Below are 144,179 nucleotides of genomic sequence, written 5' to 3'. Positions count from 1 at the left end.
AACAAACTCATATAATAAATGTATTGTAACTAAATAGATCTATTTGGAGAGAAAACATAGATGTTCAAGGCTGACAGAGACAGTGGAATATAATGCAGAGATTTACACGCATACAAAGATGCTAATTTCACTTGGTACTATCTTGGGAAAGTTTTAAAATAACAAGGTCTTTCATTTAGAGAGAGTGCTTTTATGTATCACCTGCTTTTCTCCCCTGGTGCCACTTAGATCAGTAGCAATCATGAAATGAAAATTTTGTCTAAAAAATATTAACCAATGGTTCTCTGTCCTGGCTCATTGTAGTCCTTTACCTCTTAGTTAATTGAAAACAAAAACAAAAAACAAAAAACGAAGTAAACATGGAAGAGCAGTAAAAATAACTGATATGTGAAATTGCATCTGCACAGCACTGACCAAAACAGCAGTTTCTTCTGCTTCAGCTTCCTCTGGTTAAGCACAGAAAGATCAACCATTAGCATTGATTCCTGAATTCCTAAAAAAATATAAAAATTTTTAAAAGATGAGAATACTTCTAAAAATACAATTGCTCACTAAAATTGGAAAGCATGCCATATTATGTGTGTAGAAGCTATCCAACTCAGAAATTTTCTCTTACAAAGAGTGTACGTAGGAGAAGGCATTGGTACTGATAAGCAAAGTGGTGGAAATTAACTGCTATTAACCCTCAGTAGTGGAATCAACAGTGCATTTGGATTCTGGATTCAGCTATAAAAACCACTAAGCATATGCTCTTGAACACATTACTTGAAATCTCTGGTGAAAGTTGCTTCATATGAAAAATGAGAATGTTAACAGCCTACCCTTCTCACAGAATTTGTTAGGATCAATTTACAAAATTGATGCCTTAACTTTCTAGGTTTTTTTAAAAAAATAATTTGTTTTCTATAGCAATACTAGTTTTATATAGGAGGATATTTTATCTGTGGATGAGTTTGAGGTAATACACTTAAATAACAACTAATTTATTATTAAAACTGTCATAGGGAGAACTTTTGTCAGATAATCGGTGGATTAAAAAAATCAATTTCTTGGAGCACCTGAGTGGCTCAATGGGTTAGGCCTCTGCTCTCGGCTCGGGTCATGGTCTCAGGGTCCTGGGATTGAGCCCCGCATCCTGCTCTTTGCTCAGTGGGGAGCCTGCTTCCCTCTACCTTTCTCTCTCTGCCTCTCTGCCTACTTGTGATCTCGCTCACTCTCTGTCAAATAAATAAAATCTTAAAAAAAAAAAATCAATTTCTCCATTTTCAGTAAAATGTTCCCCAGTTAACCTTTACTTGAAAATTACCATCTTTTCTTTTGCATAATACTTGTTTTTAAAACCCTGTTTCTCAGGCGCCCGGGTGGCTTAGTCAGTTAAGCATCTGCCTTCAGTGCAAGTCACGATCCCAGGGTCTTGGGATTGAGTTCCACATCAGGCTCCCTGCCTGCTTCTCCCTCTGCCTCTCTCTCTCTCTCTCTCTCTCTCTCTCTTTCTCATGAATAAATAAAAAAATAAATAAAACTTAAAAAAGAAATTCTGTTTCTCATTGTGTTAAATGCTTTACTTCTAACTTTCATTCTCTTTTCTGATGGCAAAAATAGTCTTATGATTTGGGGACTTTCTCTAAACAAACACAGACAGAAATCTCTCCCTCTGCAGAATAATGATGGAGGAAACTAACCATCATTGGGTAAAGATGTTTTTCCCCCCTCTCAGAAGGCTGTTATAATGCACTGTTATCATATGAAAGAGTTATAATAATCTATTAATGTTTATTGATAATGGTTTTATAATCAACTCAGATAAGGCATTAACATACAGTCAGGAAATAACCCAGTATTGCATTTGGGCAATCATTTTGACTCTAAGACAAATGCATGGTTATGTTGGAAGATGTGAAACATGGCCTATAACTTGAGACTATAAAATAGACATATGATATAGGGGGAGTAATAATAATTCCTCTCCTCACCTATCACCATGGAAATAAACCCAGGATGAATATATAAGAGTTGCATTCCTTTTCTAGGATTTTCTGGCTTGAGTTCCCTGTAAAAAAAAAAAAAAAAAAAAAAAGTCATTTTAATTTTCTTGCAGTGACATTATAAGGTTAACATGGACATTGTTTGTGGCAGTCTTTGTTTACCTTCTCATGTACTCGTATACCTACAAAAATACATGCATTCCTACATGCAACAAAAGAAAGTGGGCACAGGGGTGCCTGTGTGGCTCAGTCAGTTAAGCATCCGACTCTTGATTTCCGCTCAGGTCATGATTTCAGGGTTGTGAGGTCAAACCCCACTTTGGGCTCTGCGTTGGGTGTGGAGCCTGCTTAATATTCTCTCCCTCACTTGTCCTCTTAATATTCTCTCCCTCACTTGCCCCCCCCCAAAAATAAAGAAAGGAAATGGGCACAATGTCTGCAGAAACCAAGATAAAATAAAGGGACTTCTCTAATTTGTATTCCCAGGATAAGATCAACTTCACTTCTTTCTCTCCCATATGATTAATAAATTACTTAACCTTGCAGTCACCAGCAAAGGAAATCCTGAATAGTTGATTTCTAGACAAAAAGGTCTGCTGCATGATTGGATCAACAATATAAACAGGCCTGACTTCTAAGTGTTATGTACTCATTAGAGAGATTATTTACAAAGATTAATTGTCAATATATATGTTCTTGGGTAAAAGATAAAGGGATTAAATTTGATGTTTCATAGAAATTAGAAAAGCCCTGAGTTAGTTAGGAGCCTCCGTGGAAGATGTGGGATTTTATTTAAGTTGAAATGATGTGAAATATTAAGATTGGATAAAAAAAGATTTATCTTATTCTTAAAGTCAGGACACTTAAAGAGTGCAGTCTAATATAGTATAGAAGGATTAGGGACACTTCACAAGAATCCATGGCAACCATGGCATCTGCTGTAAGGAAAGCCCCAGGGAAAGAACCCAAATATTCTTATACAAGTTTGAGGTCACAGGACTCCTCCTGAGAAAAGATAGGCCTCTGAGAAATCGTAAGGATCTCTGCATAGCCAGGGAGCCATGGATATGCACCATAATCATGAAAGAAATGGCAAGGACTAGGACTGTCTCCTGGAAAGGTACTGATCACTAGGGCCCTTGGACAATCTTGACTTCCCTTGAATCTGGATATTTAAAGCCTGAGTTTGCTTTAATGAAGGGCATTCAGGATCGCCTGGTGCAAAACCAGAGTGCGTGCAGATGGTAATATACATCGGTTAGAATAGGCCAGTCAGAGCTGAGGGACCTGGATGGGAGCAGGTCAGCTGAGGGAGTGGGACTCCAGAATGAGCGCTGTCCTTCTGATTAGTCCGGCTGTAGTAGCCAGGGCTATGCCACTGAATTACTGAGTGCCAACAAATCAGTCATAACTCATGTCTCTCATTTCAAATGGGAGAGTCTGAACTTTGTATTATCTCAAAGAGGTATACTTGTAGTATTTATATAAAACTTTCTCATAGTATATTCCCATTTGGCAATATGTCCACATGTAATTACTGACATGATATATACATGTATAAAGTAACAGTAGTGATCTATAAGAGCCGAAATTATGGGTTATGAGCACTGTGTTCTTCATATTTTTCTGTATAAGGAAAATGTTTACAGTAAATATATAGTACGTTTATAGTCAGAAGATACTTTTTTCAAAATCTGACAATAAAATTATTTTTTTTAATAACATAACTATACTTAATGGTGTGAGACCTTGACATCTTGAGTGTGCATTCATTCATACCTACGTCTTCCAGTAACTTTAGAGTAGGGATTCTCCAGCATCTCACAATAAAACTCTCTCTATAAAATTCCAGTATATTATCTCACACTTAGTAGGTTCTCAATAAATGTCAATTTAATCTATTTCCAAATCAAACTGTATTTTTAGATCTAACAAGTTGCTTTTTTCTTAACTTTAGTTTCATAGCTTGAAATGGCATAATCAAAATTGATATGTCCAAAATACATAGACTCCATTTATTTCTTCTGTGTTACTTCACGCAAAATTATCACTCCCAGTCCTCTCTGCAGCAGTGACTAACATCTGGAACAGGCTTTCTCTATCTTTCTGCGTTATTGGAGCTGCCATTTCAAATCCCATCTAAAACCATATCTTTTTCATTCTACTTCTGTTATTGCATCCCATAATTGCATTATTTAACTCTGTCAAATGTACTGGGATATAGTTTTCTATGAAAATGGCTTGCACATAAATACAATGCAGTAGCATACTATTTTGAAATTAATTTCCTAGAAATGACTGTCCTCAAGTTAGAAATAATCTTGTGTTTATTAGTATTCAGCAAACCAGCCTAATGTAAGACAAAATACTTTAAATGATAGACAGATTTTGTAAAACACTGGAAGGGTGAAAACAAAAGGCACATTGCTTAATCCGTAAATGCTCTTAATACAGCATTATGTTGATGTGTGTTCTGGCCACCTGCACCAAATATGCATTTGGTACTTAAAGATAGGTCATCTAATTCTGGACTGAAAGTACTTGATTTTGAGAGTAAACACAGAATAATAGAATCTCCTTGTATTCCTTTTATTGTTATTTCTACTGTACTGTATGAATTTCATCCAAGATAAAGAAATTCTTTTCAAATAATTAAATTTGTAATGTGGAAATAAAGATGATCCAAGTGAGAGAAAAAAAAAAGAAAAAAAAAAGGCTATTCATTCAGAGTTTGCTGTAGCAAGGTTGTCAACCACCATCACTTAACTTAACCTTGTAGTCACCAGCAAAGGAAATCCTGAATAGTTCGTTTCTAGACAAGAAAATGTACTGCATGATTGGATAAACAAATATAAACAGGCCTGACTTCTAAGTGTTATGTGCTCATTAGAGAGATTATTGTTATTTGTCAGAGACCCTAAGGCAGACAGGGTAGTGGATAAGCTTTATAGTTGGATAAAGGGAAGGCTCCGGGTATGCTCTGGTTGGAAATCATGAGGAAGCTATAGGTGGGCTCACCAGAGGCGGGAGGAGTCCTGTAATTGGCTGGGGGAGCATATTTGGCTTTCTCTGTTTGGTCCTCAGTTGGAAGCAAGAACAAACATCAGCCAGCTGTCAGTCACTAGCCAAGTTCTAATCTTCTAGATACATCACGGCCAAGGTGGTTTGGATTCCCTGATGGCTGCGGCAGAAATTGTGGGTCAAAGTTTTGTTACCGTTTATGGTGGCCATTCATTATACATTAGTATATCCAGGCTCTCAATTTGGAATATAATTGAATAACATATCAACTTTGAATATAAAATATCAAATGATAAATATTAATGTTTAAAGAAAGCTTTTCTTGAAGATATATTTGAATTCATATTTGAAGGAATAGTAAGAACCAGCAAAATTAAGGGAATTGGGTCAGGGAATAGAAATGAAGTGAAGAGTGTTTTCAAAGACTGAAATAAGACTCATGGAAGGTGAATTAGCAGAAAAGCCGGAGTCATATTTACAGGAATTCAGTTTTGTCTCCGGTGAGTTGGCCGAGGTGATCTGGGACTAGACCACATATGGCTTCTTGTTAAGAGGAAGGGTCATGCACAGTTAGGATTGTAAGCGTATGCCTGAGAGTACTAAGATGCCATTGAAGGGATTGCACAAATTAAATTTGTTAAGAGGAGAATTTTTTTTTCTACTCTTTGAAGAGTGGATTGAGGTGGAACATGAATTTAAAGCATTTAAACTCTTGCAGAACCTTCAATAAAATATAAGGGACTAAACCAGTAGTAGTGGAAAAGGAGAGGGTTAATTAGGTTAAAATAGTGTTTCTCAAATACCAGTGTTAACATCAATGCAGTACAGATGTTAAAATGCAGATTCTGTTTGGACAGGTCTGGCAGAGGGTTCTGACATTTGGCACTTATGATACTGTTGATCCAAAAACTAAACACTGATATTGGAGCAGCAAAGGATTCTGGGGAAAAAAAATCACTGATAAAATAATCTCTCAAAATATGCCTCTTGCAACTGTTGGTGGGAATGCAAGCTGATACAGCCACTCTGGAAAACAGTATGGAGGTTCCTCGAGTTGTTCGAAATAGAGCTATTTTTTGATCCAGTGATTGCACTACTATGTATTTACCCCAAAGATACAGATGTAGTAAAAGGGAGGGACCTATGCACCCCAATGTTCATAGCAGCAAGGTCCACAGTAGCCAAACTGTGGAAGGAACTGGGATGTCCTTCAGCAGGTAAATGGATAAAGAAGATGTGGTCCATATATACACTGGAACATTACTCAGCCATCGGAAAGGATGAATAGCCACCATTTGGATCGACATGGGTGAAACTGGAGGGGATGATGCTGAGTGAAATAAGTCAAGCAGAGAAAGACAATTACCATATGGTTTCACTTATATGTGGAACATAAGGAGTAGGGCAGAGAACCCCAGGGGAAAACTGAACAGGAAGAAATCAGAGAGAGAAAGACAAGCCATGAGAGACTGTGGACTCCAGGAAACAAATGGAGGGTTACAGGAGGGAGGGGCATGGGTGGATGGGGTTACCAGGTGATGGGTGTTAGGGAGGGCATGTGTTGGCATGAGCACTGGGTGTTACATGCAACTAATGAATCGTTGAACACTACAACAAAAACTTATGATATGAGTATGCTGGCTAACTGAACATAATGAAAAAAATACACAAAATTTTAAATAAGACAATAAAGTGCCAGTATAATAACTACAAAATGGAGAAATAATAAAAAAGGTAATTGTAATAAAATATTAATTTTAGTAGGAGAGTATTTGGATATGACCAAACTAGAAGACATATAATCATTTTGTTATTGTCAGCTACAAATACAGACAGAAATAAGCATGCTGTTTTTATAATAAATGTTACCTCCAGTGTTGCCATTATTGATCTATCTTTGCAAAATGTTCAAAAATTTTGAAAGTGTTCTAAATAAATTACATTATCATCTTTCAGTTTACACAGGATTTGTAGTTCTAAAGGATATACACATTCCATGTGTTTAAAATCATGCAAAACTTTATATGTATATGCAGAAGGGAGTAGGTTTCTAGACTCAGATATATAAACATATGTAATAGGTGGGAGACGTTCTATATACTCTGCAGGGCAGAAGAAAAGTCTTCATTCTTTGCATTCCAGACATGGAATATCCATGGCCCTAGTCAAATATTCTATTATTCTATATTCCAGTCCTGGCCTTATTTGTGCAGATTTGTTTCCAGGTATTGTTTTGTTTTTGTTTTTGCTTTTGCTAATAGAAACAACAGTCAAGGAAAATCATGAGCACATATTTGCTTGTAACAAAAATTGCTCTGTGAATGTGACAGATATTATCAGATTATTCCCACAAAGTGCTACCAATTTACACTTCCAATATCAAACATTTATATTTAGAGAGCAGCCTTTCTAGTGTTTTCTTTTATGTGTTTCCTGCTCCTGTAGCAACCATGCCAGTCACGCAAATTGATGCTGAGAAAGGACTTGGGACAACTGGGATACTGAGCCCGTGTGAATATCCAGAGACAGAGCGTTCTGACAGGTTAAAACAACAAATGCAAAGGCCCTGAGGTAGAAACATGCTTGAGATCCTTGAGTAATAGCAAAGAGGCAGGCGTCGGCTGAGTGAAGGCGGAGGGTCGTGGCAGGAGTAGAGGCTGTAAATTAGCCAGCGCCGGGTCTCTACGTTCTTTGTAGGGTTTGAAAAGGACTGTGGACTTTATTCTGAATGCACTGGGAACCTAATCACTTTGGTCTTCATCATTTGTCTAAGAACCATAACTACCACTCTTAATATTTTTTTTCTAAAGTCATCAAGAGTCTTAAGAATTTTGCTACTAATTACGAAGTTATAGGTCCTTCTTTTCAAATTAATATTATTTACACTTACAAAATTTATTGATTTCATTATTAAAAGCAAATATATCTTGACAATATTTTTGTCAACTCCAGGTAACCAACAACTCACCCAGAAACTGTAAAGACTCTTGATAATATAAATGGATATATTTTTGGATTTTTTTCTTCCCCCTACCCCAGGCATGTGTATGACAGTGCGGTTTGTTTAGTTTCTACAGAGTTAACATCAAACTATGCAAACTATTATGAATACTATTTATTTACATTAAAAATAAAATATTTGACACATGCAACAGAATGCACAGTATTTTTATAATTTGGGGGAAATGACAACGTAATGAACATCATTAATTTATCACATAAATTAAGGAAGTATATTACTGATACTCACCAGGGGTTCCTTCTAATTCTCTTGCTCACTATAATTTTTTATCATTCCATATTTTCCTATTAGTTTTACAACAAATATTTTATCTATGACAAATATGCTTTTTATTAATACTTCTATTGAACTTGTAGGATATACTATCATATTGCATCTTGCTTTTTCAACTTAATATTAAATATCTAAAATTCAGCAATGTTATGCCATGAGTTAACATGCTGCCAGCTTGGTTTTCACCCGTATAAAAAGTCCGACATGTGGATCAGTGAATATGTTATGAAAAGTTAGTAAAGCCGCTTTCAATAACTTTTTCCCAACTTCTCTCTGTTCTAGATGGTCCATAAATACCAAACACCTATCAATCAGAAGGCTCCTTTACAATGCCTTACTAAAATGAAGGAAGCCAGATCTGCTTCTGTGAGGGGGGCTACAATTTTAACTTTCATTCAATGTCAATTTAATTTCAGATTCCTTCCCACACCCAGTTTATGGTTTGTACAAATTACAGCATTGATGTGTTTGCTAGGGTAATGGTGATGATATGTCATTAATTCCCCAGAGCGTATCATATTTTCTGAACACATGGTGTAGGGAAGGTCACATTGAATTCATCCATTTTGCACTACTAAAAATAAGCTATCACCGCTAAGCTGCCATAAGAGAGGAAGGATAAAGAGAAAAAGTGAGCACACTATCATGGGGATTATATTTATGTCTTCTACAACTTATCACAATTAGTTTGCACTTAGATGATATCTTCATAAAATGTGGTTGTATTAAATTTTGATAATTAAAAAACTAGGACAAAGAACAAGGAACACTGATGAGTGAAGCGTTCTCACTGTATTAAAATATCTCTACACTTTGGTAAGAAAAAGACAGAGTGACTGTCACTTGGGCTTTCCATCCCAACAACAGCAAGCTTCCAGCTATGTCCACAGGACTGCTGAAATCCTCTGGTCAGAGTTTAAGTAGCTTCTACATTAGGTATATATAATGTATTGAAACTCAGGAATTTAGGAGATCCTTGTTGGGTTAAACATAGATCTGATCAATAAAGAGAGTTTGTAAGGGAATATTCATATTAAGGTGCCCCAAGACCATGAATCATTGCGATTCTTACTAGGGGCCGTAATTGTGCCCCTGTTTCCCCTAGAGATTAAGTAGTAAAATTCTTGTTCAGGTTTCCTAAAGATTGAAGTGTGTGACATTGGGATTACACTGTTTCTCATATCAGAAATTTCAGTCTTGGCCTCCAACTTACTCCTCCCCCACTCAACTTCAGCCTTCAGGGATTTTCCAAAAATGGTAATTCTATCCCCAATTTTTTTAGAAAATTGGACTTTATTAGATACTAGAAAATGAGGATACAACAGGAGACTCATTTTAGGTGCGAGTGATGTAGCATCAAGCTGTACTTCTTCGTGGCTATAGTTGATATCAGTGATGTCTGTGTGGAAGTAGTGGCCCCTAATACTCCTATTGCTGTTGTCGCTCTTTGCTTGTCTTTATTCATTCTGCTTTTCCTTAATATGAGAAAGCAGGCAATTAAACCAATTCAGCACTATTCTGCTGTTATCAATGCAGTGTCACCACGTTTTGGGGGATGATAAGGCTTTCGCTCCATCATGGGTACTGTGGACATAAACAATCCTCGGGCTCCTGTTTTGTGATAGGCAAGTTTAGTTTCATACTCGGGTTGCCCTGTCACAGCATCTGCATGTCTTTTGGTAATCAGCCAGGAAAAGTCAATAATTTGCAGATATGCTTGTGCTGATGTCTCCTTGCATGTCAAGGAGTGCTCAGGTATGACTCAGAAGTAAGGAAAAGTATCAGTTGAACTACAAAGCCAAAAGAGACCAGGCAGAGAAAAATAAATGATTGAAGTGGTGCGTGGTGTTTGGAAGAAAATAGAGCAACTTGGGTAAAATACAGTTTATCTCAGAAGACTCTAGGTGGTAATGGTATTTATCCTTCCAGTCTTACTTTTGAGTCTGTGGTCAGATATGGAGGCTCAGGCTCTGGAGAGCATGGTTAAAGCAGATCAGCACTTGCTTTTGTATTTTTTAGATAGGACCAAAGAAGTTTTCAATAAAAGACTAAATACTAATAAGGAGGCAATATCTTTTTAGATACTTTACCCACATCCCATGAACTACAAGTTTTCTACCGTGACTGCTGGAGCCATGATATATATTCCTGGCCCTGTGTGAGTCCTGTGCTCCTTGTGGGTGATTGTATTTCTGGCATCAAGAAGTTTCTGCTCCCATGTATTCTTAAAATCCTTGGCTAAAGATCCATGAGACCCTCCAGTCATAAAACTGAGAAATGATAGGGCTTACCTCGGTTTTCCCCTCTCTCAGCTGATGTCTGACATCTGGAAACCTTCTTGAAATAGATTTGTCCTTTACCTTCAGTTGTTTCATGTATTATAGTTCAACCCAGTTTCTTTTCTCTGAAAAAAGTCCTAGAACAGAGTTTAACATATTGCTGTTTTGACTTTAAATCATTCAAACCTTGCATTCTTCCAAAGGTTAATAATCTATGTTATAAATATTTTCAAGAAGAAGATATATCATGCCTTTGGAAAATAAGTGGAGCATACTAGCCAAGAAATAATTTATTGCTAATACCTGCTTTTCAACATATATTCATTTCCAGTTCCTTCATGTTCATTTTAGGTTAATTCATTATCATTTGCTTTCTGAAATATATGAGTACATATATTTAATTTTAAACATTTATTTTTTTATTTATTTCCTTCTAAGTTTTGTATACAACATATACATTTAAATTTTCAGTATAAATAATTAATGTACCTAGTTTTGTTGGTAAATAAAGAAATAAGAGGTAGTCCAGAACTCCCAGAACTGCACATTTCTAATCCTCTTATCTATCTATAACATGGATTATCACCACATGGTTTCCAATATTTTATATTATATATTGTTTATATGAATCTTCATTCCAAATTAAATATATCTGTATCAATTTGCAAATGATTAAAACACACATGGGACACCTATGTCATTTTAGTAGCATAAATTTAGAGTTTATTTTTCTGTATTAGTTTTAGTGCCCTGCATTTTCTTCCTGGATTATATTCTTCAGTAATATTGTATCTTTCATTAAACACCTATCTTATCACTGAAAATAGTCCATTAAAATATTACACGTGCATGTATTTTCAAAGTTCAATCTAAGGACAAAGAGAATAGTACTTTAATTGTTCAAATATAACAATAGTCTTTATGAAAGAAAGAAAGACAGAAAGAAAGTAAGGGAGGGAGGAGGGAGGGAGAAATTGATTGAAGAAATAGTTCATACACTATCATGAGGAAGCTGTTACTTTAACATAAGCAGTGGCTCTAATGTAGGAGTGATTTTGCCCTGCAGATGACATTTGCTATGATATATAGAGAGATCTATCTATCTATCTATCTATCTATATATATTTCCTAGGCATTGTCAAGTGCCCAGAAACACTTTGGGCCAGTAGTCCAGATGCCAGTAACACCTTTTTCTTTTCCCTAGTTATGGAAACCAAATATTCTCTATATTTAGAATTTATATATATATATATATGTATATTATATATAATATACATATAAATATATAATATATATAATATATTTATTTAACATATAATATATTTATTATATATAAATATATATATAATATTAATATATAAATGCTTCTGAGCACTTGACAATGCCTATGATAACAATGACAATAGAGAATTATTCAACCCCAAATGCCAGTCTGCCAAGGTTGAGAACCCTAGCTTAGAACAAATAAATTGTAGATCAGTTACAAATACAATACCAAGTGATTAAGAGAACTACTGCATACATGGAATTTACATTTTAAAAAATGCATTTAATATCCATTAATTTATGAATTTACTTAACTTTCTGAAGGAATTATTTTCTTGGCCCTTTACACTGAAGTAATATTATGAGGAACTGTAGTCCAAATTTAGTTGAAAAAGGAACAAATTGTTAAATAATAACATAATCCACAAAAATTAAGTGAAAAAAATGCAAAATTGGAATGGTTCTACATCTATGAGAGAAATTTAATTGAATTAAATCACTCCCAAGAATGAAAATTCTATTACCATATAATTTCAAAGGGAAATTCTTTTTTTTTAACTAACATATAATGCATTATTTGTTTCAGGGTACAGGTACAGGTCTGTGATTCTTCAGTCTTACACAACTTACAGCGCTCACCATAGCACACACCCTTCCCAGTGCCATCCCCCAGCCACCCCAGCCCTCCACCCCGCACCCCACCACCCCTCAGTTAGTTTCCTGAGATTAAGAAGCTCTTAGCGTTTTTCTCCCTCTCTGGTTTCATCTTCACAGGCAAACCCTTATAATCAGTTAATACAGAAATAAGTTAATTATACATGATCTTTTTCTAAATTCTGACAAGGAGAGAACCCTTCTCTATTAATTTTATCTGATTGTTATAACAATATTACAATTCAGCTGCATTATTTTGAACATTTTCTCAACATTTAAAAAAATTTCTCTGTGAACTTCTTTTTAAAATAGAGAGCAACCTTGAGGCACCTGGGCGGCTTAGTTGGTTAAGCCTCCAACTCTTGATTTCAGCTCAGTTCATGATCTCAGGTCCCAGGACGGAGCCCACATAGTGCTAGGTGCTGGGTGCAGAGTCTGCTTGAGATTCTCTCTCCCTCCACCCTCCCCCTGCTTCTGCACCTGTGCTCACTCTCTAAATAAATAAACACATACATACATATATAAAATCTTCGAAAAATAAATAAAATAGAGAGCAGTCTTAGTCTTTTAAATAAATTTGTGTTCCTGTTTAATCATTGGAAAGCATCTATATACAAGGTTTTAGTGAGTCAAGAATATTAACTGCTGAGCTTAAACTCACAACCTGATCATACTTAAAACAAGGAAATGAAACAAGTGGTGAAATACGTTTAAGGTAATGTTTTATGCGATCAATATTTTCACCATGTTTGTTCTCATGTGTTGATATATATTATATCATAGCCCTCAGTATCTGGCTTCATTTACAATTATGTTACAGTCATCGTGTGAAAAACATGGTAAAAAATTATCTACCTTTCCAATTTTTATTTTATTTGACAGTAATAATGTTAAAGATAAAATATGGAGATCCAAAACTACATCATTGTTTGAAGATCAAATGTATAACTAAAGAAAATCCTGTACTAGAAATGTATTTCCTTTATATAACCTCACACAACAATGATCACAGTATTAACAAAAACATGATTAAGATCAGCAATTCATTCTTCTTGGTTTGTGAACACTTACATTTTCTTCACTACATTTGGAAAAATTTAACTGATCTTCCAACTGTTATATTGGTTTTTGGTAATAGGCATTAACTCTTTAATTGCCCATTTATATAAAATCATTTGATATCACCCAGTGCAACTGTTTTAATAGGCATTCAATTTTAATCATGCTCTGAAAAAAACATTTTTCAAATTCCTCAGACCTATCATGATTGGAGTGAGAAAGATAAAATACGCAGCAAATTTAGGAATTAGATTTAAGAAAGAACTGTGGATGTACTTATTGGCATTGGACCTAACTAGAATCACATAGATCGCAAGCCAGCTTGGGTTTTGAGAGAGTTGTAATGTTAAAACACCTACCACCACCACTCTCAAGCCAGCATAAACTGTGACTCTTTAAGGCTTAAAATGTCCCTTTGATCTCCAGGTAACTAGAGGCAGGAAGTGGGATAAGAAATCTGCTCAGTCCCGGGAAGGTATATTCTCCAATCCAGTGTAGACACAGTTTGGGAAAATAATGGATAAAGAGACACTGCTAGAACATGATGCTGACATCTACGGAAAAAGCCTGATGGGTGATCTCCTACCTAGGGGACAGAATTAAGATTAGCCCTGGAGCATTTCCCATCTCCAAGGTTAGGGCTCTTGTCATGCCTGCATGAGAGGATTCTAGATTGCTAGAATTAGTGACTTCCCTGTGCATCCATGATTCTTTCCAAATTCGAGAGTGTACTGTGCGCTTCATCTCTATCCAGTCATTGAATATTATTGCTTTGAGTTTTGAGGAAACTTGTCTTTCTAGTATGTAGGTCTCTGCACCAAGAGGAGTCCATTTGAACATGATAAAAAAAAATAGTTATCACAGCATTTCTAGAATCTGAACCGAAGCACTGGATGAGAATTTTGCATTGTTTCTTAGAGGAATGAGTGAATGTGTCTGTATATTATATGGAGAAGAGACCAATTTTGGAAGTACAGGTAGGTAACCCCGTGGTAGGCATTAAGGCTGGCCCTCTAATATCGTTGACTCTCCTTCTAGGAATCTAACCTGATTTCACTGTCCTGCTCCATTGAAGCCCATAAAGTGTGAGCAGAAGTGACATTTGTCAGGTCCAGGTGGAAATTTAAAGAACCAGTGGACAAGCTATCGGTCTTCTTTACCCCAGCCCTGACAGCAGGCATCCATTCAATATAGTGTCTGCCTTGATAACCTGAGTTCTGGAGTAAATATACACAAAGCAGAGTCCCAGATACCTTTGATAAAATGTGGGTTTCAGAAAAAGAATCATTTATTTTTAAGCCACTAATTTTTAACAATTTGGGTTTTTTTTTTGTAGTTGTTTTTTTAAACTACAGCCTGACTGAATCTATTTCAATAGATACAACTACTTACTGAAAATTACTCACTTAGTCCAGGGAGGGGGGAAAAAAGTGCATATTTTTATTCAATGCTATTTTCCATGTTAATTATTTTAGGCCTTAGTCATAGTCCAGTATGAATTTTTAAATCCAGAAATATCTCTTTCATTATTATCACATGCAGAAGAAACTGTTAACATAGGACCCATTATTGTTTGTGGTTCGTTTTAAGGAAAATGCAGTCGTAGTAAAGGGAAAAATTCACCAGAAGAGGAGGCATACCATAGAGTACTGTGGACTCGGGTACAAACAAGTATCCCTGATCTTCTGTATGCCAGCACAACTTCCCCAAAATATTAAAGTAATACATTTTACATATTTTTCCCCCAGTGACAATGTTGTTTTTAGACACAGAAACTGCATAGATAGTGCATTTCCCATTTAAGTGTGTTTCCCAGTGAGAAGCAATCAGTGAAGCAATTGTTATCTTGTTGCAAAAGTACCTACCAAGAGAGTACAGAGCAAAAAATATAGCTTGCATTGTAGCTATCAATTTTACTGGTGAAGAAAACAACTACTATTCATTGGTTTAGGTTAGAAATACTTTTGCTGCAGATTTTCTTAACATGAAAATGTTCTTCTTGGGATTTTCTAGAAGATGTATTAAAATGGAAAAAAGTAAGTGCTTGGACATAAATCAATCTCTACAAGTTAAGTTGCTTCCTAGGAACTGAATCTATTATTTATAATATATAGTGAAAGCAAAAATTTAGTAAGACAGATCAAAACAGTTACTGGCAGTGAAGCTGAATTTACTTTATCAAGAAACTATCAGCTGTTTAATTAAAATAATTTTATGTATTTCTCCAATAAAAGCATGTACTAAGTAATATTTGAATTGACCAGATATTTAAAATTAAATACTCTTCAGCTTCCCTTTGATTTAGTATGGTACAGTTCCATGTGAATGAGGTTATGATTCAGTAGCATTATATAAATTCACTCCCATGAATGTAATTTTATCCCAGACTTCATTTTTTGGCCTAGACTAAACACCAATTTTATTTGAACAAGAAGAGAAATCTGCTACAGTGTGTATTTTTTTTTCTCCACACCTTTGTGCAGAATTATTTTTGTGCAGAATAATTTTTTATTTGGTTCTTCTTGAATATTGACATTAGATATAATGTTAATACAGGAATACTCAGAAACCAACCCAGAATGTTAGAAAGCCTCAGAGTGAATCATGTTGGATTACCCCGTGATGTTCCCCTGTATGAAGGCTCACATGGCCCACTGCCAATCTTATAAAAAAAATAGTGTTATTGCTTGTTACACAGAACTGCCTTTATTACATCTTATAAGCGTTCATATTTTGGATACATTATTGAATATAAAATATTCAGCTAAGTCAAGTGCCTCTTATTTAGTGTAGAGTTCAAGTGTAAACATCAAAACTAATAAATTAAGACATTCATTCTCATATGCAGAAACTTTGGTTTGTGTACCTTTGTGAAGTGCACTGTAATCATTTTAATATGAAGTGCAAGTTAAGTTGTTGAAAGTACCATTGACTTTAGAGTGAGTGCTTTTGACAATACTTGCTATCAAACAAAATTACAATAAATACACAATTGCAGTGCAGGCAAAAAAAAAAAAAAAAAAAAAAAACAACCTTGAAAATAAAAGAGCTGGGTCAGAAGTGGAAGAAGCATAAGATGCCTATTCAGAAGAATCTATGTGCTCTATGTGCTTATCTTCCTGAGATTCAAAGAAAATTCTAAGATTTTTAGATTTTTTAAGTTTATCATTTCAAAATTTTAATTCCATAGTAAAATTTTCCTTTATGTAAAGACTTTTTCAAAGCTTGTATACCTTTTATTTTAGTCTTAAATCAGGCTTTACAGGAAAGAAACTTTACTGCCTTTCTTCCTCATGCTTCAGCAGAAAAAGTGTATCAACCCAGTTGATGCACTAGAGTTTTGGATGGGAAGTGATGATCAGTAGTAGCAGAGAACACAGACAATGATGGTGGAAAGTCCCACTCTCCTGATGGAGGTTTCGGGTAAAGATAATGTTTAAGATAGACAATGATGAGAATACATTCTGGTTTCCCTTTTTTAGGCTATGCTATTTAAATCATAATTCAAATAGTGATTGAGTAAATGACTTGATTTTACAAATATCTACCATACATATTATTTGATATTTAATATTTAATTTATGAGTCTATATATTTTTGATAGGGAGGAAGTAAAGAGCTTCCCATAAACTCTAATTATGGTCATTGTGGTGGCCATGAAAATCCCCCATATGATTTCCTGCTGTGCAAAACACAGTTGACAGACAGCCCCCACTAAGATCCTCTGTATTCTGGATCCACCACCATATTGATGCCAAGTTCATGACTCTGTGAGGCTTCTTCTACCCAGCAGTTGACCAAGACAAATCTCATAGCACAGACCCATTTCTGTGAGGCTCATTTTGCAAGCCGCTCTGAGTCAGAGACCTCCCACAAGTTCAACCATAACTTTTCCAGAATGGTGTTGCAGTCTTAAATCTTTACTATGACCGTGGTTTGGTAAATATTTGTTAAGTGCATGAATAGGATAATTATGACTGTGGACAGTTAAAAATAATATGAAAAGACCAACCAAAGGACAAAGCTTGGGAACTTAAGGGGCATGTACTTCATGCAGTGCTCTACAGGCAAAGTGACAGCCGAGAAGCCTGTGTAGTAGCATGGGGAAATATTTAGGATATATACTAGGATAGAAAACACTATTTAAACTTGGATTGCAACTAGAGAAAGATACAATTCACATGACCAGAAACTAGAAGTAAACAAAGAAATCTGCAATCTTGTTAGGATAGTAGAGACTGTGAAAATCTTTGTCTTTTACTCTTTAAAAAAAGTAGTTTTCTTTAACTGAGTTGAATGGTTTTTTATGCAGAAAAGTAACTGGAAGACAAGGGTAATATTTCCTGATTCCTACTTCCTGTGTGCAGTGCACCAGAAGAGAATGCATAGAAGTTAGTAGTTAAAAGAGTTATTTTCTCCTACTATCCCTGGTGGGTATTGTTTGCAGTGGTGAATAGAAATGGAAAAGGAAGGACACTTTTGTACTTTGAGAAATTCACACAACCCTATAAAATACAATCTGAAAAAGGGAGGGCCTCATTGGGCCAATGCATGTTATTTTCCATCACTGCTAATTAGGGCATTGTTAATACAGTCAACATAGTTAATTCAGACAATGAGTGACAGGGCATCATGTCCTGGCTGATTTCATATGAACTCTGACATCTGAGGCAGGGCACGCAAACTGATACATTGAAGAGTAGCAGGAATCAGGCAGCTGCAGGGAAGAACAGTTTTTGCTCAAGAACAACATCTTATTTTTCAGAGTCCTGAAAATATTGAAGATGAGTAAAGTAATTTACATGGCTTCTCACAATTACGGACATTATGAACTTACAAGAAGAGAAGAACAGAGGGTGGGTGTAGGCTAGACACAGGTGAACTGCACACATCATGGTCCTAGTAGGGAGAGATTTCACTTCCATAACGCTCTGCACGTTAGGGATAGGGATAGGGAACTTCCATGTGACTACACAAAACAGGATGTTCATGAGTGCGAGAGTGATCTTGCTAGAGAGAGAGACGTGAAGCTCCAAGGGGCTGGTTTCCGCCTACCTCTTAGCGATATAATTCAGACACTCTAAGTCAGAACTATGTTAAATGACGGTTTTGAAGAAGATACTGAACCTTGGTAGATATGTCTCTCTTCAACTCAGAAGCCACTTTTCCTGGATGTAGAGCATATATTTAAAAGAAAGCCCTTCTTAATCTGCCAGTAAGTGGCACCCAGTGATTTAACATATAGTGAATCTCCGACAGTTCCATTTTAAGTATATTTTACTGATGCCAAGCACGATGAGGAGTCCGGCCCACTCTGTTCTTTCACTCATCTCTGTTAATCGAACCCTCCCTTTGCTTCCCACTCCCTTCCGGCTACCAACCCACTTCTTCACTCTGTAAGCAAAATTCCTCAAAAATGTATTTGTATTTACTCTTTTATTCAGTTTGGCTGGGCTGTCAGCCCCACTATTCCAAGGAACTATCTCTCAACAGCATCAGGAATGCCTCTGATATATGTAGTCTGTCAATAACGTGTGACACACTTTTGTTATTCATTTTATACCCACGACCCCCCTCTTTTTTTAACTTCTTAAAAACCCAGTGAACACTTGCCCTCAGTATTCTTTGCTAGTTCTACGTATCATAAACGATATTGTCGAAGAGCCCCAAATCCCTTGGATCTCTTTTCTTCTCTACATTAAAGAAACAGATCAAGTCAGAATAGGTTGAAAGTGGAGTAGACGGATCATGCTGTTTGAGTCACGGTTTACGATACTCGTAAGTCATGTTCTTTTTCTCTCCCGTATCAGCTGTCTTCCTGGCAGTGTAGTTATGTGAATTGGATTTGAGGACCGAGCAAGGTGACTCAAATAATGGACAGTATCTGGGACTAACAAACACACTCTTTATATCAGAGAGCTTCAGGAACATGCAAACCTGGCCTCAGTGGAAGGTGCCAATTAGCTTGTATGTTTGTATGTTTCTTGAGTAGAAGACCGTTCCAGAAAAAAAAAAAAAAAAAAAAAATCCCCCTAATGGATGGCAGATTGAAAACATCAGGCATTTGGAGAGTCTCATATACCTCATATATAATGAGTACATCATGAATATTGAGGCCTCTAGTGTCTCTAGACACTAGAGATGTAAAGACCAATACACACCTAGTGTTAATAATATACTAGGTGTACCACTCTGGAAAACAGCATGGAGATTCCTCAAAATGTTGAAAATAGAGGTGCCCTATGACCCAGCAATTGCACTACTGGGTATTTACCCTAAAGATAGAAACGTAGTGATCCGAAGGGGTACATGCACCCAAATGTTTATAGCAGCAATGTCCACAATAGCCAAACTATGGAAAGAACCTAGATGTCCATCAACAGATGAATGGATCAAGAAGATGTGGTATATATACACAATGGAATACTATGCAGCCATCAAAAGAAATGAAATCTTGCCATTTGCAACAACATGGATGGAACTAGAGCGTATCATGCTTAGCGAAATAAGTCAAGCGGAGAAAGACAACTATCATATGATCTCCCTGATATGAGGAAGTGGTGATGCAACATGGGGGCTTAAGTGGGTAGGAGAAGAATAAATGAAACAAGATGGGATTGGGAGGGAGACAAACCATAAGTGACTCTTAATCTCACAAAACAAACTGAGGGTTGCTGGGAGGTTGGGAGAAGGGGGTTGGGGGTATGTGCTTTGGTGAGTGCTGTGGGGTGTGTGGACCTGGCGATTCACGGACCTGTACCCCTGGGGATAAAAATATATGTTTATAAAAAATAAAAAATATATATATATGTTTATAAAAAATAAAAAATTTAAATAATAATAATAATATACTAGGTGTGTATTGGTCTTTACATCTCTTTATATTTATGCTCAGTACATACTCATCTTTGTATCACCTGCTAGATCTCAGAAGTTACTATTTTCTTATATTTTAAATCCTCTATAAATTATTCCAATAACTCATAAGCAACTTGCTGTATTTACTTTCATGCCTGCCCTTATTTTTTTGTCTTCTAAAGAAATGGATATTTTCATATAAGGCAGTAATTAGATATTAAATCTTTACTGCAAATTTTTTCAGATTCAAACAATATACATTTTTGAAATGGTGTGCTCTCTTTTTGACTCTTTCTTCTATTAGATAAAACTTTCTAAACTGGAGGCAGTCATTCTTAAGAATAAATGTTTCAGGCTGTGCGTTTGGCTAAGTGAACAAAAATGATAAGATTTTCAGGACTCTTCAGGGAATTTAGACCTCTAAATTCTTTGAATCATCCATTCAACAAATATTGACATAAGTCTTACAATCCAAAGATGTGGCTGACGTAATACGAAATGGAAAGAAAGTGCATTGGATATATTCTCTACCTTCAAGTTTGGCAGAGGTTAACGTACTGTAAATCAATCACATTGTTTCCTCTTCCCGGGAGTACATGGAGGCTGTGCTTCCCCACCTCTCCAGTTATACTGGGACCAAGAGACCAAGTACTTAATGACGATTCGTGAGTGCAAATGGTATGACATTTCCAAGCCTTTACCTTAAAAATATTTTGTAAAACCTGTATTTTCTCTTCTCTTCTGCTATACACTTAAGTTATTTAAAAATTTCCAGAAGGCAGAGATGCAAGATGGAAGCAACTTGGATTCTTGAGTCAGTGCTTGGAGAAGAGCTGCTTAGGAGAGCTGTGTGAGATCACAAAATAAGTCCCCCAATATTCAGAAGATCCTAGTATTAAATACAATCACCAATAGATATTCTAATACAGTGAAGAAATTGAAGTGCAACAATTCTGTGTAGAAACAATGTTGGCAAATGTAGAGCAGGGAGATTGCTCTTTAAGATAGGACTCAAATAAGAATAAATGGAGAAGATGCCATTTAGGAGTGTGTTTGACACATTTGGACAATAGAAATGGGGTAAAAAGCAATGCAGACAGGTAACAGTTTAAATAAAAACAGCACACTGGAAAACATGAAGCTTGTACTGAAGCTTCCAGGAGTCAGTTAGGCAATTTTAAGGAGATATGGGTAGAAGTTGCAAGTGTAGTATTGAATCCCAGAGTATACTTTGCTTTGGATTTTCTAAACATGATTAGGGTGGTATTAGAAATGCTTGAGCAAGAGAATGAAGTTATCAGAATTATGGTTGGTAAAAATAATCTAATACTCTCAGGATGAATGACACAATTTGTCAGACCCAGTGAAAAAGGAAAATACAGATCTCCTTGTTCAAAAGTTACTTATAATTTAAAGATGGTTACAGCAGAACATTGCACTGAGTTTGGGGTCTTTCTACGAAAAGGCCCTTATGGGACTGTACAGGTCACACATGCCGCGTGTGCGTGCTTCTGTTACCAGCTGTGGCGGGAAGGAGAGTCTGATGTGCTCAGATGGAATTGCAGCCAACACAGAAGAACATACATAGAAACTTTTTACAAGTCTCTAGGAAGTAACAGTATTTATTAATAAAAATTATTTGACAAGCCACTAGGCATGGAAAGTGCGTAAATAATTTGAAAGAAAGCCAATGTCTAAATATGAATGGTTACTACCAGTGCAAAAAAAAAAAAAAAAAAGTTTTGATCCATACATATATGTTCTCTCTACAGTGGAAATAAAATCCATGGTTTTAATATGGAACTAACTGTCTGCCACAGATATAAAATACAACCTCTAGTTTTGGTGTATGTGGATGTTTATATTGAATTACCTCGTTGATTAACTGACTACTGAAATCCATTTCACTCCTGTTTCCCATGATTGTCTCAACTGTGTTCTAGTAAATAGGAAATTCTGTAACATTTATAAGCTGGTCAGCACTGATGAGAGTTCCTTTAATACTATGGGATGTGCTCAAGACAACCTGCTCATGCCTGGAAGGAAAGCTTCTGTGCTTATCCCTTCTCTTATTATTATCCCAGATTAAGCTGTGGGGCTGGTCATTCCAGTATATAAAATCTAGCTCCGCTATGAAGAGAAAGGGTTGAGGTTAACTTACATATCCATGAGAGTTTCCTTTGTGCTTTACGAGAGAAAATTTATTTTGTTGTTGTTGTTGTTGTTTCTTTCTGTATCAGTCTTGCAAAATTGTATTAGGTGTGAATAATGCAAGAACTTAAAAATATAACTTGAGGTAAAATAAACATAATTTCTCCATATGTCCTCAATCCATCATAAAAACAAATATAAGGCTGATCATATACATTGTTAAATGAACAAATCAATTCAGAGGGAGCATGCTTTGGGCAGAGAAAAACATTATAAATATTAATATTTTATATTGCCACATCAAAAAGTCTTACATTAGCATAAGGTCCCTTATTTTTACATTTTAACTCAAAATATACTTAGAATACTTCTGTGTTGTCATGACATCTTTCATTCCTGTCTCAATCACTAATACACTATCATTCTTTGATAGTATTATAGCATATAAAAAATACAGAAGCCAAAGGGCCAAATGATTTCCATTTTTCCCCCAATGCAAAACTTCATGACATGTAAAAATAGAAGTTCCAGAAGCCTTGCATTTCATTAGGATAGATCTAGTGGAGCAATGATAGTGACATTTTTCTCAACATCTATCAACATTTCTGAATACGACTTGATGAAATTGCTGTAATAGGCACAATAGTAGCCTTTTTAGTCCTTTTATTCCAAAGTACAAGTCGTTTTACCTACAAAATTACTTCTGGTGACGTTTTTATCTATTCTTCAACAGACTCTGACACAGCGAATTTATTTCATCAAGATGGGCAGCATAGTGTTTTGGTTTGGTCGATGATATTGAGTATTTCTCTTTTTTCTTTAAAAACTTTTTTAAGAGCAGTTTTAGTTTCACAGCAAAATTGGGAGGAAGGTACAGAGATGTCCTATCTAACCTCTGTTCTGTACATGCACAGCTTCCTGTCTTATCAGCATCCCCCACCAGAAGGGTAGTTTGTTACAATATGCACCTACATTGATAACATCATGATTACCCAACATCCACGTTTTATGGTAGAGCTCACACTGGTGTTGTATAGTCTACGAGTTTAGACAAATGTATAATGACATGTATCTATCGTTAGATTATCATACAGAGTTTTTTCACGGTCCTAAAATTTTGTTTGCTTTCTTAATGTGAGTTAGAAGAAATTCTGAAACAGAGGACGGTTTTCTTCCTTATTTAGGGTTTTACTTCATTTCTATTTTCAAGAATACTGTCATCGGGGCGCCTGGGTGGCTCAGTGGTTTGGGCTGCTGCCTTTGGCTCGGGTCATGATCTCAGGGTCCTGGAATCGAGCCCCGCATCAGGCTCTCTGCTCCACAGGAAGCCTGCTTCCTCCTCTCTCTCTCTCTCTCTCTGCCTGCCTCTCTGCCTACATGTGATCTCTGTCTGTCAAATAAATAAATAAAATTTAAAAAAAAATAAAAAATAAAAAATAAAAAAATAAAAAAAAAGAATACTGTCATCTTTACTTTCAGTGTTAATTAGGAAAGAACATTGTTTTCTGTCCCTCCTCCACTCAGTTTTATTTAGTTAAATTTTTAGGATATTGGGTTTTTTTTGTTCATTCTTTTTACCAATATTTAAAATTTGTGATAGTAGTATGTTATCCTTTGCAATATTTGGAATAACCGAGACTAGTTTCTTATGTCAGTATATCCTCTCTGCTTATGGAGTCCTCCTTTTGTAGTAAATTTTAAAACCATAAATGCTCCAGGGAGAACTAATAAAAAAGTGAATGGGTTTATCAAAAAAAAAAAAGAGTTTTTTTTTAGATGACGGAGATTATATTAAAATCTAAGCAAAGTGTTGGAGAGCATGTGGAGAATGGGAAACCCTCTTATTACTGTTGGTGGGAATGCAACTTGGTGCAGCCACTTTGGAAAATAGTGTGGAGATTCCTTAAGAAATTAAAAATAGAGCTACCCTATGACCCTGCACTTGCACTACTGGGTATTTACCCCAGAGATACAGATAGAGTGAAAAGAAGGGCCATCTGTACCCCAATGTTCATAGCAGCAATGGCCACATTCGCCAAACTGTGGAAAGAGCCAAGATGCCCTTCAATGGATGAATGGATAAAGAAGATATGATCCATATATACCAATGGGATATTAAGCAGCCATCAGAAAGGATGAAAACCCAACTTTTGTAGCAACATGGACAGGACTGGAGGAGATTATGCTGAGTGAAGTAAGTCAAGCAGAGAAAGTCAATAATCATATGGTTTCACTTACTTGTGGAGCATAAGGAATAACACAGAGGATATTGGGAGAAAGAAAGAAGAAGTGATTTGGCATAAACTGAAGAGAAATACAAACCATGAGAGACTGTGGACTTTGAGAAATAAACTGAGGGATTTGGAGGGGAGGGGAGTGGCGGGTTGGGTGAGCCTGGCAGTGGGCATTATGGAGGGCACGTATTGCATGGAGCACTGGGTGTGGTGCATAAACAATGAATTTTGGAACACACACAAAAAACTAAATTACATAAAATTTTTAAAGAATCTAAGCAAATGCTCAAAAAGGAAGTTAGAAAGAGAACCAGTGGCATCTGACCAGTGGCTTGGACCAAACAGCATGTCCACACTCTTATGCCAGATAGATTAGAACTAGGATTTATACTTTCAAATTGAAAAATAAATCCAGACTTAGATTAGAGGAAACTTTATTAAGAAGTAGGATTATGGTAGTAGAGAGCAGGCTCTGAGTTCAGAAATGTGCCAGTGTCTCAATAAAAGAAAAAGGCTGGGGCACCTGGGTGGCTCAGTGGGTTAAAAAGCCTCTGCCTTCGGCTCAGGTCATGGCCCCAGGGTCCTGGGATTGAGCCCAGGACTCCCTGCTCAGCGGGGAGCCTGCTTCCTCCTCTCTCTCTCTCTCTGTCTGCCTCTCTGCCTATTCTTATCTGTTTGTCAAACAAGTAAAATTAAAAAACAAAAAAGAAAGAAAAAGGCCTTTAAAAGAAAAAAAAAAATAAGAAGGGGTAAGCAAAGATTTACAGGTATTTTTCTACGGAAGTTTGCCATCCAAGGGGTAATGACCTGTAGGGTGTGACATGAAAAGCATCTTGCTGTGGTCAGTCGATGTAGGGAAAAACTGATAAAGTTGTATGATCCACATTTTAGGTTTAGGGGTGAAGAGAGTCAGGGACACCTAGGTAGGAGATAAGTCCAACTGAAGTTTGATCAGGGCAAAGTAGAGGGCAATAAATGAGCAATTATGAACATTTGGTCAATGTTATTTAATTATTTTAATAAAATCATTGTTTTTGAGGAAGTGAAATGGAAACTTTATGAGTTGAAGAGCTATTCCTGCCTGGACACTGTCACACAGTATCCACCCTGAACCATATATCCAGGCCTTTTAATCTGTAGGCCTAAGACGGGGACTGTGGTTTTGAGACTCCTTGGAAATTTTTTACATACTATACTGTAATGTCTTCATCTGTTCTTCTTTCTTTTCTGATTTTGGCTTAGTACATAACCAATCTTTCAAAATAAGCACATTCAATTTGTTTTTTAGAGGAAAGTGCTAAAAACACAATCCAAGTCATGTTTTGATATTTATAATGTCTGGCATTGGGATTTGACAGGACAATACAGAGTACTTACAATACAGAGTACTTACAAGTACAGAGTACTTACAATACACACCCCAAGAGGTATTCAGAGAATGTTAGTGTGACAGTGCCCCCGAAGTATTTATTACACAATCTGAAAATCTGTATCAGTAGCCTAGCTCAAATCATAGATACATCATAGGGAATCTGTGTTTAAAGCAACAAAATTAATTTTAGATGTATGTAAATGGTACTTATAAGGTGTTTGATATCACTGCTATGAGTATTCCACAATTTACATGTTATTCATCCCTATATCCAGATTTGTCTTCTATCTGGTAATTTAGTTGAGTCATTTGAAAGCAAACCAGCTATGTCTGTCCTATGCACTCTTGCTTACACATGTGCATTTCTAACTCCTTAGTCACCCTTCACAGAATCTCCAAAGATTTTGATCATCAGTTCTAGTATCATGCTGCTTGAATTTTGATTCTGTCATTTATTCAATGTTTAACTTCGAGGAAGTGATTTGACCTGCAGTCTACTCAACCCTATCATGGGAAAAATGTCTACCTAATGGGGATGTCATGATAATTAATTAAAATAATTACATGGAAGGAAAACGTAAGAGCTGTTGAGGTAAAATAAATATTAATTTATATCCTCCCTATCTATAGGCTCATAAAATTTAGTATATAAATACAGGCAAATGTCAAGTGTCAGGCTTCTAGTAATTCAATCCAAGATTTAGTGGTTGGGCAAAATCTCCTGCAAATAACAATTATTAATTCTAAAATTAGAATAAGTATATAGAAAATCAAATAAGAGATGTGAATCCAAAAATGAATGACTATATTATAGATGGATAATACAGCAGTAAATTTTCATATTGAAAAAAAATGAAGGGGCGCCTGGGTGGCTCAGTCAGTTAAGCATCTGCCTTTGGCTTAGGTCATGATCCCAGAGTTTTGGGATGGAGCCCCAAGTCGGACTTTCTGCTCCCCAGGGAGTCTGCTTCTCCCTCTCCCTCTGCTTGCTGCTCTTCCCGCTTGTGCTCTCTCTCTCTGTCAGATAAATAAATAAAGCCTTAAAAAAGAAAGAAAGACAGAAAGAAAAAGAAAAAGGAAAAAGAAAAGAAAAAAAGGAAGGTCTAAAATTAATGGTGTAAGTGACCTATTTTAGAAAACCTCTCGAGGGACTCCTGGGTGTCTGAGTCAGTTAAGCCTCCAAATCCTGATTTCAGCTCAGATCTTTTATCTCAAGGTTGTGAGATTGAGCCCTGCCTTGGGCTCCTCACTGGGCATAGAGCCTGCTTAAGATTCTCTCTCCTTCTTCACTCTCACAGAAATTTTAAAAAAATTTAAAAATTTTAAAAAACCCTTTCAAAAAATGGCAAGCCAAACCCAAAGTAAATAGACAATGGAACAATAAAGAGAAGAATGAAAATAGGGCGCCTAGGTGGCTCAGTTGGTTTTCTGACTCTTGATTTTGGCTCAGGTTATGATGTTAGGGTTGTGAGATGGAGCCCCACTCTGGGCTCCCTGCTGAGCATGGAGCCTGCTTAAGATTCTTTCTCTCCCTCACCCCTGCACTCCATGTATGTGGGCTCTCCCTGTCTATAAATAAATAAATAAATAAAATGTTAAAATAAAGATAAGCATGGAAATCAATGAAATAGAAGCAATAGGAAAAATCAATAGAAACAAAAGGATTTTTTTTCATAATATTGATAATATTGGTAAACTTCTATTTATGATACGAGAAAGTAATAGAGAGCATAATTTATATTACACCACAGAAGAAAAAGATATGTCCTTAGAGATTCTCTAAATAGTAAATAGATAATGAGTGTGAAAAACAGAATGCCAATAAACTTGGCATCTTAAAGGAAAAACTTCAGTGGATTCCTCACAATACACAAATTATTCAACCTGGGTTCAAAGGAAATAGAAAATGTTTATATCTTTATATCCACCCTTAAAACTTAAAATACCCACAGAAAAACTTCACACTTACATGGTCACCAAATGATCGGTAATTTTTATCAGACATTTAGGAATAAATTGTACTGAGTATGGACAAGGTCTTTCATGAACTAGAGAAGGAACAGTCAATTGCCAACTCCTTTTCTTGAGATCAGAATTGCAGCAAAATATGAAAAAAATCACAAGAACACTAAATAACATTATCATAGATAAAATCTTTAGCAGAACGTTACCAAATCAAATCTCTCAGTATAAAAAAAAATTCTCACTTTATAATTAACAAGTGGAATTTGTCCTTGGTCTGCAGTTTGTTTTACATTGTAAAATTAATCAATGTAGCTGATCACATTGAAAGAATAAAGTAGGCTAAATGTTTGATAAATTTCAATTGGTGCAGAAAAATCATGTGACAAATTACACCTTCCATTATGGTAAAAAAAAAAAATCTCAACACATTAGGAATTAAAGGGTGTATTTACAACTTAATCATGAAAAACTTAGTATTTTTCCCTTAAACTACAAATTGGCAAGAATATCCACTCTCAGAATTTGTATTCTACAATATACTGGCTGTTTGACTCAGTGCAACAAGGCATGAAAAGAAATAAAGTAGTCAAAGATTTGAAAGGAAGAAGTACACATTTATTCTCAAATTAATCATTTAGGTAGGAAAGTCTAAGACATCTACAAAAAAAGCTACCAGATCCAATGTCAGAACTACATAACCAGTATAGACAGATTTAACAAAATATATTCAAGACCAATTTACAAGACATTGCTGAGATAAATTAAAGAAATCCAAATAAATGGAAACTTGTACTGTGTTCTCAGGTGAGGATATTCATTGTTGTTATATTTTTCAGTTATTACCATTTTGATTATAAATTCAGTGACATCCCTTGCCTAAAACATCATTCTCTTCTCTTCCTGCCTCTTCTACATTAGTCTCTCCCCATACCCAAAATGTATTACCCCCCACCTGTCCTACTTCATTCTATGTTTTTTGTACTCTTCTCACAACTGGCCAATCTAGAAACCTGCAGGAAAACAGTCTTCCTCTTTCTCTTACTACCTGGGATTAGCAAATCCCCAAGTGCATAAATGATAAATACCTTCACAAGTCATTTTCATCTCTTTTGCTAGTGACTTAGCACTTATCTTTATGTTTATCCATCTTATGTGAGACATACTACAAAGTCTCATAAATGGGTATCCACCCTCACTCTTGAACATCATTCCTTCTTACTGTTGTCTAAATCACTTTCCAAAAATTCAGATCTAGTCAAATCCTTTCCCCCAAAATTTTTAAACATATTTAGAGCTAAATCCAACACCTCCATGTTCTTCCTCTGCTTGTATTTTCATGCTTAACTCATAACATTTTCAATATCCACCTTAAAAATCCAAGTATGCCAGTTTTTTTAGACATTCCATTAAGATGTTTTTCTTTGTTATGATATTTCATTTATGGTTACCTTTATTGATGTAAATAGACCTACTTTTTCATCAGGCTCAATATGATCATTGTCCCTTTTGGAAAGCTTTCCTGTCTCCATACTATAGCTGAAAAAAAAAAGGTTAGTAGATTAAGCCATATCTTTGTTGCTTTTGTAGTATTCTATGATAAACCTATCACAGCACTTCTAAGAGTTTAAGAAATGAAGGACCCTTAACTAATAGATGCCATGAATATTTCTAAATTATTTGAACATATGATGTTTTATTAGTTTCAGCTGTACAATATAGTTATCCAGCCATTCCAGATGCCTCCCAGTGCTTGCCACAAGCGCACTCCTTAATCCCCATCACCTATTTAATCAATCTCCCTAGCCCCTCCCCTCTAGTAACCCTCAGTTTGTTCTCTATAGTTAAGGGTCTGATGTATGGAACCTTTAGATCACTATATTGTACACCTGACACTAAATAACAGTGTATGTTAACTAACTGGAATTAAAATAAAAACTTGCATAAAAGAGTCTGTTTCTTGATTTGCTGCTCCCACTACCCTCCCCCCTTTGCTCATCTATTGTGTTTCTTGATGTCCACATACACATGGTGTCTCTTTTTCTTCTGACTTATTTCATTTAGCCTTATGCTTTCTAGCTCTACCCATGTCATTGCAAATAGCACGATTTTATTGTTTTTGTGGATGAATAATATTCCTCCGTGTGTGTGTGTGTGTGTGTGTGTGTGTATCACATCTTTATCCATTCATCAACTGACGGACACTTGGGCTGCTTCCATAATTTGGCTATTGTAAATGAAGGGTGCATGCATCCCTTTGAATTAGTGGTTTTGTATTCTTTGGTTATATTTAACCAGTAGTGCAATTACTAGATCATGGGGTAGTTCTATTTTTAACGTTTTGAGGAGCTTCCATACTGCTTTCCAGAGTGGTTGTATAGTCTACATGCCCACCAACAGTGCATGAGTGTTCCTTCTTATCCACATTCTCGCCAACACCTGTTGTTTCTTGTGTTGATTTTTGCCATTCTGACAGATGTGAGGTGATATCTCATTGTAGTATTGATTTGTGTTTTTCTGATGATCATTGATGTTGAGCACTTTTTCATGTATCTGTTGATGAAATTATTCTTGTATGAATGGCCATACAAGAGTATTTTGGTTTGTTTGTTTGTATACTTATAGCACAATGCATCATACATAGTAACACTCAATAAACATTCTTTCGATGAATGAATACTGTCTATTCACTTTCACTCAGAAATATAAAACAGTGTATTAGAGTAGAAACTATATCATTTCTGGCATCAGATAGACAGAAGTTTGAAATCTGGCTGCAAATCATTCTAACTGTGTGACATTCTCTGAGTTTTAATTTCCTCATGCCTTATATGAAGATAAAAAGAATAGCAACCAGCATATATCATGATGCCTGACAGTTCCATGTCACCTAAAAGTGTCATAGCATCCTTTAACCCACTGCTGCTGGAAGGGGATGTTCTGAGAATTACCATTCATTGCATACAAGACCTTCTACTCATATTACCACAGGAAATTGTATAAGATAAGTTGAGTCCAAAGATAAGTGACTATAGGATCTTTGATGATGTACATAGAATACTTTGTTCCTATGGAAATTTTAGAATTCAAATATTTTTAGTTTCCTTCAGTAAAGGGGGATTATTGTATTATAATAAGTACGACATAGACTTTGTGACATTTCAAGACCTGGCTCTGCTATTTGTCTCATGTTTTCTCAGTTGTAAAGAAGGGCTTACAACTACCTGGAAGGAATGTTTTAAGAATGAAGTAAGATAATATGCGTATTTCTACCATAGTACAGCTATCCCATATGTACTAGAAAATGGAATAACTGGAGCTTTCTGTTTCTTTTGCATGATGTAACACCCTGCACCTGACACAACACCTTCTACTTCGTGAGCATATTTTTGCTCTTAACCACACAAAGGGCCAGCCACCTCTGTTTGCAAAACTGTTTTTCCCGGGTTTCTTATTATGAAAAATACAAATCTACAAAATAAAACAAATGAAATATGTCTGAAAGGTACAAGCCCTTATTTTTTTCTATTAAATCTAAGAAAATTTTGTGGAAATGTTTAATAAAAGCAAGGTGTTAAAATGCTATGAATGAAAACACTTTAAAATAGATATTTTTTAAAAATCTGGAAAAATCTATGTCCATACAAAAACCTGTACATGTATGTTTATAGAAGCTATATTAATAATTGCTACCACTTGGAAGCAACCCAGAAGTCCCTCAAAAGCTGAAAGGATAAATTGGGATGTATCCAGACAATGGAATATTATTTAAGGATAAAATGAAATGAGCTAAATCTTAAATCCATATTGGTAAGTAAAGGAAGCCGATTGAAGAGGCTTCATACCATGATTCCAACTGTAGGATATTCTAGAAAAGGAAAAAGTATGGAGACATAAAGAGATCAGTGGTTGCCAGGGGTTGGGGTGAGGGAGGGGTAAAAGGGCATTGTAGAGGATTTGGCAGGCAGTGAAACTACTCCATATGATACTTTAATGGTAGACATGCGTCATTGTGTATTTGTCCAAACTCACAGAATGTACAACACAAAGAGTGAACCCTAATGTAAACCATGGACTTTGGATGATGATGATGTGTCAGTGTAGTTTCATTGATTATAATACGTGTACCACTCTGGCTGGTGTTGTTGATAATGGGAAAGACTGTGCATGTGTGGGGGCCAGAAGAATATGGGAACTCTCTGTACTGTAAGTTCAGTTTTGCTTTGAACCAAAAATGGCTCTTAAAAATAGTCTATTATAAAAAGGTTTTTGCACATATATGACTCCATATTCTCTTTTTTTTTAATTCTTTCTTGGTTCTTAAGATACAAACTGGAAAATAGACATGTGAGGAATGTGTTTTATGGAAAAATATGCACAGCCCCATTCTGAGGATAACATCTCTTAAAGAAAATGCCTTGACACTCTACATTGCAATAAAGTATATTTAAACTATTTTTAAAAAACTTTCATTCCACCATATTGATTCATTAACTCAGTGACAGACAAGATAAAATAGAATAAGATGATTTCTTCTATATAGATTTTTATATATTTATGTGTGTTAATACATACATTTATTGATTGATCAAGTATATAATTTAATTCTTAAGTAAACCAGAGTATAAACGTTTGAAGTCACTGTATCACATGAATATAAAGCAGGATTTGGTAGTTTTCCTGTAAATGACTATATAGTAAATATTTTAGGTTTTGTAGGTCAAGAGCCTCTGTTACAAATGCTCAACTCTGCCATTATAGCATGAAAGCAACCACAGACAATCTGAACAATCTGTAAACAAATGGGAATGGCTCTGCTCCAGTAAAATGTTTTTTGTTTTTGTTTTAATGAAAACAGAAGGCTGGGTAGACTTGGCACATGGGCTTCTTAGTTTGCAAATTCTGATTGAAGAAAGCTTGTTGTTTAATTAATATTAAAACACTGTTAATTTCCAGTGAGCACGTTACATTTAGTTAATTTTTTAAAAAAAATTATTTATTTACCTTAGAGATAAAGAAAGAACACGGATGATTGTGCAACACAAGCAGGGGGAGGGGCAGAGGGAGAGAGAATCCTCAAGCAGACTCCCTGCTGACCTTGCACTGGATCCCAGGACCCTGAGATCATGACCTGAGCCAAAATCAAGAGTTGACCGCTTAGCTGACTTAGCCACACATGCGCCACTAATATAAATATATATCATTTAAGCAGGATTTTTATTTTCATAGATATATGCAAAATCTTTAGTAATGCAGAAATGTCTTAGAGATACTATTATATTTCAGGGAGCTTAAGCAATACAAGGACATCTAGTTGTACAGTAAAACTCACGCTGCAAACAAGCTGTTAAGTTCTTAAATTCTCTATGATCAGCTCCTGACAAAGTGACAAATATTTCACATTTCATCACATATTCAGTGAAGGTTGACTTTCCTGTTTTCCCATGTGATTCTATTGGGTTTTCATTTTGGTTTATTCCTGTTTGATACTTTAAAAATTATTTGTGCTTTTTGTTTTCAGGAAATGGTTTGGTCAGAGTGTTATTTATCTTTGTATAGCAATAACTTTAACACAATGTTTTGCAAAAATAAAAATAATAGATGATTGACTAATAGATCTAGAGCTAGGAGTCAAGGGTGATGATTCTACATTTCTGGGGTTATACTTCTGATTTCCAGTATTTTAAGTTGTTTACGTATTGCCAATTAAATACATTTTATAGAATGGGAACTTTCATTATTTATGTATCTATTAATTTGCCAATTTCCTCTATGATGTAGTTTATGTTATAGTTTAACCAAACAAAGGTATTCCTTGGTTGCGGAGCTCCAAAGCAAGGCCTTCTCCCAGAAGAAAACAGTAACAAAACAAAACAAAACAAAAATAAAAGAAGGAAATATGGATATATATAAACAGATAAATTTTAATTATATCAAACTAGTGGCTGCTGCCAATATAACTTCAAGGATAAATCTTTTAAGACACTATAACATGTTACCATATTCAATAAAAAATGTTTCTTTACCAGGAGCCAAGTTTTACTGAGCTTGGCAAAAAAGAATTTGTTATTGTTTGAAGTATATGGATTAACTAGTGTTTTCTCTTATTGTTGTTTTAATCATTATTTTAGTTTCTCCCATTTATCATTGTGATATATGCATACTCTTAAAACAAGAGAGACAATACAACAAATTAGACTATTAGTAAAGAATAACATCTATAAATCATACATAGCAGAAATTATTATTTTTATTTTCAACTTTTTAAACACATGTCTATAGTGAATACTGTTGGTTGCCAACTACCCCACCCTGAATTGGAGAAATCAATCCATTTCTCTACTGCATAAGTGCAGGAATGGATTAATGGTTCTCAGCATTTCTCTTTGGCATACTTTGTTCAGATATGGGGACAGATAATTATTTTAGCCAATAAGACAAAGGTAGAGTGTCTTAAGGGCTCTTGGGAAAAGATTATTTACTCTTAAGTACAAGAAGAGAACAAATGAACCTGGATAAATAATGGTGTGAAGCCATCAGATCAACTAACACTTACTCTACTTTATCTTTCTATGAATGTGTCACATTTCCTTTCTATTTAAGCCTTTTTGGACATTTTTGAATTTTTCTATCTTCATGTATCGTGAGGTTATTTTATTTCCAAAACCATTCATGAATAAAATTTATCGAGAAATAGTATGCTCCAAGATTATGGTGATGAAGACATAGACCTTATATGCTATCGTCCTGGCCACAGCTGGACTGTGATTGATTGTGATTGATTGATTGATTGTGTTTGATTGATCGTGATTGTGATTGATTGGACTAAGCCTATGTGTCTAATTAGAGGCACCTGAGTAGGTTATGTTGTGAAGGAAGTAGATATGAAGTTTCTGATTAAAGGCTGATCTTCTAGCGACAGGTCAGAACCTGAATAATATGTGGTTTTTTTCGTCCGTCCACTGTTAGGTCTGACCTTCATTAGCTGGTCCGGTCTTCAGTTTGTCAGTGGGTTTACATTTCTTAATTATTTGGTTTAAAAAACATTAGGAAAATGGAAGGAAGGAAGGAGAAAAAAAGAAAGAAATCAGTGGCTCTTTCGGACATTGATGAATTATAATATATATATATTTTTAAAGATTTTATTTATTTATCAGAGAGAGAGCGGGGAGAGAGCGAGCACAGGCAGACAGAATGGCCGGCAGAGGCAGACGGAGAAGCAGGCTCCCTGCCGAGCAAGGAGCCCGATGTGGGACTCGATCCCAGGACGCTGGGATCATGACCCAAGCCGAAGGCAGCTGCTTAACCAACTGAGCCACCAAAGCGTCCCGAATTATAATATTTTAATTCAAATCTTGATTTAGATTAACTCAATACAATCCTAGCTAACAGCATCAGGAACTCCCGGCTCTGATCCTCAGCCTTCTGGCAGAAGACATTTGTAGAATCTACCCAGATTGCATGGGGAAGCTGACGATTGTTTACTAGAATGTTTCTGTATATTTCTCAGAATGTTTCTCTATATATGAAGCGGCATGAGTGTCTCAGGAATCACCCACCCTCCCTCATGCTTATTCGGTGGTGTGAAGACCTCCAGTAATGCTCGTGTTACAGCACTGACACTCATTTGTGTAATGGTGTACTTAATTCTGAGACTCTCCATTCTCACACAGTCATGTGCCATTCACTATTCACAATTCCTTGCTCTTTCTGTGTATGGGAAAGATTTCATGTACTTTTTTTTCTGATGTGAGGACAATGCAGTTCTAGTAATCCCTGCATTTATATGATGACTAGTCTCATCAGTCCAGGTCAGTCTACGTTTTTGGTTATGGCATAGATATAAAGACTGCTCGGTTCCAGCCAATCTGATGTTAATCCCTCTTACCCTCCAGGGAGGACAAACATTTCTTAAGTAATGACTAACTTTGTGTCTAATCCTCTCTCCCTCTCCCTCTGCTGCTTCTGTCAGCTCATGCTCACTCTTTCTCTCTCAAAAAATAAATAAAAAAGAAAAGGAAGTACTTTGTGTCTATATTCAAAGCAAATCTAGTTGGCCACTTTGCATAGGTGTTTTATAACATATCTTCCATTTAATGAAATCACACATTTCTGTTAATCGTATTCTACTTGACATACATAAGTTCCGACCCTAGGTTCTTTCGAAAACGTTACCCTGTCTCAGTGTAACTTCTGCAGTTGTGATTTTCCTTTTCCTGATGCAATAATCAGCGTAGCGAATGCTGACCTGGGCCCTCATGCCATACAGCACAAGTCCTGGAACCTAGTGTTGAACATACACGTACAGATAAAAAAAGCACAGTTGCAACCCAGAGTGGAGCTTCATGTGATATCGAGACAGGAGACAATATCCCGTAAAAAGTTAGATTCCTACATACACACTAGAACACAGATGAAACTAGAGGACATCGTGCAAATGACGTGTCACTTACAGAAGGAGAAATACCGCATGATCCCACCCACATGAGGTATCTAAAGTCATCAGAGAGCAGAATGGTGGTTAACAGGGCCCGGACAGGGAGGTGTGGGGAGTTGCTCAAGGGGTGTAAAGTCTCAGCACGTGCAAGACAAATATTTCTTGAGATCGGCTGTACCACATCCTGCCTGCCGTTTACAAACTGTGTTAAGTACTTTACAATCAAAGAAGGTAGGTCTCGAGTGTTCCTAATTTTAAAATTTTAAATTTAAAAAAAATACTTAATGAAAAACACTTATGTTTGGTTTTGACTCAGGTTATAGAGGCATGTAACATTTATGTAGCAAATGGTAACAAATAAAGCTTGTTTGTGAATTTAAACATGAAGTAAGCCTGAACTAGACATCATGTAGTCGATTTAGCTCTCACCGACATTACTTGTAATTTCTGTCCTACTACCCTTCCCTGTTATGATGAAAAGCAGTGAACATGCATACGGTCCCAACACTGTATCTTTCTGATATCTGTGGTTGCCTCCTTACAATAATTGCATACGTAAAACTTAAAATATTAAGTTTTTTAGACATCAGTCATAATTTTGGCACCATTTTACCGTAAGCGCCGTTCATTATTTCTGAACCTCTCTAATTGTTACAAAAATTTTTTTAACTAAAAACAGCCTTAGTAATCAACACATAACTTCGGATTATGTAGCTCATAATAATAGCTATAACAGAATCTAATTATAAATTTAATGAAATAAGTGTATTTAGGTAATAGATAAACCAAGGAGAAGAAAAGGAGTTTAATTTAGACATTGCCCTCTCTTTCTGTATTTTACTAGATTCCTGAGCAGAAAGACTGAATTAAGAAGCAGCCAGAAGGCATAGACGCTGAGTGGAAAAGCTCTTCTCTTTTTAGTAACTTTTGTGCCTGTTTTAAATTGATCATTTGTTTCTTCAGCTAATCCCCAAGTAGAGGGTATGTCCTTTCCACTTGTAGGATTCTCTTACAGAAGTTGAATTCCCTCCTTATCACCTCAAACCAATAAGTACTTTATTTTCCTTTTGCTTGTTGTTAGGAAAAAGGAAAAAAAAAAATAGCTCATACCACTTGCTGGAGCTGTCTGCATTTTAATCCAAGCCTATGAACGGACATCAGAGTGCCCTTATGATATTTTGCACAAAAGGCTCAGTGTTCATGGCTGTACTCAGAGAACCCAAAATAGCATTCTGTAAGCAGTGACATGCTGGTGGTGTGGTAGTAAACGAGCAAGTATCTCCAGCTCAGAGCACTGTGACACATGTTCATGTTTGAGGAGAAGCCTGGGAAGCAAAGTAAGAACCATCTCTCCTCCTCGTCCTCATGCGTTTACCATGAATTTTGAATGTCAATGTTTGCAGAACTCCTAGAACTTGAAGATAAGGTAAGGATGTGAGAATTAGGCATATTTGAATTATATAAATTGTCTTATCATGAATATTGGGCCAGAAAGGACTTTAGAAGTGCTTTGCTACTTAGTGCTTCAAAAGAGAAAAAAATTCGAAAAATTTAAAATCACAATGTATATATTGAACTGTCTCTAAAATAAATACTTATGAGACCAGATGGCCATCTCTACCATTCAGATTGAGGAAAATAAAAGTTGCTCATTCCAGAACATTTAAAATGTTAAACTTCTTAGGAGGAATGTATCACCTTTATTTATTTTCTTCCTCTAGGATTTTGTTTTTAATTTATCATGTATTTATCTTTGTTCTATCAGATGCTATGGACAATAAAATCACCTTAAAGATGCAAGGAAAATATAGAGTAAATATTTTTAATTCAATTAATAACTTCTTAGGAAATGATATTCAGTATGGAGCTTTCTGCATATCTGAATAAAATTAAATGTTTCTTTGAAGGACAGTCAATTCTCAAAGTTGACATATAAATACTTTATTTTCTTCCTTTTTGTCAGTTGTTTGGGCTATCAAACTTTTATGAACTTTAGAAAAGTGTTAAGGCAAAAAAGCTAAAGTAATTAAGAATATAATAGTAATAATATTAATGAGAAGTGAACAATTGGGCAAATTATCAACATATTCAAATGTGCATGTATTAATTTGCAATAAATTATATCCATCACATGTAATAAAATAGCTGATTCAAGAGATATGAAAGACACAATAATATGAAAGACATGAAAGTGTAAATTACAAAAATTCAAATTGTGAGATATTTAATATTGCTTCAGCTTTAATTTATTGCAAGTAAATTTAATTTATTGCAAGTTTCTAATTTTAATAAAATACTTTAATGTAAGCTTGCACCAAAGGGATTTAGTAAGTCTGTAACTAGCATATAAAAAACATATGAAGAGGTAACAACAAAAATATCTAAATAGAATGGCAAATGTTTTCTTTATGTTAATTTATATTGTAGCTCAAAATAATTAATTTTTTGAACTAATATATCTATACAGAAGACATTTATGTAAAATATTTGCATATTAGCAATATAAATTTATATTTTGGGGACATTTACAATATCAAGTAATGTAATAAAATAATATGCATTCATATAATATCCTTCATTCCAAATTCTATATATGTTAGATATCTAAGTACACATGTACAAGTAGATATGTACTTACAATTTTTAGTTTGAAAATATTTAAATTTTTATATAATGTGGACATTTCTGTTTACCAAATTTTGTAACCAATAAAGCTGTACCCCAAAAAGAATAAACATTTTAAAATTGAAAGTCTAAAATTATTTAATTTTTACAAACAGCAAGTTTACAAAATCTAGAAGTCATCTCTAGATGACTTATTCTCTTATTTTTTATATGCATTTTCTGCTTTACCAAGGCTTTGTAACAATGACTGAAATGTCTCAGAACATTATGTAAATTATATCTTCATTTTCCATTCTCAATTTTAATAATTCTTTGTGTCCTAATAAAATATTGAAATATTTTTACTTCTATACTTAAACGCACTGCCTCTCTACCTCTCTCACACACACACACACAAACACACACATATACAGACTGGAGATCTTAAAGGGTATTTCATCTATTCATATATTTTGTTTTGTTTTGTTTTTCCCTTAGAATCCTTCCAATGTACTTATTCCTGGAAACTTTAAAAAAAATTTCAATTAAATTATCGTAAATGAAGATGCTTTAAAATGATTTGCATAAATGTTTCCCAAGCATTCTTTAAAAATCTGACCCATCTTTCAGGAATTTGTCATAATTGAGATACATATAATTAGATAGATGATAATGTATAACTAAATATAAACTGACATTGAATTTTTTGACACTCATGCTCTTAACATGTACCCTTTAAATATTGTTCTTTATGAATATTTTATTTATTTATTTGACAGAGAGAGAGTGTAAAACAAAATTTCCCTATAGTATTAGGCCATAACATCACTTTTCAGATGGATATAATTCTCTTCCTTCTAAATAAGGCTTTTGTCTTTGTGTCTGGATAAGACATTGGTTTTTCTTTGGTTATTTTCTTTCTTTTATCCAACATTTGTAAAATATACCAATTCTATAGACATACCAGGATTTGACCCCAAATTATTAGTCAATAATAAATGGGGATATGTGACAATGGAATATTATTCAGCCATCAAAAACAATGCAGTCCTGCTATTTAAGATGACCTGAGTGGATCTAGAGTGTTTTGTGCTAAAGTACTGACTTCGGTCAGATGAAGACTGATACCCTATGATTTCACTCACCTTGGGATTTGAGAAGCAAAAGAGATGAATGTAGAGGAAGAGGTGGGGGAGAGAAAGGGAGAGAGGCAAGCCATAAAAGAACCTTCACTAATAGGGAAAAATCCAAAAGTTCTTGGAGGGTCGTGGACAGGGACGGGATAAATGGGTGATGGGCATTAAGGAGGGCACTTGTGATGAGCCCTGGGTGTTGTATGTGAGTGATGAATCACTACATGCTCTTACTCCTGAAGCTAACAAACAACCAAAGTTGCAGCTGAATTTTTGACCCAGTAAGTCTCTTTCCTGGGACTTCATCATACGTAAATAATCTAAAAGTAGATAATGAAGAATATCTATGACAACGGGATTATAAATGATGAATTGAGTAACATAATATGCTCTCTATCACAATAAAATCATATATAGCCATTAAAATGACTGTCATAAAGACTATAAAAATGCATATGTGTATTTGCATGCACACACATATACATGTGCCTGTTTTTGTCTATGGACAGATTTCAGATTTTATATATATATATATATAAATATATATATTATATATAATATATATGTATACATACATACACACACATATATATTTTTTATGTGTATATAAATATATTTTTTCACTTGATAATATCAAGACCACATAAATTATTAAAGTTCTATGCCATTGTATAATTTCCCATGCCTCATATTTTTTAAATTTTTTTAAGTTTCTATTTTAATCCCACTTAGTTAACACACAGTGTTATATTAGTTTCAGGTGTATAATACAGTAATTTATTACACATCCATACATCATCCTGTGCTCATCAAACAAGTGCACTCCTTAACCCCCATCACCTGTTTAACCCATTTCCACACCCATCTCGCCTTTGGTAACCATTAGTTTGGTAACCATTAGTTTGTTCTTTATAGTTGAGAATCTGTTCCTTGTTTTGCCTCTCTCTCTTTTTTCCCCCTTTGCTGGTTTGTTTTGTTTCCTAACAAAACCACATATGAGTGAAATCAAATGTTACCTGTCTTTCTCTAACTTATTTTGCTTAGCATAATATTCTCTAGCTCCATCCCCATTATTGCATTAAAACTCAGTGATCTTTCAGTGTGTGTGACTCTTCTTTATCCATCCAATAAATGGACACAGGCTATTTCCATAGTTTGGTTATTGCAGATAATCTGAATTAGTATTTTTGTATTCTTTGGGTAAATATCTATTAGGGCAATTGACGGATTGTAGTGTAGTTCTATTTTTCATTTTCTGAGGAACCTCCATTCCATTCTCCAGAGTGGCTGCACCAGTTTACATTCCCACAACAATGCAAGAGGGTTCCCCTTACTCCACATCCTTGCCAAAACCTGTTGTTCCTTGTGTTGCATGCCATTTTATATAGAGGATGACATATATAAAGTTACTTCTATGAAATTTAAATTTAAACTGTTTTAAAGATACGAAGCAATGTTGTCATTGTGTGTGTATAATAAACAAATGTTTAAAACACACAGTTCTTAAATTGTAAGTATAATTTTTATGAGATTATGTGACACTGTATTATAATTGAACACTTGCATTGTAGGGAAACAGGAATAAGCAATACACTTTTAACACTGTATATATGTAAGTTAAGTATCCAAATTTTAGTAAATTGTTAATTAGCTGCTTTCTACATATTAAGAAACAAAATGATGCTAGGCTTGCTGGATTAAAGAAATAACATGGATTATTTTATATAAGAACATCATCTCTTCACAGAACATATTAACTATTTCTACACATTGTTAAATGGAGTGGCTCATAGTCCACATAATGTAAGCTCTAAGAGGAAAAAAAAGACATCTTTTCAGTCAAACAATTCACTCATTCATCAAACTATACTGAATGCTTTTACATTTAAGCACTGAAAGGAACATCTTTATCTTCTCTGGCATCAATTACAAAGGAATCAAAACCTTAAAGAACCTATTTCATCTTGCTTTTTAAATCCATTTGTTCCTCAAATTAATTATATTCATGATGGTTTCCCTTCCTGAAATTTATATGTATGTTTAACCCATCCCATCTCTTGGAGGTACACTTTTACTGTCTTATAGATTTACAAATGTATCTCTTTTCATTTTTCCTATATACATTTTATTTAGAATTAATGTGATGTGGGGCGCCTGGGTGGCTGAGTGGGTTAAGCCTCTGTCTTCAGCTCAGGTCATGATCTCAGGGTCCTGGGATTGAGCCCGGCATCGGGCTCTCTGCTCAGCATGGAGCCTGTTTTCCCCTCTCTCTCTGCCTGCTTCTCTGCCTACTTGTGATTTCTCTCTCTCTCTCTCTCTCTGTTAAATAAGTAAATAAAATTTTAAAAAGAGAAAGAAAAAAAAAAAGAATTAATGTGATGTACCCAAAGTGCTTATTTTGGGAATTTTGGAGTAGGAGTTTACTTATTCTGTAAGCATGCCATTCATGTTAAAGAGATTTAAAAAAGTCTTCCTTGTGAGGTGTTTCCAGTATTATGTTTACTAAAATACATTCCTTGGTCATTCTCTGTACATAGCTAATAGCATACAATCATGAGATGATAACCCCAGAATGTAAAATAGTTGTAGTAAACACTCTGCTAAGCTAATTCATCTGGTTTCAAGTTTTGTCTTCAAAATATATTTTCATGATCACATACTCTAAATAAATTCAACAAGATATTCTTTAAAAATGTGGACTAGTCAAAAATAATGTGGGCTAGTCACTAAGTTATTTTAACCTGCATTCAGAAAACAAAAACATAAATGATATGGAATTTTTTCAATTAGCAATAATCACACCTCAGATAAACCTCATTGGCTATGATACTGCCACTGCACAAAGATGGAATTTTTTATTTATATGCTTTATTATTTTTAAAAACTTCTCCTTTGAGGTAGACATTCCATATTAGGATCCAAAATTTATTATCATTTTACTCTAAAATTTTTGTGAATGGCTACTGAAATACTAAATTAAACTCCTTATCAATTCATTTTTTCAGTTTTGAAATTGATTTCAGTATCATTTTGACACGTCGAATAATTTGAGAGATTAAAATTTAGAATTTCTTGAATTTATTTTTTAACTCTCAAGTCATGGGGAAGTGTAAGGAAAATGATTATATTATTGCTATTTACTTATATGTTGTTATTATTCATAATAAACAGAATTTGCAGAGTGGTTACTTTGGTGCTTGGTTTATTTTTTCCTTGTAACATCTTTGCTTGTTCTTGCCCATTTAATTGACCTACAAACAGAATCCCCAAACTGCAATTTTTATCTTAAAACATTCTTTCTTAAATCCATACTCCCCAGTGAAGAGATCTCTGCTTTTTTTCTATTAGCATCTACTTTGAATGACTCATCTATTCTTAGATTCTTCAGTTCTAGACTCTGATCACTCTTCAGTCCATTCTTTTCTGCTTCAGTCCTTCCTAAAACTTCTCTTTAGTTATTCACCAAGATGTACCATTTTTTGTTTGTTTTTCTTTTAATTGACAAATGGTATGAGAAACCAAATCTGGGCACTAAGGGTGCATGTTAGTTTTGGTGATAGGTAAATTACCAATGATGTTGGTGTGACCTCTTTTGGTGACAAGTTAAGAAAGATACCTATTTTCATGTTCATTTGTTAACATTGATTTTTCTAATTAAATACAATTCACTATGGAACTTTACTTTCCTGATACCATGAGTGTTGTCAACTATTAAATCTTTCTACTATACAACTATAATTGTCATAATCCTGTCCGATCTCTTTAAACATTTGAGTATATATGTCAAAAATTAACTGTCTTCAAAAATTAGTTTTATATTTTTATGCAATAGATAGTACACTGGTAAACAGTGTTTTACACCACATTTTCTAAATTCTGATTTATTTCTTTAGGGTAGACTTTCAGACATGAATTCAGTAGATAAAATGGTGTAAAATCTTTAACACTCCGGAAAAATATTTTCTAATTTAAACATATCATTTCAGTTTATTTTGCTGGTATGAGAAACAGCTCATGACAAGAAGTCATAGATTAAGAGCTTTGAGATTATAAGAAGTAAGTGCCCCTCGGGCAAATAATATATATTAATTAAAAAAGGAAGAAGTAAGTGCATATAGTTGAGAGATTTAAGATGTAGACTTGACCATAAATGAAGTTTGAATATGTATGGAAGGTAATGTAAACACTGAAGGGGGGTTCCTTATTCAAGTTACAGTTTTTGAATGGGTCCTGTATCCATTCAATGAGAGAAAGTGATGAAGAGGAATGAGCAATAAGAGATAAGGGTTTCTCTGTGGGCCGTGAGACTTTGAAATGCATCTTGGAAAATAGATCTATAGATAACAAAAGAGATAAATATGGACCGCTGAGAATCCTTAGTAGTGCTTTGGTATATAGACAATAATTGAAGCCATAAAATCTGCAGACATTATTGCACATATAGAATGAGTAAAGCATTTCTGAAGAATGGATCTTTAGTATTTAAGGAAGAGAACAATAAAATGAAATAGAGATTTTGAGGTGAAGGAGAAGCTTGAAAGTGTGTAGAGCTTTGCAAGCCAAAAGAGAGAGAATTCTTAAAAAGGGAACTGCAATTATGATGAAAGCAACAATGTGCTATGCCACTATAAGGTTAATTTCAAAAAATAAAGAAAAAAAAATTATTGAATTTTGTTAAAGAAATCCCCCTCTTGACCTGGATGGATTGGTTGCATTGTAGTATTGGTGGGGGGACAAGCCAGATTGCATTTTTGTGTAGATTGGATGAGAAAAATATGGAGAGAGTGAATGGACATTTATTCCATTTCTCTGAGATTTATTTTTTTTATGTTGTGCCTTTTGAATTAATACCCTAATAATCTTTTAATCTTATTTTCTATACCCATGCTTTGTTTTTCTGCTTTGATCAGATTTTTCTTCAAATTTACCTTTCAAAATTTCCTCCTATACATACCTTTAAAAAATAGCCAGGAATTACAGTTCCTGTTCTCTAAACACACTATACTTCTTTCATTGAGGAAGTCCTTTATTTATCTAAGGAGATTTTGGGTTTCTTCCTTTCTGTTGTTGTTGTTGTTGTCTACCACTCCTGCCATTTGTTGTTGCTTCTTTTCAGTTATATTTTTATGTTTTCTATTTGTTTTGGACTTTTTTTTTCAACTGGCATCTTTCCCTACAAGGAACCTCATGTATATATAAGAATAAGGAACATAAAAATTGTTTGCGAAGTCTTTTTGTATGAGTGGGGAATGGAGACTGAATACTGTCAGAATTCATTAGATATTTTTATGGCAATGACCAAGGTGATTGATTTAGAGATCCTCAAATATTACAGTTTTCCTCTTGAGGATATATATTTCTCTATTAAAGGAAATTGATAGACAGACAGGTAGGGAGAGAGAGAGAGAGAGAGAGAGACTTCAACTTACAAGTTGGTGGAAATCAACTTTCCTATATTAAGATGTGACAACAGACCTATATAGTAATGGTTTATTCCTCTGCTATCTCTAAAGTGTCTTAGGTCCCGTGACTACTTATACACAATTCTACTCCTTTCTCCTACCAGATCCTGACATTTCATATAATAGAAACTGTACACATTAGCCTTCCGTGTATTAACCTGAAGTTATTTATAATATTTAGGAAATATTTCCCATTCCCAATTGCCTTGAATTGGACAGAGCTCTTACCTGAATGATTTAGTGTGTGTATTTACAGTCACTTCTTTTATTATTATTCTTCTATTCTTGTAGCAATGGGGACATAGTGGCTCCCTTCTGCACTTTAGGAAGAGATTAATTAGAATTTTCCGAAGAAATCTGATTAGAAATATTTAAATAAATGCCACGTTTTTGTGATATGATAATAACTACCTTTATTGAACATTTGATATGCTTCAGGTCCAGCTTGTTATTTTTTTGTGACTTATCACAGCATACCTAGAAGTTACGTATGCTATCTCATTTTGCAGTTGGAGAAACTCAATCTGAGTGTTTAAGTACTTAGACTAGTGTCATGCAGCTGTATTATTATAGAGACACAAATCTTTACATTTTATACAGATTCTCCTGAGTGGTCAATACTAATTTAATATTAATATTAAATGAATATTTAACTAAGTACTATAATTAAGAAAAAGAACAAGATAGAAATTATATAGTCCATTTGACTTAATTCCTATTTTCAGTTTGTATTACTTATAAGAACCATCTATTGTGGTATAATTTGGCAACCAGAAAGTTACTATTGCATAATCAGGACATAGAGTAAAAGTCTGAGAACCCATGCAAATTGTTCTCTTGAAGAGAGAGAAAAGCAGGATAAGGTGGGAGATACGGACTTGAAATATTCAAAATGGCCATGTTGTGCTCCTCCACTTTGCAGAGCAATCTCCAGACAAGTGACTCCCATGTGGTCTCCTAAAGGTAATGTAGAGTGTGCCCAAGACCATCAGCTGAGCTGTGGCAAAATATTTTAAAAATCTATTTATATTGATGTTTTACCTCATACTCTTATATTTCAATTTTGAGTATGTTTTTATGAAATGTCTTTATGGTGGTAAAAGTTGTAGAAGTAAATGATTAGTATATAAATACGTATTATAATATTGGAGTTTACCCTAAGCAGTTTTTTCATAGGAGAATAAATATGAAAATTTGGAAACCACTGTCCTAGAAATAAACCCTGGCCATTGTTTACCCATATATTTCTTTTTTCTTTTCCAAAATGGCATCCATATCCTGGAAAATGGTTTCCCTCAAGGTTAAGGGAACCAGCTCTGAAGGAAGTAATCTGCTTGGATTTAATTCCAGCCTGACAAATTATTACATAGCTAAGCAAATCTAGTTAACTTCTGTGTGCTCACTGTCTGCATTTATGAAATATCAATAATAATGGACATATACCATATAACTGTTGTAAGGGAAATCACTTAAAGAATGGCATACTCTTTGTATAGTAATAGTCATGATGTAAGCCACCAATATATGTTAGACGTAATGGTTGTGGTGGTGGTGGTATCCTTGGACAATTTGCCTTATAATCATCTTGGAGCTTGTTAAAATCTCCTAAATGGTGAATCAGAATCTTTGGAATATGGAATCTACATTTTATTTAGCTTTGTGGTTAATTCTAATGTGAATAAGGTGAGTAAGTCATTTCCTAGAAATTGAGGGACTGAATCAACCAAGTTATTGATTACTTTACACTTATGTAAAGAAAAAGGAATTCTCTTCATGCATAATGAAAATTTTAAAGTAGAAAAATGTAACCATCTCCAGCATAAAATAATAGTTTTGTCATGTTTGTTCATGTTTTAAAATAATAATTACTGCAATTGTCAAAGTGTTTTCACATGGCAGCTAAAACGCTTTAATATTTTAACCAGTTCATATGAATCAGGTACTATGTGGTTCTATGATACTGTTATAAATGTTTTAAGTTTTGCATTGATTCTACACACAAACACACACACACACACACACACACAAATAGAGTGTATGACTTTAATTTTTTTTTCTATTCACTAAGATTTAGGTCTTTAAAAAGTCATGTTTGTATTATGTCTTTTTCAATACAAAATTATATTTTCCACACCATTTGGCAGTGGTGCTTACTAAGTATTGCTTTTGATGGTAGAATACATTTATAGCTATTATAGTTATAAAGAATATGTACTGAAAGCAATTGATAATTGGAGAAGGGAACATTTAGATGATATATTTGACTAGGTATTATGTAGCTACTAATACAATATCAGCAAAAAAAAATGTCAAATAGAGTGCAACTGTGTCTTTATTTACTGTAGTAAGCAGTAGGTAGAAAGATTTTCAATGAGTGAAAAACAAAATAATATATGCATAATGGAAATTGAAGACCAAATAAATAATTCTGAAATAAGTTCTTGGGACAATAGGATGCATTGTTGTGAGGAAGAAAAATATTTTTTCTTTTCTTGTTTCTATGGTGATATATAAATTTAATTTGTCAGATACCACTTATGTTATGAGAATAATTAACTGATAGGCTTTCATATTTATCCAAATAATGTTTCTGGATTGTAGAATGTGGAAGCAAAAAATGCTTCACTTTGCTATGATTGTGGAAGTTCTCACTCTTTACATAGATGGTAACTGGTGATTTTGACAAAGTTCCATGATTTATTTCCCAGATCAAGAAATCTCCAAAAGTGGGGTGCTTGGGTGACTCAGTCATTTAAGCATCTGATTCTTGATTTTTGGCTGAGCTCATGATCTCAAAATCATGGGACTGAGCTCCATGCAGGCTCTGTGCTCCATGCAGGCTCTGTGCTCCATGCAGGCTCTGTGCTCCATGCAGGCTCTGCTTGAGATACTCTCTCCCTTCCCCTCGTCCTTTGCCCCTTCCCCCACTCACACTCTCTCTACGATAAATAAACGTTGTTAAAAAGAAAGACATCTCTAAAATGCACCTTATAATCATTCTTTGAAATTTTTACTTTCCTAAATTTATTTATTCTTATTTTTAGCATTGAAAGTCATTACTTACTGGTTCTATATTATCTGAAAGCTGTGTAAGATTAAACTGATAATAAAGGAAATTTGTGATATATATTATATATTCTAATTGGTGGATCAGTGGTATATCTAAGTGAATTATAATTAAGTCTTCAACACATATAGAATTCACACACACACACACACACACACACACACACACACAGCATGACCCTTGACATAAATGAAGTTTTCCTTCTGCTTGATTTCTAAGTTTGTTTGTTTTTTAAATTTTATTTATTTGAGAGAAAGAGCACAAGCAGGGGTAGAGGGAGAAGCAGGCTCCCACTGAACAGGGAGCCCAACACAAGGCTCTATCATGACCTGAGCTGAAGGCAGACACCCAACAGACTGAGCCACTCACGCTCCCCTTTCTATTTGTTTAGACAAAATTTTTGTTGGTGAGTGTAATGCAACTTTGATTCCTTCTAGTCATAAAAATTAAAAATGAATCAGATTCAACTAATTATAAAAATAAAATATACTTGGGATCAATTAAAGCTAAATCTACTCTTATAAAACATAATACAGTAATCCAAATTATGACAATTCCTCAACTCAATTTATATAGATATAATATCCTAATGCCAAAAGAGACAATGTAGGAAAGAAATAGTAGAATAATTTTGCATATGATATTAGCTAGAAATCACCATATGCTATATAGTCTATATTGTATAACTTAGAATTTATATTCTATATAACATTTATACCAACAACATATATCATAGATAATATATAATATAGATTATACTTTATGTATTGTTTTGTTATGCATTTTATACATACAAAGTGGTGTGCATACATTAGGAATGCAAGCATGTCTCAATATTATTGAATCTATTCTCTCTATTCTGTACCTTATCAGACCAAAGGAAAAGAAAGTAACCATATGGTAATCTCAATTCATAGTCTCAATTTTAAATAAGCACATATTGATAACAAAAAATTTATTTTTTTTCAAGATTTATTTATTTGAGAGAAAGAAAGAGGGAACATGTGAGTGGGAGAGGGGCAGAGGGAGGGAGAGAATCCTCAAACATATTCCCCCGCTGAGCGTGGAGCTGGTTCTCAGGGCCCTAAGATAATAACCTGAGCTAAAATCAAAAGTCAGAAGCTTTAACTGACTGAGTCCCAGACATCTTAACAAAAACTCCTTAAAGCTAGAAATACTCACTAAAATCCTCTCCATGTGAAAATTTGGAAAATAGTGGGAATTTTGGAATTTTATGTGTGCATATATGCCTGCATGTAATGAACTTTTAAGTTACTTGTTACTTGATGTTGTGAGATAAGAGAGCCTTTGGCTGTCGCCCACCATATCCCATGTGCATTTGACTTTTCAGAGTTTCCTCTATGGCACTCAACTCAAACACGTGGTTATAGGCTCTGGATTTGAATTGGGAGTAGAAATCTACAGGACTGAACATACAAGTGTCCACGATAGTAATTCAACTCAGTTTTCCCGAACTAAATAAGTTGAATTAAATCCATCAGTCCGGTAATTATTAGGAAGTTAGGATTTAACAGTTGGGTTAGTGGGCAGGAGAAGGAAGAAATATAATTATTAGTACTGTTGGAGATTTAGGTATATCTATGTTTTAATCTTTAAAAATGTAAACATTAAAATATAACAAAGGGTTATTATTTGAAAAAGGGTATTATTTGAAATCACAAGGAAAAATTAAACTCTGTGTGAAAGATTTTAAGTATTTGCTTTAAAATTCATGAGGGGGTTGCCTAGGTGGCCCAGTCAGTTAAGCATCCAAGTCCTGAGTTCAGCTCAGGTCATGATCTCAGGGTTGTGAGATTAAGCCCCGTGTGAGCTCTGTGCTCAACAGGGAGTCTGCTTTCTCTCCCTCTCCCTCTGCCCCTCCTCCCACTCTCTCCTCCTGAAATAAATAAATAAAATCTTTTAAAAATAAAAATAAATAATTAGTGAGCAAATGACCAGATAATTCATTCATTACCTAAAATTGTGGAGCAGATACCCTAGAAATATCAAGACTGGGTTGAACTACAGAAACCAAGCCTTGACATACACACAGGAAGGAATAGCTGAATTATATGGGCTATGGAGATTTCTACCCTATTTAATGAACCTTAATATCTTAACTTGGAAATGGCTGATTATCTTGGACTGTTGTTTGGAATAATGTTTTTGAAATTAATATGCAAATGTACTTGTCCCTGGGCACATCATATTTCTCTCCAACCCTGACCCTGTTCAACTTGTATTCTTTCAGGTTAGGTATTTTTATCTCTTTTATTACTCAGACAAGACTTTATTCCAGTTATTATCTATAGCTGGCCTTTGTGACTCCTTTTTTCCCATTAGTTTATATAAGCTCACTTTGATCTTCTTTCTTTTCTTTTTAAATGGAGGTTAATAATTAGTATCTCACAGAATTACAAAGAAAATTAACAAGAGAAAACATGAAGTACATATTATGTTTCCAGGAATATAGTTGGGGATTGTATTAGGGGGCTAGGCTATCTAGCCAAGCAGCTACCACTTCTTTACCTCGTACCACAAATATTTAATGAAAGTCATGAGGGTACACTATTGAGTTCCATACAGTTACCAGTGCCCTAAGCTTGATTGAGGTTCTGCTGTCTCATAGCTAGAATATTGGAGTGCCAAAAGAAGGGAGGGATAAAAACAAAGCCTTTTACTGCTCTATTTCTGAGGTGAAAGCCATCAATTACTTACAGATAGTTAGGAAACTAATCACATAATCCTGCCAAATTATAGGAATGATATTGATGAGCAATAGTATGTCTCCTACAGTGATTAAAAGATGTTAGTTATTTTTATTACTCTCTGATGTCTCTTCCCTGCCACTTCAGTGTACTAATCATCCAGAGGTTAGGGATGGATTATGAAATCCTAACGAATTAAAGGTAATGTTTTCTTAGAGCAATGGAGTGAAAGGGAAGATATCATGATAACAATGACATAACTGAGTGTAGAATCACCAAGTGCTCACTTAGAATTTCTGCCTGTAAGTTTTACAGGTAGCTACCTCAGTATTTCTAAACCCACTTTTGACATTCCCTACACCATCTCTCTTGAAATCCAGTTGGCCCCTCTTTTATCCCTTGAGTCCCTTTATAATGTCTGGTAGAGCAGTAGCATGGGTGATTGTGAGAGGTTTATACTATAGCTCCAAGTCTAATTTTTTTAATATAACAGACACAGGTTCAATATCCATTCCAAAAAAATGTACTGTATATTTGTGTAAACCTATTTAAGACCTTGTCTATTTACTTAAATACAAAAGTAAGTATATTAATGCTGGGAAATGTTAGGTTGTTGAACTGTTTCAGCTGAACTATCTTGAGAAATCGGTATTGTCTGTTATGTTAATTCCTGCCTTCATGTCTGCCTTTATATTTAATTTTATAGAGCTATATAGTTTTTACTTTAATCAGTTTTATTTTAATCATTTAATATGATGTTAGCTTTTAATTAAATATTTTGCATCTTTATCAGCGCTTGAAAACATCTGCAATTCCAGACATTGAAATTTTGCTTCTCTGGATCTATTGGGTTGGGCCCTTGCCTGTTTCTCACTCACTTCAAGGTGCCTATGTGTTCAGAAGTTAGATGTGCTTATTTAAAAGAACAAACTGAGGGTTGCTGGAGGGGAGATGGGTGAGGCATGGACTAGACTGGGGATGGACATCCAGGAGGGCCCTGGTGATAAGCACTGGGTGTTACTGTAAAGTGATGAATCTCTAAATTCTACTCCTGAAACCAGTACTACACTATATGTGAACTAACTAGAATTTAAGCAAAGACCTAAAAACATAAGTTGACGAAGAGAAATGTTTTATATTATTTTTAGGCAGTGTTTTAGAAACCATGATTTTGAGAGTTTTCCTTTTTCCCCTAAGCTTTAGAACGTCCTGACCATTGCAAATTATTAGTCTTTTGATATATCATTTTGACCAAGCCACTCACAGTTTTCTAAAGATGGAGACATTATATTAATTGCCATCTGTTTTTCTCTATGAGAAGCTGACTTAGTTGAGCCTTGTTTTAGCTTTCCACAAGCCTTCCAGAATACATTATATTTTTATAAGTTTTCACAGATGGAATAATTGTCTTTATGTAACCAAGAAGAGGTCATAGAAAAGACAATTCATAATTAGATTCAGTTACAAACTGTATAAGTGCATAGATTATAATATTTTTCATCCCTTAAGTCATAATTAGTCCTCTTTGAAAACATAATTGCTCTGAATCACACTGAGATTATTTTTAGCCAATATATGTCCATGCAATATCACATATTATTTCAGGCATCATGATATTTATATGTCATGGTCACATAGTCATGCTTAGAATAAAAAATGACATTAAAATCATTTGAAAATATATATAGAACATACAGATTAAGAACCATATATCTTACACTTTTTGCAGTAGTCATTCATAAAGTATTTTTTAATATGTGTATATTGTTTGAAGAAATAACAGTAGTTGAATATTTCAAAGTTTAAAAATAAATCATTAGCTCTTTCCCACGCACTTATAGGTAGCTATTTTTGTGTAGTTAAAAACTCTTATAAAAACACTTAATGTCTGTCAGACAGTATCTAAGCATATTAACTCATTTAATCAAGATAACTCCATGGGATAGGCACTAGTGTTAAACTAATTTTCCAAATGAGATGAGTAGGTACCCAGAGGTTAACCTTTGTCAGGTATTATAGCAGTGGGTGGCAAGACTGTGTATTCAGTTCTTCCTTGACCCCTCACTCCACCAGGCTGCCTGGGGAGCATTTCATCTCAACAAATTTGGGAAAACAACCTCAGAGGCAGTCAGTGGTGCTCTCTTGATCTTCATGATGGCACTAAATAAACTTTTCTTATGTAGTCATGTATAGACATGTACTAAATACTAACACAGGTAATACACATGAGGAAAATTTTAAGTCATTTATAATTTCTCAATGCAGACACAATTTCTATCTACATTTGAGGTCATAGTCTTTCTGGCCTTCTTTTCTGCACTTGTCAACACACTTTTTTCCCTAAATTAATGGGATAATTTTCTTTGTAGGTATTTCTTTCATCTAACAAAGTGTTACAGCTATATTTCTATATCATTAAATCACTTTAGAGCACCACACTTAATGGCCGAATAATATTATGTTAACACGAATTTTGAAATTTGGTTTTATTCACTTGTTCTTTGTTAACCGTGAGACCAGTTTTCTGTATCTCTCCAAATGAATAGATTTAAAGTATTCAGGGAATTCCTGGTGTTTTTAAATTATGGAGTGAAACCAGAAGCATGGATAAATATATGTGGGTTTACCTCCTGGGATAATGAAGTGATATTAGAATACTGCTTTAGAAAGTATTTAGAAACAAAGTATTGCTTTATTTTTTTTCCTTTTATTTTTCTACATTGTATATTTTCACAAGAACATTTAGAGAAAAGGAGATTTCCCTAAAGAAAATATTTTACAGGGTTGACTGCAATCACACAAGAAAACTAAGTGTAAGAAAGAGTGTGTGGACGTCCAGTGGCCAAATTAAAATCATTACTAATATGGCAAGATATAATGAAGTCCCATACTGATTAATTGCGTGGGCATCATATAATGAAGGATATGCCTTTTAGGCACATCTTCAATACAGCGTTAGGTAGTTATTTAGCTTAGAAATAATGAGAAATCACGTTTTGGTAACTTGTGGAAGATGGAAAAAGATGGGATACCAGATTTTTTAAAGTGATATTTTGCCAATGGTTATTTCATCAGTTGGAATATGCCTCTTCTCATTGGGGAATATTTTCACTTTCAGGCTCAATTTTGTCAGTGCTTAGCACTGAGCACAGTCCTCATTAATCCACAGTCCTCTGCAACTGCCAGAAACAGAGTTCACAGTAGCCAGCCCAGGGATGAAATGGCCCTTGTTCCCCATCCTAGGACATCATGCAGAGAGTGAATAGGGAAGGCCATAAAGCCAATGCGGGCTTGAGGAGCTCCTACAGAAGACACTCTGACCTCCTATTGCTTTAGCTGTAGCACAGTGCTTTTATTTGTGCCAGTAAATATGTAAAATACATGTTTAACGAATGCATACAAATGGGACAGAGAAAGATGTTTTACATTCCACATCTACGGAGAAAGAGTTGGCCAATGGTTTAATATAAATCTTGGTCTGGAGGTACTGCTTCTTCTCACTTATGTATACAAGCTATATCCACGAGCATTTCTTTCTGTATTTCCTATTAGTGTTCTGAGAAAGCCATTTAATAGCCTTTATGGATGCTGTCATTCTATGAGGCTGCCAAGTTTCACTTGATTTTTAAAAAGATCACAAATAGGATTAAGTTTTTCTATTTAACCCATCCACATTTTCCGAGCTACAACTTCTATCTTCTTCCATACAGACACCAAATCCATTGTTCTGACTCATTCTTGCTTTTTTTTTTTTTTTTAACCTCAAGAATCTTTAGAACAAGGGGGGAAAATGTGTTCTAAACAGAGATAATAGAAAACATTTTATTATATCTAATTTCAAGACTGGTCCAGACGTTCAAATGTAATTTCTATATATTTAAATAAGAACTATCAATGACAAGTGCCATGGACTGTGTTAGACATCTACATGTTTTCCTTCTTCAGTAAGACACAGTGAACACACCATGCCTTTAAGATTAGATTTCCAGTCTAATTTCCACTGGTAAATAAGTATGTGCTACTGCACAGGTCACTTAAAATGTCTTGATATAAATTTCTTCATATGTGAAAGTAATACATTAGAGAAAGTACAGATTTTGATATTAAAATTATGTGATCCTATTTGAACATAATATGTTGATGTATTTTATAATAGTGCTATTCAGATATTAATATTATTTTATTTTGTAATTTTGTGTTAATAGCAATGTCACTTAATTTTTATACATTATATATTTTGAAATATATATATTTTCAAGATATGTAAGGAAATGTAGTTCACACTGCATTTTATTTAAAATTTATATTAATAATTAATATTTATATTAAACCATTTTATTAAATATTTAATATTTATTTATATTTAAATAAATATTTATTTAATGTTAATATTTAAATATTTAATATTTATGCCTAGTTATGAGCAATGAGATTAAATTTAAACAAATCAACATGAGACACAGTATTAGCGTTTTTCCCATATTGAAATATTATGCAAGTTTTCATCCATACATTCACCTGACAGGACTGGAGATGGAGGGTGGAAATGCCACTGCTTGTTTCTCTAGGGCTCATTTCAGACGTACTAATTGATAGCATTTTTCCGTATTAGCCCAGATTCTCCCTGAATATTTCTCAGCCTGGCACTGCTGACAGCTGTCAACACTCTTCAATCAGAAGTGGACGATTATTTGAAACATTTTCCCTTACCCTGAAATGTATGACCATTATAGACAATTTGGGATCTAGAAAAGTATAAACAAAGCCATAATATTTCATAGTTCAGGAATACCTACTGCTACCATTTCATTCTTGTATCTTTATATTAAGAGGTTCAAATAAAAGGGTCTCCTATCTGTTTTATCATTTAGGATTATAAAATAATGATAGTTTAACATTTAATTTTAAATTTAATTGCAAAATATTTCAGTCATGTACTTTATCTGAAAAAAAAAAAATCTAACATATGGTAGAAAAATCACCCAGATTTAATGAGTGTTATTATTTGACATATTTACTTGAGATTGTTTAGAGGGAGAAAAATGAGACATATTTCTAAACTTCAATCTTTAAACCAATTTCTCTTCCTACTAGCATGGTAATTACCATAATAAATATTGTGTATCACTTTTCTTTTTCTAGACTTGCTTTACACAATTTATGTATGACAACAGTCTCTTATGACATCATCTTGTAATTTTAAAACACTTTGTAATTGGTATCATATAGTACTGTGATTTAAACTTTATTTTTCTATATATATATATATTTCTGATTAATCCAATTTATGTTTGCTTCACAGTGGAAAAATTTGAGAATATCTCTAGATATAAAGCAATAAAAAAAAGCTGTTAGTTTATATATTCAACTAATTTTTAAATACAGTAGATTTGGCCAAACTATTCCTCAAAATGGCTGTCAAGTTTTTCAGTTTCATCAGCACCATATAGGGGTTCTGTTTGTGTGTTTGTGTGTGTGTGTGTGTGTGTGTGTGTGTGTTCTCATTAGTAGCATCACTAAATTAAATTATTTAGTGGTTTTTGTCCACCATATTGATTTTAAAAATACTAAATAAATTGTTATTTTTGTTGTTGTTTTAATTTATAAATTTTAAACACAAGTGAAGAATAAAATAATAGCCATGCAAATGTTCATGACCCAATTTCAAGAATTAATTATCAAGCCTTTGCCTCAATGATTTTACCTGAGCTCCTACTATTTTTGAAATGTTTTAAAAAAGTTCTAGACACCAAAATGCTTCAGTATACATGATCAAAAGTAGGTTTATTTTTAACCACAAAGAAACTTCTATAACTAACAAAATCCACAATGTTTTCTGTCATCTCAAGGTACTGAATTATCATATTGGATTGCCACAAATTCATAAAAAATGTAAACATAAAAATACGTTTGTACAAATTAAGTTCTAAGCAATGTCTTTATTTTACACTTGTTCTTGTGTGTTTTAAATAACTTTAATCTAAAACAGTATCTTCCCTAAAACCTCTCATTTTTCTCCTAGATGAATGAAAATATCATAATATAAAATTGACATAAATGCATTTTCCCAACAATGTAATTTACACTTCACACCACTGGTAGTGATATTTTTTTATATTTATACAAAATAACTTCCTCATTAAGAAACTGAACTTATTCTGAATATTTTCATTATTTACTGGCTATCAAAAGGTATATTTTAGCAATTTCTAAACAACAGATATTTAAGTTTCAAATATTCAACATAAGAATGAAATTCATCTTTAATTTTCACCTCAGTTGAATTTCTTCATGGCCTTCATTAAGGAAATATATAACAAAGAAAACATCTGCTTAAAGGAACTCAGAAGCACCACAATATCTCCATTTATGACAACCTGTTCTTTCTTAATTAGGTGTTTTTTAACGACTTTTTCTAACAAGAATCAGAGACCTAAAATATCTCTCGGTGGTTGTTCAAAAATGTGTGGAGAAGATTCAAAATGAGATCATAAAGAAAACTCCTAACAGACACAGGGACTCTGGCTTTTCTGTTGATCATGTAGTATTAAACTACATACCTGACAAAATTATTTGTCTTCGTGAGTCTCAAACAAACAAACCCAATTTGGTTATATGGAAGTGCTATGTCAATGTGGTAAATGCAAAGCTATTCAATTTTCTTTAAGGGTGAGAATTACCAGTCATTTCAAAGGAGTTGGTATAAGTATCAGTTAAATGGAAAGTTTTACATGCAAAATTCAGTAGTTGAAGTTTCTTTTTTAGTATTTTGATAATAGAGACTATCTTTTATCTCTGTCTTATATGTTATAAACAGCCATATTTACCCCGGCACTATATTTTGTATTTATTTTCTAAAAATAACATAATCTCTTTGTTAAGATGAAAAACGTTTCTTTTCATATCTTTCATAATATAAAATGGCAAATATCTTGCATGGGTTTTCTATTCATAGAGTGTTTTATAACATCAATATAACTGATTATTAAATCCCCCAGATTTCAAACTGAATTGTCATTTTGTTTATCTAATACTGTAACTTGGGAAATTGGATTAGGAGACTTAATGCTATTTAGAAAAAGAAGAAAGATCACATTTTTTCCTCTGGCTTGACTGTTGAGTTTTACCGAGATAGAATAGAAGATGTAAGCAGGTTAAATTAAACCAAAAAAATCTATCTCAGTGTCACTTATCAATCAATGAGATTGCCAGACCAACTTTTCAACCTTCAGGCAGATTTATGGCTATAGCTTAAAATGGACGATGCTTTAGCAGAAGTTTTTAATTATACCATTCAAATTATTGCTGAGCTATAACCAAATATATATAACAAAAATATAACAAAATATAACCAGCTTGGAAGATATATTATGTGTGTATTGTTGTTTTGTTTTTATGAATGCAAAAGTTGTACCCTTACTGTAGCAATTTTGTGAGAAAGTGTTATTTTTTATTTAAATTTTGTTTGTTTCTTGTTCCCTAGGAATATGAAAGAAACCTAAGACTTAAAAAGATTATAAAGGAACATACGGTTTTTGTTTGCAACTACACTTTCCTCTGAACAACACCAGTTGGAATCCAAAGAGCAGAATGAATTGTTGCTTCTTGCTACCTTTTATCTTGGGAATTCCTCTCATATGGCCTTGCTTTACAGCAACAGAAATCTCTACAACAGAGGAAGTTGGGCACCCCGTGGGTTCTCACTTCCGAGTGAAGCGTGGTTGGATGTGGAACCAGTTTTTTGTACCAGAGGAAAGGAACGAGACTAATTATCACATTGGCCAGGTACTGGTTTTGTGAAAGTGTTACAGGAAATAACATTACAGAACTCTAAATGGATGGATTGAGGAAGTTTTAACTCACTTGATAATTCTACATTTTCTCTGTGGAACCCTTAGAAAGCTTCAGACATCAGCCTAATTAATTGTTTCAGATTTTCAAGCACCTAAAATATTTGCAAAACTTGAGGAAGAAGAAAAGCTCTGACTTTGAAATTTTACTTTTGTCTCCCTTATGAAAATACCGCCCTCATTTATCAACATCTGGAAATTTGATGGTGTTATTTTTGGTAATGGATCAAAGCAACCACACTGAGAATAATAACGTTTACCAACAGCATTTAGTCTGATTTTCTATTATGCTCAGTAGGTGTTGATTTACCCATCATTAATTTTTCATGAAGCAGATTAATACCAAACCCTTTTACAGCTAAGTAGCTTCAAGAGCCTACACACTTCATTTGATTATGAAGTATAAAGAATAATTATTTTTTCTGTTTTATAAGAATATATATATTTTTTAAATTTCCCTAATGAGATAGAACATTCCCTATTTATGTTTTTGGTTTTTATTATTATTCAATTTTCTTTAAACAGAGGTAATTACAATACCGTGTCCTCTTCTGTAAGGATCTTTCTCTAGATGAATGGACTGAAATAAGTTTAACCGCTAATTAACTGGCACTAAAATTTAATTGGGCCCAAAGGGTGAAGCACTCAAAATTCATTAACTCCCTTTTCCTAGCCCTTTCAGGAGAGCTGCAGCGTTAGCATGATGTCCAGATTCCAAAGGAGTTCATCTGTCCCATCCAGCAAATGTATATGTGTATAGTCAACCGAAGGCTCAGGTTAGGATCTTGGGCAAACAGATTTCAAACATTTGTGTATGTGCGTGTGCCTGCTTTGAGGCAATTTCACATCTTTTTATTCTCGAAGATGACTGCAGGTAAATCAGAGGCAGGATGGCAAAGACGAGGTCCTTGGTTAAGCGTGTGCTAGTTAACTGAGTCTCTGTAGCCACCTTTACAGTGAACTCCACAGAGCCCCGTATGCTCTCCCATCAATGAGCCAGGTGACAGACTAACAGAGGCTGGTGACTTTTAGTGAATAAGGCTCTACAGGGAAGCGCATCAGTACAAGCAGAGCAGAGACTAGCTCCCTGGCTGACTGTCACATTTTCTAGTTTTTGTTTTCGTGCTCCGGGCACATCTCCTGTTGCCTCCTTTCACATCGTGATTGATTTTGCCTATTTTTTTTCTTTCCATAAAAATACTTACAAAAGTATCCTAACAGATGTTTTCGCCTAAAACAATGGCATTAGTCTTAAATAACATACAGATAACTGGTTTAAAAGACAGTAATAATGAATATTTAGGTGCTGTAGTTAAAGAGCTGGTAAAAATAAAATGTAGCTGATGTGTCCAGATGACTTTCTTTTTGAACTATTTGTTAACAGGGATTAAGTTTGGAAAGCACAATTAAGTAAAAAATTAAAGGCATATTGATTTGCCAAACCAATAGTAACTGCCTAATTGAAAAAAATATTTTTAATAGAAATACAGAAAATATCATAATACGGAATTCATGAAATTAAAATGTGTTTAACTTGTGTATTTTGTGACATTAAGAGGCTGATGTTTAAAAAAATAAATAAATATATATATCTTAAAGAGATCAGGCTTACTGATCCATGAAAATTATACTGTGCATATATACTGGGAATACATTTATTCATTACCTAATTTGATTTATCATCTCATTCTAATACTTAATAAAACTTTCAAACTGTATCAAAATGATATTTGAAAAACATAGGCACCCTTTACTTTCATTTGATATACTTATTGGAAAGGACATTTGTGTCCCTCAGTTTCTTATTAGTGAGTCATGGAACCTTCTGTTTTATCTTATGAGTAATGAAGAGCTATCAGATGAAAAGAGCTATAACTTTATTATCTCTTTATTATTATTCCCAATCTGTTTCTTTCAGTAAATAGTAGTGTTATTCAACATGTTATTAAAATTTATTATTTTAGATATCTTCAGATATTCTACCCAGTCACAGAGGAATATATTAATTAGTCCATTGTACCTTGAGCTATCAGAAAAGTTATGAATTGGTTTAGAATTTTATTTCTTTGGTTAGCTTTGTAAATTTTCAGAGAAGCTCTTACTTCGAAGAAGGACATATTCATAAATGATAAGTCAAAACTATGGATTCACAATAATTAAGGGATTATGGCATACTTCTTCTCTTTATGTAAAAATAATTTAGGTATGAGAACCCAACCAACCAATGTTACCTGTATCATAATAACCCTTGTTTTTATATATAAAATTCAAAATTCCATTAACACTATGAATGAACAAATTTATTTTGCCTTTAAAAAATAAAAATAATGAGGGCACAAGAAGAAAAGATGCATTTGAGGACTGAGTTGAATTTGTTGGAAAGCAATAGATCTAATTTAGCAACACTCAGAACAGTGGAATCTCTGGGGTCAGACAGACCTGTTGTCTAAATCATAAACCTATATAAAAACCATGACTCTGCAAAAGTTTGAAAAATTTTCAGTCTCTCTTTCTCTGTATAAATAATTATTTATAATAATAAATTTATTATAAATAAATAATAATATGTATCTCACGATGTTATGAGGATTTATTGGGAAATCATATATAAAGCAACTTGTAGATTTTGTTATGTTATAAATGCCAAGAAGGAAGGGTGAGGCTCTCATTATCTTCTCAACATGCTTTCTTATTTTCCTGGTAATATTTTCAGGGTTTCCTATGTGTTTTTAGCCTAGAGATAAAACATCACTGTTCAAATTTACCTAGATTATTATCTTCCTATCTGTCTCTACATCCCAATCTAATATAAATATTTGAGAGTACGGTTTTAGTAACCAAGAATATAGTCATAGAGTAAACTTGAACCAGTTTTGTTGTGCAGAATTTATGGAAGGTACTTTGTTTTCCAATTACTATAGTTTCTAATTAGAATAATCTATTTAGAGTAATAAAATTTACGTAGTGATTTACATTGAAATTTCAGACTTCTCTGATGATAGAATTTAATCTTAAAAGTAATATTTCACCTGATTTAATATACTGTGGAAATTACATGGAGTTATTAACTTGGGGAAAAATTAACAGACATGAAAATAAAATCGTTAAAATTGATTTGTCCGTTTAAACCTGTCTTGGAAACTTAATTATCCCTCTTTGCACTTGCAGCTAAGATCTGATTTAGACAATGGAAACAACTCTTTCCAGTACAAGCTTTTGGGAGCTGGAGCTGGAAGTATTTTTGTCATTGATGAGAGAACAGGTGACATATATGCCGTCCAGAAGCTTGATAGAGAGGAACGATCCCTCTACACTCTAAGAGCCCAGGTAATAGACAGCACTACCGGAAGGGCTGTGGAACCCGAGTCTGAGTTTGTCATCAGAGTTTCGGATATCAATGACAATGAACCCAAATTCCTAGATGAACCTTATGAGGCCATTGTACCAGAGATGTCTCCAGAAGGTATTGCATATTAATTTACATCAAAGATATATTAACAATGACGACAGATTTAAAATCTTGAGCTCATGTTTTTGGAAGTGAATTATTGAAAGTTCAACACTTGTACTTCCTTCTACAAACATATTAAGTAAACTATTTTTTAAAAATTAGATGATTATTTAAATTTTATAAACAATAGTACTGTATATTAATACATTATTTGTCTTGTTAAAATATCTCATTCCTCAAGGCAATAGAAAAAAGGGTTAAACATGTACATTTTAGGGATGGCTGGGTGCCTCAGTTGGTTAAGTGTTTGCCTTCAGCTCAGGTCATGATCCCAGGGTGCTGGGATTGAGTCCTGCATCGGGCTCCCTGCTCAATGGGGAGCCTGCTTCTCCCTCCCTCTCTGCCTGACATCCCCCCCTTACACTCATGCTGTCTCTCCTCTCCCTCTGTCCTCTCTCTCTGACAAATCTTTTTTAAAAATGTATGTTTTAGTGATTTATAAAATTCTTTAGCTTATTCACTTATTAGTTTCTCCAGTATAAAATGCATTTTCCAAAACAGGATATAATCTTGTATCTTAAAAACACATAAGATCATCCTGAAAAATATGCATGTTTGAGTAGTAGAAGACCAATTTTTAAGACACAAATACTCTGCATCAAAATCATGGAACATAAAGACTAAAAACAAAGTGGTTGAACACTTCTGTGCAACTGTATTTATCTTCAAAGTTCCTTTCAATTCCAATGTTATTTTTATAAATATTTTAAATATATTGCATATAGAAGCAAGTGCTTTCCATAAGCTATAAGAACTGAAGGCATTGAAAATCAGAAATGTCTTTCTAATAGAGAGGAAATTATGGTGTGGCTATGCAAAATTTGTTCACTCACTGAGACAGAAAATTTTGATAGCTCAATATATATTAAAATTAAGTTAATAAAATTTACTTAAGTGTGATAAATTCTGTTCCATAATGGCCATTTTAAATTATGCTAACATACTTCAAATTTTCTTTGCCTAAACATTTGATTTATTAGCCACCAAATCTAAGATGTATATTCTGTTGTATATTTTCCTGATTCTTGTGTTTTAATATTCTAGGAAACAATTTATTTTTTTTAATTTTTTTTATTAACATACAATGTATTATTTGTGCCAGAGGTTCCAGGAAGCAATTTAAAGACTTCTTTCTACATGTGTTCAGAACATAGGTCTTTATAGCATAAACAAATTCGACTGTGAATATGTATCATGACCAATAATCATTAGATGTAAATGACACGTTTTTATTTTTCTGTTTGGTAGCTAAGCAGCGAAACATTTCTTCTTTCCACTCCATCTTCCTCCTCCTCATTGAGTTCCTCCTCCTACTCCTCTTTTTTCCTAAATAGCATACCTTATGGACCTAACATTTACTAGAATATTATTTGAAATATAATTTTGGAGGTAATTGCTTGTATGAAACCTATGTTTTAGTTATACCACACAAGCAGTAACTATTTTTAAATAAGGTGATATTTGATACTGTGTGTATGAAAGTGTTAATTTTGGGTAAGGTATGATGCTAATGGACTGGAGGAAGTGGGACATTTTAGGAGATGATATTTGAAGTTGTTTACAAAGAGTCCAATCATGTCATGTTCTAGGAAAATATTCCCATACAGTATGAAGAGGATTGCATATATTAATTATTAATATGGGAGTTATTGTCAAATAGCAAGCATTTAGGCATGGCCCTGGATGAGATGCCTTGGCAGAGAATGTATGTAGAAAAGAGAAAAAGGAACAGGATGAGTCGACTGTTAAGCAAAAGGGGATTGACTTGTAATTTAGAATGATTGAGATTGACCAGTGATGTAGGAAAAATAGAAAGACATGAAAAGAGATGTTGCGAAGGAAGAGGTCTGCCAGCTATCTGGAATGCTGCTGTGAGGTTGAATTAAATGAAGAAAGTATAGTGATTTTGATTTGGCAAGTTGAAGGCTCCTAGTGATTTTGGTAAGAGAAATTCGGTTGAATGAATGGGACTGCAATATTTTGGAGATTATTCTATTGCATGAATGGATGGAGAAGAGGAGGTTACAGTGAATTTAGCCAACTTTAACAGATATTATACTACAGAGAGAAAATAGACATGTGGACACTAGGTAGAGAGAGATAAAGATAAATAGGATTTTTTATATTATTATTATCATTATTTAAGCACTTACTAGGATGGGAATTTTAAAAGCACAGTTATATACTATAGGCAGTGATCCAAAAGAAGGGTATTTTGGAAGAAAATCAGGGGGCTATAACTGATGGAAAACTATTCTTGAGAAGGAAAGGACCCATGGAATCTAGAGCAATAGTAGAGGAGACAGATTCAGGTTAAGTTAACACTTTGGTTGATAAGAAACCAGTTAATAAGTGCTTGTTTCTATCCATTAGATATGAGACAAAGGCACTAATTGAGAGCAAATGGGTGGGATTTTTGATAGGAGGAGGAGGTCCTCTATTATGAGATACTCTGTTATGTGGAGCTGGAGAGTGGATCCACAAGGAGATTGCAGTATGTGCAGGACGAGGTCTTTGCATCGTGGCATCAGTGTGACCACAAGACTGTGGTTGATTCAGCAGACATCACAAAACTTTGGTTTGTTCTGTATGGTATTTGACTAGCACAGATCTCTTTGCTTTGCAATTCAAGGTTCATGCATATATCAACCTAGTTAATCTGTGTACTTGTGGGAGTGCCAGTCTGGATTCAGGCATTTTATGGAATCATACTAAAATCAATAAGCACTTTTTATTCCTTTCTGTGCAAGTTAAGTGGCCAAGAGAACAATAGTCAGCTATTGTCAGAAATGTTATTTTATATGGAGATAGAAGAATATCCCATTGTTCTGTCAACTGAGTGTAGATGGTTTCCCTCTGAAGCATTCCTTGAATTATTAGCTTTGCTTTGAAGAAATCAATCAATATTATGTGTGATTTTTCTGTTTTCCTCAATCTCAATATTTAAATAATGAATAATATGAATTATTTTACCTGAACATATACTTAATTCTTCATGTTCTTTCCATATTAATGCCATTTTATAGGTTCTCGAATGTTAATCTTGCTTCCAAACACCCTACCCACCATTCTTATCCTTTACAAAGCAAAGATGCAAACATTTTATTCTCTGTTGTCTTAAATATTGTGTGTTGTATTATAGTCAAATACCAGATATTATATTTGAGTCTGTACTTTGCATGTAGAATTTGGTAGAGTACTGAAAGGAATCTCCATTTGAGGATGTCATCAGAAGAGAAAACCAAGAAAACTACAAACTACTTGTTGCTTATTAAAACACATATTCATTTATAGTGTGCTTCTACTGATAAGATTTATATTTAAAATGCAATTACTTCTAATACTAGAGCTACCAAATAGAATTGAGATGAAATATTGTCTTTCCACTCATTAGTCTGGAATTACAAAATTATTATCTCTCTCCCACACAAAAATATAAGGTCTAATAGGCTAGGAGTCACACAGGACCTGAAGTTTTTGATGACTGAGTTAAAAAAATGAGTGCATGGATGGGCAAAAAACTACATAAGATTTATGTATAAACCTTATAAACATAAGATTTATTTTGAAATGAGGTTTGGGAGATGAACAGAGGATACCGGTGGTTATAAAACCCACGGCGGCTTTATGGGAGTCCGTTGAGCACACAGTTGACCTAAAGTGCTGCAGATAGTCTCTGAATAGTGATTCCTCAATTGTAAAATTTCCCAGTGCAGAACTTCTAGGAACATTTCAATTTCCAGAAATATATAACCCACTGAGCCTGAATCGTGAAGAAACAGAAAATCAGAGCAGACAGATTACTCGTAAGAGTGACTCAGTAACTAAAAACATCCCAACGAATAAAAGTCCAGGACCGATTGGCTTCACTGGTAAGTTCTACCAAAGATTTAAAAGAAGGATTAATATCAGTCCTTCTCAAACTCTTCCAAAAATTTGAAGAGGATGGAAACTCCCAAAGTTAATTTTACAAAGTTAGCCTTACCCTGATACCAAAACCAGATAAGGACACCACGAGAAAACTATGGGTCAGTATCTCTAGTGAACACAGATTCAAAAATTGTCAACAAAATTTCAGCAAGCCCGATTCAACAGCACATTAAAAAGATCATATACCTTGATCAGGTGGGATTCGGCTCCAGGATGCAAGGGTGGTTCAACAGCAGCAAATCAAACATGAGAGACGACTTTAGTCAAATAAAGTATAAAGATCTTATAATAATAACATTACTGTATTACATATTGGAAAGTTACTAAAATAGTAGATCTTAACTGTTCTCACCACGATGAGGTAAAATTGTAATTATATGAGGTGATGGGGGTGTTAACTAACCTTATTGTGGTAATCATTTCTCAATATATTTGTATCAACCATCATGTTGTGTACCTTGAACTTACACAATGTTGTATATCAATTGTATCTCAGTAAAGCTTGAAGAAAAAGAAATTCACTTTAATAGTATTTACCATCAAAATAATATGTCACCTGTTATAAAAGAAGAGATTGAATTTGATTTATGTAAAGTACATGTAAATTTAGATGTCACTTTTTGAATTCATAAATTTAATAAGCATCAACACTTAGCAGAAACTTATCTGAAATATAAAAATCCTTATTTCTTAAAATACATCAAATTTGAAAAATATATTTTATGAAACTTCTGTCTTTGGAGATATGACTTGAATGTGACTGAGTTTGGGATGGATTACTCTTTGTATTTTCTCTGAACATATTGTTTGCTTTCTTAAACACAGTCCATTTGTCTGACATAGATTCTCTCACATTATGAAAAGTAGAGGTGTCAAAAATACAACACAAGAATAAGAATGACCTAATTTTCAGGTGATGGTAGACAGAAAAAACAAAAAAAGTTGAAAAATATTTTGCACGTTTAAGATGACAAGTGGGAAAATATCATCTGTTTCTTGAGTTTTGCTAGGAGGTTCTAGGTTGTAAAATAATTGAATATCAAATATAACACCGGAGAGATGTGCTAATCGGTCCCTGTAAATAAATAATGATCCTCACTAATAAAATAAGTGCCTGGTGTGAAAGGATGAGCAGATCCACAGATTAAAACCTTATTTCTGTCATGAATTTTATTGCCTAAAATTATAATTTACTAAATTACCTAATATACATACATATATATATATATATATATATGTATGTTTTTTAAGATTTTATTTATTTATTTGACAGAGATCACAAGCCGGCAGAGAGGCAGTGTGGGGGGAGGGTGGGAAGCAGGCTCCCTGATGAGCGAAGACACCGATGTGGGGCTTGATCCCAAGATCCTGGGATCATGACCTGAGCTGAAGGCAGAGACTTTAACCCACTGAGCCACCCAGATGCCCCTAAATTACCCAATATTTTATATACGTTTTAATGTTACAAAAATCACAGACACAGAGTGTAGGTCAAAATAATATTTAATTTGGGCTTCTTTAAACTTGACCATTACACAATCCAACATCCTCTCAATAAATTTGCTTCAGCGTAGTCAAAACATACTTGTACTAAAACTGCATGTAAAAATAGCTAGCCTATTCACAATTTATATCTTCATTCTAAGAAAAGCCTGTTTAATATTTTTACCACTGAACTTAACACACAAAACGTTACACACTAAAATAAATGAATCATTTTGAAATCTACAGTTCAGATCTTGGCATTCAAACATATATTAAACTAGGCCACACTGTTTATTTAGTATTCTATAATGAGTGGAAACTTTACATACAAAATGTCTTTGTCACAGGTTGCTGACTTCTCTATTGCCTGCAGGATATCTAAATTAGTCTGCATATCAAAATTTATCACTGTTTTACATTTTTATGGATATCTCCCATAATCACTAGAAAGAAGATAAAGCATTCAGTGTGAAATATGAGATATCATTTAATAAAGTTTTGTTACTAATATGAAACTTAACATTTAAGTGAGAATCAGTCAGTCTTCTGTAAAACTTGTGGTTAATACTAAAATCCATTTATAAATCAATATTGATGGAATTACACTGTTCTTACATTAGATTTTACTTTTGGTGGGAGACTATGTCTAATGTGTGGGGAAATCATATTCCTGCTGTCAGTAATGCTTTTGAGCTTTAAAAATTTCATGTTGTTTTGTAAGTTTTAGCACTTATTAACAATGCCACAGAAAGCATAGTTTATATGTAATTTCTCATATCCAATAAATATTTTATCTCATATTAATATACCATTATCTTATAATGATTTCATAGCTTGTGTCAAAACAAATGAAGTATATCGGCAAACTGCAGTACCCAGTTCCCATAATTTGGGCTACTAAACTATGATTTTCCTCTCAAGAATTTGTACAAGTTTACATCACGTGTAACCTACATAATAATAAGTTTTCACCATATAGTATTGCTGACAAAAAATGGGTAAAGTCAAATATTGTCTTAAACTTTTCATAAAGTCCTTTTACAAAAACTAGCTTTAAAAATTTAAGAATCGGGCACCTGGGTGGTTCAGTGGGTTAAAGCCTCTGCCTTCGGCTCAGGTCATGATCCCAGGGTCCTGGGATCGAGCCCCGCGTCGGGCTCTCTACTCAGTGGGGAGCCTGCTTCCTCCTCTCTCTCTGCCTGCTTCTCTGTCTACTTGGGATTTCCGTCTGTCAAATAAATAAAAGCTTTAAAAAATTTTTTTTTTTTTCAGAATCTGGGGCGCCTGGGTGGTTCAGTGGGTTGAGCCTCTGCCTTTGGCTTGGGTCATGATCCCAGGGTCCTGGGATCGAGCCCCACTTCGGGCTCTTTGCTCGGCCGGGAGCCTGCTTCCTCCTCTCTCTCTGCCTACCTATGATCTCTGTCAAATAAATAAATAAAATCTTTAAAAACAAAATTCAGAATCTAACTAAAAGACAAAACTGATTTGAAATTTCTGTTTATGTAAGTCTCAGCAGTAATATAGCAAACAATATCAACCATCGATGTAATAATAGAACCCAGAATTATAGCATTAAATACTACATTTGTATGTTTATTATCGGAACAAGTAAACTGAGAAATTCCTCTTCTGAAAGGGGTCCTGGACTGACTCAGTCACTAGAGCTCACAACTCTTGATCTCCAGGTTGTGAGTTTGAGCCCTGTCCTGGGGGTAGACATTACTTTAAAATAAAATCTTAAAAAAAAAAAAAAAAGATTCTGAGAGAAATTTTTGTAGTTAAACTTTTGTTCATTGCTAGAATAGATACAAATTGACTTAAGACGGTCTTTAGACTATAAGAGTCTAATCATATGGTCTCTTTTCATTTCCACGCAATACAGCTGTCTTTGATCAAGCTATAATGACTCAACTCAGAGATACATGCTGACTTTTGAACCCTTCAGTCACCAAAAGGCAGTCTAGCAACGGACGCCCTATTTTGGGTATTCTCCCTAGCAACTGACTTTTTAGTAGATACAGCAGATAAAAAGAATGTCCACTTCAGGTAGGATGGCTTATTGCTAAGGATGCTCGATTGTCCTTGAAAGACAGTGACTTGTCTAATACAGTAACAGCATGTCATGTGTGTTCTAAACACTGCCCAGGGCAACTGCCAAAGGAGTCTGGGGCCACCCAGTGGAGTTTCCAGTTGTTGACAGGTTCGCAAATTGATTATATTGGTCCCCTCCCTGGGAGTGAGAATTTTAAACATGCCTGGTTTTGTGTGGAAACATGCTTTCTCTTGTCATTATGTGAACCAGGCTGTCACTACTAGGAAATTAGGGAAACTGAGCATTGTGTATAGATAGATTGTGATCAAGGGTCTCATTTCAAAGGTCATAATATGCAAGACCAGAAAAGAACATGATTTGGAATGGAGGATCTATCTCCTGCAAAATGCCCAAAAAGCAGGGTTGGTAAAAAGAAAAAAGAAAAAGAAAAAGAAATATAAGGCAGATTAAATTACTAACAAGTACAACTACCTTGGCCAAGTGGGCTAAAGTACTGTCCCAGGCTTTCATAGATTGGAATGACCAACCAGTAGAGAGTGTTGCTCCATATGCCCATCTGAGGACCCCTGCTGAGGCACCAATACCCTAAAGGTATAGAAGCCAGGGGAAACCACCATTCCCCAAATTCTGCACTTCAAATTCACATACTACGCTTCTGAGAACACCAAGCCTCATCACACCTAGGAAAAGTTATTTACCGGAATTTGCAATGAAATGCTCCCCCACAGTGAGTTAGTTACTTCCCCCTCTGGGTGAATGGAAACTGTTTACTTCTCACTGGGATCCCGTTGTCCTGCTGTAACTGGACCTGTTGAAACAGACTATCCCTGGAATAGAACACTGTCCTTTAAAAGAAAGAAGAAGAAAAAGAAAGAAAAAGAGTGAGGAAGGAAGGAAGGAAGGAGGTTTGGGGTCTGCTCTGCAATATGCCACCCCCAGATCGTCTCCTTACTCCTGATAGTGCTTCCTTCCCCCAGCAAACACGTGGCATGCACAGCCAGGTCAAGCTCCTGAAGCTGCCGACCTCCCTCTCCTCAAGGCCAGGTGGGCATATTGTTTCCTGCTAGTTTAATCATTTGGCTGTTTTGTTTGTTCCTCCCATTGACCTTGACACAGAAGCCCTTACATTCACCCAGCAAGACTTGGATGATAGCAACCAAAGTCTGCCCCTAATTGAAGGCTGACATGTCTCTGATGATAAAAGCTGCCCTCTAAAGTAAAACAGTCTTGGACACTTAGAGCCTCAGAAGGAGTGCCTGTGACATTATTCAAACAAATGTTGTATGTTCATACCTCATGACTCTGTTAGTGTGTCATCTTTATTAAATCACATGAAGATACAAGTGATCTGACCCCCTGCTTAGGGGACTTAGCAAATGAGTGGTACAGATCACAGGATTCTTGGTGCAAACAGTTGTCTCTGATTGGGGAATTATTCTTAATCTGTATTTTTCTTGTATATGTCGGTATTACCTGCTTTCAGGGCAGCCTGATAGCTGACAAAGGAGCTACCTCCGTTTTAATGAAGCCCCTTGCTGATGGCTCAGGCCACATCATGGAACAGAGGAAGCATGTAAGATTGTAAGAACAGGTCACGAGGTTGTGGACGTTGGGGTGGTCATTGAGAGGATGTGACTGCCAGTTGACCTGTGTGCTGGGCCTCAGAAATCAGAGGCTCCTCAGCCCCTCCCCTGTCCTTGGAATGTGGGTTCCACTAGCCTGGTTCCTCTCAGAAGTTGCCCCACACATCCAGATCTGAGATGGAGATGTAGTGTTGAGTCAGGAAGGTATAAATAATAAAAGCTACATGAGGCTCTGTAACTTTCAAGCCTTGGTGGGCAGATCCAGAAAACTGCTTACAGACACCCAAATCAAGCCTCATAATAAGTTCTCTTGCGCAATACAACTACTACCTACCAATTTAGAATGGTCTGCCTCTTTCTTTGGTTTCCTCCTGCCCTCCTTGGAAGGGGCCCATATCAGATTACAGCCGAGAAAATTAGGAAGATTTTGTGACAAATAGTGATCAGATCTCCAGTTTCACCCAGGACAGCCCTGCTTAATCCTATTTTGGGGGGGTATTTTGTCCAGAAAGCATTTGGTCCTGATTTTTTTATTTTTAAAAATATTATTAGTGGTGCATTATAGTAAGCCAGAGTGAATTTGGGGGACATCTACTTCGTACTCGTGGCTCTTCCATGGGGTGTGAGAAGTAGCGTATGAGACATACGGGCATTGAATTAAATGTCTCCTTTTAAGACATGATTAAATCTAAAAGAGAGCTAGTGATAACCCAGGGCACTGTTCATAAAAACGAAATTAAACAAAAAAACTGACTAAATAATGAAACTATATGTGAAAAATATCTATCCGGTGATATAGTTAATGTTAATTTATATAAAGTATTTTCATTCATGTACATATGTATCACTTGTCCTTTAGAAATAACTTTATTACTAACATAATTAAAGAAACTTTCATTTTTGACCCACTAATGTGGCTAAACCAACTTTGTCAGTTTTAGTGAGAGCACAATAAAATGTTGATGAAATGAATGAAGAGGCTAAGCAGGTTGGTTCATATGTGAGGCATGTACCATGCTTCATACACCAACTGAGTAAATGCACCAGTAAGCATAAGACTCTACTGAATGGCATTTCAGTAGAGTAAGAGCCACCAATCCAGGATGGGAAAAAGGAACAAACGAGTATGTCTAATTAACAACAACAGGGATTTGGGAATTTAGACGAATATCAGGTTATCAATCACTGGATCCTGATTAAGAAGTTTGGCATTTGTCTTTTTTCCCTGATGTTATATAAAAAATTTCGCATTTTGTTATTCTGTTATATTTGTGTTGTTGCCTTTCACGTGTATATTTGTAATTTATTTATTTTTTATTTATCTTTTAAAAGAGTATTTATTTATTTATTTCTTTGACAAGCAGAGGTCACAAGTAGGCAGAGAGGCAGTAGAGAGAGGGGGAAGCAGGCTCCCCACCAAGCAAAAAGCTTGATCCCAGGACCCTGAGATCGTGACCTGAGCCAAAGGCTGAGGCTTAGCCCATTGAGCCACCCAGATGCCCCTCTATAATTTATTTTAAACCAATTTTTGCGAAAGGTGTGAAGCAGGTGCCAAATCCTAGGTCAAAAGAGAGATAACCAACAGACAGATGCGTAGATGCCTGGAGATATCCAGTTGAGCCCACAACATTCACAGAAATGATTCTCCAGTGCTCAGCTGTGCCACCATTGCATGGAGATATCTCACCACATGTGTATTCTCTGAGTTTTGAGCCTCTCGGCAGTTTTATCGTATTTTTTTTGCTCCAGGGACTGACACTATATTGTCTTCATTGATGTGGTTGTGTCCTAAGCCTTGCTGTTTGTTGGTACAAGTCTTGCAGATGTCGTTCACCAAAATCGTGTTGGCCTGCTTGCTCCTTTGCATTTCCAGGCATATTTCATAATCACCTTTTTAATTTATTCAGTAATACAACTTGCTAGGATTTTGATTAGGATAGCATTTATACTGTGGATCAATTTGTTCATATTTCTATGAAGTCATCAAATTCATAAACCCAGTATTTTTGTTCATTTTTGATCATTAATATCTCTTTAGTTTTTTTGTAGAGATCTTTAATAATTTTTGCTTAGATGTTCCTGGATATTTTTATTTGTTATGTATGTTATGCATTTAATTGAAATATTTTATAAATGTGTTATTTCTGGTATACATCAAAATGGAGTTTTGTACGACCTTGCTAATTTTATTAATTTAATATTCGCCTGTAAACTTTTCTTAGGTATATTCTGCTTGATTTTCTTGCAAAAATACTGTCACCTTTGAATAATTGTTGTAATTTAAAAAAAAAATGTTTCTGATATCTATCTATCTATCCAACTATCCATCCATCTATCATATATGAATCATTGGTCTGTCATCATCATCTTTAATCATTCATTTTGGTATACATGGCATTGCCTCACATTGTCTAGGAGGTTCAATACAATGCTTTAAAACATAACAGTGACAATAAACTTCTTGCTTTTTAACTACTCCAGAAGGAAAAGTTCTAAATCTTCATAATTAAATATGATTGCTGTCAAAGTTTAAAAAATGTCCTTTATCAGATTTAGAAGGCTGCATTTTTTCCCTAATTTTCTGAGTTTTTACTGAAAATAAAAATAGAATATTTTCAGATCTATTTTATATATCTAATAAGAATTTTTGTTTTACATTTTTCTTTTTTAAGCCATTAATGCCACAAATTATGTTCATTTTCTGGTGTTAAAACATCCTTTAATTTTAGTAATCAAAAATTCAAAATGTCTTCTCCTGTGAAAATAAACATTTAAAAATAGTTTGACAAGTATGCTTGAGATGGGCCTGTATAAATTATGTTCTTATGTAGAATAATACCCACAATATTTTATATTAGGTTTTCCATTTAGTAGAGAGCAAGGGAGTGACACATTAGAACAGTGAAGGGGTATGTTCTGCTTAGAAGTAAATGAAGCATCAATTTAAAATGTGCTTGAAAAAATTGGGGGGAAAAACCCCTAATTTTGTAACTTGTTTTTCTATAAACGAGTATGGGGTGATCTGTGAGTCAGTGCCTTTTCATGATCTTCCTGGTACTCATTAGTAAAGTACTAGGTAAAAAGGTCTAAAGTCTTAATTGTAAGAATTTCTTTTGGTCATAAACTAATATATAATGATTTTAACTTTTGCTCCTGAAACTAGAGTAGACAGGTAGTCTAGTTCTGGAATCGAGGGATGGAGCACTCCTATAGAAAGAAATGAAATGGAGACACGGAGAGGAAACGTAGAAAAAGTAAATGAATGTGTGCACAGAGGGGAGTTAAAGAACAACTCTTGCCCAATACAAAGTGATTGAATTGAGAGTCCCTAAGAATCCTTTTCTTGAAGTAACTGTTTACAGTTACTACAGAAATGCCTTTTATTATTTGCTGATTATTTATTAATTTATTATTTTATTGAGATATATTCAACATATAATGTTGTGTAAGTTTAAGGTCTACTATATGTTGATTTGGTACATTTATATATTGCAATATATAGTTACCACCTCGTTTTAGCTAGCATCTTCAACACATATCTTTTGTGGGGGAGGTTGGCGGGAGACAAATTAAGATAAACTCTCTTAGTAACTTTGAAATATACAATATAATACTGTTGACTGTAATTATCATGCTGTACATAAGCTTTCCAGAACTTATTTGTTTTCTAACTAGTTTTCTAGGCTTTGATCAGTATTTACTCAATTGTCACACCCTAAGACCTTGTTAACCTCTGTTTCTATGAGCTCAGCTCTATTAGATTGCACATGTAAGTGATATCTTTGTCTTTCTCTGCCTTGGGCCTAGCATACTGCCCTTAAGGTCCAGCCGTGTTGTCACAAGTGGAAGTAATGTATTGTAAGACGCTTGAAACTAGGGTGTTTACGTTTTGTGCGGTTGTACAGTATACAAGTGTTAAGTAACTAACAAAATACTGAAACAAAAGAGCAAAGATCACATACATTTGAGGGCCACGGTAAAAATTTCAACAATTTTGTTACAGAGGAATAGAAGGGCTTTCTCTTAGAGTGTCTCAGTTTATAATTAGTTTGTGATTAAAATATTAATGATGCTAGTTATAAAGAAAAGCACATAGGCTATTTGATTCTGTGATGCTCATGTTGCCATTCTTACTGACACGGAACATAATGTTTCAATAAATGCAGATTTCCAACAAGACCCAGAATGCTATTCCACGTTTACATAAAGATGATTAAAAAGCTTAATATTTTTAAATAAATATGTTTAATTTAAGAATGGAATTTAAATGCACAAACACTTACATTGTGTTTTATTGATTGTTACTGAATTTTCATGAGAACACTTTCCTTATCAGTATCTGGTAGATTTTGCTTTGTACTTTTAAAAAAAGAATTCTTCGAAGTAAGAAAGAATTTTAGAGATGGGAATTAAACTAGGTAGATAATTATGGCCTCTCTAAACTTGATATTAATTCAAGCACATTTCAATAATTTTTATTAACATTTTATCAACATTCTGTGACTTTTTTGAGTTACAGGTCACAATATGATTTTTTTTTTAATTTATTTATTTGAGAGAGAGACAGTGAGAAAGAGCATGAGTGAGGAGAAAGTCAGAGGGAGAAGCAGACTCCCCATGGAGCTGGGCGCCTGATGCGGGACTCGATCCTGGGATTCTGGGATCATGACCTGAGCCGAAGGCAGTCGTCCAACCAACTGAGCCACCCAGGCGTCCCACAATATGATTTTTAAAGTAAACTGCTTCCAATTCCGTTTTGAGTCTTCTACTAATAATACACCTTTGAAAGCTCCTGAATGGTTCTTGTAGTGGATCATTTAATGGTTATATTTCATTATAGCATAGATTTACATGCTTAAAATCTACATTGCATAGAGGAATTAGGGCTATTTTGCATGAGGCTATATTATCTTGTTTATACAGAATGATACTAGTTTTATAACTAGTTTATTCTGAATAAGGAGGGCTTGTCTTTCATGTGTATCATCATCTTGCTTGCTAAGGAAGAATGCTTTATAGAACTGAATGCATTGTTCCATGATACCACAGTCTTAATTTCTTGTTACCATTTATATTTTCTTCAGGAACATTAGTCATCCAAGTGACAGCAAATGATGCTGATGATCCTTCAAGTGGCAATAATGCTCGTCTCCTGTACAGTTTACTACAAGGCCAACCATATTTCTCCATTGAACCAACAACAGGTATTTATGAATGAAATAAAGTGTAATTCAACAGGATTCTAAGTAAGCAGATGTCAGAAAATAAATCATCTTCTTATTATAAACATGTTGTACAGTAAACCTGATGTTTCAATAAATAAATGCATTGTACTTTTAAACATTTAATTCTTTTTAGGCTTTTAGCTGATTTTTCTAACTTTCAGAGATTGAATTTTCCCCATCTATACCAAAAATCATTTGTGTATAAGATATAAAACATATGTAAAGATTATAACCAACCAACTGGAAAAAGAAAAAACCCAATTTAAAAATACATTAAAGGCACTTAAAACAATTGACTAAAATTTGATATCGAAAAAAGCCTGCAAGCATATTAAAAATGATTAACCTCAGCAGTCATCATGGAAATGCAAATTAAAACCACGTGGGAAATGCAACACCTTTACATCCAATTCTCTCCAGAGTCCAACGTAGGTAGATTCTAGCAGCGTCTGTTTAATACATTCACCATTTCCTACAGTGATTCATATGAAAGATTATACTTGTAAAACTCTTTAATCCACAATTAAAATGCCATCACAATATGGTCTAATTCATCCCTTTTTTGTTTTTATAGGTCTCACAATTTTTTAGTGAACATTTTTCCCCAGCCTTATTTGAGGACTGGCCATTTTCGGTGTTCGTGTTAGTGTTCCAAAATCTTTAGGCCAGCATTCCCTTGTCCTCTGTACCGCCTTGAATTTTTCCTAGTTTTCTTTTTTTCAGTGATCATTAATTACTTTTTCAGTAAATAATTTTATAGAAAGTTGATATTTATTACATTTATTATGGTCCATCTTGAGTTTGAAAATATGTGTATATATTTATCTCTATTGGTAGATTATGAATAACTGTTGGTCAAAAACAAACCTTTCTTCACATACCACGACTTAAAATAGACTTTAACATCACAGGTGCACAATATTTTTTGCATAAATTTGGTTGTAATTTACACATTTATTCATAATTAACTTCTTTCAAACTTAAGGGAAAAGTTAATTGTAGCACACTAGTATTATGTTAGAGAAGACAGCAGAAAATAATTTGAGGTAGAAATAAGATATTCCTCTTCCCTACCTGCAGATTATATTAACATGGGTATTTTATTAAGGGTCTGCTAGTATTCTTAGCATCCGATGACTGTTCTAACCTCCAGGCAGAGTTGGTGTTTATTATTATCATTATTATTTTTTCTTCAGGGCAGTGTCTACCGCATTGTAGTGCTTTAAAATGTGTCAAAAGAACGATTATATGATTGAATTCTTAGGAATTTAACTAGGTGGATACCATGGTTAATAATGAAATAATAATTGATATTTTTATTACATTTTTAAAGGAGTCATAAGAATATCTACTAAAATGGATAGAGAACTGCAAGATGAGTATTGGGTCATTATTCAAGCCAAAGATATGATTGGTCTGCCTGGAGCACTGTCTGGAACAACAAGTGTATTAATTAAACTTTCTGATGTGAATGACAATAAACCTATATTTAAGGATCGTAAGTAGAAAACGTCTTGAATTTTCATTATAACATAATTATGCATATGTTAAATATGTGAAGATGTCATCGCATATTAACACTGGCACAGCACTAGAATTATATAAAATAATTTGTTAATTATTCTGTGTGATTATTTTTATTAGTGTGAAAAGTCAAATACAAATGAAACAGTAATGTGTTTTCTTTTAATTGCTTCTATAACAATTTCCACAAGCTTTATGTCTTAAATTATTATCCTAATGAAATGTCACAGGTGTCACCATATTAAGTTCAAGGGCTGTGTTCCCTTCTCAAGGATCCAGGGGAGAATCCATTTCTTTGGATTTGGTTGTTGGCAAAATTCAGTTCTTTATGTTTGTAGGATTAAGGTCACTGTTTCCTTGATGGCTGTCAGGTGAAGGACACTGTTAGCTCCTTAAGGCATCTTTCTGATTCTTGTATATAACTCACACACCTGCAACATAGCAAAAGGTGTCAAATCCTACACATACTGTCATCTCTCTGACCCACACTTTTGCCTCTTCTTCACTTTTTTTTTAATTTTAATTTTTATTTTTATTTATTTATTTGACAGAGAGAAATCACAAGTAGACGGAGAGGCAGGCAGAGAGAGAGGGAGGGAAGCAGGCTCCCTGCCGAGCAGAGAGCCCGATGTGGGACTTGATCCCAGGACCCTGAGATCATGACCTGAGCCGAAGGCAGCGGCTTAACCCACTGAGCCCCAGGCGCCCGCCTCTTCTTCACTTTTAAGGACTAATGTGATTAGATCAGGTCCACTTGGAGGAACCAATACAATCTCAACATCGCAAGATATGCTAATTAGCAATATGAATTCCATCCGCAACCTTAATTCCCTTTTGTCAGTACGTTCATAGGTTCTGGGGTGTTAGAGCACATATATTTTGGGGATTCATTTTTCTACCTACCACAGTAATGATTTGAAATGATATTTTTAAATTTTTATTTGTATTCAATATATTAAAACTAAAAACAGAAATAAACACAATTCACCTGTTTTTGTGTTCACCTATGATTTATATATATGAAAATATCTTATATAATATTTCACATATAAGAGAGATCATTCATTTTTTTCTTTTTCTGACTTATTTCACTTAGCATAATGCCCGTGAGGTCCATCCATGTTATTGCAAATAACAAGATTTCACTCTTTTTTATGGCTAAGTAATATTTGTGTGTGTGTGTGTGTGTGTGTGTGTCATCATTTCTTCATCCATTCATCCACTAACAGACACTTATGTTGTTTCCGTATGTTGGCTATTGTGAATAATAATGCAATGAACATGTGTGTGCAGATATGTTTTCTAACAGGTGTTTTTATTTTCTTTGGTTGAATACCCAGAAGTGGAATTGCTGGATCATAAGGTAGTTCTGTATTTAATTTTTCAAAACACCACCACACTGCTCTCTCCATAGTGGCTGCACCAATTTATGTTCCCACTAACAGTGCACAGGGTTCCCTTTTCTACATGTCCTCACCAACACGTGTTTTTTCTGGTCTTTTGAATAATAGCTGTTCTAACAGGTGTGAGGTAATATTTCATGGTGGTTTTGATTTGCATTTCCCTGATGATAAATGATATAGAGCATTTTCTCATGTACCTGTTGGCCATCTGTATGCCTTTTTTGGAAAAATGTCTATTCAGATCTTATGTCTATTATTAATATTATTCTTAGATATTGAGTTCTATGAGTTCCTATATATTTTGGATATTAGTCCATTATCAGATATATGATTTGCAAATATTTCTTCCCATCCGGTAAGTTGCCTTTTCATTCTTTTGATGGTTTCCTTTGCTGTGCAGAAGCTTTTTAGTTTGATATAGTCCACTCATTTTTTCTTGTGTTGCTTTTATTTTTGGTGTCAGATTAAAAAGATCATCACCAAGATCTAGGTCAAGGAGCTTACTCCCTGTGTTTTCTTCTGAGAGTTTTATGGCTTCAGGTGTTAGTTCAAGTCTTTAATCCATTTGAGTGAATTTTTGTGTATGATGTAAGATAATGGTTCTGTTGCATTATTTTGCATTTGGTTGTCCATTTTTTTCAACAGCACTTATTAAAGAAGCTGACATTTTCCTATTGCATATTTTTGGCTCCTTTGTCATAAATTAATTGACCATATATGTGTGGGTATCTTTCACTTTTGTAGCATGAATAAGCCCCAACTCTCATAATTTAAGATATAATACAAGTTAAATCACTTGGTGAGCTTCAGAAGGAATTTCTTATGAAATTCTTAGGAGAAATTGTTTTTTTCTTAGGACTCCCTCCCCCACCAGAGGATTGTCTTAGCTACAGAAATATATTTACAAGCAATTTTAGAAATCATGAGCAATTATCATGATAGGAGGACTATATAAGCATGTATCAAAGAGAAAAGTGGATCACTCTCTCTGTTTCTCTCTCTCTCTCTCTCTCTCTCTCACACACACACCTCTGAGTAATACAGACAAGATTCAGTTCAGCTTATTTGTGCCAGAACTAAAGTTATCAGATCTTTTGACTTTCCAAAAAATATTAGAAATCTGGATGTTTATTTCTGTGCTATTGTCAAATTTAAAATTTTTCAGTTTAATGTGGCCATTTTTTAAAAATAAAAAATTGTATATATTTAAGGTATACAACATGATGTTTTGCTATCATATACATTGTGAAATCATTACTACAGTCAAACTAATTAACATAGCCATCTCCTCACATTGTTACTTGGGAGGATGGTGGTGCGAGCAGCTGAGACGTTCTCTCAGAAAATTCCCTAGACAATGTAGCACTATGAACTATAGTCACCGAGCTGTACACTAGATTTCTAAACTTTTATTCATCCTACATCATTGCTCCTTTGTACCATTTGAGCCGTATTTCCTCATTTGTTTATGAGTCCATGAAACAGCTCCTCTTTGGATGGAATTTAGGCAACAAAGCAGCAGTTTGTGACCTCCATCACCAGGGTATTAAATGCATTAAATAGGTGACGATCTCTACAAAGCGTGTGTCCTAGAGACAAGACGATGATGTGTAATTAAATCTGAAACACCCAGGCTTTCAAAAAAGGACTGCCATATAATAAATGTAGAAAAAGAGTAGGTGAATATATTGAATAACTCTAGTCTATGTTTTATTCAGATGGATGTGAAATAGTAATTGAAGACTTTCAGAGGCAGTACCCCCAAGATATGTTTGTGACACAAAAATTCCTTACAGCTTCTGCTGCCATCCTTACTTCTTTTAATTTTTGCCAACTTTAACATTGTTTTATATATATATAAACTTGGGTGTGCATATATAATTTATAACAATGTGCGAATATAATATGTAACTATATACCTATGAACATTGATAAACAATCTCTAAGTATAAATAACAATGTATACATATGTATATATTGATATATATATCTGAATTCATTCGAATATTTAAAATACTTTCTAAAATTCTTATAGCTACCCAGACCCCACGCGTAAGGTGACAGCATTACTACTTTCAAATTTGAGTGTGGAGGAACATGATTCTAGCACCATAAAGTTGCCTCACTCTTTAAAATAGTTCTCTCTATTTCTGTCCCACACCATAATCATGTGAAAATGTGTGTATTGACTGTTCTTCCAGAACAGAAGCATGCTGACCTCCTTACTCTTGTGCAAACTACTTTCCCTTTTATAATCCCACGTCGTCCTCTCGTGTTAAATATTTAATGCGCATCTCCTCCGATACGCACCCCTCCCCTCACATTACAGTCAAGGCTGCTCCACTCTGCCTGCTAATTACTATTAACATTCAAACATTCAAACGTCTTGTTTTCATCTTAAAAACAAAATAAAATACATTATTGACTCCACTTCCTCATCCAGCTAGTCGTGCTTTCTTCTTTTCTTTTAGAGAAAAGAATTTTCACAGTGTTGTCGAACTCATCAACCTGTTCACAGTCTTTTAAAATCTCTGGAGCCCACTTCAGTTTGGTTTTTGTACACTCCTTGACCAAACTGATCTGGTCTGTTCTATCATGCGCGGCGAAATCCAGTCAATGCTCTGTCCTAATATAGTATGATTTTTCAGCAGGATCTGACAGGATTACTCTATTCTTATGTACTTTATCTTCTGTCTCACTGGTCACTTTTTAATAGTCTTCCTTGCTTTGTCTTCACCTCTGCATACTGTAAAGTCTGGTGCATTTCTGCTATCAGGCCTTAGAAGCTCATTGCTCTTCCTTTTGCCTTCACTCTGATGTTCTCATCTGGCCACAGGACTTGAAATGCCATCTCTATGCTGACAACTCCCGGATATATACCTCCAGGATGAACCTCTCTCATGAAGCCCACACGTGGCTATCCAAAAACGGTCTACTCGGTGTCTTCATTAAATGTCACATACATTTAAACTTGACATATATTTGAGTTCCTGATCATGCCTGACTCCTCCTCTAAAGCTCTTCTTTTTACAGTTTTTCTCATCTCAATGACTATCAAATCCAGGTTTCACATTGCTGAGGACAAAATCTCACCCATTCAATGCAAATTCAGTTCAATTCTAACAATCTGGTTTGGATTACTCTGGGTTAAGTCTAGGTCAATTCTAATTTCTAACTCAGACTGAAGTGATGATCAATTCTGCACAATTCCTGCTAGTCCCTGATTTTCAGTATTCTGTGCATACACACACACACACACACACACACACACACACAATCTCTCCTGATAATAGAAACCTATTTCGTTTAAAGATTTTGAAGTCAGCTTCCCCTCTGTTCTTTCTCTCATATCCAAAACTCAATCCTCTGCGGTTCCTGTTGGCTCTACCTTTTAAAAATATCCATAATCTGAACATTTCTCACCAATTTTATTTGCAACCTTGGATCATACTACCTCTTAATTTGTCTCCACTATTGCCATAGGCTCCCATCTAGCCTCTCTGCTTCTACCTTTGTTCTCTGGTCGACTTCCAACACGACTTTAATGATCTTACTAAAATGCAGATCAGATCAGATCACTTAAATGTCTACCATGTCACTCAGAGAAAAAAGTCACAGGCCTTAATATAACTTCCATTGTCCTAAATAATTTGCCATCATTCAGTCATTTTCCATTACCTCTTGGAGTTACGTACTAGCATTCTACCCCTTGTTCATGGACAAACCAACACCAGGCAATTGACCTACTCTCTGTCACTGGAAAACTTCAGCCCCTGGTTTTGTGGACTTTTGGCTTGCTCTTCCTAAAATCCTATTTTCTCAAGTATACATTTTCCCACAATGAAAAAAAATAAAACAAATGCCTTGAAACAGAGTTAAGCTGTTACTTCCTGAAAAATAATAAAAATATTAATAACTCTTAAGTAACATTTCTCCCATGTTAAAAAGAAAGGACATCTCACAAGGCAGTCTGTGAGATAACTTGCTATATTTTAAGAAAATAAATAATCTCTTTAAGGAAAATTTTTATTATGTGCTCCTTTTTAAAATTCTATGAAGTTTCTTTTTTTTTTTTTAAGATTTTATTTATTTGAAAGAAAAAGTAGGGGTGCGAGAGCATGAGTGGGGGGGAGGGGCAGAGGCAGAGGGAGGAGCAGGCCCTCCCTAGGCAGTCCCAGGTGGGGCTCAGTCCCAGGACCCTGAGATCAGGACCTGACTCACATTCAAACGCTGAAACTAAATGAGCCATCCAGGCCGCCAAATTCCATTCTTTAGAATATTGATATATATGATTATTCCCACATTTTAACATAAACCACAAATAATAATTTACAAATGGCTAACTCTTTATCAGTTTTAGGCAAGTTACTTCTGAAACATGAAGGAAGCAGAGCTCGTTTATTTTTATTTACATCTATGTATTTCAAATATAACTTCCATTGTTTTCACATGACCAAAACAGTAGGGTCATCTGACTCCATCATGGTTTTCCTCCTCTGCTCACTCACTGACTCCTGTGGATCCTTCCCCTCCCCCTCGTTTCCATTATGGCTCCTGCACTCAGCTCAGAATCTAAAAATCAAACTGTTACCCTTAAAACTCACTTATTTGCTTTATTCTCTCGCATCTCTAATCCACATTTACATTTACTAGTAACTTTAGATTTAAGAGATTGCTTAAGTGAAATTATTTTATCAAATTTAATTGGGATGGTTGGAGTATATAATAAATAAATCCAAAAATATCAACAAAGTATACATATGAATAAAAATTTGGAAATTATATTTATTGGTGCTAAGACTCACTAAGTTATATTTGAGAGACATTAATAGATGCTTAGGTAGGATATTAGGGAAATACAATATACCGATTACAAAAATAAAGAAGTAATAGATACTGATTTAGAAGAAGTAACTGGTAGAAGGTAAGAGTATGGGTTTTCCCATAGTCCACAAAAAAAAGGGTGCTAAAATTGGGAATTTCTTGTTTATTATTTATGTGAAATATTTTGAATTTTGTTTTTAAAGGTTTATACCGCTTCACTGTTTCTGAATCGGCACCTGCTGGGACTTCAATAGGAAAAATCATGGCATATGATAATGACATTGGAGAGAATGCAGAAATGGATTACAGCATTGAAGATGATTCACAAACATTTGACATAATTACTAATAATAAGACGCAAGAAGGAATAGTTATATTAAAAAAGGTAGATATATTTCCAACATTTACTTTGCAGAAGAATACAAAATCAAATCAGAAATGCATATAATTATTTTGTTTAGCCGGTTAGTTATTGCTTCATTAAGTAATTAAAATGAGAACCTGTGATTTATGATTTAGGAAGCAGAGGAACTTAGAGATTAGACAGAATTATTACAGAGTCTCAAATTATTTGTAGAACAGTTTTTTTTATTGTTTTTAAAGATTTTTAGAGGACGTTTTGGAAAGATCTTAAAAAAAAAGAAATTAATTCTCAATTCCATGGGATATTAATGCCAAGAGAAGTATAATTTTAATCCTAAAAAAAATGTAGTTACTATTCCAAAACATTTTATAACAGAAATAAATAACAACACACTTACAGGGATTCGCCCTGCAGCTGCTTAATGATAATATCAGAGGGATCCAATCAAGTACATAAGAAGGGAAACCTGACTGAAAAGCGACTGAAACTTAATAACCCAAACCTTTTTTTTTCTAAAGAGTGCCTTGGGTTACTGAAGCCATTTCTTCTTCTGTACATTGTATTTCTTTGTAGAGGGTGGATTTTGAGCACCAGAACCAATATCGTTTTAGAGCAAATGTTAAAAACCGCCACGTTGAGGAGAAGCTCATGGAATACCATGTTGAAGCTTCCACCACTTTCATTAGGGTCCAGGTGGAAGATGAAGATGAACCTCCTGTTTTCCTGGTCCCATATTACCTGTTTGAAATCTTCGAAGAAAGCCCACATGGATCATTTGTAGGCATGGTGTTTGCCATAGATCCAGATCAGAGGAAATCACCCATCAGGTATGTTTGGAAGCCCAGCTTCGTATTATTAAATGAGTGAATACAAATTCGCCTGAAAATATAATTTCATAGAAGTGTAATAAAGATAAGTCTGTACTCCTCTATATGGTACTTATTAAATTTGCAACAACTTAAGCCAATTAAAACAGGAAACTCGCTATTGATAAAGTTGTAGTGAAATAAGCAATTGCTGTTGTAAGAGAAATAGGCAATCGCCAGCCAAAATTCAGTGAAATCATCTCTACTAATTTGGGGTAGGTAGTGAGGGAAAAGAAACCATTGATTACGCCAAGTCAGAAGCAAAGCTGACTGAAATGTGGGTGAAGCTCACCAAAATAAAATACTACTTAATAGTCAAAAATTGAGAAAGCTTTCACATGATACCACTTAATAGAAATGAAGTAAGTTCAGTTAGCTAGAAATAAGTAAGCTTATGTGTTGCAATTTAACAGTATTTATCCTTGATTAATCTAATCCGTTATTTTCAGGTACTATACTTTCTTTTTTTTTTTTTCCAGTATTTGACTGTAGACCCGGTGAGACATAAAAACAAAACCTGCCAAATGTTTCCTTCCACCTCCTTCCCTTACTCTCCTGTTCTCCACACTTCACAGTTCCGAGAATTTTACTAACTTCCATGTATTTATTAAGATGATGGCTATTGCTTTGCACTTTGTACAGGCAATGATACAAAGAAGCTTCTTCACATTTTTGGGACAGAAGAATGGTCCCACCTTTCCCATGTAATTCCTAATCATAAAACACTGCCTTCTCATATGTAGATGTAGTTATATTTAGTAATAGTATTTCTCATAATGAATGTAAGTACACGTGTGGTATTATATGTATATAATTATAATCCAGTAAATGAATTATTTAGATTTTTTAAACTTCTATATGTATTCACCTATGTATTGCTCTTTTGAGAATACTAAAGAATACATAATTCTAAAAAAATGTTTTAAGGATTAAGATGTTTATTATATTATCATTTATAATAATTAAGTGTTAGAAACAATTTAAATATCTAGTCATAGGGGTATAATTACGGTCATAGATCATCAGTGCTTGACAGTGATACCTATGAACATAGCTAAAAATATGGTGTGGTTTAAAAACAATATAAAATTACGTGACTTGTAAGTTTACTGTAAGTAAAATATTTCCTCTCTATAAGTCAAATACGTGAGCCACACCCAAATATTAACTGGGGTTATGTGTTTTATATTATCAATATTGGTGGTTACTTACTTTCTTTTCCTTCTTAATTTTTTAAAAAGATTTTATTTATTGGAGAGAGAGCACAAACTGGGGTAGGAGGAAGGGCGGAAGGAGAGGGAGTGGGAGAAGCAGGCTCCCCAGTGAGGAAGGAGCCTGATTTGGGGCCCAATCTCAGGACCCTGGGATCATTACCTGAGTAGAAGGCAGATGATTAACTGAGCCACCCAGGCGCACCCTACTTTATTTTCTACCAAGAATATTTTAGCTAACAATTCTTACATTTATACTGAAATTAATTACGTTAAAATGTTTTGTTAGTGCTTATCAACACAATATTTTTTAATGTCTTTAATGGACATTGTTTCATTTAGAGTTGCCTTTTCATTAAGACTGCTTTTCATACATTTGTTAGGATGAAAATAGCTACTTGAACACATTCTAGTAGGTACACCCGCCCCAGGTTTTTTTGTTTGTTTTTGTTTTGGAAGCAAAAGATCTAAAAAAAAAAAAAAATGTTTGAAATCAAATGCTAAATGATTTCAATTTGAGTTTTAATGTGGTACATCTTCCTTAATACTCGTTACATGGCAAAACATATGGAAACCAAAGGAAATTAAAGGGCATTTTACTTTGCCTTCAGGGATATTCCCTGTTTGGGGGAAATAAATTAGCACATAGTAAACAAATTACCTTATACATAATTCAGATAACTCACATTACTTACTTTTTCCTTCCATGTAAGAACTATCTGGTATTTCTCTGAAGTGTGGAGATTCTCAGGCTGAGTTTCAGCGAAGTCTTCAGTGAGATAAACCAGCTTAACAAATTATTCTTGCCATTGATGTCACTGTTAAGTGCAGAAAAGCATGAGAAAATATGCTTTGGTATGAATCATAAACTTTGTGGTAAATGTTTAAGAAAAATGGGGTGCAGGTATGAAGAGAGAATGCGATAATTAGACCTGAAATTGATCAACCTTTAGCAAAACAACCAAAGGAGGGAAAAAGAATGGACAAAAATTAACATTATCAGAAATGAAAGAAGGAACATAAATTTTAATACACATACACATTAAACAATATTATAGGGAAATACTATGAACGACTCCAAGCCAATGAATTCAGACCAATTCCTTGAAATTCTGTCAAAGAAACTACCAACATTGATATAAAAAGATAAATAACCTGAGTAGTCATGTGTGTGAGAAACCGGCAGAGCTTTGTGGGTGTTCAAGAATGTCAGGAGTGTTCTCCTGTGGAAGAGGCTGTCTTTAAACATCTTTCATCTGTGTTCTAATGGAAGCACTTAAAAATCCTTGAAACACCCAATGGATCTGCAGCCTGCTTGGAAAAATCCAGCTTTTGTAAATGGGCTGGCTTTTATGCGTCTCAGTTGCTTTGTCTGTGAAGTGGGAACAGTCTTTGTGTAGAGGCACACGAGGATTAAGAACAAGAGGCACAGGTGTCTGGAGAAGCATGAGTGTAGAACCTTTGTTTATCATTCAGGCAAGAGCGGTTGGCAAAAGGAAACAGTGCCACAGTCACTTAGTATTCGTTCAGCATTCTTTAGGAATGAAGAGTTCCATGAAAAGGAATTCGACAATGAACCAAACATCAAAACTTCACATTTTAAGCTTTTTAGCTCAAACTCTTTCTAAAATGTGTTGCACACTTCTTTCCTAATGGGGCATATTGACTATTACTTAAAATGTTACTGATGATGAAGTCATGATTTTTAAAAACTTTTATTTGAAAATTATGTCAGACATTTGATTGGCTTTATTTGGAATGGTTTATTATAGCAACAGAATATTCTAGATGTTCAATACAAAATATTAACTGTTAAACTATTATTGCTCTCTGTCAACAAATCTCTTAAGTAGGAAATGTGACCATTTGTGGATATGTCAGTAAACTGCTTATAAAGTTTTAAAATGGAGTAGAGGTAAAACTAAATTCCTTAAAGGTTAATTCTCTGCAATTTCTATTTTAATTCTTCCTTGAACACCAGTCTACAAATCAGTGTGATATTTTTAGAGACCTGTCAATTCAAGATTAAAATATTCTCATCTCTTGCCACATAATTATGGCAGACTCATTGATGTCGCATCAAAGTCTTCAGGACTATACGTGCAATGGGAAGTCATCATTGAACCCAAGTTATTACTCTTCTTTAATTTTTATTATTAATCATTTGCAAGCAGATAAGACATGCTGAGTACTTCAAAGGCTCCTTTCATTGTGGAGTTTGAGATCATTTTCCAGGCTTTTGCATGAGGGAATTCTATTATCTGGCTTCTTTCCATGAATGCTCTAACAGCATATTCCATCTAATATCATTACTTTCAGGGGATGTACACACACACACACACACATCTCATTTTTATCAAATATTATCAAAGCGTTTTCTTTAAACAAACAAAATCACACATTTCTCATATATCAGCAATCAGGTAATTATAGTATAACGCCAGATTTAGCAGCATTGATATGGTCTAGGAAAGAGACTCAGCAGTTTAGGGTGAGGATATGCTTTGTGTTGCTTCAAAGGGAAAAAAAAAGTTAACAGGCAGTAATTTTTACCACTAGTTATTTGTACTTCTCTTAATTTTGCAAAGAACATCGTACCATTTCTTTTTAGCTAAATCATTCACTCACTCAAATTTTGTTTTGGGATTGAGAATGAATTACATGTGTTTTAGATTTGGCATGCATCAGTTTAAATCTGAGACCATTTTTGTGTAGTTTTTTTTTTCTTTTTCATCCTCACTGAGTTGAATCTTAAATATACGCATGTACCTTTCTAAAAAAATGTTCAGCATTACACTTGCTATATGGAGCATGCATTTTAATTTGTCTAATTGCCTCTAAAATGTTTTACATATCACAATTATACAGATAAAATAATAAAATTAAGTGAAACTTTTTTTTTCCTCTGTGTGTGTGTGTGTCTGTGTGCAGGTATTCTATGACCAGAAGCAAAGTGTTCAGTATTGATGACAATGGCACAATCGTCACAACTAACCCTCTTGATCGAGAGATTAGTGCTTGGTACAACCTAAGTATTACAGCCACAGAAAAATGTAAGTACTCATTTAGGACCACACATTGGTTCAGCATATCTTTAAACCATTCAGTAATCTCCAAATGTAGGGGAAGAAGCTAGCTTAAATTTGTTGGAATTGGAGTTAAATGATATATATGTCAATTCATACATGTGTATTTTATTTTATTATTTTATAAACCAATGTCAGTTCATTCCTATTATAGCTTATTTATATACTTACCACTAAATATTTTAAGACTTTTTATTATGACAAATTAAGCATAAATTTTGCAAGATATATTTAACCGAGATATATTTAACAGATATTAATGGGTTCTCATTTAAGTTATGATTTTAATGAAAAAAGAAAGTCTTATATACATTACCTCCCCCAAAAAATTGACCCTTAAAAAATACATATAAGTAGAAAGAAATTATAATACTTATTTCATAGGAATCTATCCCTTAGAGAAAATATTTTTAATTTAGAGAAATATTTAATTAATGTTATGCATTCTTTTACTGCCATCCAAGGAATAGTAAACCTAATGGTGAGAATTAATATTTTAAATTTAAAGTAATTTAAAGTTGACTAGTAATATCATACCATTTAACTATAATCAGTTTAGACTGACTGTATTAGTTCACGAAAGGACTATTCTAGAAATAAAACACAGAATGCCTGTGCCTTGTTCTATTTCTGGAACAACATGTTAACTATACTCTTGGACATTAGGGACAGGATAACACTCCAGCACAGCCTTTTAAAACTTTAGGCACTTAAAAATAATCACATTTCAATGAAATTATGGGAAAGAATATGAAGGATTCAAACAACAAATATTCATTGGTAAATCACAGTCAGACATTTTCAAATTAAGCTACTAGTGGAAGCTGTGCTAATGATCACTTCTTCAGTAATCAGTGGGGACCAGTTGTTGTGTGTTTTTATTTTCGTTTTTATTTTTTGATTTTGGTTTTTGTTTCAGATAGGGAGGTGATTCCATTTTCGGTTGTAAAAAGTAGATAAAATCATCCTAATTTACTACTTGGATAGTGTCTCCAAAATTATCAATCAATTTGGTATTAAGTCAGCCATGTTAATTAATTTGATCTCAAAAGAATAGGTATAACACAGTGTAAAAGCTTACCAGGATCATCCCCTTTATTTAACTGATAGTTATTATAGTTCAGTAGATAATTAAATTTGTGAATATGAAATGTTCCAGAATGTGTCCTTTATAACTGATTTTGTGTAAATTTTAATAATCTTGTTTACTTTTCTGGCTTTTTAAAAAAACCTTTATACATATATCTTATTTCTTAGTATTGAGTGGTAGCTGGGGATATGGTAGACTGGAAAGCATCTCTTGCATATTTTTTTTTGTCATGCCTTGAATAACTCTATGGAAACACGGCAGGAGGCCTAAGTCTGGGTTTGAATTTTCCATTTAACTTAACAACAAAGACTGAGGAGCACTGTTACAGGGAATAAACGTCTGCCGCAACAGAAGAAATGCCAAGGCTCTTGGTGTCAGAAAACACAAAGATGCTTATTCTAAAAGCAAGAAGCTTTTATTCATTGGGTTTTCTGAGAACAAATTATTTTAATATCACTATTTACAAAACTGTTGAGAGAAAGGAATTCGAATCAGTTCAAGGGAAGGGTGGACATCTTTGAAAATGTGTTTCTCTATAAAATGGTTTTTCAGCTATTACAAAAGTATGTTTAATAAATGCATATAAACATTTTATATTCATTTTATATACATATGTAAGTTTACTTTATGTACAAGGTTTTTTTTTGTAAGAATATATCATTCACTTTTTGTTAAATTAGAAAGGCTACAATATGCATTATTAGGAAGCAAAATCTTTAAAATGTATTATGTGTATTCTGAGACCAAAAAATCCTAATATTTTATGAATGAATACAAAAAAGGATGGATGATTGATTGATATAAAAAGTTTGTAAGATAAGCCAGTTATACCCAAATCCCATTAATTACATGATTACTTTTTATCGAAAAGATGTCATGGAGATCTCTGGAGAGGCATTGTTTGAAGTATTTTTGTGTTGCCCCGCCCTCTTTTTAATATAGTGGAGGTAAATGTAACATCACAAAGTGAAATAAAAACAGTCACACAAATCTCTGGGTTGCAAGATAGCTGCTATCCCCCAAAATTATTGATTTGACATATGTATGTACATATGTATATACTACAAAATGTATTTTCTAATCAATTTAATTATCTCACTACATGCTGTGTTCAGAGGTGAAACCCAAAGATTCAGTGAGACTTGAGTTCTTACTAAACTGTTGCTCCTCACCAGTTTTACCTTACTAAGGAAAACAGTGGCTCCAAGTGTTCTCTGTAACGTATTTATATATGTGAGTGGGTGTGCAAGCATATAGTATTCAGGAAATAGAACTGTTTCAATTCGTAGTTTACAATATTACTTATTACAATATTACTTATTACTTAAGCTTGCACAAAATACCATAGATATTATAATGATTTCTATATTAAGGAAAATAAAAATACAACCATGACAATAAAAACTGGGTACCTTTTGTGATTCACAAGGAAAAAAATTCTACCTTTGTCAATTCTTGTATGTTTAGGTATTTGTTTATAAAATACATATTTTACATGGTGTTGTGAGTATTGGTGAGTTTTGAGGAATTATAACTTATTAAATAGATACTTGTATTTCAAATAAATATATATGTGGTTATAAAGGTATGCATCTGCATATATACTTTGTGTAATATTCTAGTAGCATTTTTATAGGTCTTAATAAAAATCTGAAGCAAACATTATTCCTGTTTCAGAGAAGATGAATCTGAAACTTACACAGTTTATTTGCTCAGCTCCTAAATAATGAAGCTAGAGATTGATCACAGTTATATCTGATTCTAAAGCCCGTCTTATTCCTATGCCATACTATGCCACAGTGTTTCTTACTGAGTATGTGAGAAATTACACTTGCTTTCTATTTTTACTCTTTTTTAAAATTTTTATTCCGTTTTATTTTTTTCAGTGTTCCAATATTCATTGTTTATGTACCACACCCAGTGCTCCATGCAATACGTGCCCTCCATAATATCCACCACAGGCTTGCCAAACCCCCACTACCCTCCCCTCCAAAACCCTCAGTTTGTTTCTCAGAGTCCACAGTCTCTCATGGTTTGTCTCCCCCTCCAGTTTCCCCCAACTCACTTCTCTTCTCCATCACCAAATGTCTTCTGCATTATTCCTTATGCTCCACAAGGAAGTGAAACCATATGATAATTGACTCTCTCTGCTTGACTTATTTCACTCAGCATAATCTCTTCCAGTCCCATCCACGTTGATACAAAAGTTGGGTATTCATCCTTCGTGATGGAGGCATAATGGACCATATCTTCTTTATCCACTCCTCTGCTGAAGGGCATCTTGGCTCTTTCCATAGTTTGGCAAATGTGGCCATTGCTGCTATGAACAATGGGGTACAGATGGCCCTTCTTTTCACTACATCTGTATCTTTGGGGTAAATACCCAGTAGTGCAAATGTAGGGTCATAGGGTAGCTCTATTTTTAATTTCTTAAGGAATCTCCACACTGTTTTCCAAAGTGGCTGCACCAACTTGCATTCCCACCAGCAGTGTAAGAGGCTTCCCCTTTGTCCACATCCTCTCCAACACTTGTTGTTTACTGTCTTGTTAATTTTGGCCATTCTAACTGGTGTAAGATGGTATCTCAATGTGGTTTTGACTTGAATCTACCTGATGGTTGATGATGATGAACATTTTTTCATGTATCTGTTAGCCATTTGTATGTCTCTTTTGGAGAAGTGTCTATTCATGTCTTCTGCCCATTTTTTTGACGTGATTATCTGTTTTGTGTGTGTTGTGTTTGAGGAGTTCTTTATAGATCTTGGATATCAGCCCTTTGTCTGTACTGTCATTTGCAAATATCTTCTCCCATTCCGTGGGTTGCCTCTTTGTTTTGTTGACTGTTTCCTTTGCTGTGCAGAAGCTTTTGATCTTGACGAAGTCCCAAAAGTTCATTTTCGCTTTTGTTTCCTTTGCCTTTGGAGACATATCTTGAAAAAAGTTGCTGTGGCTGATATCAAAGAGGTTAGTGCCTATGTTCTCCTCTAGGATTCTGATAGATTCCTGCCTCATGTTGAGGTCTTTTCTCCATTTTGAGTTTATCTTTGTGTACGGTGTAAGACAATGGTAGAGTTTCATTCTTCTACACATAGCTGTCCAGTTTTTCCAGCACCATTTATTGAAGAGACTGTCTTTTTTCCACTGTATATTTTTTTCTGCTTTGTTGAAGATTATTTTACCATACAGTTGAGGGTCCACATCTGGGCTCTCTACTCTGCTCCACTGGTCTATGTGTCTGTTGTTGTGTCAGTACCATACTATCTTGGTGATCACAGCTTTGTAGTAAAGCTTGAAATCAGGCAATGTGATGCCCCCAGTTTTGTTTCTCTTTTTCAACATTTCCTTAGCAATTCCTGGTCTCTTCTGGTTCCATACAAATTTTAGGATTGTTTGTTCCAGCTCTTTGAAAAATGCTGGTGAACTTTTAATCGGGATGGCATTGAAAATATAGATGGCTCTAGGCAGTATAGACATTTTAAAAATGTTTATTCTTCCAATCCATGAGCATGGAATGGTCTTCCATCTTTTTGTATCTTCTTCAATTTCTTTCATGAGTGTTCTGTAGTTCCTCTAGTACAGATCCTTTACCTTTTTGGTTGGGTTTATTCCCAGGCATCTTATCTTTCTTGTGCTGTAGTGAATGGAATCAGTTCTCTAATTTTCTTTCTATATTTTCATTGTTAGTATGTAAGAAAGTAACTGATTTCTATATATTGATTTTGTATCCTGCTACATTACTGACTTGCTATATGAGTTCTAGTAGTTTGAGGGTGGAGTATTTTGGGTTTTCCATATAAAGTATCATGTCATCCTCAGAAAAAGCATTTGACAAGTACAGCATCTGTTCCTGATTAAAATGATTCAAAGTATAGGGATAGAGGGAACATTCTTCAACTTCATAAAATCTGTCTATGAAAAAATCCACGGTGAATATCATCCTCAGTGGGGAAAAACTGACAGCCTTTCTTTTGAGATCAGGAACATGACAAGGATGTCCACTCTCACCACTGTTGTTCAACATAATACTAGAAGTCCTAGCAACAGCAATCAGACAACAAAAAGAAATAAAATGTATTCACATTAGCAAAGAAGAAGTCAAACTCTCTTCTATTTTTAGTCTTAAAAACTAAGGTTTAATTACAAAGTTATTTTATTTAGTGACTCTTAAGATTTAAATCAGTTCATGTTGTATGACCTCCTCAGGGCCAAACAGTTGATAATCTCTCTAAGTATGTTAGCTCAATTCCTCTCTGATACATGTTCTGACTGTGCTCTGGGGTGAGCTCATGGCGTTCGCTGCTGTTGCTTCATCCATATTCACTTGTTGATGAAAGCACGTGTGGCAGGTGATGTTATAGTCATTGAAGAGGAGTTTGGGAGACGATTACTTTTTTTAATAGATTTTGAAGTACAGTGTCTTATTGTGCAAAACTATGTTAAAACCATGGTTTTGGGGGGTGCACCTGGGTGGCTCAGTCGGTTAAGCATCTTACCTGTGATTTCAGCTCAGGTCATGATCTCATAGGTCATGGAATTGAGCCCTGACTGGCACTCACACTCAGTGGGGAGTTTGCTCAAAATTCTGTCCCTCTGCATCTCCCCCCACACATATGTGCACGCCCGTGGTTGTGCACATGCATGCTCGCTCTCTCTCTCTCTCTCTCTAATAAATAAAAATCTTTAAAAAAGATGTTTTTTAAAAATAAATTTTCTCTTGAAACATTAAAGTCAGAACATATTTTTATTATAATAATTGTTTTATATTGGAAGATAGCAATATAAAACACATGTAAACATTTAGAAACAATAAGTTAGGGTCGCCTGGGTGGTATAGTCAGTTGAGTATCTGGCTCCAGGTGTTTGGCTCAGGTCATGATCTGTAGGTCCGGGAATCCAGCCCCGCATGGAGTTCCTCATTCAGCAGGGATTCTGCTGGAGATCTGTCTCTCTCACTCCCTCTGCCACCCACCGCTGGCCCGTGCTCACATGTGCACTCTCTCATTCTCTCTCAAATAAGTAAGTCTTTAAAATAATAATAATAATAATAATAATAATAATTTATAAATAAAAGAAGATTAAAAATGCAGTCAAGGAAAACACACTTATAAATGCTATGAAAGGCACATGGAATATAAACTGAATACATTTATTTTACACAGAATTTAATACTTAGAAGTTAATCACTGTTTCAGAAATAAGTGATTAGAAATGTTATCAAGTACAAGAATTATACAGTTCATGCTGTTCTGCTTCTGGCAATTTAAATCAGTTTCCCTTAGAATAAAAAATAATACTTTTAGATAAAAAATGATATTCCCACTGTTATTTTTATTAGAAATCTGAAAAGTTACAGCATTGGGGATGAAATTCCAAAGTAAAATATAATTAGATAAACATTTTCAGAAAGCTACAAAATTAGTGTATATTTAACTCATCTTTGAAGACTTTGAATTTTTTGTTTCATGTTAAGAAAAATTTGTTTGAGGAAACTTTTGAAATACCAAGTAACCAATTTTCATGTACTTTTCCTCTCTATGAAATTTTTTTCTTGTTCTACATCATTGAACTCATTTTAGAACAGTTTTGGAGAAAATATTTGTATGTGCCAATTTCTTATTAATGTGGTATCAATATCAAAAATAATTGTTTGAGAAATGCCTGGGTGGCTCAGTTGGTTAAGCATCTGACTCTAGATTTTGGGTCAGGTTATGATCCCAGGGTTGTGGGATCAAGCCCCGAGGTGGGCTTCATGCTCAGCAGCAAGTCTGCTTTGAGTGTCTCTTCTTCTGCCCCTCTCCTGGCTCACGCTCTCTCTTTCTCTCTCCCTAAACTAAACAAACAAATCTTTAAAAAAAATAATTTTTTGACCATAGAAGTTTCAATTCTTTTTTTTTATTTACTTGTGTGTGAAATAATTTTTCTCCTTTACTTACTTAAGCAAAAAGTTTATCTGTGGGTATATGCTTAAGCCATAAAATATATGAGCCTTAATTTTTGAATAATTCTATCTTGTAATCTCTTGGAAATTGCTGTATCTTAATGTTTTATTTATCTATTTTTATCCTGAGCGTAACACAATAGAGAAGAGTCTCAAGATGATAATTCTTACTATAAGTCTTAAGATGATAAAACCTAAGACCTAGATTTTTTGGTATGTAATAAACCTTGCAAATTATAATTTTTAATTAATTGGAAATTATAATTTCTGTCATCATTGCAACTGTTATTTTTTGGAAAAATATTTACAGACAAGATCATGCCATCCCAGAAAACAACTCCATAATAGTGGAATAGAGAGAAAACAGTTTTATAATTGAAAAGCATTCAAACAGAATTTGATGGTGCATTACAGCAACTGCCGCGATTTCGAAGTAAGAAAGAAATTTCACCCTATTGTAGAATCAAGCGTCATGTTCTCAACATAACCCAGTACTAGCCTTCAAGTAGGAAGACTTCACACCGTGTGTCGCACATAGTTCACTCTATGTTTACTAGGTAGATGACATGACCATCTGTTTTTACTAACCGGCTTTATCCAAAGGAAAACTAAATTTCTCAGACCTTTATGACAAGAGGTGGTTTTGAGTGTCAGTCAAAGGCTTTGCTGAAATGAGGCTCCAACAGAAATTAGGAGAAAAGAGTGTCATTTTCCTTGATAATTATATTTCATAGAGTTGGCTTCCATACTTGAGAAAGACAAGCCTGTGTTGTGAAGTTGGCAAGACATTTATTCAGCTTTTAAAGGGTTTACTTACATTAAAAAGAGAGAGAGAGAAATAAAACTTAAATTACAAGTTTTCTAAGTAAATGCTTTAAGAAGAGGAAAGAGGGAAAATCTTTTCCTTGCTTTCAAAAGGGAGAATTAAGCCTTTTTTTTTTAATGTATTTGCCATACAAATTACAATTGCAAATATAATGCTTTTGCAATAACATAAGAAGATATTATAAATAAAGACATTAAAACAACAAAGAAACCTTCTTCTCACTCTTTAATTGTATGTACCTTCCCACAGCATTTTTTGAAATAAAAAATCATTTAAAATAATGATATGCAAATACACAATAGCAGAAACTTGCTTTCTTTAAAATTTCGAAAAATGCCATGTATTATCACTGCTGATTAGTAGATATATAAAATAATAATATTTAACATTTATTGCTTATGTATATCCTTAGTAATCTTATAAATGCTTTATATGTTTTAATTAATTTAATCTTTATAACAGATCTTATAAGGTTATTTACTCGTATCTTTTCCAATTTGCAGAGAGGCAGCTGAGACAGTGGTTAAGCATTTTTGTCAAATTGAGGATCAAGATTAAAATTATTTTTAAAGCTCACTGTATTCATATGTTTATTACATTAGCTCATTCATTTTTAATAAGCGCACACAGTTTCATAGTGAGATTGTAATTTATTTCTCATTTCCCTTTTGATATGCATTTGGGTTATTTTCAGTTATTTGAGATGAAAAAAATTTCTGGAATAAATAAGTTGGATCACATACTCTTTGAATATACTAGTGCCTTGGACTGTGGCATAGATTTCCCAAAGGAATTCTGGGGTCAAAGAGAAGTGTAGCTTATCTCTTACCATCGACTGCCAGATTAAGTTCCAGAAAAGATTTACATCCCTACTATTTCTCAGTGCTCCACAATCACTGTGCTCCACTGTATTTAACACGGAACCCACAGACTAAGTCATCACTACGTGCCCTTCTGTGAGCCGGAGTGTGTGTGAATATTATTAAAGAGCAGATGGGGACGGTTTTGCCTCCTGATACCTTTGACCATGTGTGAAGCCCATTGTGATGGTCACAACCATCAAGTTCCTGGAAGGGATTCTGCTAAGCACTGTACAGTGCAGAGGAGAGCCCCCTGAAACAAAGAATTATCTAGTCCAAAATATCAGTAGCGACGAAGTTGAAAAACTGGCGTGGATCATTTGAATTTTCTCATCCATGAATTTCTAGTTTGTGATTATTTCCCCACATTGCTTTTTTTCATATCAACTGTCAGAATTTGTAAATTAGAGCTATTAAAATTTGCATCTTCTGATGCAAACATTTTTCCAGTTCGCTGGTATCTTCTTGTTTTTGTGGCTTTTTTTATTTTGGGGGGGGAGGGGTTGGGGGTGGGCCGAGGACAGCATTTTAAAATGTATTTAACCATTTCTTCCCATTCCTTAATAGTTTCTGTATTTCTTGGCTCACAAGAAAATCCTCCCAACTGAATGTATACATAAAGCTTTACCTGGATTTGTTTATTCTATTTTAAAATTTATCTAGATCCTTATTCTCTGTTTTTGATTTTAAAAATTGTACCAAACAGTGCCATTGTTAAGAGCACTTGTTGCTGGCTTCTTAAACTGCCCTTTCTACTTCAGCTATGACCTTAGACCAGCCATTTGCCTGTAATTTGTGGAACTAAATTCACAGTGTTTTTATCAGTAAAGTTAGGGAGGGTGGTAATTCATTATTAAATGAATTAAATTCATTAATATACGTATATTCAACAGTTGCTGGATTTTAGGAGGGTATCCCTAAACCTGACCATCTTTTTCATTACTTTTTCTCATCAGCTCTATCTATAGTCTCTGGCAAGGAAAAGGCACTTGGTAGGTATTGGCTGATTTGAATGTGTCGAGAACATTTTTTCCTAGGCTGTATTCTTGATAAATATATGATTGATATAGAGGTTCTGTGCTCAGGTAGCCTTTATTCAAGGAAATTAGAAATATGCCACCCAGGGTCTACTGCAATCCTCATGATAGCATTAAAGATAGCATTAACATCCTTTATTTTCATTCTGCTTATTCAATTTGCAGACAATGTGCAACAGACCTCTGCAGTTCCTGTGTATGTGCAAGTTCTTAATATTAATGATCATGCTCCTGAGTTCTCTGAATACTATGACACATATGTTTGTGAAAATGCAGGCTCTGGTCAGGTAAGGACCTACGATAAATTGCTAATGTCTAAACATTGCCATATATTATATTTAATAACTTTTGCTACCATCCCTCCCATTTTGAAATGATAAAAATAATCTTCTTTTACCTATATCAATGACTGCTTTTATGTTGTGAGCTCTTTATAGTTTACATGTCTTTTTAAAAAAATAAAATGTAAGCTTCAAGCTTTCTACTTTCCAATGCCTCAGATGTTTGAAAAATCTGCTAACACTGGGGATTCACAGTGAATTGTTTATTCTTTGTCAATACAATAAAGAAAAGTCCTTTTTTGGGTAATTCTATAGAATAGGTAATCACCTTTCAATTACTTTTTATATTTTTATTCATCCCGGCCTAAAGAAACATGATGCATAAACAGAAACATGAAGAGAAGGAGCTGGAATTCTTTGTGTAGCTAATAACTACTGTACCAGACACCTCAACACAAAAGAAACCTGATGTCACATGAGTTCCTAGAGATGTGAAGAACAGAGAGCAGACTATTGGGAAACACACCAGCATTACTTCACTTGATCGTTTCCTTTCTTCCTTCATCCATTCCGTCCATACTCTCTTCCTTCCTCCCTTCTGTTCTCTTTCCTTCTCGTTCTTTCTTCATGTATTTTCACTTCACTATTTATTTCACACGTTTTCTCCTGTGCAACTCACTTTTTTCATCTGCAAAATGTAAAGCTTAAAGTAGATGGCTCTTTGTTTTCAGTTCCAGTAAACGAAAATTTTTCTTAGGCATCATTTGAAATCATAGAAACCTATTCAACGTCATAAAACATTTTTAAAGATCTATAGACAGGTTTCAGAATCCTGAATGTGAGTATGTAGGTGTGTATGTGTGTATATATGTATATATAGAAGTATATATTTACTATGAAATAAATTATTCTCAATAGATTTGAATTTTTCAATGAAGCTAGGTGAAAACAATGCGGATTTCACAAAAATGGAACTTTTAATTTTCTGCCGGTAAATAGTAGTAGCCAACATTTTGCTTCATTTTCAAATACTTAATAAAATAGGCATTTTTTAATTTGCTTTTTTAAAATTTTTAAAAATGTTATTAACATATAATATATTATTTGCTTCAGCAGTCCAGGTCTGTGAATCACCGTACAGGTTTGTGAATTGTCTTACACATTTCACAGCACTCGCCATAGCACCTACTGTCCGCAGTGTCCATCACCCAGCCACCCTCTCCCTAACCCCCACCATCAGCAACCCTCAGTTTTGTGAGATTAAGAGTCTCTTATGGTTTGTCTCCCTCCTGATCCCATCGTGTTTCATTTTTTCCTTCCCCACCCCCCACAACCCTCGACCCGGCCTCTCAAATTCCTCATATCAGAGAGATCATATGATAATTGTCTTCCTCGATTGACTTAGGAAATAGACATATTTTAAGAATGACGCATACATGAATCACCATGGATTATTTAATTGTAACATAACGGGGATGATTAGTAGCTCTTAAAATGTCTTGTGACATTGATTTGGCCATATGTATTTTAGAATACATAGTATTCTAGAAATAATACTGAAATACTGCCTATCAGCATGTCCTAAGTTTAAAATAATAATAAAATTATAATAAATATACAAATAAATTTAAACTTAAGCTACTTAATTTGAATTGGTAGGACCCAGGGTTTTTGATAAAGTAAAATGTCAATATAAAACTTTCAGAGACTCTCACCATGCAACACTTCCCCCAGATCCAAAATCGAACTAATATAGAAACCTATGGACAGACTATATGGTGTAAAGGAATCCCTAAAACAGAATGCAGATGACCTGCTACCAATGACTCCTGTAGAAACTGACTTTCAACATTTCTTTGAACTTGGAATTATAAATAGCTGATATAGTTAGGAATTTAACATATCTGATGTTTTACAGTCCTCCACTCTACCAACTGAGCTATCGAAGGCTCTGCTTAACATATCTGATGTTCTCAAACTTTTCAAACACATCTGTCTATCTGGACACATAATAAGCTTAATATTAAAACAATTTTGGAAATAATTTATCTCACAATTTTCTAAATCTCTACATACTACATTTACATATTTAAGATGGCTTGTATTTTATAGTTACTGTAAGTACAATTACATTTTATAGTTATTAAAATTATATATGTCAAATTTAAATATTTTATATGCTTTACATAAACATGCATGTATTCACAGTACTCCCCTAATTAGACAACCTATTCCCAAACTTAAAAAAAATGGGCTTAATTTACTATACACTTATTTTTCTAAATGTCCCAGGTGGTAAATCCGCTTACCCAATAAAGTTGCAAGTTTGATGGTCTTATCTGGGCTGAGATAGACAGAAGATTTGGGAAGCAACACAGTTTATAGAAGAGACTCACTACCAGTGCCCTCGCCCTATTTTGTAAACACTTCTCAGGATGAGGCTACCCACCACTATTGATCATATTGGAGTTTTTATTCTAAGTCCTCCAGCTATTAATAACAACTCTAACTAATCATGTTTATAATAATCTTTTTCAACTTGTGCATCATGTGAAAAGATGGAAATCGACATTTCTAATAGGAACGAGCTCCTTTAACTGGTGATTACATTAGAGTCCACTCATATCCTTACTGTCTCAGTGGATCATTCATTCTTTTCACAGAATCTGGCTCACAGGTCAGAACTCAGAGGTCAGTGCATTTGTAATATTGTGGAATACTCCCTTTTTTGAGAATGAGATTTTTTTTTTCTACTTCTGCTCACTGACAGTGACACCGTGATCACAGGAGGCTTCAGGCATTAGGCAGAGATGAATTCACAGCAAAGGGCAGAGCAGACAAAACTTCCTACAGCACAGTTTTCTGACTTCAGTACTCAAAACTTCAATAGATTTTCCAATACCAGCACATAAAAGTACAAAACTCACTGGCCTGGTATTTATCACTCTCTTTGATTTGATCGCAATTGTATATGTATATATATATACACACATTTCCTGTTCACACTCTGAATTACTTGTCTTTCAAAATACAAATTACATTCTCTAGAGTTTGTTCATATTGACCCTTCTTCCTGAAATGCCCTTGTCAGTTCCTATTGGAATTTTAACGATACTGCAAAACTGAACTCACATGCCACATAATCAAACTATTTTAAACAAATATATATTTGCAACATCCCAGGCATGATTCTAGCATCATTATAAACATTAGACCAATTCTCAAAAATTCTCAAAAAAAATGTGAGGGAAATATATAATGTGTCTCATTTTCCAGGTGAAGAAACTGAGGCCCAGGGAAGTTGCTCCTTCCTATGTAAAGAGAGAGATATTTTATCCCGAGTGCTGGCATCAGAATACATGCATTCTACCATTATATTTTGTTGCCTCTCTATCCATAGTTTGAATATATCTTATGTGTTTGCAAAATGAGTCATTTCTAGTTTCATGTGTTTTCTAGATTCCAAGATCCTTGTGAACAATGAATGGATTTATTTTTATATTCTTGTCAACTTGCAGTGTGGTTCCCAATAATAACTAGTTGGGTAAATGAGCAGAGCCTGAAGACAGTAGTTCCTGAAATAAAGAGCGTTTCTTCTGTAATTCTCTGGAGTACACATTTGAAATTACTAGCCCTGTAGGTGATGTTTTAAACTTTGCAGTGTGATGAGATCCTTTAAAGAGAGAGTATGGACGGAGACAAGAATCAGTCTAAAGACTGAGACCCAGGGATTTAGTATCAGTGTTTGGGGGTCGGCACACTAGAAAATAAAATTTGCAAGGAAAGTAACTCCTTAGAAACTAAAAAAGTATTCCAAGGAGGAGTGGTTAGTACCTGTTTTACTTGCTGCTTGCAGGTCAGGTAAAAGCAGAAAAGAAAAGGTACTATTGAATTTAACAATAGAGATTTTAGACTCACTAGAATATTTGTAGGTACTATTTGTAGTATATGTAATAACACCCAGGAAGAAAATAAAAAGCGAGACTATGAACGAACTTGAGCAGAACCTTTGGGATTGGCAATATTTAAGGATTCAGTAGAGATAGAGAATCTTGCAAAGTAGACTGAGTAGGTGGGACCAGTAATGTAGGAGAGAAACAAGAGTTTTGATGTGGACATGCATGAGTGCCACAGTTTTTGAGGAGGAAGTGTCAACAGACTTAAGTCCCACTATTCCGGGGGTGGGGGGACCATCCTCACAGTTTACCATATGGTCAAATTTACTCTTTAAAAATATGTAATTTTGTAAGTCACTCACAGCTATATAAATAAAATGACAGTGCAAAACAACTTGACTAAAATGTGGCAGAGAAATTGCACTGGGCACTTGTTAGCAATGGCAAGGAAGATGTAATTCAGATTATTGCAATAAAGGTCAAGACCATTGCAATAGGGGAGACAAATGAACTTAACTGTTGAAGCAAAATTCAGGAGAGTTTTTAAACGCTGGGCTGAGCTAGTGAAAAAGTGCTAGAGAATGCGTGTGGGGAGGGGGAGGTTGGCCAGTGTGATTAGGACAGCTGTGTGACTGGCTCCAAGAGAAGTTAGGCTCCTACCCTCCCATAGAGACGAGAGATGGGGTCTTATCTCTGTTGATGTCTACATTTGGAAAGGATGGTTTTCAGGCTTTTGAGAAAGACCATCCTGCATCACCGAATTAAAAGAGTTTGGGAGATTTACCTACATTACAAAGGGTCAGAGGAAGAATTTGCTATGAGAAATTCTCTTGTAATTGGTCAGAAAAAGTGGAGGTCAGGAGATTGTAGTCAGGAAGAATCCTGTCTCAAATTGAGTCAGGCCAAGGGGAATGCTATGGTCCTCTTGGTCAAATGTTAACGGAATGTAAAAATGTCAAATACGTACTTCTCAGTATGTAATACTCTGAGAAGTTTAAAATACCCTTACGGCTCATATTTTTGTTGAAGAAAGAATGGCTATCTTCTTTGCTCTGTGATTGCAAAGCATTTAATCTTTAAATTTATAAACCGCAAATATAATAATCTAGTTAAAAAGAAAAATCCTATTGCATTCCCTTCCTTCCAGTGACATTTAGATACATTCTGCCTTCAGCAGTTTTCCATTTGCAAGATAAATCAAGTAGATTTTGGTGCAAAACATTTATAAAAGATGAAAAAATACTGTCACATTTATTTTTAGCCAAACAGAACAGCCCAGATTCTTATCACAAAATATCGTGTGATGAAGGCCTTCCTGTTGAGTGACTAAAAGGATGATTACTATATTTTTCCTTTATCCTTAAAATCATATTGTTCATTTGCTGATTCTTGATTTTGAGAATCTTCATCTGTTTTATCTTCATCTGAGGACTCTGTCTCAAACCTTTTTTTACATGATCAGTTCCACCATCATCTTGCGTCTGTAGTGCTGGTTTCTGCTTTTGGTTTTCATCTTCTATTCACACACTACTGTGAAATTACTTCCTCTGTCAATTTCTTTCCCTCTAGCATTATGAATGTAAAATGACAAATCTTGAATTTTCAACTGTTTTTAAAGAAAAATAAAATCAAACTAAAAAGATAGTGTATCAGTTTTTTGATCTTTTTGAACAATGATGTAATACTTTAAGCAACTCATTTAAAAAGAGGAAGAGGAGAATGATGCAGTGGGGAAGATTTACTTCGTTATTTTATCATCCTTCTAGGCCATTCATCTTACAAGTTTCATATAAGTCTTTTAAAAGCACATTAAGAGAAATGTATGAGTAATGATGAAATGATTTGTAAGATGATGAAATAGTACAATGCTGAAGGCATAAAAAGGTTCATGTCACTAGGTTCCCAGAATGTAGCCTAGATTTAATGAATGTACCTTTCCAGTTACTGATGGAAAGACTACTTTACTTACTAATAGTAAGTTAATATTTCCTTATTATCAGCAATACTTCTAAAAATAAAAAAAATGAAATAACAGTCTTTAAAAATGAGTAGAACTGCTCAAAAAGAAACTCACATGCTAATTTTGATGCAACAGACTTTAAAGGCATATTGAGAGTTGAACTTTGCTGAAGAAGAGCGGTGTCTGTTGGATATAGTGACTTTAAGTTCTTGTGTGACTTAGAGTTTACAAACAAAGCTCTGTGGGAAATCTATGACATGCTATATTTTTATAATTTTACTGATGTGTATATTATGCCTCAAAAAGTTTAGGTAACTTTTTCAACATCATATAGCTTATGAGTGAGCAAGGATTATAGTTTCTTTCTCCAAGAATGATGCTTATTTTAACTATGCCCTGATAATTATAAAGACCAGCTGTCCTTAGATTATTTGCGCAATACAAAAGCAAATAGAAAAAAAAAAGTTTTCTTTCTATTTTTTAAAAATATTTTATTTATTCATTTGATAGAAAACACTGGAAGAGAGGGAACATAAGCAGGGGGAGTGGGAGAGGGAGAAGCAGGCTTCCCCTTGAGCAAGGAGTCCAATGCAGGGGGTCAGTCCCAGGACCCTGGAACCATGACCTAAGCCAAAGACAGATGTTTAACAACTGAGCCACCCATGTGCCACTCTTTCTAATTTTTGTACCAATAAATTAATTATACCTGTGATCATGAGGGCAAAAACAAAAATGAAATCGATACAACTGAATCTCACCTCCTTTCTGGGAGATGCATAGCTCAAACTCAGAATAAATCACATGGGTTAGTGCTATTTCATAATCAGGGTCCTTTAAGGAGGAATGCCACAAATCATCAGATAAGTCAGAGGACTCAGAGATGTCACTATCACATTTAGAAGTTTGTCCAAGGTCTGTAAGTATCTGAAAAAAATGATACGCAGCCTGCCTCCCTATAATGGTCCTTCACTCCAATCCAAGGGGAGTCCAAAAATCCCCACTCACATTGCTACATATGTTGTGGTTTATGAATTGAAATCAATGTACAGGTTGAGTGCTGCCAAGATATCCAACATTACCATAGATATTTCCTTCCTGACACACAGTTGGTGATGACTTATTTAGTGGGTGGGTGTTAGGGCGATCATGGCTCCTGGATTTTCATTGTTTGTACCATGATTCCTCAGATGTTACATGTGAAATCAGATTGAGTTGGTCTCTGATTTCTGGTTTGAAATTTACTGGATAGGCTTCCTTCAAGTACAGTCGAAACCAAGCCCCTAATATAAATAAAAACGTTCAAAAGTACTCTTAATCTCTTACTCATTCCTAAAACTTAGATAGTAATGTGTGAACATTACAACTTAGGTGGAATAAGCTGTCAAAAAATATCTGCTTTGAAAGATAATAAAGCATATCTTGTGTAACTGAAATGGTTTTTATGCAGACAACATAATTATTTTTAATATAACGGTGCCTATAAGCAAAATATTAAGAACATTCTGTTTAGACATTCAGAGGGAATTCATTTTACTCTATTTAAAAATAAGGAATAAATAGTCTATTAACAAAATAAGAAAGCAGCTACACCATCGAAACACAAACTGGGAAATATATATGTCACATGATATGAATTCTTGATTGAGCCAAGGAAGGATGCAGAAACAGCATATGCTGCTCCAGAGAGCAAATGGGTGTGTAAGCAAAGAGGAAAGAATCTCCTCTAGACTGAAGAGTCAGAAAGGAAGGCAGTGTGGAGAAAGGAGGAACCTTCAGTGATGCCCCTCCGGGCCTGAGGCTTACCCCCCAAATAAATTGCTAAAATGAAATATAATTTAGAGGGGTGCCTGGGTGGCTCAGTGGGTTAAGCCTCTGCCTTCGGCTCAGGTCATGATCCCAGGGTCCTGGGATCGAGCCCCGCATCGGGCTCTCTGCTCCACGGAGAGCCTGCTTCCTCGTCTCTCTCTGCCTGCCTCTCTGCCTACTTGCGATCTGTCAAATAAATGAATAAAATATTATAAAAAAAAAGAAATATAATTTAGAAAATGTTGGGGTAGGGAATATAAAATTTCATAAAAGCAAAACCTGAGGGAGTCTTTGTACCAAGGAAGATGGAATTTGGTGTGAATTTGTTTCTATTAAGCATCCCAAAATGAGCTCCCTCTTTCTTCTCCTACCTTCTCTCCTTCCCCACAACACTCTTTATAAAACAGCAGGCCTCTCTGATACTCAAAAAACACGGCACCGTATAGTTTAAAGCATGCTTACATGTGCTTACCCATATGTGCATACCCATACACAAGTAGAAACAAAAGGAAAAAAATGTAAGCAATCTGCATCTCAACAAGAATTATAAATGGACAAAGAGCGGTAAAGAATAGGTCTTCAGACATTTGTATCGGGTTCTGTGTACTTTAGACATGACCTATTAGTCTTTGATTGCTTTCATCGTTTCTGGTACAGCGATATGTTCGAGGCTCTGCCTCTTACTAATTTACTGCTTTCTGTCTTCACATTCATGCCTCAGTACTGCCTTAAAAAATACCTGTTCCATGATACCGTGATAATGGATTGGTCCCTTTAGAGCATTTCTCTTATTGGGAATGCAATGTTGAGCCTTGTCAAAGGAGGGCATGAAACGAACGTTGGAGAAGGAAAAGGTCTTCTCTTCCTTGTCCTGTGTGTAGAATGTTTATTTTTGCCTTTCTCAACCTGCAGAGTTGGTCAGTGTGAAGATATACGTGGTGCTTTATCCAGCCACAAGTATAGCCCCAAAGGTCCCAAAGGTACATTCCCTCAGCAACCATGCAACTCCATCCAAGGCCTTTGAGGTCTTGCCGCCCTCCCAGTATGGATGCTGTGAGCTTCAGGCCTTGTACCTGCAGTGGCCTCCCAACTCCATCTGCATTTCTGTCCACCCACACACTTGTACCCTGGAGGATTGTTCTGCTTGTCTGGAGAATGTGGGCTAGCTCTGACTCAGGCAACCCAGTGAGCTCCTTTGTTCTGAAAACAAGATGCTGCAACCACATGTTCTCCATGGAGGTCTAACACTTGTCTTGTGGAGAGGCCCTATCTTCCACATTTGTGTCTTTGGATAATTTCACTGAACTTCCAAGTGCTCTTTGGAATTCTTATTGCATCTTTATAGTTACTCTCCTAGTATAACTTAATAATTCTTGATATTAATATTCCTCCTTTTAAATTACTGTGTGCTTCCTTTCCCTTAGTTGGACCCAGACTAATACATAAACTCGTCTTTTATATTCTCTGCCTCAGATTTAGAAGCATTCACTTTCTTAACGTTTTGTGATATTTTAGTGGGATATTGCAGAAAATACAGATGGAATGATTAGTAAACAAAATTGGGATGCCAGTCCCAGAAAACCAAGAAAAATCCTGCTTTCTCTTGGTCTCATCTTATAGCTCTCCTGTTCTCTTTTATTTTCAATAATGTGGAGACCACTCTAAGGGAAACTCCAACAAAATCTGTTATTTCTTCAGTTATTTGTAATTAATGTACCTTAGAGAAATACGGATATGATCATTTTTCAGAAGGTTTTCATTAATTAGAAATATAAGGATTCAGAGGAAACAATTTTCCCTCAAGTTGCAAATGATAACCCCACTCATCATTCACTAGTTGGGCTAGTTTTGTCATATGTGTGTACATGTGTGCATCAGCACACATACATTTGTGTTAGCTATCCAAAGTTATGGCAAATGCTTTTTTAAACCAAATACTTTAAATTTCTAATAGAGACATAAAATCCTAGGAGTGGTACAGAACTCTCTAACCTTAAATAAGATTGAATGAATATGGACAGTCTATAAAGGTAGTAATACCAAAAAGTGGAAAAAAAAAAATCTTAAACATTAGAAGCTATCATGGAAGACAAAAAATGCAAAAACAAATTGTACAAAAAATGCAACGCTTGTAAGCAGTGTCAAATTTAGCAAATCTTTTCAGTTGCATACAACTCGAAACTACAATGAGATACCACCTCACACCTGCCAGAACTTCTAAAACTAACAACACAGGAAAAAATAGGTGTCCGTGAGGTTGTGGAGAAAGGGGAACCCTCTTACAGTATTGGTAAGAGTGCAAACTACTGCAGCCACTGTGGAAAATAGTATGGAGGTTTGTCAGAGAAGTTAAAAATAGAGTTACACTACAGCCCAGCAATTACACTACGAGGTACTTACCCAAAGGTTACAAAAATACTGATTCAAAGGGGCACGTGCACCCTGATGTTTACAGCAGCATTATTAACAATAACCAAACTATAGAAAAAACCCAAATGTTCATCAATGGATGAATGGATAAAGAAGATGTTGTAGGGGTGCCTGGGTGCTTCAGTTAAGCTTCCAACTCTTGATTTCAGTTCAGGTCATGATCTCAGTGTCGTCAGATCCAATTCTGTATCGGGCTCCGTGCAGGATGTGGAGCCTGCTTGAGATTCTCTCTCCCTCTGCCCCTTCTCCCTCCCTCTCAAAAAAAGAATGCTCTAGTATATATATACAATGGAATGTTAGCCATCAAAAAGAATGACATCTTGCAATATCATGTTTGCAATGATATGGTTGGAGCCAGAATGTATTATGCTAAGAAAAACAAGTCAGAGAAAGACAAGCACCATATGATTTCCCTTGTGTGGAATTTAAGAAGTAAAACGGATGAACATAGGGGAAGGGGGAAAAGAGAGGGAAGGAAACCATAAGACTCTAAACTAAGAGAACAAACTGAGGGTAGAAGGAGGGAGGTGGGCAGAGGGTGAGCTGAAAGAGTGATAGGTAGTAAGGAAGACACTTGTTGGGATGAGCACTGGGTGTTAAATGTAAGTCATGAATCAATCACCAAATTCTACTCCTGAAACCAATATTATACTATATGTTAACTGACTAGAATTTAAATTAAAACTTGGAACAACAACAACAACAACAACAACAAATTTTCAATTACAAATAGCTATATTCATATACTCTATACCTTTTTGGCTTTATCAGTAAGTGTTAGTTAAAAATAAAGACAAAAGATAAATGGGGAAATAGCTCCTGCAAAAACCTGAAAAAGTCATTCTGGTATTAACATACAGTAGTAGTTGCTATTTGATGAGAAATCATCTTGTTTAACAGCAGGTTCTTGGTATTGATGTAGTAAGTGATCTTTCAGAAATAGTATGAGACAAGATGGGATTGGGAGGGAGACAAACCATAAGTGACTCTTAATCTCACAAAACAAACTGAGGGTTGCTGGAGGGAGAGGGGTTGGGAGAACGGGGGTGGGGTTATGGACATTGGGGAGGGTATGTGCTTTGGTGAGTGCTGTGAAGTGTGTAAACCTGGCGATTCACAGACCTGTACCCCTGGGGATAAAAATATATGTTTATTAAAAATTAAAAAAAAAAGAAATAGTATGAGAGAGCTTGTCAATGAAGAAGTATTCAAGCGCTCTGAATCCATTACAGAAGACATCTTAATTATTTCTTAATGTGAATGTTTTCTGTAGTATATGTTGATCTATTGAACTTACCCAAATCATTTTCTATAATATGCTTTTGTAAAAATCAGCATAATTTTTATATTTTTATCAAGAAACCACATTTTATTACATAGTCTTTTAAAATAGAATATTTACTGCTAATATGTAAACATTTATAATAAATTGATTTATAGAAAACATCTTTAATAAGTTATTTATGAGTATAGAAATACTAATGAAGTAAGCATGTCAAAATGAGTATAAGTAAAATGTGAGCATGTAGAGATCTTAATTTAAGAATAACAACCAAAGTGAAAGGTGTTTGGGGATGCCAATTACCTAAGAAAGCACCCTAAACCCAATAAAAAGGAAACCAGTCTTTGAAATTGGCTCCTAGATTATTAGAACAACCAAATTAATGAGTCTTGAAGTCACACAATTTGAAGTCATACAATTAGATTCAGAACAGCTGATGTTATTCTCTAAAAGCAGCATTCTCCCTCATTACCTTAATTTTGGCATCAAGATTATCAGATTTTTAAAATTTGTATTTGCAAATAATTAGGGCAAGATACTTTGAATTATGAAACTCATTTTTTAAAGCTCATGATGTGACTGTGTATGTGAGATTTTATAAGATTATCCATAAGCTATGCTGGCTATTATATTTTATAATATAAATCTCATTTTTTAAAGCTCATGATGTGACTGTGTATGTGAGATTTTATAAGATTATCCATAAGCTATGCTGAATATTATATTTTATAATATAAATCTATAAATAGATGGAGAGTCCAAAAGTGTAGCATTTTAAAACCATTTAAAATTTTCCAAATGCATTCAAAGATCTGTATGTCTTAAAACAATGTCTTATTATATACAATATTTTTTTTATTATTTTAGATAGAATTTTGCTTGTTTCTTCCCAAAATGATAATTTCTTTCCTTTTCTTTCTTTCTTTTTTTTTTTTTTCCAAAATGGTGATTTCTTAATGACAACTTCATTGGGGATATTGGACACTGCTTGAATGCATTACATTGTTAGAAATCTATGGGGTGCCAGGGTGGCTCAGTTAGTTAATTGTCTACTTTTGGCTTAGGTCATGATCTGTGGCTCTCTGCTTAGTGGGAAGCCTGCTTCTCCCTCTCTCTCTGCCTGCCTTTATACCTGGTTGTGCTTGCTCTCATTCTCTCTCTGTCAAATAAATAAATAAAATCTAAAAAAAAAAAAACAAAAAAAACCCTCCCAGTAGTTTCCTGCTAGGACACCTGGCTGTCTCAGGTCATTATCCTAGGGTCATGAGATTGGGTTCCACATCAGGCTCCTCCCCCTGGGGGGAACCTCCTTCTCCCTCTGCTTGTGCTCCCGCTCTCTCTCTGACAAATAAATAAAACCTTAAAAAAATAGAATATTAGAAAGCTAAACAATGTCATTATTTTCCAGCTAATTATCATTCTTGGCCCCAAAGTGACCAGAGTCAAGGACAAGATAGGTATTTATTAACTCAGTATACTCTCTCTCTCTTTTTGAGTGGTATTATCTACTAAACTTCTAATTTAGTCTTAAACAATACAAAGCTTAAGTTTTCAAATTATAACTGAATGTATTTCTGTGAGTGTGATGAATCTACCTTTTTACCATTTGAGAAAAGTTGACAGAATAGGAAAGTAATTTTTGTTTCCTTTATTATTCTTTAAGTGTTCTCCTTGTTTTTATGTGTTTATTTTGTCCCAGTTTTTATAGACACAAAGAGTCCTTTAGAGTGGACTGCAACAAACATTTGTTTTCTACTATTAATTTGGGGGTGTTGTATGGGCTAATTGGTATTCTTCATTATTATCTAAAAATCACGTATGTAGAAAACCATGGGTTTTAATTCAAATACGTTTCCCCTCATTTAGGCATGAAACATCAAAAACAACAGTAAACAGCAGTAACAGAAAATTTGACTGGTATAGTTACAAGAGGATTTTACTATCGCCCATAATTCCCAAATAAGATGATGATCTAACCACACTGAATACCAGTCTCCTCATTTGAAAAAGAAAGACACTTTTGCCCTATCTTAGAAGGATTTAGTAAAGATAAAATTCTATTAAGTAAGACAATGGGTAGAATTGGTCTTTGTTAAAAGTTAATTTTGTTACTGTTAAAATTAACAGTTAAGAGTAGTCTTACAAGTTCTTGACGCAGGGCTCATTCCCTTGTAAAGGAATTCTAAATGAACTAAAAAGGTGTGTATGTACACTTGACATTGCACAGAAACAAAACTCTCAACACAGATAAGGGTGGGAACAGATTAATTAATTAATTAATTAAAAATATTAATTTTTTATCCTGTGCTTAAAGGAATCCATTGCTTATAAAATAAAAATTAAAAGTTACAACTTCAATATAAAAATTAATTGAGGTTGGTTTTGTTTTGTTCTTGGAAGTTTTGATTTTGTCTGATTATTGATTTTTGATTGGTTTGAAAGAGATTAAGTTGTTGCTTGTTAAATTTCTGGAGCAATAACAATGAATTGCATTTGCCAATTTTTTTTCTTAAAGTAATTAAATACTGCTTTCTTTGTTGACCAGATTATTTAATTTCAAAACTGGTATTTGTAATATAAGAAAAGATAAAATTTTACCTTTGAGTAGGCAAATTAAAGGAAATAACAATTAGATCAATATATGTTAAAAAAAACCCATATTTTATAATAAAATATTTGCATGTCCTAATAAATTTGCAAATCTGCATGACATGACAAGTGCTGCAGAACAAATGCAAAGATACCTATAAATTCTCTAGTCTTTTCAGCAAATTTTGCTGGAGCAATTGGATATACATAGGGAAGAAATGGGAAACTCCACCTAAACCTCTTATCTTATACAAAAGTTATTTCAAAATGTATCACAGATTTATACATACACTTGAAACTGTAAAACTTTTAGAAGTAAACGCAGGAGAAAAACATATTCTCTGTGACTAAACAGAGTTCTTAGATATATCACGAAAGGCCCAATTCATAACAAAAAGAAAGTATTAATTTGACTTTATAAAAACTTAAAAATGTGTAAATCCCTGTTAAAAGGATTAAAGAAATGACCTACAGGTTGGAAGAAAATATTTGAAAACCAAAGATTACTCAAAGGATTTGCACCTGGAATATACAAGGAACTCTTAAAACTCAGCAGTTAAAAAAAATAAATAATCCAATTACAAAGTGGCAAAAGACATGACAGGACATTTCACTGAGAGGTTATACAGAAAGCAAGAAAGCACACAAAAGGATGTTGCACATGATTAGGTATTTGGACAATGCAGTTTAAAATTACAATGAGCTATTACTACACACCTACCAGAACGGTTAGAATAACCCCACCCTCAGACATCCTCAAGTGCTGGGAGAAGACGAAGTGGAAATAAAAAATGGATCATAATTTGACAGGTTGTTATAAAGCTCAGTATATACTTACTGTACAGCCTAATCATCATCACTGGGCAGAGTGCCGCACACATGTCAGAGAAATACTTATGTTCACATAAAAATATTCATAGCAACTTTATTCATAATAGCCAAAACCAAAATAATCCACATGTCAGTCACCAGAGGAATGATTAGACAAAGTGTGATACATCCGTAAATGGGAGTACCGCCTGGCCATAAAAGGAACAGATTATTTATACACACGTAGCGCAATGAATCTCAAAGGCATTACGTTTCGTGAAAACAGCAACATCCTAAAGCTTACATGTTCTATGATTCCATTTATAGTACATCCTCCAAAAATCAAAACTGTAAGAGAGAAGGAATTAGTCGTTGCCAAGGAACAAGGGAAGGAGTGGGGATGTAAGTGACCAAAAAAGAGTAGTATGAAGGAGTTCACACCTGTGGTGATAACAGTCTTCTGAATCCTGATTGGGTGTGGTGACACCGGTCATTACATGAGATCCAACTTTTGAGTTATACACGCACATGCCAACACATACACATACACACACATGTGGAAGTAAAAGCCAGTGAAAACTGAATATATTATCCATTTAATAATATTCTACCCATTTTGATTTCTACAATTACTAAGACATGACCACTGGGTTAGCTGAAAGAAGTATTTAAAATGTGTTTTGCACTGTTTTTGAGATTTTTTGAGAAGCTACAGTTATTTCAAAATGAAAGTTCAAAATCATTTGCTGGAATAAAAGGTGATAAAATGCAAAAGTAATGGTGTAAGAAAAATAAGAATAGAGATTCAAAGAAAAATCATTAACATTATCAAGAATATTTTAGGCCAAGAAATCAAAATTATTAGTGATTACTAGTCCCCATGCTATATAAACTTTCCCAAAACATTCACAACAAAAGGGGAGGGAGCTTTCCTCAGATTACTCTGAGTAGCTTTACTGAAAGAAAAGTGACAAAATTAAACACCTGCAAACATAAACACAAAATGGTTGTTAAGAATATGGCTGTAAACATTATATGTAAATTATAATTAAAAACAATTTATGAAGGTACTAAATGGTGATACGAAGAATAGAAAAATGTCTTTAAGGAGAAGAACAAACTATTTTAAAATGTTAATATTTTCCATTATATCAATATCTCAAAGGAACAAAAAGATGCACATAAACTTCATTTGATGATGATAAGAAGCCCTTTCACAAAATTAAAACTTAAATTCAGGGTAACAAATAAACCAAGACAAAATGCAGCCATAATAAATAGAGTAAGAATAAAATGATGATACTTGCACTCAAATCAACAGTCACAAACAATCTCACTTAATACTGAAATGTGTGGTAGCAGACTTTAAAACAATGATGAGGAAGAAATCTCTGCTTTCACACTACCACTTCATGGTCTTCTGCAGCTCAGGTCCATACAATGATATGTAAAATATATACAAAAAAGTTACTAAAAAGAAGGACATTTAGTCAGAAAATGAGATCTAGTGCTGTACTGCCAAATAAATATGACAAAATTTTAAATTTTCTTGAAGTCGCATTTAAAAATATAAAAAATGGAGCGTTGGTGTTCATCAGGTACAAAGCTCCAATTATACCACGGGACTGAGTTCTAGCGATCTACTGCCCCACACAGTGCCTAGAACTAACAGCGCAGTGTGTGCACTTAAAAACTTAAGAGGGTAGATCTCATGTTAAATGTTCTTACCAAATTCTTACCAAATTAAATTTTTATAATTTTTTTAAATTAAATTTATTTATTTTCAGCATAACAGTATTCATTATTTTTGCACCACACCCAGTGCTCCATGCAATCTGTGCCCTCTATAATACCCACCACCTGGTACCCCAACCTCCCACCCCCCCCAGCACTTCATTCCCCTCAGATTGTTTTTCAGAGTCCATAGTTTAAAAAGAAATAGAATCAATTTAATATATATCTACACAATATATACAAAATGCTATCATTTTCACATGTAATAAATTAAAAATCAGCAAGTATTTTATGTCTTCTCATACTGTGAAGATCATTATTTTTTAAAAAACAGATGTATTTATCTATCTATCTGTCTATTTATTTAAGGGAGAGTACACACAAGTGGGGGAGGACCAGAGGGGGAGAATCTTCAAGCCGACCTCCTGCTGAGCTCGGAGCCCTGGGGATTAGTCTCTTGACCTTGAGATCATGACCTCAGCTGAAACCAAGAGTCAGAGACTTAACCAACTGAGTCACCCAGACACCCCACTGTGAAAATCATTCTTGATCTTACTTCCACAGGCTTAATTGCTGGACAGGATGACAAATTAAAAGGTGTCTATCTGCTTTGGATAGATAATACCTTCATTGTAGAAAGTCAAAATGCAAGAATAGTTGCTCTCCATTCTGGGGAAAATCAGGCACTTTCCTTAATGATCTATATGGATAAACAGAATTTTTGTTTTTGTTCTTAGTGTGTTAAGTGCCCAGGGTGGGGAGGAGGAGAGAGAGAGAAGTCTCAGTGGTTTGCAGAATGAATATAATAAATGAGCTGACACTAGGGCAATTTGCCTTTCCTGTTTGGGGGAAATAGTTCTAATTTTTCAAATTAATGATTCCCATTATCTTGACTGATACCAAATATCTTTTCCAGAAATAAAGTATAATATCAGCGATTTTTAGATTCTTTCATAACAATATTCTAATGTAAAGACATTTACATTGTCTCCATGTAAAAATTTTCTATTGCCTAAATTTCCATGATCCTGCATTATAGTCTGGTTTTCTTCTCACATCCTTTCTCTCTTGTGTCCTGTTCTTTTATTTATTTATTTTTTCAAAATCACTGTTTTTGCTTTCAGTCATACCTATGTCTTAATTAAAGTTCATACACAAATGGCTTCTAGATCTTCATGCCAGTTTTTTCTCCTATATTTCAAGCTGTTTGCCCAGTTAACTAGAGATTGCTACGTATATGCCCTAAGGTTATGCTGAATTGTCTTCCAAGCCTGCTGCGTTTGTCTGTTGTTATTTTAACATCTCTTGCAAAATTACCATAACTCACCAAGTTGTGCAGGAAGGGTGTGTGGACATCATCTTTGATTCATTCTACTCTTGCATTCTTCATATCCAATCAGTCACTGATTCTCTGGGTTCCATCCTCTAAATACCCCTGTAATCTGTCAATTTTGCTCTGATCTCCCTCTTGAGACCCTACCAGGGGCCCAAGACATCTTCTGGAGTGAACCATGAGCAGTTCTGCTGAAGGACGCTCCTATAAAATCAAACTTCTCATTATCCCGTTTCACGGCTCCTGTGCAAGGATATACCCAGAGTTGTTGCTCGTTAGTTATCTTTATTCGTGAAGTCTGAAGGCATGTAGAAAATTTCCAAGGCAGTCAGTTCTTAGTGGTGGGGCAGTAGTCCGAAGAATATATTGTGTGTCCTCTTTGAAACGGTGAAGTGTTACTTTGACAATAACAACTTTCCCTGTGGGAAATCTGGAGCCTGGGAAACCATATCGTCACCTGAGAGCATGTTGTTACCAGCTTCAGTTTCTATAAACACTTCAGCAATTTCTGTATGATTTCTCATTAAAAAGAGCTCATGTTCTGTAACTGTGATTGTTGTTGTCTTTATAGGTCACATCAGGAGGTCTTGAGTACAAACTAGTTGCTCCCCTGGATCGAGGCAATAGCTTGTCACTGGGTTCCCTATTTCCAGATTCACAATAAAGATGTCTTCAGAATGAACATTCTAAAATGCAAATTTTGCCCAATCATTTGGATCATGGAATCCTAAATAAAAATAAAATCATGTTTTTTCCAATTTAAGACTTGGAAGGGGACCTCAAAATGAAGTACAAGCCCTTTTAGAATATTCATGATGTCACCACCGCTCACTTCTGAAGTTTAATCTAATTTTTGTTTAGATGCCAGATCCTCTGACCCCGAAATAGTGGGTGTTTTAGTCTGTACTTTTCTTTCTTGCTTTAGGCATTATGTCTCTCTACTCCATTAGAATGTAAGCAGTGTTGACAGACACTTGGTGCTGGCCACTGTTTCACCCCCAGGGCCTGAGATGGGATGGGATGCTCCAAATACCAATGAAATACTGGCCGAATGGATACCTTTGGTATATTAGTCAGATAATTTCATAATTTAATCTTTTTTATTTATATATGATGATTTTATATTAACTGTATAAGGTCTATTTTAAAAATTAACAAAAGAAATGAAATATATACTGAAATAAAAATTTAAGAAAGTAAAATTTTTAACTGAGTATAAGTAGATATCTGTAAAACATTCCATATCTGTGACACTTAAGTAACTATAATTTGGTAAAAAAGTCCTTTTTAGAAACAGAGTATCTCTGCTTCTGTCCAGACCATAATATTAAAATACCATGAGGTTCTCAACTTTTTTTCTCCTAATAACATGCTAAACAAAGAAAACAGAGACTATAGACTAAATTTTCTCGTTAGCTCTAATTTTATCGTGTTAATTAATACTTTGACCTTTTGAGTGGATATTCAACAGCCTTTTCAAATCCTTTATTTTATCTAAACAAGTCACATTTTGTATCATTTCCTCAGTGGAGTGGTAAAGAAAGTGACAGTCTTCTTCAAATTTGTTGACAATATTTCTTGATGATGCAAAGAATAATTCACATCTGTAGCTTGATGCAGGGTACAAATACCTAGAATAATTATGTAAGTAAGCAATTGCGATGAAATTGTAAATATCCTCGCATATATTCATTTATTGCAATTCTCACTTTTCATTTAACATGTATCTATTGAAAGAAATTGTTTATTAAACACATTCTGAGAAACTGATAACATATTAATTCTCAATACCTATATATTGATTTATAGTTCATTTTTCAATTTATAGTTTGTAATCTTATTCAAAAATGCATTCCTCGACTAATACCGGAGGTAGATTTCATTGATATCTGCTGTTCAGGTAAAGAAACAGACTCAAATGTGTTACCTGTTTGCTCCAAATCCAGGTAGGATACTTGCTTCTTTGTCTAGCTATCAAAAAGTTGCATGTTTAATAAAGGTCATACTTATAGTTTGTGGGAAATGAATGTTGTAGTGATTTTTTAGTCCACATAATAGTAATCTAAGGATGACATTTTAGTAAGCTGGCCCAAGTGTGCCTCCTTTTTAAGGAAAAGAAGTCATAGTGTGAAGTAATTGATAGACACAAATGATTATCTTTTTTCCCATGATTATCTTTAAAGTCAAATACTGTTTGTAGTTCCATAAAATGATTAAGTTGAAACTTATAAAATTGCCAGTGTTTATTTCACTTTGTCCTAAAAAATGCAAATTTCATGTAATCCTACCTAATAATATATGCTCTCTGGATTCCTGGTTTTTGCATGGTGTCCTTTTATCTGGATCACACTTTCCCCATTAATTCGTATTTTTTTTTTTTTTTACTCAAGTATTAGCTCATTTGCTCAATTCCACTTGGAAAATCATTTCTTTTTCCTAAATTAATACTCAGATTATTTTTTTCTTTTTTTTCCCAATCATTTTGGTCTATATCTCTTCTACGGCAATTATATTACCTATTTCTCTGTATGTCTCTGTCTTTTATGAGCCTTGGTTTTGTTTGCTTCTTGCACACCCCACGCATTACAGTATTTTTTTGTATGCCAACTTCATGAACAAGAACAGGTCTAGGGCTTGAACAATGGGCCTGGGAGGAATAGAAAGTGGTTGCCAGGAGCTTGAGGGTGGGGGAAATGGGAAAAGGTTGGTTAAAGAGTATAACTTTCGGGACGCCTGGGTGGCTCAGTTGGTTAAGCAGCTGCCTTCGGCTCAGGTCATGATCCCGGCGTCCTGGGATCGAGTCCCACATCGGGCTCCTTGCTCCGCAGGGAGCCTGCTTCTCCCTCTGCCTCTGCCTGCCACTCTGTCTGCCTGTGCTCGCTCTCGCTCTCTCTCTCTGACTAAATAAATTAAAAAAAAAAAAAAGAGTATAACTTTCAGTTATAAGATGAATAAAGTCTAGGGATCTAATGTACAACATGGTGCCTATAGGTGATAAAATTCTTTGTATAAATTTGCTAAGTAGAACTTTTAAAAAATGATAAATATGTAAGGGGATGGATATGGTAATTAATCACATGGAGAGAATGTTTTCACGGTGGATATGCATTTCAAACCATTATGATGTACATTTTAAACATTTATCAATTTTATTTTTCTCAATACATCTGAAGAAAATGTGCTCTGGGGGCAACACATGCTACTCATTTCAACTCGCTGTGACGTCGGCTTGCATTCAGATTCTGACCCAGTGTTTTACTCACCTGAGATACTTAGATGACTTGAAGCTTAATCTAAGGAAATAGAAAATGGGAACTCTTTTTAGACTTTCTAGATTATCACAATGTATTTCCATTATAGATTTTAAAGTGTTATAAATGGAAAATCACATGTATTGGTTCAGAAAAAAATTGGACAAAAATCTACCCAGGACAAAGGGGAATTTAAAAATTTGAGCTCCCAGAATTTGTCATAATATAGCCACCCATGTTTGTCTACTTTGTCTACTCTTTGCTTTTGATTTGTCTTTGCTCCTCTCATCAGCGTGTACAACAGTGGTAAGCCCCAAGCAAGTAGATGTAGGAAATAGTTTGGAAATCTAATCAATGCAACAAGATTTTTTTCTTAGAATTTTATTTGAAAATTAATACAAAAACCTTGCCATTGTTATATGAAATGAAAAAAAAATGAGCATCCCTAGTCAAGACTCTTGTGCTCATTAATGTTGGCTCTTTTCTAGAAATCTATGTTCTCAAGAATAATGTACACATTCAGGGTTAGTTCAAAAGAATTAATGGTACCTGCTGATGGTAACTGATTCTATTATATCAGTGGCTTCCTATTTTGTAAAGTGATAAAACCCCTAAAGCATGTGGAAGTTTAGTTTATAAAGCAAGTGCAAGTTGAGGGATGTACATTAAAGAGGGACCGGGATATTGAAACCTATGCATATTCAGTTTACCTGTACATATGTAGGGAGTAATTTAATTAATTAAAATCATTTAAAAATATATACAAAATCAGCACTTCACCATTGTTCTTAAACCTACATACCCAAAAGGGAAACATTTTCAATGTTTGGTCAGATTTGTGTATTTACTTATTTATTTGTTTGTTTATTTATTTTTATTTATTTTTTAAAGATTTTATTTATTTGACAGAGAGAGACACAGCAAGGGTGGGAACACAAGCAGGGGGAGTAGAAGAAGGAGAAGCAGGCTCCCCACTGAGCAGAGAGCCCGATGCAGGGATCCATCCCAAGACCCCAGGATCATGACCTGAGCTGAAGACAGACACTTAACCACCCACACATCCCCGATGCATGTATTTAATACAGAAAGGCAGGTAGTGAGATAAATTATTCCTTGTCTAAAAATCAAGACTGCATGTGTCAACAAGGTAAACATGAGTTTTTACAATTTGCTATCAATCTTAGTTAAGGAAATACACATATGATGAGATTACACACAGGATTCAGGAGACCATTCTGTCTATGCAAATCCCAACACTAACATGTTTTCGTGAAGAAAACACCGTATAAACATGTACGGACGGTATGACAAGCACTTTGACAAGCTATGACATAAAATTCTAAAAATCATTCCTAAAACTTAAGTATTAGTATCTCTATTTTTTTAAGAATAAAAAAACTAGTGGGATGTCTGGGTGGCTCGGTGGGTTAAACGTCTGCCTTCAGCTCAGTCATGATCCCAGGGCCCTGGGATCGAGTCTCACACCGGGCTCTCTGCTCAGCGGGGAGCCTGCTTCTCCCTCTTTACTCCCCCTGCTTGTGCTCACACTCTTCAGCTCAGTCAAATAAATAAATAAAATATATATTAAAAACAAACAAAACAAAACAAAACAACACCAGGCACTCAAAATATGCCCCTACCCTTCCCCCGGCTATTATGGTAATCCAAAATAAGACCATTACCCTAATACAATGCAAATTTATTATTGTAGACATGGGTTGAGTGAAAATGTTTTATTAGATTATTTAATTAACACCATATGAATATGATTTAACTAGGAATGTGTTATAAGGAAAAAGATCAATCGATGTAGAGCAATAACTTACAAATTACTTTGGTTTTATAAGACTACATGTGGAGAGAGTCTATTCTTTGAAGTATAACATTATAAAATTTGGGTCTGTCATCTTGCAACTAAAGATATTTTTGTTTGACACATTGTTAAAAGCACTTTAATTCTAGAAAATTCAAAACAATAACTTCTATAATCAATTTACTTTAATTTCCAGAATTAATCACAATCTCACTATGTGATCTTGACAGCGTATTTCTTTTTTGACAATAACGAACCACTTGACTGACACATTCATGTCTTGAAAGAAGAGAATTAAATGTGATCTGATGTGTTCATAACTGCGTTACTTCACTTTTTTATGTTCTGAAATAGGAATTTATTTGACGTGGAACACTTTTGCTGTAGTCTTTATGGGTCAAAGGAAATCATATACATTGCCCCTAAGCTCTAAATGTATTATTTGCTCAAATCAATTTGAAAACTCATTAGTTTAGCTAATACTTTAGTAAGACAATAAGTTTGCCACAGCTATGCTCTCAAATGAGTAGGGAGTATATAATTTCTACAAACCATAATGGCTGCTATTCAGATAAGGAAGGAAGAAGGGAAAAGAGAAGAAAAGGGGAAATCAGGCCTGAAAGACGGGAGGAAATCCTGATTTATAGCAGCAGTATTTTCAGAATTTCTAACAAACTTAACTGCTAGAAATCATTTCAGCCCCCGACAAGAATTCATTATGTATTATCAAAACACTCTTCTTTTTTTTAAAGATTTTATTTATTTATTTGACAGAGAGAGATCACAAGTAGGCAGAGAGAGAGGAGGAAGCAGGCTCCCTGCTGAGCAGAGAGCCCGATGCGGGACTCGATCCCAGGACCCTGAGATCATGACCTGAGCCGAAGGCAGCGGCTTAACCCACTGAGCCACCCAGGCGCCCTTATCAAAACACTCTTTTTAAAAGGGGCAGGTAAACTTATTTTTAACCTGAGAAAATGTTTTAACATTCTCCCCAAATTAAATGATCCTCTGCAACAGATACGAAAATTTTGATAAGGCAATTTTGGTAAAAGCTAATACTAATACTGATAATAATCTTTATAATAGTAATTATATTCCTGAATCAAAAACCAAGCAACCTGTTTCTGCTTTTCCTAGGTAATTCAGACCATCAGTGCAGTGGATAGAGATGAATCCTCAGAAGATCACCATTTTTACTTTCATCTCTCTGGGGAAGACACAAAGAACTCGAGTTTCATAATCATAGATAATGAAGGTAATGCCATTCCCTCATAATGGCTTCTGATCCTTTCTTTGGGAAATGTGCTTGGTTTTAAAGGGATTTATGATGTTGCTTTTTATAAGGTTCTTGCAGTATGATAATATTGAGAAGTAGAGCAGAGAGAAGCAGTGGAAACAGCAAACAAAACCTGACATCACGTTCTGAAAACACTAGCCCCATTTCTCACTGGATTTCTTTAAATTAGAAGCACTTTTTCAAGTCATCAGTGGCTGTGAGACCTTGCAAAACCGAATGAACTGCAGATATAATGGCAGCACTAAGCCAGTACTTCCTTTCGTGTCTCGTAAAACCAAACTTCAATCTTTGGGGAAGAAAATGATATATACTTACAGTCATGTTAGTTTGATTGATTCAGAGATATTTGGAGTCATTAATTTGAAGCTATAAATATATAAAATTGGTTTAAGATTATTCTCTTTCCTTCAAAATGAAGTGATCCTATCAATCTAAAGACACAGTGTGCCAAAGGGTTTCATGTAGAGAGACAGAGTATTTTCTCCTTCCGTGCAGAGGTGACTTGACTTTGCATGAAGCCACTTTTCTTGTTATAATATGGGCCTACTTTAATTTTACTTTATATCTTGAAGATAAGAAACACTGTAGGATTTATTACGGAAGTATCCATAGCCAAACACCTGCTGATGTCCTTCTTTACACCTGATTCTGGGTTTCGATCTACGGGAGATCTTTTGTGGACAATAAATGCAGGCATGTTTTCTCCCTTTTCTCCTTGCCAAATTTCTCAGTAAAGGAAACTCAACTAAATTTAGGATTAAAAAAATGCAAATATCAATAGAAAAAATAAGTTACAACTTAGATTTGTTTACATCAACATAAGTCACTGAGGCAAAATAAGTATATTAAAACAAAGAAAATAATTAATTGGGTTTAATGTTTGTGATTAAAAATAATCTGGTAAGATATGAATTGAAAAATGTAAACTCTCTTACCTTTTCAGTCTGCCTAGTCAATAAAATCCCAAGTTTTATAGGTTCCAAAGCATGACGAAGAATTCATTTTAAAAAGATGATTTGGAAAACAAATAAAAATTAAAAAAAAAAAGATTAAAAGATGATTTGGGAAAAGTCGTTGGCAAGCACACACATTTTGAAACACTTCATTTATTTGCATTTTTACTGTTTGTGTATCCTAAGTTTTGATTACTACAGAAAATATTTTGGGGGTGGCAATACAAAGAGGAGGGGGAAATTTAGGAGTCAGATATAAGAAATTGCACCAAAAAAGCTTAGGATATTTTGGGATTCAGGGGGAAACAACTGCAGAACGGTCAAACTATGTATATCGTTCATCTTTGCTAATTTCTTAAATGTTCTATCTAGAAGAGCGATCAGTGCTGCTGAGGCTTAACTGTTACCTGAATTTTAAATAGAAAATGGGTTAATAATGTCAAAGTAAAATGAAACATCCCAATAGAATTTTCCTACCAAATAAAACTAATCCTTCTGTCTCATTAGTAAATACATGATTTGAGACCACTTGTTGTGATATTGGTAGATGACTTTGAAAGTCTTACGTATTTATAGTATTTGTGAAAAGAATGAGTTTCTATTAGACAAAGCACTGTGTAGTGAGCAAATAACCCCAATGAAACTCATACTGTGATCATAAATTTAATATCAGTAACCTCTATAAAATACTGAGATCTGATTAAAAAGCTGTTTTCTGTGTTCCACATTTACTTTTTCTATCTTTATCAAAAACATCTTGGAACTGATTCATGTAATTCATCTAAGATTGTAATTATGGTTTAGGCAATGCCAAATCAATAATGACTTTTTGAGTTGATCTTTTGACTTTTTACCTGACATTTCTTCTTTATTATTTAAACCTACTTGATATATCTATGTTATTGCCTCTAGTACATATGACTGGTACGAATTTCTTCTATATTGTTGAAAAATTATGCACATGGGTTTTTGTTTTAGATAACACAGCTGTAATTTTGACTAATAGAACTGGTTTTAGCCTTCAAGAAGAGCCTGTCTTCTATATATCTGTCCTAATTGCTGACAATGGAATCCCATCACTTACAAGTACAAACACCCTTACCATACACATCTGTGACTGCGATGACCATGGCAGTACACAGGCTTGCAGGAATAAGGACCTTATGCTTGCCATGGGATTCAGAACAGAAGTCATACTTGCTGTCTTGATAAGCGTCATGATAATATTTGGTAAGTAGTGCTGAACTGAACCTATCTTCATTTATTAAAAATAATTAAAAAGTAGTTAATTCCATCATCACAGTATGGGGTGTGTGTGAGTGTGTGTGTAAGTATGTAATCGCTCTTCAGAATATGTTGCAATTCTTAAACCATGGAGTAAATGAAAAATAGAGTGACCATGCATTTCAAGATGAAAACGAATGATCCCCGAATTCTGAGTGTGTCAGCATGTGTGTGCACGTCTGTGTAGGAATGTTTTTGACACTAAGCATTGGCAGTGGACAGCATATACAGTATATAACAATTAGTAATAATAGTAGCGACCTTCTGTTGAGTGCTTATTATGCTACAGGATACTGTCTTGAGTGTTCACAAGCAGTATGTAATTTGATTCTCATGATAACCATATGAAATAATAACTATTAATCACCTGTGATGTATAAATGAACAAAGTAAAACTCAAAGTGCTAAGTACTTTACAAAGGGTCATGGAGATGTACTAAATTTCCATAACTGTACACAGTCTATTTAACCCTGTCCTGCAACTCACTAGAGCCGTAGGACCACAATGGAAGAAAGCAAATAGGTTGGGGGAATGCAAAAAGAGGGCTTTACTTGATCAGAGCTAAACACAAAAGAAATTTCAATAAAATAGCTCCTCTTTTTAATAGATTTTACTTATTTATTTATTTATTTTAGAGAGAAGGGGAGAGAGAGCACACAAGAGGGGCAAGAGGGAGAGAGAGAGAGAGTGTGTGCACTAGCGGGGCAAGGGGCAGAGGGAGAAGGAGATAATCTCCTGGAGACTCAGGGCTGAGCGCCATGAGTGGGGCCAAACCTCACAACTCTGAGATCATGACCTGAGCTGAACTGGAGTTGGCCACTTAACAGACGAGGCCACCCAGGCGCTCCCAACTCTGTTTTATTTGTTTGTTGTTTTCAGATGTAGATGTTTTACAGATTTTACATTTTACAGATGAGGCAGATGAACCACAAAATGTTTTATCAGGCTTCCACAACTACAAATAATTCATTTAGCATCACCGTCTCTCTTTCTTCAGCAAACCAGTCAGTATAAGTAACCTAAACCCTCTCTTCCCTTACAACTCCGTGTCAAGGTCAACACCACTTGACTGAGTCCTGCGAACAGTTGTATCAGCCACTGGTTCTGTATTCCCAAACCCACTGCTCCAAATGGCATCTGTGTTTCAGGGATTGCGTTGCCCTCACTCTACTCATCTTTCTCAAAGCTCAAAAATCATGCATTCCTTTTTACCATCCAAATTACCATTCTTTCCAATTCAGCCTCAGTTTTTATGATAATTTTTAATGGTCTTTGATCCTAAAACTGAATATAGAGCTACATAGCTGGGAATCAGAATCAAGTGTAGTAAAAACAGTGTAGGGTTTGAAGGGTGACAAGACCTAACCCAAGACCAAAAACAGGACAGCCTTGCAGTCAAGGTCATGACTAAGATTTAGAGGGTGGGAAGTAAGGGTCAACCAACAGACAGTAGTTTTCTTTGAAAGTGTCGAGAATACTCTCTCCCATTCATAACTTGAAAAAATTATTTATTAGCTTCCTCTCTATACCAACCATGTATCTGAACCGAGTTTCACAGTATCTGGATTCAAACTCAATGACCTTATTTTAAGAACACTATTTCAGTGTTTTAAAAGGTAAGATTGACATAAAGTATGGCCTAATATATTTCTTTTTATGATAATATTAATAACATCATTTCATGTTTATTTCAGTTCCTATAGGTGAAGTTCTGGTTGGCTATTCTCGATACATACATACGCATGCACACACAATTTTCTCTAAATAGAAAAAAGTGCTTTGAAATTTTTCTGTTTCTACATCATGTTAAAATTATCTTAATAAATAATGATTGTGGGCATACCAGTGTTACGATTTTTAAAAAAATAATAGTTTGGGCTTTCTGAAATTAATGTGATATCACTGAGCACAGGTTCTAAACCAGCTTTTTGGTGACATATACTTTGTAGTCAATGGGTATTAACTTAGAAAATAATTATGCCACAGAATTTGTCTCAGTGAGGAATTTCAGATGGCTCTGTTGTGCTTAACTTCTCTTAACATGGATTACTGGTTACTAAAATTGACAAATGCATATAGATTGGAAAATGTTCCCGAATGCTCCTTTCCTTTTTCTGTTTTCAATATATAAAAAATACAGTTTTAAGTGAATTATCATCACAAAACAGTTCACTCTTATTTTTATGATGTAAAAATGATTTGAAATATAGTAATACTGCCTTCTGTCATTCTGCACGCCCCTTTTGTAAATGTTCAACAGCCAATACTGTAGTTGAGTTTTGGGGAATCAAACCTTATTCGGGGATATTCCACTGTACAGGCGATGACGTCACCAACCCCACTTGCACCACTCAAGGCTCCACTCTATGTTTTCTTTTCTTATAATCCTAAAATCTAACTCATGTCCTGAGCTTTTAACAAAAGCAAGGATTGCAAGGCTCATTATAAATAACATATAATATTGATGAATATGAACTTGTTGCATTAATATATAGTCACGTATTGTGCTATACGTGTTACGGAGTGTCGCTTCACGTGCTCACGTTCTCGTTTCTTTGTCAGGGTTTATTTTTTTGATCCTGGGTCTGAAGCAGCGGAGGAAGCCGACTCTGTTTGCGGAGAAAAGCGAAGCTTTCCGCGAGAACGTGTTCAGCTACGACGATGAAGGCGGCGGCGAGGAAGACACGGAGGCCTTCGACCTGGCCCCGCTGAGGAGCAGCGCCGTCCTGCGGGAGCGCACGGCGCGGGGAGCCGCCGGCGCCCAGATCCGGAGCCTGTACCGCCAGTCCCTGCAGCCGGGCCCCGACAGTGCCGTGTTCCGCAAGTTCATTCTGGAAAAGCTCGAAGAAGCGAATACTGATCCTTGTGCCCCTCCTTTTGACTCCCTCCAGACCTACGCTTTTGAGGGAACGGGGTCCTCGGCTGGGTCCCTGAGCTCCTTAGGGTCCGCAGCCTCTGATCAGGATGAAAATTACGATGACCTTAACGAGTTGGGACCTCGCTTTAAAAGATTAGCATGCATGTTTGGGTCTGCTATGCAGTCCAATAATTAGGGCTTTGTTATTATTTAAAATTTTAAAAAATGCTAGTATGTGTTTGGGCAAACTGGTAGTCTCCTAGTAAAGAGTTGTGTACTGCAGTTCTCGGGGCGGGGCAGAAAAGTTCCAGCATCTTCTGATTTCCTTGGAATAAATGCCCTTGGTTATTTCCAGCTACCCACATGTTGTCCCCGAATGCAGATGTGGAGTGATGCTAACAGTCAGCTCTCGTGTGCCAGTGCAGGCCAACTGTGGCATGTAGCTGGAGTATTCCTCTGGCACTTTTTCCACTATTTTCACTACCATCCAATACAAAGTTTTGAATGTTTAATGTGAGAAAGGCCCTGAACTAGACCAACTTAATATTATTTCAGTTATCCTTTTTTTTTTTAATCTTACAAAGTGAGAGTATATTGTTTATGTGTTTTAAGTTCCTGATGCTATACAGAGAGAAACAAATACCTAGTAGAATCTGGGTGATGATATAAAACTTTTAAAAAGTGTTTATTTTTTATGAATAAACAAGTTTCTGAGATTCTATGACTCACAGTAGTTTGATATTTTAAAATCACTGTCAAGGCCATACTTGAAAACTGATTTCAAATTTAGACAGACTCTTAGTGTATATTGATTAATCAAAGATACAGTATAGATTGGTATTATCTTTGATATTACAGATTTATATAAAAAAGGGAGTATGAAGATATATCTGAGACATTTAATGTTATTTTTATATGTAGCTAAAATACATCTTTACTATGGCACAATGCAATAACAAAATGCATGTCAAAATTTACTCAACATTAAATTTTAACTTTATGATAATTGTGGAAAGCATGAAAATTTTAAGTAAATTTTTATTGCCACTAAAAATGGTAGCAATAAATGAAAGAAGTATTTGACTCAAAGTTGAATTAATATTCATGCAAAATATTATGATCACCTGTACTGATTCTCACCACGCATAGAATGAAACATGATAAAATTCTTAGCATTTCCTTTTTATTAAGAGCTTAGACCAGAACTGATTCTTCAGTGTCATCTTTTTTATTATGGGATATAAAATTAGGTGCAATAGTTACTTTTATTATAACATTATGAAGGAAGTATGCTAAGCTGCCGGACATGATAAAATCCATGGAAACATCCAGATAACAAGCTTTATGATAACGTCAGATAATCAGATAATAAACCCTTTAATTTTAACCAGCATTTTCAGAACCATCCTTATTATTCTATGCAAATCAAGATGGAATTCAAAATTCATAGGTGGAACAGAAAGAAAATGGTGAATAATACAGTGTCCTCAAAGTTGTTTTATATGTTCATTTCTTCTTAGCAGCATGTGGAAATGAGCTGAACCAAATCGACCATTTATATTTAGAGAAAATATTTTGAATAATGTTTAGCTAAAGATAGGTGGGTTTGAATAGCTACAGTACTGTTTTCCTCTGTACTTGGAAACACAAACACCACACCATGTAATAGAAGCGAGGTTTTCCACCAATATCCATTCAGGTACCATTACGTCAGTAACATAGGTATCAACACTTTAAAAAAGCCCAAGACTGGAAATACGACAATTTAGGAAAATATTAAAAGTGGATGAGAAGTGATAAGTCATAGAAAATCCTTAGACATTCATATCATCATTTACTTAGGAAAGAGTATGAATACTAAATAAAACAAAATGTTCAAAGAGAAAAACTTGCAAGTAAAACAGAAATGTGTGAGTTGAGAGAACATTTCTATTTCTATCAGATTAACATAAAAATTGAAAGAGTATAATTGGGGATATTTTCAGGGATTATTCCATAAAGGATTATTCCCTGTATTTAAAAGATTCTACTATATGTAATCTTGGTTGAAGAATTGGAAAGTACAAAAAGCAGCAGATGAATCAGTCCATGGAAAATAGATGAGAAAAACAGAAATAGGGTTTTCTGAGGCTCAAGTAGGTCTTGCCATGGGTGAAAGCCTTACGAACAACCTATCAATTTGGATGAACACTTTTAAAAATGCACATGTTTGAGTCCAGTGGCACTAAGCAGGTGTGTTAAAATAAATTCGGCTTAGTTGATGATGAGATTGTTAACTCGAGGTACATAGGAAAAGAACATAGATGGTTGCATATCGATTTGCTAGTCTTAAACAATATCAAAAAATACTATCTGATTCTTGTACAGAAGTTGCAATTTCCTAGAAATTGTGTTCGGTCACATTTCAATCACACTTGACCTTTTTGCGGTCCCCTGGGCTTTGCAAGAACACAGCTGTATTCTAACCTAAAGTCGTGCCATTAAGACTCATTTTTGTAAATTTTCATTAAGGCTAAATCAGTGCAGATATTTATGAAAATAGCACAGCTTCGCACTAACACTTGCAATGCTTAAATATTACCCTCCGTTAACTCACAGGTGTATGTGTAAGTCTGGGATCACTAATGGTTGCAACAAGAAAATATTTAGAGGCCTTTCAGTGATCATAGGCGTTCACACTGCAGCCGTGCTGGAGCCTGCAGATCCGAGTATGACTCAGTGCGCTTTTGTTCAAGTAACTGTGTGAACTCTGTCGAACTGTCTGCTCTTGGCCCGGCTTGTTTGTCATCTGTAAAATAAGGCCCCGTTCAGCTATTGCACACGGTTGTTGGGACAGACAGAGCAGTCCCTGACCCACGGAAGAACTGCGTCGTCGTGGGAGCCGATGCGATGCGGCTGGACCTCGTAGACCCTTCCCTTCCAGGACTGAGTGCTCTGCGCGGCTTCACAGCGTGTTTGTGATCTGAGGCCACTTGCTCACGCCACCTGGAAGCCGGGTGTCCCTCTGTCCCCTCTCATGTCTTCCGGTCTCGTGTTCTAGGCCCGCAACGCTCTGGCCCCCGGACGTTTCGCTTTTGCATTGCCTCGCTTCACTCAGGTCTGTGATGGACTGTGATTTCCTTAGAAAGGCCTCCTGGCCATCGTCCTCCACGGTGGCCCTCGCTCCTCCTTGCTTTTATTCAAATCACTTAGCCACCTGGTATTACAATATATACGTACTTTTCTTTTTTAACTTGTTATGTCTTTATCACTTATTAGAATGTAAGCCGTAATGGGCAAGGAGTCCTCTGTCTTGTTCATTTGTTCTTGTCTGAAAGTGTCTGTAGCACATAGTAAGTGGACCAATAAATATTCCTGAATACAACAATGAATCCCAATCTATTTTATTTGGTCATGCGTAGAACCATATTGAGTTTTGTTAAATAATAATATGGAACTAATGTATTTTTCAGAATAGGTCACCACTGGGCAGTTCTCGGGTACACTAAGATTTTTCAAAAGGTTTCTAGTATATGAGTTTGGCGTTTTAACTCGTTTGGACGTATTGGTATTATCCTCAGGGATGAATAAAGGTAATGTCTATAAACTGTTCAGTCTAAACAGGTCCATCGATAAATGCCGTAGAAATGCTCATATGAATGAGTTACCATGAAGTGTGATGAAAATAAAAACATGTGCAATGTGTGAGAATTCTGCTTCCTGGTTGTAATACAATGCTTGGCAACAAATATATTGTTAGACTTGCAAGGCTACTGGAAACCTACAAGGTAGCTTCACGATCTTTCGAATGACATGAAAGGACATTAGATACCAAATACACTAAAGGCTGGGAGACAAATTAGAGAAAGAAATGGAGGAAAGGAATATGTGGTTTTTTATATTTCCAGTTATATCTACCTGTCCATGTATACATCTATGTATCTATCGATCATCTGTCTACTGAGATAAACTGTGATTTCCTGGAGGAGGGGAGAATGGCACCTCTGTCACAAAGCAGATCCTTAGGACCTGTTAGAATGTGTCGCTGCCGCCTTTTCCTAGAGAGCTCTGACGTGGAAGGCTGACCAACTGGTCTGAAATGGCAGACAGTCCAGGAGCGGGACAAGATGCAGCTCCTAGCTGTTCACAAGGCAAAGCTGCATGAAGTTCCCATAGGTTAAGGAGATGGCAGCTCTAGAAATTTTGCACAGAGGGAAGGTGCTGAGAGGAAGCTTAAACCAGTCATCCACAGCATATGTCATACGGGCTAAAGAAAAATACAGACGTCAAGTGTACTTAAAATGTCTCCACCTACCCTAACAATAGCCCCGGACAGAGCGCCAGCATTCTGTGTGTGACACTGCAGAGGAATCCGGCTGTGGGATTATGGACGCGCCAGCCATGTTTATTGTGCCCCTTACTTCTGTCTCTGGAATCAGAGGTCCAGAAGCAGCAATTAGTGGGAGAGAGTGAGAGAGAGAACCTTACATCGGATGTAAGGAAAAACATAATTTAAAAAGTGTTTTTGACACTGATCAGAAGCCGTGCAAACTGTCTGGGATTTGGCCAAGGTGGGCAGCAGGAAGATCCATGCAAATGTGTATCAAAACTGAGTAGTAGCAAACATTTTCATGATGTTTCTTTCAAGTTCAAACTAATCAATAACCTGGATACATTAAGATATCAAGTTGACTTGGAATTTCATATATTTTAAATAATTCAAAAATCAATTCTAAATCAGAAGCAAACTACAAAAAAAGTAGACCTAATTTATAGTGTCCTTAAAACATCTGTAAGCATACGAAAATAGTTTTCACTTTATTTCATGTCATTCTTTTGTGCTTATTCATTTTAATATTTAAAATGTGGTATGTTCTGTTGAGTTCTGCAGTGCTAAGTGATTTATCTCAGCTACAAATAAGGTGGACATGGAAAATAACTCACATCCATGATTATATACAGGTACAAATCTGTAGAACGTTTTGTCTAGGAAAGGGAGTGCAGCTGATGTAAGTATTCACATGTTTCCATAATATTATCTCATTTACATGCTAGTGAGAAAAAGTGGTCTATGAAGTATATTTTTAATTATTTTCTGGTTGCTAACATTTCTTTGTTGTATTAACTTTGATGTATTATTTAAATATTTTCTTTGGGCACCTTAATTTGTACAATAGGGATACTAAAAATACATCCTCAGACTTTTGTAGGAATCAGCAAAAATAATACATATAAAGAATGAATTATGCCTAACAAAGAGAATTTATGACATTTAATCTGTTATTGTTAACACAATTATTGTGACATTATCAAGTTTATCTTTAGAAATGCTCATAGACCAAGCTCATTACTCTACAATTAATGTGGACATGAAGAAAATGAATTAATGCAGGACAATAATTAGCTGGCTGTTACTTATTGCCTCCCCACCTTGACCCTTCCTGGGTAATGTTCCATTATTATCAAGGAAAAACTTAATTGCTCAAATTATGCATTATGTATGAGATGTTCTGATTGAAAATCACTCCCCTATAACATTTATTTGGGGGGGGGACTCTGCTAAGTAATAAACACAGATCATGGCAACTTTCTTTAGGTATGACTATTTTAGGGAAAAAACTATCAAAAAAGAAAGGGGTTTCCTCACTTAATCACTAATGCACAAGTGAAATTGTTTCTGTTTTATTAGATTTATATGGAAGAAATTCAAGAAACATGCTAACAGCTCCAAAAGACATCTTTCAAACCTGTTGTTAACGACATCTGATGCCCAAAGTTCTAATTTTATATTAGGAATTTAAAATCAAATTACAGAACAGATTGTTCTAATCACCTCTGACAATACAAAGTGAAATGCTGCGCCCTTGACTTCTCCCCACCTTGCCCTATCCTCTCTCTTTTTAAAAAAGAAAAGTTAAGAACACATTACCATATGTTCTCTGCTGAGTAAATTTTTTTTTTAAAGATTTTATTTATTTATTTGACAGGCAGAGATTACAAGTAGGCAGAGCAGCAGGCAGAGAGAAAGAGGAGGAAGCAGGCTCCCCGCTGAGCAGAGAGCCCGATGCGGGGCTCGATCCCAGGACTCTGGGACCATGACCTGAGCCGAAGGCAGAGGCTTTAACCCACTGAGCCACCCAGGCACCCCTCTGCTGAGTAAATTTTTATCATCTTTCCTTGTCTTATCCAGTCTTGGGGCTCGAGCAAGTTCTAGGTGATTGTCCAACTCATACCAACACCCCAGATACTTCTTTCTTATTCCAGATGACCTCTCTGTTATTCTGGAAGCTTTTCTACAGCGCTAATTACCTAATTTTAACCTTCATTAAAACTTAACACATACTTGCACTTGATATATTCAGTTTACATAGAATTTCACGTGATTGAAAATGTTTTTTTACTAAATGTATAAATTAAATTGCAAGTGGATAAATCACATAGTATACTTATCTATAGCAACTTATCATTATCACACATTGTTCGATCATAACAGTTTTTAAGAGCAAAAATTTCTTCTTTATAAAATAGGGTCTGCATCGTACTTTATTTTTGTGTAAATATCTGAAAATGAAATCTGTACCAAGGCACAGGCTAAGAAAAATTGAGAACTTTAAAAATTCGAAGTATGTCTCACATCAGGTTCACTCATTCTCAATACGTAAACTAACAAACATCAAAGATTTTATCCATTGGCGGTATCTAGGGAGCATGTGTAAGTGGAGTGCTGTGTAATAAGCCGGGACTAGAATCTCAGCAAAGGAAATGTCAGGGTCCTTGCCAGAAAAATATCAACTAGGAACACTTGGAACTGAAGGGACTGGATGGGACCAGAATACACAGAATTACAGCCAGCATGAGATTGGGTGCAGAGTCCAGCTCCCCTTGTGCTTTGCAAGGAATACTGCCGCTTAGTGGTGCTCCACTGAGGCTACTAGGCAAAAAGAGGAAAATATTAACGATGGGAGGACTTGTATTCTTCTCTCTGAATAGATCAAACAAAGCTGTTCCCCTAAATCTCTCTCATTCTTTTTGTTTTAAGCACATGTATTTCTAAGTCATATTCTTCGTGGTTTTCTTTTTTCTTTCTTTTATTTTTTAATGTGTTATCTCATTTAATCATTTGTTATGTGAGGGAGGCCCCCTTGTTATTCCCAGGATACTAACAAGGAAATTGAAACAAAGAGACACTGAGTATTTTGCCTGAAGTCCTATATGTAATAAGTAGCAATAATGCACACCTAGGCAAGCTAGTTCTAGATTCCAGGCTTTTATCCATTACACTGTGCTGTCCGTCCAATGATTTCAACTCCTTAGGTTATTAACCTGGAGGCTTTTTAATATGACTTATATTTTTCTGTCTCCATAGTAACAATCCTCCCATAAAGGATATTCGAATCAATAATTGTGTGCGATTTTTATATCATCATAATTAGCAAATAAATGATGAGCAGAAGAAAGAAAGAAGATTAAGAAAAGAAAATATTTTTTTTAAAAACCCCGCTAAGTTTGCGTTGGAGAATTCACAGCAACGGCCATTCGTTTGCGTTGCTCTCATGACTTCTCTGGCTTCTTCCTGGGATCTTCCTAAGTTCTGGCATTTTCTGAATCAAAAATACAGACACTGACACTAAAATGTGCTTGATTTTTTTTTTTTTTTGTCTTCTTTGCTATCATTTAATCATCAGCTAGAGACGGATTAGCTGTTTTTAAGGTTTTAAGGCTTTTGAGGTTCCTGGAGACAGAACGGAGCACTGAGACTCCCTCACAGGGCTGGTGGGTGATTCGCGCGTGGGGGTAACACAAGGTAAGCTTACATTAATATCAGGCCTGGTTCCCGATTTATCTGTCAGCAGTGATCTGAGCTCTAGGAACGAAAGCAAGATAATAAGCCCGACACGTTCCTTTAACTTTTCCCTTCTGATATCAGACTGCACGGTCTGTATCCTATCAAGGGATGTAGTATTCCTTGATTAAAGGAGACAGCACTGGCCAACAGACGACCCCAAATACCAAAATAATAGGCACGATCTAGGTCAAGCCTACCGATTCTTCTAGCGCCCGACCACTTCACTCGGGATAAAAACATAGAGGAGGTTCCCTCTGGTGCCCAGCGATTCTTAGTATCAAATGAACACATTGGGAAGCACATGCATCACCCAATTTTTCGCACATCTGAACTGTAACGGATTTATTTCTGATCTTTTGACAAATATATTCGAATGTGGTATTGATTTTTAAGGTGGCCGACAAACAATACAAGTCGATTTAATAATATGCATTTTTAAATTGAAGTTCCTGATTTAAGAATGTCTTCTGGTCAAATTAGGGTCAAATCAGGAAAATCCTGAAAATCACAAACCCAGTGAGGGTGAAAACCAGATACAGAAAATAAATCCAGGAGCCGTGGATCCAGACCCATTTTAAAAAGGAGAAGGGAGTTGAGGGAAATTGGAAGGGGAGGTGAACCATGAGAGACTATGGACTCTGATAAACAACCTGAGGGTTTTGAAGGGCCGGGCGGGGAGGTGAGGCTGGGGGAACCAGGTGGTGGGTATTAGGGAGGGCACGGATTGCAGGGAGCACTGGGTGTGGCGCAAAAACAGTGAATACTGTTATGCTGAAAAGAAAAAAAAAAGGCAACTGTGCTTATGAGACTGCTTTCCATGCTCTCTTTCTACTTTTCCTGGTGGAAAGCAAGTACTCTAAAATCCCTTCTCTGTTATATTTTTAGAGAAAATATTAGAACGGGGGGGGGCAGTCTGTAACATGGAATAACTAATGTATTCCTTACTAAGTAATTAAAATCCTGTTCCTACTACTAAACTGAGGTTCGGCTCCTATCTGGCAAAGGCAAGGTTGACAAGTCATAGGCAAGATGGGCTCCAGCAATAGGTACATTCTACCCATTTGACTTAGATGGAAGACTGCCCTTCTGTATCTTGGGCCAAGGCAAGCATTACTATTATCAACTCAGAGGGAGGGAATATAATTGAATATGTATAAGGAAGTCGCACCAACCCACACAGAATTGTATAACTTTATATTACATTAAAATCCCAAATTTCCTGTAGGTTCTAATTATGTTTTCCTATTGTTCTGTAACATTAATGATTATTGATAGATTTACTGAAATATGTAGAGATAACTAGAACTGAAAGTAATATCTTAGACTTTTATGAGTGAATCATCCTAGAGTATTTAACATTCCAGACTGCAGAAGGGTTTCTGCCCTTGTAAATCATTTGCTACTTTATAATGTGTTCTCTTTTCTAATTAAATTGGTTGCACAAAGCTGGTGGAGCCTTGGGATTTGAACTCAAAGAGCATTATGGAGGCAGAGCTATTCATTTCCAAGTTGGTTCTTGTTTTGTCACATGCCAAACGATTCTAAAAGCCAGATGCTACTTTCTATAGCATGTCTCCTACTCCCTAAGGTAGATTTCAGCCCCCAATTCTCCCTTCCCTAATCACTGCCATTTATTTTGATACTGTATATAACATTAAGTAAATCAGAGTATTTCATTATGACCTCTAATTGCTTTTCTGAAAGGGAGGCTTCTTTAATGTATTAAATATGTTAAACATGGCAACAGCCCCACTGAGAGACATGGGGATCTCAACAACATCATCACCTTTATAAAGCAATTGAAGATGCTTCTTTTTTCCAGGCAGTTCCTTAATTCAAGTAGAAGTGATCTGAGATGTGGCTTTTATAATTAGCCTTTGCCTTAAGACATTGCCCCCGATGAGAAAAGATCAGAATAATAGTGAAATTTTAAATAACATACCTACACTTCTTTGCATTAATAATAGAAGAGTCAAGGGATATTGGTTTGGAATACTCAAGTATTTAGTAGGTATCCTTGGGGGAAATATAGCGTATGGTTAGCATTGTTAATCTTTTCAAAAGTTAAATCTCAGGCAATTAAGACAATGTTAAACTACTCGTAAGTCAATATGTCCCTTAAGTGCCCCTCCACTATGAAATATATCAAGAGGTGAAAATGAAAATTTTAGAAGATATTTTACTTCCTAAGCAATTACTTTCATCAAATGATCCACTTTAAAAATACCATTAAATATATTTAGAATGCGATCTCAATATGATTGATCCTATATCATTTCATTTTTAGGATGATTTGGTTCTACTATACTAAGTAACACACACACACACACACACACACACACACACTTACCCTAAGTACTACACCTAGCTATGCAATGTAAAATACCGTTACAAATATATAATGGGCTGCAGAAGTCACACATAAGATAGTGAGAATATGTTCTGCTATATTTTCATCCTAGGGTCTTCCTAAAGACACGAAGCCATCTCACTTACTCAACTTCCATTTTTCATTTCAAAAAACAAATATTTCTTGAGGACCCACTACATGGCAAGCGTTTTAGCAGATGCTGAGACAATCAGGAAGAATAACACAAGGTCTCTGGACACCAAAACACATTCTAAACAAGAGGCAGGTGCACAGCAGTACATTATCACAATCCATATGCTACTGGAGGTAAATATAAAGTGGACTTGGAACATGGTGGAGGGAACCACTCACTGGCTCATGGCGGTAGGGGAGATGGCAGAGAAAAGTAGTGAGGATACACTTTGCTTCACAAGAAGGTGACGTTTGAGCCTTGGTTTGAAGAAGATTGATAAGGATATGGTCATTCACATGACCTTTGCAGATCCCACACCATACCCCTAACACATGTACCTCCACACAGTGGAATTTCTTTGGATATTAGAGCTTGCTTGTGACACCTTGCTCTGTTGGTAGGTACACGAGAACTACTTCAAAGCTAGGCTTGCACTTAGTGAATACCAGTCGGGTTGCTAAGGTAAACACCTAGGTAGGAAGCTTAATCCGGCTGTGGAAAGAGAGCACTGTATTGCATGACTCATTTGTCAGTTGGTATTGTACAGAGTTTAATTTACAAAATAACCCTGGCCACAGATGTCTTCCTCCCAAGAAAATTCTGAATATACTTGATTTTTAAAAACAATGTTAGATTTACTGAAAAGTAATGATGAAAGTGTAGTCTTCCCATTAAACACATGTTCAGGGGTACCTGGTTGGCTCAAGTTGGTTAAGCGACTGCCTTGGGCTCAGGTCATAATCCTGGAGTCCCAGGATGGAGTCCCGCATTGGGCTCACTGCTCAGCAGGGAGTCTGCTTCTCCCTCTGACTCTCCCCCTTCTCATGCTTTCTCAGTCTCTCTCTCTCTCTCTCAAATAAATAAATAAATTCTTTAAAAAAACAAAAACACATGTCCAGTTCCCCCTAGTATTAACATTTTTCCATTAGTGCAACACATTTATTATAATTAATGACCAATAATGATACATCATTACTAAAACTCACAATTTATTCAAAATTTCTTTAGATTTTACCTGAAGTCTCTCTTGTTTCAGTGTCCTAGCCGGGGTACCTACTCCATTACTTTGTTTTCACTCTCCTTAGGCTTCTCATAGCTGTGACAGTTTCTCAGGATTTCATTGTTTTTGATGACCTTGACAATTTTGAGTAGCTCTGGTTGGGTACTTTGTAGAATGTCCCTCTTCTGGATTTTGACTAGTGCCTTCCTAATGATCAGAAGTTCATGGGTTATGGGTTTGGGGGAGGAATATCACTGAGGTAAACCGCCATGTTCATTACATGGTAACTCAAGGGTTCTTACTATCAGCATGGATTATTGCTGCTGAAGTCAGCCCTGATTACCTGCTTGAGGTAGGGTTTGCCAGTTTTCTCCACTCTGAAGTTACTCTTTTTTTCTTCCTTTCCATACTATACTTTTTGGAAGGAAGTACCTATGTGTAGCCCACATCTAGGGCATGGAAAGTTAGGCTTCCCCTCACTGAGGACAGAGTAAGTACATAATTTTTAGGATTATTTTGTTTGGAATATGAGTCTATTCTCCCGATTTATTCCCTTATTTATTCATTCATTTATATCAGTATGTACTTACAGAGGTTCCTGTTCTATTTTGGGTTACAAGACAATATTACTTTTTTTTTTAAATTTTTTATTTTTTATAAACATATATTTTTATCCCCAGGGGTACAGGTCTGTGAATCGCCAGGTTTACACACTTCACAGCACTCACCAAAGCACATACCCTCCCCAATGTCCATAACCCCACCCCCCTCTCCCAGCCCCCCTCCCCCCAGCAACCCTCAGTTTGTTTTGTGAGATTAAGACAATATTACTTTGTTTTGTTGCTCAAAGTGTTCCATCTTTGGTCACTGGGAGTACTTATATTTGGCTTTTGTGTCCTTATGACGTACCCCTGTGTGTGTGTGTGTGTGTGTCTGTGTGTGTGTTGCATTCCCTCACTTCTCAGCACTATAACATGCTCTAGGCTTGTCCTGTATATTCCCTGCTCCACTCCTGGAAGCAGCCATTTCTCCAAAGAGTCATGGTAAATGCTATTGGAGAATGATGCTAGAGACCAAGTTTGGGCAATAGGTGTTGTTATTGCTGCAGCGATATTATTTCTTTCCTATTACGTCCTTTCAGCTGACAGAGCAAGGGAATAGATGCGTGTGTTTACTGTTATATCCTAATCATATCATAAATATTTCCACACATTACCACCTGCGTCTGCATTAAGCAAAATATGAGTTTATGCTCATGTTTCCCACACGAATCCACTAGCCCAAGGATCATCCTGGCCTTCTACACTCGATTACTATATTTAACTCGGCTCCCCAAATAGGCAACCTATCTTCTCATATCTGACATTTATTTAATTATTCAATGCTATGTACATCTGTGGCAGTGTCAAGCTATGAGCCAGTGTCAAGCTATGGCCAGTCTCCCCTTTGAGACAAAACTTTACCCCCTAGATTACAGGGATTAAGAACAATTTCTTTTACCTTAGTTTTTACAGACTCTAGTTATTTCCAAAGTTACTTAAGTCAGCATCTTTCTCCCCCGCCATCTTTCAATGAGGTTGTTTTATGGATTTATGTGGTCATATTGTACAGTTATACTGTTTGGTCACATTCTGCATTCAATTCTGAGATTCCCTCAACCTCCTAAATATTTCTATTTGCATATACTCAAGTTCATTCTGTGCTATAAGTTCAACAGATTTGGGGGAAAAAAAAAAAGCATCGTGTTATATAACCTCAATCACATTATCATACAGAATGGTTTCTTTGTCCTAAAAATGTCCCTGTGCTTTTCCTATTTAACTCTTCTTCCCTTTCTCTCCCCCCAAATCTGGTAGCTATTGGTCATTTATTTTCTTTATAGTTTTGCCTTCTCTAGAATATCTTATAATTTGAATTATACAACAGGCAGCCCTTTAGACTGTCTCCTTTCACACAGCAGAGTGCTTTTAAGACAATCTTAGATATTTTTGTGATTTGATAACTCATTTATTTTATTGCTGTATAGAATTGCATGATAAGGATGTACCACTTCTGGTACTAATTGTTTCTCCATTCACCGTTCACCACTGTCCATAGCAGGACCTCTTGGTTGCCCTCCTTTTTGGCAGTCACGAATAAAGCTCATGCAGATATTCCTGTACAGGTTTTTGTGTGAACAAAAGTGTTCAAATCACTTGTGTAAAAACGGAGGAGAGTGATTGCTTGATCATATGGTAAGACTGTGTTTAGCTCAATAAAAAGATACCAAACTGTGCTCCCAAATATCTATACCACGGTATCCCCATTAACAGTGAATGAAAGTTCCTGTTGCTCCACACCTTCACAAGCATTTGGTGTTGGGAACTTCTTGGATTTTAGCCATTCAAATAGGTTTGCAGTTGTATCTCATTTTAATTTGCATCTCCCTAATTACAAATGATCATGAGCTTCTTTTCATATTCTTATTTGCCAGCTGTATATCTTTGGTGAGGTGACTGCTCAGACCAGTTGCCCATATTTTAATTAGGTTGTGTGTTTTGTTGAGTTTTAAGTCTTTCTGCTATATTTCGGATAAAATACAGAAAAAAAAAAAAGAAGAGCTCTTTCTGCATTTTGGATAAAATATTTTTTCCAGATATGTTTTTCAAGTATTTTATTTCTGTCTGTGGCTTGCCTTTTATTTTCTTAACAGTGTTTTTTTGCAGAGTAGAAGATTTTATTTTAATAAAGTATTTTATCAATCTTTTTCATGGATCATGCTTTTGATGTTGTATTGAGAAAACTCATTAAATGATTCAAGGTCACATGGATTTTCCGCAAAGTTTTCCTCTGAGATAGTTTTTTGCTCCATATTTATCCATATCCATTTTGGAGTGAATTTTGGAAAGTCATGATGTCTTTGTCTAGGTTTATTTTTTCTCATGCGTACATCCAGTTGTTCTAACACCATTTGCTAAGAAGACTATCCTCTCTGCATTGACTTCCCTTTGCTCCCTTTTCAAACATAAGTTGAATCTATGT

General features: G+C 35.0%; 1 protein-coding gene and 1 non-coding gene across 2 annotated transcripts; one reads left to right on the top strand and one right to left on the bottom strand.

Annotated features, from left to right (window-relative positions):
• The first annotated feature begins 37,840 nt into the window (after positions 1-37,840).
• CDH19 (cadherin 19) lies at positions 37,841-133,161 on the top strand. The gene is made up of 12 exons (XM_004745613.3): positions 37,841-37,999; positions 59,031-59,332; positions 62,566-62,860; positions 77,044-77,163; positions 78,518-78,682; positions 85,139-85,320; positions 85,873-86,126; positions 90,308-90,429; positions 100,379-100,500; positions 124,536-124,653; positions 126,627-126,878; positions 129,496-133,161. Exons 2-12 carry the CDS (start codon positions 59,138-59,140, stop codon positions 129,984-129,986), a joined length of 2,316 nt encoding a protein of 771 aa, XP_004745670.1. The 5' UTR covers positions 37,841-37,999; positions 59,031-59,137; the 3' UTR covers positions 129,987-133,161.
• LOC123387715 lies at positions 43,021-43,157 on the bottom strand. Its single transcript, XR_006602214.1, has one exon. It is a non-coding gene; the product is annotated as a U4 spliceosomal RNA (small nuclear RNA).
• Positions 133,162-144,179: the final 11,018 nt, after the last annotated feature.

Source organism: Mustela putorius, unplaced genomic scaffold (genome assembly GCF_011764305.1).
Source record: "Mustela putorius furo isolate JIRA1106 unplaced genomic scaffold, ASM1176430v1.1 tig00003858_pilon_pilon_pilon, whole genome shotgun sequence".
Taxonomy (NCBI): domain Eukaryota; kingdom Metazoa; phylum Chordata; class Mammalia; order Carnivora; family Mustelidae; genus Mustela; species Mustela putorius.
This window is presented reverse-complemented; position numbering and strand designations above follow the sequence as displayed.

Excerpts from the sequence above, each read along its gene's own strand:
- CDH19 (XM_004745613.3), top strand. The coding sequence starts at position 59,138 with ATGAATTGTTGCTTCTTGCTACCTTTTATCTTGGGAATTCCTCTCATA. Across the intron at positions 86,127-90,307 it reads CAGAGGAAATCACCCATCAG|GTATTCTATGACCAGAAGCA; the intron begins GTATGTTTGGAA and ends GTCTGTGTGCAG. Across the intron at positions 90,430-100,378 it reads TATTACAGCCACAGAAAAAT|ACAATGTGCAACAGACCTCT; the intron begins GTAAGTACTCAT and ends TTCAATTTGCAG.